Source organism: Solanum stenotomum, chromosome 6 (genome assembly GCF_019186545.1).
Source record: "Solanum stenotomum isolate F172 chromosome 6, ASM1918654v1, whole genome shotgun sequence".
Lineage (NCBI taxonomy): Eukaryota > Viridiplantae > Streptophyta > Magnoliopsida > Solanales > Solanaceae > Solanum > Solanum stenotomum.
In genome coordinates this window covers 39,607,743-39,747,297 of record NC_064287.1, presented here as the reverse complement: position 1 = coordinate 39,747,297, position 139,555 = coordinate 39,607,743, and the positions used below count along the sequence as shown (strand labels likewise).

Below are 139,555 nucleotides of genomic sequence, written 5' to 3'. Positions count from 1 at the left end.
CCCCACCCAACCCCTACCAGCACCCCCCCACGCCCAAAAAATTTTTTAATTTTGTTTTTAAAATATATTTTCAACTTTAAAATTTTATCTTTTCACCCCAAATATGATAACTGAAGCAGATTAAACAATAGGTAATACTAAGATCCAAGTATGTTCAGTTTTTATTCTAAGCCAAATAAATATTAGATATCATTAAACATGCAGAAAGGAAATCAAAGGTTTTATACTAAAGAAATATAATTTTTTTTATGAATACAAGGAGATTAATAAAAGCAAACATCGATCTGGTTGCTAGCGATGGAATGATCCGCCTAATCCTCCTCCTCCTGAGCAACAATAGCAATGGCCTTTGAAGATTTACTCTTCTTGTTAGGAAAAGCAAAATGTTGTGAATGTTTGGAATAACACCACCATTTGGAATCTTCCCATATCCAAGAAACAATGCATCATCAAACCTAATAGCTAACTGTATGTGCCTTAGAATGATCCGACTCTTTTTGTCATTCCTCGCTGCAATTTCAGCCAATTCAAGCTCCTACAAATAATCACACATATGTAAAATTTAGTTATCAAAAACCCTAAAAATTTGACAATTAAAAAAGAGAGAGAAGGAACTTGAGAAATTCAACTCAGCTGCAAGGTACTCAAGCACAACAACAAGGAGTACCGGATATCCGACACCAACACGTTTGGCATACTTCCCAACTTTGAGAAATCGGGAGATACGAGCCACTGGGAATCAGAGACCTGCTTTGTTGCTACGAGAACGGGACCTTATTTTAGCATTTGAACCAACACTTTACCTTTTACCGTCCATTGATCTTTTTCACTTCAAAAAGAAAAAATGTTTTGCTTTTTGATCGATAGAAACAAGAGACAAATGAAGCAGAAGAACTGAACTGTTGTGTGTGTATGTGAATTTCTAAAGCAATCTGATTTTGATATTTATAGCCCACATGAGTTATAACCCAGCAAATGAGAAGACAATCACAAGGATTGAGCTTGTACACCGTCGGATGAAAGAGCAAATTCCCATTGCTTGAGATCATGGGCAACAAGAACACCAATCACATCTTAATTAAAGATGATAAACAACATACCATATTTTTCTTTAATGAGATCCTGCTTTTGCATAAACGTGAATATTAAGAGAAAATTTTAGAAATAAGAAATGATTGCACAAATTTATCAAAAAAAAATTAAATTGTATAACGATGATTAACCGCATTTGAAAATGATAAAAGTATAAACTTTATTCTATACTAGCATAGCATTATTTGAAGGTTTAATTTTTATTCAACTAGAAAATAATTTTGTTTAATTATATGTGAATATAATTTTTGAGGTACCTTCTCAAATATTTTCTATATTTGATTTAATTTGTTCACGTATCAAGCAATTTTTTTCATAACAATATAAAACTTACTGTGTTTTACTTTTCATCGTTCATCCAACAATATAGTGAGAAGATAATCAAGATGCCCATGTTAGAAGATAAATTAGTGAGGTTCCTATTGAATATATAATACTACTATTTAATATGAAAAAAAGGAGATTTTAGAACTTATTTATCATGGATTACAAATATTTCATCTCTAATATTTTATTTATAGAAAAAATTTCATTTACATTACTCTAGATCTACTTACTAAAAGTATTTAACATGAAAGTTTAGAATAAATTGAAATTGTATTTCTAATTTGGGAAATTGTTAATAAAGCATTCTAAGAAAAATTTTCATTTACCGTACTTTAGATCTATCATGAAATTTCATATTAAGTTGAAATTCTATTTCAAATTTGGGAAATAGTTAATAAAGCTTGCTAAGAACACTTGAAAGGAAAAAAACTAAAACTATTATACAGATCAGGAAATGAATAACAATAGAAATAATAAATGATATGATAACTGAAGCAAATTAAACAATAGATAATACTAAGATCCAAGTATGTTGAGTTTTTATCCTAAGCCTGTCACGACCCGATTTCTCGAGTCATGATGACACCTACTATGCCCTACCAGTAGGTAAGCCAACCCGTAACCCAGAACATCAAGCAATGAGCGAAATGGCAGAAACTAGCGAAAACAATAATCTAAACAAGGACAACAAGGCGGAAGCAAACCAAAATGAATATATACAGAAATCCCTCCAAGAACCTGGAAGTCACTAGTACAGAGCTATTTAATAAAGAGTACAAGTCCCAAAAGTGGACCATAACAAAGCGTGTCTCAAAGGTAACAAGACTAGCTAAAACAAAAGAAGGAGACAAGACAAACCAAAAATGCCAAGTGCTCGCCTTCGTCTCCGAATCACAGCTGCAAAAGAAGGCAGAAACTAATCACCGCTGGTAACTGGTACTGGAACCTGCATCATGAAGTAGATGCAGAGTGTAGCATAAGTACCAAAATAACAGGTACACAGTAGGCATCACAGGCCGACTGAGCAGAAAGGGTAAAAATAATAAGAAAGGATAGAATCTAGACACAGAAAGGTCAAAGCAGAAATGAAAAGAAAGCACACGAGCATACCGGAAATAAACTAAGTACAACAAAACTAAACCTAACTGGACCCCCATAAGCCCAGAAGGTACACTCGTGCGCAAGTTTAAATAAAACCTGAACGGACCCCCATAAGCCCGACAGGTACACAAAATAACTAAGTCTAATGAGAAAGAAGAAAACCGAGCTCCCAGCCCAAAGTAACCAAGATAATCCATCAGACTCCACCAAATCAATAGTGCACTCCCATCCCAGCTAGAAAGAGTGACCCTAGGGGGCACCCAACCAAACAGTCCACTCCTAGCCCAGCTAGAAAGACGGACCCGTGAGTGAGGTAGATATCGCGAGTCGTCCTACCATGCAGTCAGCTCCCAGCCCAGCTACAAAGTGCGACCAGGGGAAACCCAGCCAGTAGCACACTCCCAGCCCAGCTAGAAAGAGAGGCACGGGGGAGATCACCGATATCACCGAATCTACCTAGCCAGTGATACGCTCCCAGCCTAGTTAGAAAGAACGACCCCGGGGGTGATGGTATCTCTAATAGGATCCAATCCAACAACAGCCACCATGGAACGCCGTCCACTTTAAGAAATCACAGAAAAGGCTCCAAGCCTATACTGTCTCAATCCCATACCTTTAGTGATGCACCAAACCTTCGAGAATGCGTCGGGAGTAGAGGGAGAAGATATAAAAGTGCAGCAAGCAGCGATAACGCCTAATCTAAGGCTCAAACTATCAGACTCAAGTCTGCTACTCCAGTCTACAAGGAGCTAAGTCATCCGAACGACGTCGGCAGAAAGTCAAGGCTTTCCAGCCCACACGGGTCATAAGTTTAAGGCAATGCTAGCCTAACCTAGACTAAGGACATCATGCTTACGATTAAGGATAAACAAGGCATACAACACATAGCATACAAGCATAAAATAGCATTTAGGACATAAGCATGCAACTCTACTAAACCGGTTAACATGATACCACACCCGAAATATGGCCAATCGATCCTAACATAAGGTATCTAACAAAGTAAAGTAGGAAAATGGTACCCACCCCCAATTCACTCTAATCGACATGATTTTACACAATTAATCTCAATCTAAAAGAAAGGAAGTCGTAGCCTACCTTAAGGCCGACTGCGCGCGCTCTTAATCACTTTGCCGGAGGTTTTCCTTCTCGAACGACCCTTGAACGCTGGCACTCTATCGAATATAGGATCACAATGTTAGTATGGTCGTTTAGACACCAAAATCACAACAAATGGAGACGAGTCAAATTTGGAGTCAAAATGGGAATCGTGGGCCCCGCACCGAACTATTAGGAACACAATTCGGGGCTCAAAACGTAACAAACCCAACATGCAAGGAAAACTCACATTTTAATCAACCTAAAAGAAAATATGCAGCAGTCTAAACTCAAAAGTTATGAGATTCGAAAGGTGCCCAGCACTCCTTGAACACTCTACGACAAAGCCACGATAATTCCCAACACGTGAGACTTCGAATCACTCAAAACCGAGCTAAAATGAGTGAGATATGACCAAAACAAGGATGCCAATAAACAAAAGCTCGAAAAAGGGCCTAACAATCAGGTTTATAACCAAATTTAGCTTGAATGATGTGCACCTGACAAATTCCAAACACTTTACAGCGAAGCGACCAAAAATACGAAGCTCCCGCACTTCAAATCGCCTAATTCGATTGAGAGATGAGAGAGTTATGAGTGTTTTAAGTTTGGAAAGGGTTGCTTATATTTTCTGCATTTATCGCGGATGTTTCTGCAATTTCTTTCCAAAACTTAAAACTCCGACGAGGTGCTCCGAACTCGTTCGGAACCCCGCGCACGCAAACGAGATATACAACCATATCAAATTTGATATTTCAGACTCAATGGCGCAGTCAAAATTTCCATAAGAGGTCATCTTGACAAAAAGTGGGTCCCACACTCAAATGCCATTTTAAGTCAAAAACCACAAAAGGGCTCATAAAAATATTGGAAACCTCGGGACCCAAAAGAAGTGTCAATCTAGACCAAACTCGACATTTCGGAGCTAACCGCACTGACATAATTCTAATCCGAGCATGTTTACTGCGAATGTTGACCAAAGTCAAACTTAGGCTTAAACTTTAAGTTAAAACGCCTAACCGCACTGATTCACACTGAAAACCTCGGGAGTCATGCCGACCATGCTACTAGCCTAAAATGACCCTTTCGAAGCTGATAGAATCATCAAAATTGGATTTTGATGTCATCTTCTTGAACTTTTGATCGAAAATGATTGTTCAAGATTCATAAGCTTCAAAAACACTAAAACTCGCACAAAAGTCAAACGAACGACCAGGTGACTAAACTGTCAGTCCCAGCAAGTCATGAATGACTTGGGGTCGCTACAGGAATGCTCTAAACGACACACCGAAGGCAAAACACAGAAATGACAAAGAGGGTTACTACAATATCCACTACTAAAAAGGACTTTTGTCCGCGAAAGTAAGGGTCAAGAAGTACCTGAATGCTCAAACAAGCTGAGAAACTGCCCTCGCATCTCCTACTCATTCTCCCAGGTAGCCTCCTCGACTGGACGATGCCTCCAACGGATCTTAACAACATGAATGGCTCTCGAGCGCAACCTCCTCACATCACTGGCTAGAATGGCAATTGGCTCGTCTACAAATGTCAACCGGTCATCCAACTCGATTGCATCATATTGGAGCACATGGGACTCATCAGGAACATACCGGCGCAACATCGAGACACAGAAACCGGGTGGATGGCTGAAAATGCTGGAGGTAGGGCCAACTCATAAGCAACCTCCCTAACTGTCCAGAGTATCTCAAAAGGCCCAATGTACCTGGGGCTAAGCTTGCCCCGCCTCCCAAACCTCATCATGCCCTTCATGGGCGACACACGGAGGAATACCTGATCTCCAACAGAGAGTCTCAAAGGTCGACGCCTCCGATCTGCATAACTTTGGTGCCTACTTTGAGCCGTCCTGAGTCTATCCTGAATCACTCTCACCTGGTCCAAAGCCTCCTGAATCAAATCTGTACCCTGTGGCCTAGGCTCTGTAGACTCAAACCAGCCCAACGAAGAGCGACAACGCCTACCATACAAGGCCTCAAACGGGGCTATCTGAATGCTAGAATGGTAGCTGTTGTTATACACAAACTCCGCCAAAGGCAAGAACTGGTCCCAATGACCAACAAACTCCAAAACACAAGCCCGCAACATGTCCTCAAGGACCTGAATAGTATGCTCCGACTGACCATCTGCTGCAGGTGAAAAGCTGTGCTAAGGTCAACCCGAGTGCCGAACTCATCTTGAAAGGTCCTCCAAAAGCTAGACGTGAATTGAGAACCCCGATATGATATAATAGAAACTGGCTCCCCATGATGTCGAACCACCTCCCGAATGTAGATATGAGCCAACCTCTCGGCGCTAAATGAAGACTGAACAGGAAGGAAATGTGCTGACTTGGTCAATCGATAGATGATAACCCAAATGCTATCAACACCTCTAGAAGTCTGCGGTAAGCCAGCCACAAAATCCATAGTAATGCGATCCCACTTCCACTTCAGAATGGGTAATCTCTGAAACTCACCCCCAGGCCTCAAATGCTCGGCCTTTACCAGCTGGCAGCACAAGCAACGGGAAACAAAGTCAGCAATATCTCTCCTCATGCCACTCCACTAGTAATGCTGCCTCAAATCACGATACATTTTCGTTGTGCCCGGATGGATAGAGTATCTAGACTCATGACCCTCATAAAGTATCAACTGTATCAAATCCCCAACTCTCGAAACACAGATGCAGCCGACGAATCTCAACACTCCATCAGGATCTAAGGTAGCCTGACCACCATCACCCGCTAATACTCGATCTCTAAGGGCCACCAAGGCCTTATCCTCAAACTGACAACCACAGATCCTATCAAGCAAAGAAGACTGAACTACCATATATGCCAAGACGCATCTAGAATATGAGATATCCAACCGAACCATGCTATTAGCTAAGAACTGAATGTCCAAAGCCAACGGTCGCTCCTCAATAGATAAGAAGGCTAGACTACCCATACTCACCTCCTTCTGGCTTAAGCCGTCCGCTACCACATTCACCTTGCCCGGATGATAGAGATTAGAGAGGTCGTAGTCCTTCACGAGTTCAATCCAACGACGCTACCTCGAATTAAGGTCACTCTGGCTCATGATGTACTGAAGACTCCTATGATCGGTATAGATCTCACATCGAACTTCGTACAAGTAGTGCCTCCAAATCTTAAGTGCAAAAACTACCGCCACCAACTCTAAGTCATGGGTGGGGCAGTTGCGCTCACGAATCTTAAGCTGCTTGACGCATAAGCAATAACTCGGCCCTGCTGCATCAATACACAACCCAAACCAACAACGGATGCGTCACAATAAACCGTGAATCCCTCGCCCTCTACTGGAAGGGTCAATATAAGAGCGGTGGTCAATAACTCCTTGAGCGTCAAAAAGCTCGCCTCACACTCCTCTGTCCAAACAAAGGGAACATCAACACAGGTTAACCAGGAGAGGTGCTGCCAAGGTAGAGAAACCCTCCACAAATCGTCTGTAGTAGCCTACTAGTCCGATGAAGCTTCGAATCTCAGTAACTGAGGTAGGCCTAGCCCAATCATGAAAAGTCTCAATCTTCGTCGGATTTACCATAATCCCCTCTTTGGATACAACGTGCCCCAAGAATGCTACAGAGTCTAACCAAAACTGGCACTTTGAGAACTTGGCATAAAGCCACTGATCTCTCAAAGTCTGGAGCACAACTCTCAAACAATACTAATGATCACCCCTACTCCGCGAGTATATCAAAATGTCATCAATGAAGACTATGACGAAGGAATCAAGATAAGGGCTGAACACGCGCGTCATCAAGTCCATAAAGGTAGCAGGGGCATTAGTCAACCCAAATGACATCACCAAGAACTCATAATGGCCATAACGGGTGCTAAATGCAGTCTTAGGGATGTTCGCTGCCCTAATCCTCAACTGGTGGTAATCGGACCTCAAATCAATCTTAGAGAACACTGAAGCTCCCTGTAGCTGGTCAAATAGGTCATCAATCCTAGGCAAAGGATATCGATTCTTCACTGTCACCTTATTCAACTGCCTATAGTCAATGCATATGCGCATCGTACCGTCCTTCTTCTTAACAAAAAGAACGGAAGCGCCCCAAGGTGATACACTAGGTCTGATAAATCCATTACCAAAGAGATCCTGAAGCTGAACACTGAGCTCCTTAAGCTCTGCAGGAGCCATCCGATATGGCGGAATAGAAATAGGTCGAGTACCCAGCTCAAGCTCAATCGAAAAATCAATATCACGCTCTGGGGTAGGCCAGGTAGGTCGGTAGGAAACACATCTAAGAAGTCACGAACAACAGGAATTGACTCAACCGAAGGGACCTCCCTACTCACATCATGCACAAAGGCCAAATATGATAAACATCCACTAGCCATTAGCTTCCTAGCCCGAATAAAAGAGATAACCCCAACTGGTGTGCTACCACGAGATCCCTGCCACACCACCGGAGGAATACCAGGAATGGCTAATGTAACGGTCTTAGAGAAGCAATCTAAAATAGTGTGATAAGGGGATAACCAGTCCATGCCCAGAATTATATCGAAATCAACCATGTCAAGCAATATAAAGTCAGCCCGAGTGTAACGCCCCTGGATAGTAACTAAGAAAGATCAAAATACCTGATCCACTACTAAAAACTCACCCACGGGGGTCGACATATGCAACAGCGCTACCAGAGGCTCATATCTCATACTCAAGCAAGAGGCATAGTAAACAGAAACATACGAAAAAGTAGAGCCAGGATCAAATAAAGCCAAGATGGGATGCTAGCATAAAAGAATCGTACCTGTGATCACATCGTCTGATGCCTCAGCCTCTGCCCTCGCTGGACCTGCATAAAAATAGGTATGTCTGCCTCTGCCCTGACCATCAAACCTACTACCTGACCTGCCTCCTCGGGGACCACCCCGTATACCTTAATGACCACCTCTACAGTCCCGACCCTGACCACGGCCTCTAGCTGGAGGTGCTGGTAAAGATGGGGGAGCTGCCTAAGGAGCGTGAGCAATCCGACTATGCTGAGGGTAGTCACTGGCCCAATGACCCATCTCACCACACTTATAGCAACCTTGTCGAGGACGACTCCTAGAAGAATGACCACCATGGCCTGAAGAACCTGACTGACACACCGCACGGCCCTGACTCGAACTGGCCTCGCTACGACCACCATCTGATGCCTAAAGAGAGGCCTGGGTAAGCCAGCTAGACTGACCCTATCGAAATTGTCGTCCAGTCCTATCATAATAATCCCTAGACCTGGGGCGGGAGTCACTGTAGCTACCCTCATGCCTAGCCCTCTTTTCGCTGCCCCCATGGGCCTCGCAACGAAGATGCTCTATATTACTGGCATGGTCAACTACGTCTAAAAAAGATTGACCCGCAGAAACTAAGGACTGGGTCTCAAGTTGAAGCTGTAATCTCAACCCACGAACAAAGCACCTAACTCTTTCCTCCCCTGTAGGCAATATCAACTCGGCATGACGGGAGAGCTCGTGGAACCTAGTCTCGTACTCTGCCACCGACATGGAGCCCTGCTCCAACCTGCAGAACTGATTCCTGAGGCGGTCTCTGACGCTACGAGGGATAAACTTGGCCAAGAAGGCCTTAGAAAACTCATCCCATGATACCGGTGGAGATCTAACTAGCCTGGTTTGAATGAATGTACGCCACCACTGCCTTGCTAGCCTATCTAGCTGGTAAGCAATGAAGTCGGCCCCTCTAGATTCCACTAGACTCAAAGTGCAAAGCCTCTCACGACAAGTAGTAAGAAACTCGTGGGCATTCTCACCCACAGCCCCAGAAAACCTCTGTGGTGTTAACCTGAGAAACATACCAAGCATTTTCTTGTCCTCAAGCGGCATAGGTATGTCCGCTGTCAAGAGCTGTACTCCCTCAGGTGGTACCTGGACCTGAGGTGCCCTCACTGTAGACTGATCCTGCGGTACTAGTGCTGGTGTAGGTAGGGCGGGTGGCTGCTGCATACCCCCAAGCACACCCAAGAGCTGAGCAATAGCTGCCTGGAGATCTGGAGTCAAAACTGGTCTGGGTGGCGGCTGGGTTGGCCCCGGCCCCACCGACTGATCTAGTATATGAGGTGCTTGAGGGTCCGTTACTGGCTCTGGATCCTCCTCTCTCTCCTAGGCTAGTGCTGCGGCCCTGTCTCGACCTCGGGGTCGGCGTCTACCCCAAGCAGGGGATCTATCTGCAGGCCCGGGTGTATCACCCCTAGCTGCACCACCTCGCGAGTGAACCATCCTGCGAAAGAGTGAAACAAGTGAGATTTCAAGGAACCAATAAGACACTCGCTGCACGAAGTGAAACAAAAGAGGAAATCTTTCTGAAGACATCCTGTAACCTCGCGAAGATAAGTTACGAACTTCTCCGCACCGATCCGCAGGACTCTACTAGACGTTAGCTCTGTACAAGTGAGATCGGTGAACCTGGGGCTCTGATACCAACTTGTCACAACCTGATTTCTCAAGTCATAATGGCATCTACTATGCTTTACTAGTAGGTAAGCCAACCCGTAACCCAGAACATCAAACAATGAACGAAAGGGTAGAAACTAGCGAAAATAATAATCTAAACAAGGACAACAAGGCGGAAGCAAACCAAAATAAATATATACAAAAATCCCTCCCAGAACCTCGAAGTCACTACAACAGAGCTATCTAATAAAGAGTCCAAGTCCCAAAAGTAGACCATAACAAAACGTGTCTCAAAGGCAACAAAACTAGCTAAAACAAAAGAAGGAGATAAGACAAACCCAAATTGCCAAGTGCTCGCCCTTGTCTCCGAATCACAGCTGCAAAAGAAGGCTGAAACTAATCACCGCTGGTAACTGTACTGGGACCTGCATCACAAAGTAGATGTATAGTGTAGCATGAGTACCAAAACAACATGTACTCAGTAGGTATCACAGGCCGACTGAGCAGAAAGGGTAAAAACAATAAGAAATGATAGAATCTAGACACAGAAAGGTCAAAGCGGAAATGAAAAGAAATCATACGAGGATACTAGAAATAAACTAAGTATAACTAAACTAAACCTAACTGAACCCCCATAAGCCCAGAAGGTACACTCGTGCGCAAGTTTAAATAAAACCTGAACGGACCCCCATAAGCCCGACAGGTACACATAATAACTAAGTCTAATGAGTAAGAAGAAAATCGAGCTCCCAGCCCAAAGTAACCACGATAATCCATCAGACTCCACCAAGACAATAGTGCACTCCTAGCCCAGCTAGAAAGAGTGACCCTAAGGGGCACCCAACCAAACAATCCACTCCCAGCCCAGGTAGAAAGACGGACCCGTGAGTGAGGTAGATATTTCGAGTCGTCCTACCATGCAGTTAGCTCCCAGCCCAGCTAGAAAGAGCGACTCGGGGACACCACACTCCCAGCTTAGCTAGAAAGAGAGGCCGGGGGGCGATCGCCGATATCACCGAGTCTACCAATCCAGCGATAGGCTCCCAGCCCGGCTAGAAAGAACGACCCCGTGGGTCATGGTATCTCTAATAGGATCTAATCCAACAACAGCCACCATGGAACGCCGTCCACTCTAAGAAATCACAGAAAAGGCTCCAAGCCTATACTATCTCAATCCCACACCTTTAGTGATGCACCAAACCTTCGAGAACGCGTCGGGACTAAAGGGAGAAGATACAGAAGTGCAGCAAGCAGCGATAACGCCTAATCTAAGGCTCAAACTATTAGACTCAAGTCTGCTACTCCAGCCTATAAGGAGCTAAGTCATCCGAACGATGTCGGTAGAAAGTCAAGGCTATCCAGCCCACATGGGTCATAAGTCTAAGGCAATGCTAGCCTAACCTAGACTAAGGACATCATACTTACGGTTAAGGATAAACAAGGAATACAACACATTTCATACAAGCATACAGTAGCATTTAGCACATAAGCATTCAACTCTACTAAACCGGTTAACATGATACTACACTCGAAATATGGCCAATCGATCCTAACATAAGGTATCTAATCAAAGTAAAGAAGGAAACTGGTACCCACCCCCAATTCACTCCATTCAACATGCTTTTATACAATTAAGCTCAATCTGAAAGAAAGGAAGCCGTAGCCTACCGTAAGGCTGACTGCGCGCGCTCCAAATCACTTTGCCGGAGCTTTTCCTTCCTAAACGACCCTTGAACGCTGCCACTCTATCGAATATAGGATCACAACGTTAGTACGGTCGTTTAAACACAAAAATCACAACAAACGGAGACGGGTCAAATTTGGAGTCAAAACGGGAATCGTGGGACCCGCACCGAACTGTTCGGATTTGACTCCATCAAGACACCCAAAACACTACCCCGAACTTGTGTTCCAAAATGGAACACAATTCGGGGCTCAAAACGCAGCAAAACCCAACATGCAACGAAAAATCACATTTTAATCAACTTAAAAGAAAATATGCAGCGGTCTAAACTCAAAAGTTATGAGAATCGAAAGGTGCCCAACACTCTTTGAATACTCTACGACAAAGCCACAACAATTCCCAACACGTGAGACTCCAAATCACTCAAAACCGAGCTAAGATGAGTGAAGTATGACCAAAACAAGAATGCCAAAAATAAAAGCTCGAAAAAGGGCCTAACAGCCAGCTTTATAACCAAATTTACCTCGAATGACGCGCACTCGACAACTTTCGAACACTCTACAGCGAAGCCACCAAAAATTCGAAGCTCCCGCACTTCGAATCGCCTAATTCGGTTGAGAGATGAGAGAGTTATGAGTGTTATAAGTTTGGAAAGGGTTGCTTATATCTTCTGCATTTATAGCAGATTTTTCTACAATTTCTTTCCAAAACTTAAAACTCCGATGGGGTGCTCCGAACTCGTTCGGAACCCCGTGCACGAAAACGAGATATACAACCATACCAAATTCAATATTCCGGACTCAATGACGCAGTCGAAATTTCCATAAGAGGTCATCTTGACAAAAAGTGGGTCCCACACTCAAATGCCATTTTAAGTCAAAAACCACAAAAGGGCTCGAAAAAATATTAGAAACCTTGGGACACAAAATTAGGGTCAATCTAGACCAGACTCGACATTCCGGAGCTAACCGCGCTGACAAAATTTTAATCCGAGCGTGTTTACTCAGAATGTTGACTAAAGTCAAACTTAGGCTTAAACTTAAAGTTAAAACGCCTAATCGCACCGATTCACACTAAAAATCTCGGGAGTCATGCCGACCATGCTACTAGCCTAAAATGACCCTTCTGGAGTTGATAGAATCGTAAAAATTGGATTCTGATGTCACCTTCTTTAACTTTTGATTGAAAATGATCATTCAAGGTTCTTAAGCTCCAAAAACTCTAAAACTCGCACAAAAGTCAAACGAATGACCAGGTGACCGAACTATCAATCCCATCAAGTCATAAATGACTTGGGGTCACTACAGAAATGCTTTAAACAAAACACCAAAGGCAAAATACAGAAATGACCTGAAGTGTCATTACAAATCCATATAAATATCATATGTTATTAAACTTGCAAAAAGGAAATCAAAGGTTTTATACTATAGAATTATAAAATTTTCTATGAATACAAGGAAAGTAACAAAAGCAAACATCGTGATGGTAGAAATGGAATGACCAGTCTAATCCTCCTCCTCCTGAGAAATAGTAACAACGACCTTTGAAGTATTAGTCTTGTTGTTAGGCAGAAAAATATTGTGAATTCTTTGAATAACACCACCATTCGGAATGGTCATATCTCTAAGAAATTGATTGAGCTCTTTATCAAACCTAATAGCTAGTTGAATGTGCCTTGGAATGATCCGAGTCTTTTTGTCATTCCTCACTGCAATTCCAGCCCATTCAAGCACCTACAAATAATCACACATATGTGAAATTTAGTACTCACAAACTCTAGAAATTTGACATATAAAAAAAAAGAGAGAGAAGGAACTTGAGAAATTCACCTCAGCTGCAAGGTACTCAAGCACAAAAGCAAGGAATATCAGTGCTCCGGCACCAACACATTTGGCATACTTCCCAACTTTGAGGAATCGGGCAATACGAGCCACTAGAAATTGGAGGCCAGCTTTGCTGCTATGAAATCTTCTTTTAGCATTTGAACTAAGATTTTTCCCTTTACCGGCCATTGATCTTTTTCACTACAAAAAAAGTTTTGCTTTTTGATATGTAGAAACAAGAGAGAAATGAAGCGGAATAATTGAACTGTTGTGTGTGTATGTGAATTCCTAAAGCAATCTGGCTTTGGTATTTATAGCCCACAGGAGTTATAATCCAGCCAATGAGAAGACAATCACGAGGATTGAACTTGTACGCCGTTGGATGAAAGAGCAAATCAACGATGGATAAAGATGTTGACATATTTTAATCAATTTCAAGGATTATAATAAGTTTATTTCGAAAAATAGAGGATTATGATGTGTTTGTTTCCAAAGTAAATAAGCATTATGATGTGTTTGTTACCAAAAAAAAAAAAGGACTATGATGTCTTTAATATGCTGCCAAAAAAGAAGAAGACAGAAGGGATTATGATGAGTGAGTTGCTCAAACAAGAGGGGGGCAAGTTTATTCTTTAATATTTGGCTCTAATAGCCATTTGAACATATTTGAAGTTTTACAACTTATTAAGACTAATTTGTATAATGAAAGGAGATAACATATTTTAAATGACTAATTTATTATCAGCTCAACAAGCCTTAGAATAACAGTAGCCCTCATTTTAAAGCAATAATAGGTTATAGTTATTTTTTTTAAAAAATATTGTGTATTGTCTATATAAAATATAAAGTTTTCATATGATAGGATATAATTTTTGAAGTTTAACGAATCTACAATACTATACGACTCAAGAAAGATTAAAAGAATTGACTCTAACAAAGTTTCATGAAAACATAAAATAAAATTTAATGCCTCCATTTGAATTTGGCTTTAGGTCAATGTATGAGCAACCCTTCTTATTTCTATGGATTGAGCAATGAAAATATACACTGGAAATCATAATTTAAATTGCAAGTGTCTAATATATATTTCACGTGTTCATGGTGTTCAATTGGAACACACAATAGTTCAAGTGTCAAAAAATAAAGTAACAACAAGTTTTAAGGAAGGGTCTAGTTAATAAGGTTTGCTTTGTTTTCTAACGTTATGTTATTGCCTATTAGCTAGGTATCGTGAGGATGAAAAAAAATGAAGTGCATGTTTGATCATATTTTTTTTTATCATTTTCACTATAAATCACTCACAAAAATTGAAAATAACTCTATTTCTTATTCATGTTAGACACAATTTCCAAGTTTTTAATATTGTTTTTAACTTGGAATTAAATACTATTTTTTAAAAAATTTGACCATTTTATATCTAATTGTCCACAGAAAAACAAGAACTAGAGAAGAAAGATTTCGAAACTTTACTTTCACAAAGAAATATTAAATGCAACACATGTCAATATATATTGAAGAAAATTTGTGTTTGATAATATGTGAAATAAATAAGTTGAATAATTAATACTCATCAATAACTCTATGTCACGACTCAAAATCAAGTCATGATGGTGCGCATTATAAGCCCTCATGTAGGCAAGCCAAAACCCTAACAAGATAAAAGCGGAAGACAAAAAATACTTTTAAAATGAAGGAACAGAAGCATAAATAAATATACAGAACATGGACATGGTATAGAATTGTAAATATGATAAACAATATAGAAAACAGGGCCGAAGGGGCCAAGAAACACAAACTAAACACAATAATCAATCTCCAGACCTGGTGTCACTAGTACATGAGCATCTACATATAGAAAGGTTGTATTTACAAGTCTGTCTAACTAAAAATATAAAAATATAGACAGGTTCAAAAGAAGGAAAAATAGCAAGACTCTGGACACGAAGAGCTCACCACAATCTGAATCTACAACGATCACGGGAGATCGACCGCTCTTTGAGAATGGCTCTTATTGAGAGCTGCATCAGAAAAAGATGCAGAAATCTAGTATGAGTACCAAAATAATGGGTACTCAGTAGGTAACATAGGTCGACCAAGGTAAAAAAGATCAAATATATATATAGAAGCATGACAGTTCTAAACATTACAATGGAAGTGTTTTAAGTTACGATAACTAACTATTGAGAAAGAGGGAAAACAACACAACATAGTGAGAAGGAAAACTCAAGTACAAGACAGTCATAACATACATACAACAACTCACACAAATAGGATGATGCGATGCAAGTGATGAATACAAGAAAGTAGAAACATGGAAGAATCCTTGAGCCACCCAGAATGATCCCTTAGACTCATCAACAATTGCAATGTAGTGAAATATTACTCGTATCTCAATCGACAGTCTTCCCAAAATGATACATCAAGTTGATCAGTGTAAAAGTGGCCCAATATGCATACAAATTCATAAACCAAGTATTTTATCATTTTATGTCATAAAAACTCTGAAAAAAGTTGTATTTTCCCATATAAACTCTTCTCTTAATTTAACCAGTGAACCTCCCCTTCACAACTCAACATATGGGGAAAACTTAGTGAAAACATTCCCATTCCTTAAATATAAAAGTCCCAAGGTTTTTCAAGAATAAACAAATCAAATGCGAGTACCAAATGCATGATATCATACCAAGATATCATCCACCCAATCAAAATCAACACATCAAATATCATTAGGGTAAAAACCGATGCAACACAAACGTACTAACCTGGAACTCCAACTAGTCCAAGCTCACAACCTTCGGCCCAACAATAAATAACATTAAAGAACTTAAAGGCTCAAAATATAACAACAAGCACACAATCATTCATAAATAAAGAAACCGCGGAAACCTAACTTTCATGCCACCTACAAGTATTTCTAAGGATACTAAATGACACCAAGATCAAGGATCAACCTAGACTAAAGTTTTCCGGCTAAAACCTAAGCTATGTAACCAAAACTGGCCATAAAAAGTCTAAGGATCATACAAACCTACGAACTAATCCTAAAGTTTACCTAACGATAGAAAAAACTCAATATATACATAAACTAGCCAAGACAAGTCTAAAAGGTGTTAAACCATAACCTACTTCGAGGCAAAAACTGCACCCGAACCTCTACTCCAGAACTTTTTCCTTCCATAGGGTCTCCAAACACTAACATGCTATCAAGAACATAAAATATAAGTCAATACAAGAGTAACGATACACATGAATTCATAATCATATTAAAAATATATCATCTCTTATAATTATAGAAAAACTTTTATTTACATTACTTTAGATTTACTCACTACAAGTATTTGATCATGAAGTTTCAAAATAAATTGAAATTGTATTTCAAATTGGGAAATAGTTAATAAAGCATTCTAAGAAAAACTTTCATTTACATTACTTTACATCTATCATGAAATTTCAAATTTGGGAAACAATTAATAAAGCTTGCTAAGAACACTTGACAGGCAAAAACTGAAACTATTATACACATGGGGAAATGAACATATCAGAATAAATAACAATAGAAAAAAATAAATAATATGATAAATAAAGCAAATTAAACAATAGGTAATATCAGATCCAAGTATGTTGAGTTCTTATTCTATGCCACATAAATATCAAATATAATTAAACTTGCAGAAAGGAAATCAACAGTTTTATACTATAGAATTATAAAATTTTCTATGAATACAAGGAGATTAATAATAGCAAACATCGCGATGCTAGCAATGTACTGATCAATCTAATCCTCCTCCTCCTGAGCAGCAGTAACAACAACGACCTTTGAAGTGTTACTCTTGTTGTTAGGCAGAAAAATGTTGTGAATTTTTGGATAACACCACCATTCAGAATGGTCACATCTCTAAGAAATTGATTGAGCTCTTTATCAAAACTAATAGCTAGCTGCATGTGCCTTGGAATGATCCGAGTCTTTTTGTCATTCCTCACTGCAATTCAAGCCAATTCAAGCACCTACAAACAATCACATATATGTAAAATTTAGTAATAACAAACCCTAGTAATTTGACATATCAAAAAAAGATAGAGAGAAGGAACTTGAGAAATTCACCTCAGTTGCAAGGTACTCAAGCAGAACAACAAGGAATACCAATGCTCCGACTCCAACATGTTTGGCATATTTCCCGACTTTGAGGAATTGGGAAATACGAGCCAATGGAAATTGGAGGCCAGCTTTGCTGCTACAAGATCTTCTTTTAGCATTTGAACGAAGATTTTTCCCTTTATCGGCCATTGATCTTTTTCACTACAAAAAAAGTTTTTCTTTTTGATCTATAGAAACAAGAGACAAATTAAACGGAAGAATATAACTGTTGTGTGTATATGATTTCCTAAAGCAATCTGGCTTTGGTATTTATAGCCCACAAGAGTTATAACCCAGCCAATGAGAAGACAATCACAAGGATTGAACTTGTACGCTATTGGATGAAAGAGCAAATCAACGGTGGATAAAGATGTTGACACATTTAATCAATTTCAAGGATTATAATAAGTTTATTTCCAAAGTAAATAAGGATTATGATGTGTTTGTTTCCAAAGTAAATAAGTATTATGATGTGTTTGTTACAAAAAAAAAGGGACTATGATGTCTTTAATATGTTGCCAAGAAAAAAAAGACAGAAGGGATTATGATGAGTTCATTGCTCAAACAAGAAGGGGACAATTTTATTCATTAATATTTGGCTTTAATAGCCATTTGAACATATTTGAAGTTTTACAACTTATTAAGACTAATTTGTATAATCAAAAGAGATAACATATTTTGAATGACTAATTTATTATCAGCTCAACAAGCCTAAAAATAACAGTAGCCCTCATTTTTGAAGCACTAATAGGTTATAGTTATTTTTTAAAAAAAATATTGTGTATTGTCTATATAAAATATAAAGTTTTCATATGAGAGGAAATAATTTTTGAAGTTTAATGAATCTAGAATACTATACGACTCAAGAAAGATTAAAGGATGGCGGAAGAGGAGAATGTGAATGAGAGAGTTCCTCCCCAAGATCCTCAAGACCCTTAATTTCCTAATGAAGAAGAGGCTATGACTAATGTGGATATAAGGGCGTCTGTCCAAACATTGACTCAACTCATGACAACTCCAACTCAAGCTGTGACCATTCAATCCCAAGCTATAACGGTCCAAGCCAAACGAGATGCGGGGCCCCGGGTAAACCCTAATGTGAGCACCATGGCCTCAAGGTTGAGAGACTTTACTAGAATGAACCCTCCTATGTTCTTTGGTTCTAAAGTGAATGAAGACCCACAAGAGTTTGTGGAAGAGGTCTACAAGATAGTGGATGCTATGAGGGTGACTTCTATTGTTAAAGCCGAACTAGCTGCATATCAATTGAAGGATGTGGCCCAAGTATGATATACTCAATTTAAGGAGAATAGGGCTGTAAGAGCGGGTCCCATAAGTTGGGAAATATTCAAGAAAGCATTCCTTGATGGTTCTTTCCGTGTGAGAAGAGGGAGGTCAAAGTTGAGGAGTTCATCAAAGTTCACCAAACAGGTATGAGTGTCCAAGAATACTCCTTGAAATTCACTAAGTTGTCCAAATATGTCCCCATCTTTGGTGTCTAATCCAAGGGATGAAATGAGTCGATTTGTGACAGGTGTGTCTGATTCCATTGAAGGAGAATGTCATGCGGCTATGTTCCATGATAATATGGACATCTCACGTATCATGGTGTATGCTCAACAAGTTGAGGAGAAAAGGCTTAGGAAGAAGAATAGAGAGGTAAAAAGGGCAAGGATCGATGATGGTAATTCTTCTAAGGGTAAGTTTGAGGGTCAGGGTGGACCAAGGTTCAAGAAGTGGTTTTCCAACAAAAGCTCCTCAAGTACTCCAAGGACCAACAAAGATAGGGTGTCTAACCCTAAGCCTGAAGGAGACAATAGGGGTGGATCTTCTATAGAGAGGCCTACTTGTGCCAAGTGCGGTAAGAAGCATGATGGGAAATGTCTTGCCGGTATAGGTGTGTGCTATGGATGTGGAAAAAGTGGGCATCAATTGAAAGATTGTCCAACCCGTATGGCTAAAGGGAGGGATGATAAGCAAACTCCTCCTAGTGGCTCAAATTCCGATGCTCCTAAGAATAATCGCTTCTATGCTCTTCAATCACGAGGTGACCAAGAGAGCTCCCCGGATTTGGTAACGGGTTCTTACAAGTCTTTTACATTGATGTTTATGCATTATTAAACCCCGGTGCAACTTTATCATTTGTTACACCTTTTGTGGCAATGAAATTTGATGTACTCCCCAAAACCCTAATATAGCCTTTTTTGGTTTGTACCCTGGTTGGTGACCCGGTTGTTGCTAGGAGTTGTCCTATTTCCTTGTCTCATAAAGTCACATTGGTTGATTTAGTAGAATTAGATATGTTGGACTTTGATGTCATCTTGGGGATGGATTGGTTGCATGCTTGTTTTGCGTCCATTGATTGTAGAACCCGGGTGGTCAAGTTTAAATTTCCTAATGAGCCTACTTTAGAATGGAAGGGGGGAATGTAACACCCCAAAATTTTTTTGAGCTAAGACTTGAACCATCCTTCATTGTGAGTAGGATTTTACCGAGAAATTAAAATTTCTTAAGTGTTAAGTTCACTAGATGTAGAACCTTGGGTTCAAAAAAGAACTAAATTGGAAATAGCAAAATTTGAAATTTTGCAAGTTATGCTTAAGTTATGAGTTTTGGGTCAACTTGACATGATCATAACTCCTAGCACAGGATGAGTTAGATGTGCCATAAGATACCGTAGGAAATACCTTTTTAATTATATTTCCAACGCTGCCGAGTTTTCTAAATTTCGAGGTCGGATGAGTGAGATATGACCTTTTGAAGTTAGGCTATCCAGTTAAGGAAAGTTAGCCGAAAATAGTAAGGGGTATTTTGGTATTTTCCTTACCAAATAAGATTTAATTCATTTTTAGTAAGGTTTTAAGGGTATAATCCTATTAGGTTCAGTTTTATAATCCTAAAATTAGTGTAGGGTATTAGTTGAGAGTTCACGAAGAGAAAAGAAGAGAAAATAGGAGAAAAGAGGAGAAAAGAGGAGATGATCAAAGCATTCGTTGAGAGTCATGCGTAATTTTGCGGATTTTCGCCACGGGTTTAATCCCTAAGAGGTATGTAAGTTTCCATAGTGTTGGGTTTGCTCACCCACATGGAAATCATTATTTTCAATGAAATTTCATTCTTGAAGTTGAAATATTAGAATTCTTGATGAGTTCTTGATAGGTGTTCTTGAAGTTTATTCTAAATCTTGTTGTGTTGGGGTTTTGATGACTTATTGAGATGGGATTTAGTGATTTGAGTAGAATAGAGTGTAATTATGTTAAATAATCGAATCCATGTGATTGGGGAAGAAACCGTTCGAATCTAGGCGAAATAGGGTGAGAAAACGAGCAAAGAAAGTCGTCGGCGTTTTTAGGGTTGGGGCCTGGCACCCCACGCCAGCCAGAGCGCCCCAAACACTCCTCTAAAGTTTAGGGGCTGGCACCCCACGCCACTCAGAGCGCCAAGGTCACCTGCCCCTACCCGTTCTTAATCGTTTCGTCCGTTTGAGTTCTTTCAAAGGGTACCTTTACTCCGCTTTGATTCTAAGCATTCTAAACTACGTCCAAACACCTAGAAACCATTCCTAACATGATCATAACATTGAATTCATAATTCAAATTCAAGGTAGAGTTAAGAGTTAAGTTTTGTGAATTCTTTCGAACATTCTAAGAAAGTCCCTTTGAGTCATTTTGTGGAGTCTTCTATAACTTCTAGTAACTTGTTTCAAGACTCGAGTAAGTGAGCATGAGAGTGAGGCGAATGTATTCATGAGTCTATTTTGTCATCATGAGATCTTTCATAGCATGAACCATAACTCTTGAATTCATAATTCGCATTCAAGAGAGACTTAAGAGTAGAGTTCAAGAAAGTTTTGAGTTCAATTATGAATGCTTGGAGATCCATAATCAATTTGAGTTAAATTTTGAGAAAGTAAGTATGAGAATGAGAAGAGTTGTATACATGAGTTCAATATGTTTTGTAGACCTACTAGTCAAGTCGTTCATGCCCATAAATTCTGCATGAACTCTAGAAGTTTAGTATATATGAGAGGAGTAATATCTTCATGTCCTAAGTCTTAAGTATTGAGTTTCTAACCCATTTGAGATTATATTCCTAATCATTGCACTATTACATGTTACCCATGAAGTCCTTGAGTTGGGTTATTCATGTTCATAATTCTGTATGAACCCTATTAGTTGAGCAATCTTGAGATGAAAAGTATCTTTGAGTCCTTGAGTTGAGTATTTCATGTTCATAATTCTGCATGAACCCTCTGAGTTGAGCATTCTTGAAGTGAGTAGTATCATTGAAGTTCTTTAGTTCCAAGTATTGAGTACTATCTATGGTTATTAAAAACCTTGCATTGAGTCATTCACACCCATAATTCGGTATGAACCATAATTTAAGAAGTCTTTTACAAACATTTTAACTTTGTTTTAAGACTTATGTTTTGAGTTAAGCAAAAGGTAAATAGTAAAGAGTAAAGTGTAAAGATTTGAGTTCATTTCTTCATAAAAGTATATCGGGACTATGCATTCCCAAAGAGTAAATGTTTTCATTTAAATGAGAATGGAAACTGAGATTTCAAACGAGCCTTTAGCTAGTTTTTTTAGTAAAGAGGAAACTATGATTTCCAAGAGGGATTTTAAGCTAAATTTTGAGTAATTATCTCAAACCAAAGAAAGAGTTTTGTTTTTGCAAATATATTAGCTAAGTATATTTTGGGAGTAGTATTGAGCACCGATATGGGTATGCGAGTTCAAATAACTTAAGTCTCCATAAACCATGTAGCCATCATGGGTAGTGAGTGATCATACTTTTTAGATGACTCCTTAAGATGCTTTTAGCATAGACTAGTGGATCCACTTAGTGATTTATGTTCTATACCCCCGGCAAGCTATAGGATAGTCCTTGGCAGCTTGAGGTAAAACGTTGTATCACCACTTAGGCTCATAGTGGTGGTTTTTGGTTAGAGAATCTCCCACAAAGTTATATTGTATTGTTATATACATACTGAGTTTTATTGTATTTTTCAATACATTGAGTTGTTATCTACATTCTTACATCTTTTCATATATATTGCATCTTTTACTATTGCATTATCCTTGAGTATTTCGAGTTAAGTATCTTATACTTAAGTACTTATGAGTTGAGTAAGTTTGAGTAGTTTTGAGTATCCTTGAGTATACCTCTGAGTTGAATATCTTATCATTGAGTTGAGTTATGTTTCTTTGAGTTGAGTGAGTTGAGAAGAGGTAAGTATGTTTCCTTTTTATCAAAGTTCAAGCTTATGTTTATGCTTTAGAATTCCTCTTACATGCTCGTACATTCCACGTACTGAGCCATTTGGCCTGCATCGTCTCATGATGTAGACATGGGTATTCAGGGTCATCAACAGGAGCTTCGTTGATACATCCAGAAGTTTGAGTTAGCTAAGGTGAGTGTCCTTGTTTTCAGAGGATTTCATTTACTTTACAGTTTAGTCAGGATGTCGTGGGTCTTGTCCCGACTTCCATCTTTAATAGTTAGAGGCTTCATAAATAGTCGATATAGTTGAGAAGTTTGTATCATTTATTTTGTTAAATGTTTAAAGACTTAAGTTGCCTATTCTATGGCGAGTTGAATATTATTTTTATATTTAGAGTTTTTCATTTGAGTTAAATTTTTGTATTTCTGTTTCATGAATTTTTATATAGTTTTTAAGCTTTTGTATGCTTGAGTTAGTCTTCCGCTTGTAGTCAGCCAAGATGAGGGTTTGCTTTGGGACCAACAATGGTTCTCGAGTGCCGACCACGTCCAAGGTGTATGCTTGGATCGTGAAAAACTTGGTATCAGAGCATAGATTTCAAGTGTCCTAGGGTGTCTATGAAGCCGTGTCAAGTAGGATCTTCTTTATGGTTGTGAGGGCCCCACTTCTATAAATGAAGGACTATAGACATTTAAGAAAAGTTCCCATTCTTTCATATTCTTAATCGTGCAATAGAGCTATGTCATAGAGATTTATTCATAGTTGTGCATTCCTCAGATTCGTTCAACTATCCATCATACTAGATATGGTTGAATAGAAAAGTCAGTCCTTTGTCGGTGAGTTTTTTGTAGCAAAAATCTTGAGGAAGTCATGAGACTCCAGAAGAGCTTAAGTTAGTAAGTGTTCAGTTTCATAGAAATACACTTATATTATATGGATCGTGTGTTTGAGCTGAGAGTGAGTTGTACTCTTTTCCCTAAGCCTTGTTTCAGTTGAGATCCTTTTTAAGAAGTATGTTTAGAGCCTGGGTAAGATTTTCACCTGAAAAGGTAGCATGAGTTACGAGATCATGAGCAGTAGTAGTGAAATAGCCCAGAGTCAGAGGAAAGTATGCAGAGGTTTAGTGATTTAAGAAAGGGAGATAGTGTTTTAAAGAGCTATATTACTATAGTCATGCACCTAGTAAGTTATTCATGAAGAGTTTTCCCTTATGGGTAGACTAAGAAGTGATGAGTTGTGAGGATTGCACCATAGAAGATAGAGTGTGTTTTAGTTAGAAAGGAGTTTGCGATGAACTGTCATTGTGAAGGTAATGACCAAGTGTATGTGTTGAATAGAAGCACAGAGTATTCATGAAGGGATAGATATAAACTAGGCTTATGATATGTTTGAGAGGGTCATGATGTACAGAAGATTATAGAACTGATTAAGTAATGAGGTATAGTATAGTAGGCGAGCAATCGTATTGATATTCAGTTTTAGTAATAAACATTAAGCTTGAATTTGAGATGAGTATCATGATCAAAAGAATGGCAGCATGAGGGTGCTGATTTTAGTCATGAGGTTTGATCTAGAAGACTTGAGGAATTGAGATGTTAGCTGGAATAGATATTAGTGGTACAAGTGGGAGACCCTAACCTTTAGATAAGGGTAGTGAAGTGTGACTAAGTCACAAGAGTAATCAGAGCATTAAGAGGTATATCGAGAGGGTATGTAAGCAGAAGAGGTTAAGGGAAACACCTTAGAAAGAGTTATTAGTACCGCTTATAGAAAGTTTGGTAGGCATGAGATAAACTTCTCCCAAGTGTTAGATTAAAAGAAGAGGTAGACCATTTACAGATGATGGAATATGTCCATAGTTTTCAAGTGTTAGCTTTAGACCTAAGGGGGAGATGTCAAGATGAGAAATCAAGTCAAGTGTTCGAGGATAAAATAGTAATAAGTTCCAAAGAGTATGAGAGATATCTTTTCAGAGGTCTTTTCAGTAATGAAGTGATGTTAGAAAGAGAAGGTTAATGATCCTATCGTGATGATGGTGGTGTGATAGTTCCATCTAAGGTTGTAAATAAGGAGGAAGATTAGATTGAGGTTTTACTATGAGAAATATTTAAATGAGAGCCCTTAGTTGTCTCTGAAGGAGTTTGTTAGTAGGAGTCAATGGAGTTGCTAGAGTACTGAGATTGAATGTGGTGGTAAAGAGTAATGGTCTTGGGATGAGATTCCCTATAGAGAGGTATATAACCTGAACCTAAGGATTTGGGTTAAGCTTGAATATAGTGAGAGCGTACAATTAGCCTCAGACCTTAGTAAGAGTAACCCGTTCCATACCTAGTTCAATCGTCATTCGAGAATGAATGATCCCAAGAGGGAGATATTCTAACACCCTAGAAATTTTTTGAGCTATGACTTGAACCATCCTTCGTTGTGAGTATGATTTTACCGAGAAATTAAAATTTACTAAGTGTTAATTTGACTAGATGTAGCACCTTGAGTTTGAAAAAGAATTAAATTGAAAATAGCAAAATTTGAAATTTTGCAAGTTATGCTTAAGTTATGAGTTTTGGGTCAACTTGAAATGATCATAACTACTATCACATGATGAGTTAGATGTTCTACAAGATACCGTAGGAAAGAAATTTGAATTATTTTTCCAACGCCGCCGAGTTTGCTAAGTTTCGAGGTCGGTTGAGTGAGATATGGCCTTTTGAAGTTAGGCTGTCCAATTACGGAAAGTTAGCCGAAAATAGTAAGGGGTATTTTGGTCTTTTCCTGACCAAATCAGATTTAATTCATTTTTAGTGAGGTTTTAAGGGTCTAATCCTATTGGGTTCAATTTTATGATCCTAAAATTAGCCTAGGGTATTAGTTGAGAGTTTATGAAGAGAAAAAAAAGAGAAAAGAGGAGATGATCAAAGTGTTCGTCGAGAGTCTTGCATTTTGTTGCGGATTTTAGGCATGGGTTTGATCCCTAAGAGGTATGTAAGCTTCCGTAGTGTTGGGTTTGTTCACCCACACGCCAATCATATTATTTTCAGCGAAATTTCATTCTTGAAGTTGAAAGATTAGAGTTCTTCATAGGTGTTCTTGAAGTTCATTCTAAATCTTGTTGTGTTGGGGTTTTGATGATTTCTTGAGATGAAATTTAGTGAATCGAGTGTTTCTTTGAGTATATTAGAGTGGAATTATGTTAAGTAATCGAATCCAAGTGATTGGGAAAGAAACCGTTCGAATCTAGGTGAAATAGGGTGAGAAAACGAGCAAAGAAAGTCGTCGGCATTTTCTGGGTTGGGGCCTGGTTCCCCATGCCAGCCAGAGTGCCCCAAACACTCCTCTAAAGTTTAGGGGCTGGCGCCCCATGCCAGTCAGAGCGCCAGGGGTCGCCTGCCCCCACCCGTTCTTCATCGTTTCGTCCGTTTGAGTTCTTTCAAAGGGTACCTTTACTCCCCTTTGATTCTAAGCACTCTAAACTACTTCTAAACACCTAGAAATCATTCCTAACAAGATCTTAACCTTGAATTCATAATTCAAATTCAAGGTGGAGTTAAGAGTTAAGTTTTGAGAATTTTTTCGAACATTCTAAGAAAGTCCCTTTGAGTCATTTCATGGAGTCTTGTACAACTTCTAGTAACTTGTTTCATGACTCGAGTAAGTGAGCATGAGAGTGAGGAGAACATATCCATGAGTCTATTTTATCATCATGATATCTTTCATAGCATGAACCATAACTCTTGAATTCATAATTCACATTCAAGAGAGAGTAAAAAGTAGAGTTCAAGAAAGTTTTGAGTTCAATTGTGAATCCTTGGAGATCCATAATCGATTTGAGTTAAATTTTGAGAAAGTAAATATGAGAATGAGAATAGTTGTATACATGAGTTCCAAAATGTTATGTAGACTTACTAGTCAAGTCGTTCATGCCCATAAATTCCTCATGAACTCCAGAGGTTTAGTATATATGAGAGGAGTAATATCTTCTTGTCCTAAGTCTTAAGTATTGAGTTTCTAACCCATTTGAGATTATATTCCTAATAATTGGACTATTACATGTTACCCATGAAGTCCTTGAGTTGGGTTATTCATGTCCATTATTTTGTATGAACCCTATTAGTCGAGCAATCTTGAGATGAAAAGTATCTTTGAGTCCTTGAGTTGAGTAGTTCATGTTCATAATTCTGCATGAACCCTCTGAGTTGAGCATTCTTGAATTGAGTAGTATCATTGAAGTTATTGAGTTCCAAGTATTGAGTTCTACCTATTTTATGTCGAGTTGAATATTATATTTATATTTAGAGTTTTACCTTTGAGTTAAAGTTTAGTATTTCAGTTTCATGAATTTTTATATAGTTTTTAAGCTTTTGTATTCTTGAGTTAGTCTTCCGCTTGTAGTCAGCCAGGATGAGGGTTTTCTTGGGGACCAACAATGGTTCTCGAGTGCCAGCCACGTCCAGTGTGTATGCTAGGGTCGTGACAGGGAAATTCAATCCCTAGAGGTCATTTTATTTCATGTCTAAAAACTAGAAAAATGATCTCAAAGGGGTGCATGTATCACATTGTTAGGGTTATGGACATTGAGTTCGAGACTCATTCTTTGTAATCGGTCCCCGTAGTGAGATAGTATCCAGAAGTCTTCTCTGATGACTTGCCCGATATTCCTCCCAGACGGGAAATGGACTTTGACAGTGATCTTGTGTCGGATACACAATCTATATCCATTCCCCCTTATCAGATAACTCCGGCCGAATTGAAAGAATTGAAGGCACAACTCAAGGAGTTTCTTGACAAGGGTTTTATTCAACCAAGCATATCTCTATGTGGTGCTCCGGTATTGTTTGTGATGAAGAAATATGTGTCCCTTAGAACGTGTATGTATTACCGCCAATTGAATAAGGTCACTATAAAGAATAAGTATCCTCTCCCTAGAATGGACAATTTGTTTGATTAACTTTAAGGGGCTAACTATTTATCCAAAATAGATCTTCGTTCGGGTTACCATCAACTAAGGGTAAAAGGTTGTGGCATTTCGAAGACGGCCTTTAGGACCCGATACAGTCACTACGAATTTGTGGTTATGTCTTTTGGGTTAACAAATTCTTCGGCGATATTCATGGACCAAATGAATAGGGTGTTTAGACAATTTCTTAATTCGTTTGTGATTGTCTTTATCGATGATATTTTGATCTATTCAAGGAGTGAGGAGTGAACATAAGGATCGTTTGAGAATAGTATTGCAAGTCCTTAAAGACCACCAATTATATGCTAAGTTTAGTAAGTATGAGTTTTGGCTAAGGTCGGTTGCTTTGCTTGGTCATATTGTGTCGGGCATGGATATTGATGTTGATCCTAAGAAATCGGATGTAGTCAAGAGTTGGCCTAGACCTCTAACTTCTACCAATATTAGAAGCTTTTTGGGTTTGACCGGTTACTATAGGAGGTTTGTTGAAGGTTTTTCCACCATTGCTTCTCCATTGACGGCTTTGACTCAAAAGAAAGCTAAGTTTGTGGGGTCGAAGGCTTGTGAGAAAAGCTTGCAAGAATTGAAAGATAAATTGACGTCTACTCTGGTGTTGACCTTACCGGAGGGTACATATTGATTTGTGGTATATTGTGATGCTTCTCGAGTGGGTTTGGGATGTTTCCTTATTGAACGTGGTAAATTGATTGCGTATGCTTCAAGGCAACTCAAGGTCCATGAGAAGAATTATCCGACTCATGACCTTGAATTATCGGCGGTAGTGTTTGGTTTGAAAATATGGAGACATTATTTATACAGGGTCCATATAAATGTGTTTACCGACCACAAAAGTCTTCAATATGTGTTTAGCCAAAAAGACTTGAATCTCCGACAAAGAAAATGGTTAGAACTTTTGAAGGATTATGACATAAGTGTCCTTTACCACCCCAACAAAGCTAATATAGTTGCGGATACTCTAAGTAGATTGTCCATGGGTAGTGTGGCTTATGTAGGGGATGAAAGAAGGAATTGGTTTGGGATGTGCATAGATTGGCCTTATTAGGTGTCTAACTAGTGGATTCCACCTAGGGTGGATTCATGGTCCATCATAGTTCCTAATCGTCCTTTGTGTTTGATGTGAAGTCTAAGCAACACCTTTATCCTATATTGATGGAGTTAAAAGATTCGGTTCTCAACAAGTCCGTTGAGGCTTTTTCACAAGGGAGAGATGGGGTGCTTAGGTACCAAAGTAGATTATGTGTTCCGAATGTTGATGGCTTGAGAGGGGAAATTTTAGAAGAGGCTCATGGTTTGCGGTATTCTATTCATCCGGGAACCACCAACATGTACCGTGATCTACGGGATGTCTATTAGTGGAATGGCATGAAAAAGTATATAGCGGGTTTTGAAGCCAAATGTCCGAATTGTCAATAAGTTAAGGCCGAACACCTACAACCAAGAGGTTTGTTCCAAGATATAAATATTCTCACTTGGAAGTGGGAGGAGGTGAATATGGAATTTGCTGTGCCTCATACTCGAAGGCAACATGATTCTATTTGGGTCATTGTTGATTGGATGACTAAATCAGCCTACTTCATTCCCGTCAAGGTTTCTTTTTCGGCATAAAACTATGTTAAGTTGTACATCAAGGAAATAGTGAAGTTGCATGGGGTTCATTTGTCTATCATTTCAGATCGAGGTACTCAATTGACTTCACATTTTTTGAGGGCATTCCAAAAAGGGCTTGGTACCAATGTTAAGCTTAGTACCGCTTTCCACCCTCAAACGGATGGTCAAACGAAATGCACTATTCAAACCTTAGAAGACATGTTGAGGGCATGTGTGCTTGATTTCAAGGGTAACTGGGATGACCATCTTCCCATGATAGAATTTGCCTACAACAATAGTTACCACTCAAGCATTACCATGGCTCCATATGAAGCACTATATGGTAGGAGGTGTAGATCTCTAATGGGTTGGTTTGAAGTGGGTGAGTTTGATCTAATTGGTCCCAAACTAGTTTGTGATGCTATTCAAAGGGTTCGACTCATAAGAGAAGGTTGAAGACTGACCAAATTCGGCAAAAATCTTATGCCGACGTTAAAATGAGGGATCTTGAATTTTAGAATGGTGATTAGGTTTACTTGAAAATCTCACATATGAAAGGTGTGATGAGGTTTGGTAAGAAGGGGAAGCTTAGTCCCCGGTATGTGGTTCCATACCAAATCTTGAAACGTATTGGGAAAGTTGCATATGAATTAGACTTGCCAAATGAGTTGGCCCCAGTTCACCCGGTGTTTCACGTTTCCATGCTCAAGAAGTACACTGGTGATCCGGTATCCATCCTTCTTTTAGAGGGTTTAGGAGTTGATGAGAACCTTTCTTAGGAAGAAGTTCCTGTTGAGATTTTGGACCGACAAGTGAAGAGGTTAAGATGAGTTTTCCATGATTTCCTTATGTTGTGCATGTTCTTGTGAAAATTCATATTTTTTCATAAATTGAGTTTGCTTGATCTATATGTTCCTCATGTTGGTTTGCATTTTAATATGATGATTGCATTTTTGACTTCATGAGGTGAATTGATCAATATTCTTAGTTATGCTTTGATGGAATGGCACACTGGCTCCATATTGTTGTGTTGAGCTTGCTTGAGTTGGAGAAGGTAGTTCCTCCCATGTTTATGTGAATTGATGAGTTTTGTGCATATTGGATTGGTAGATGTAGTTCCTACCTCCTTGTGTTGCATCGACTATGTCTTGTGAAATGGAGTCGAAGTTTCCTCCTTTTGAAAAGTGCATAAAACAAATAGTGCATTTGTGAGTTTTGCAAATTTTTTATGTTTCATGCATAATGGGCTGTTAGTCTAGAGTTTCTAACTTAGTTTGGTGTTTAGATAATTATTCGGGGATGAATATTCCCAAGGGGGGATAATGTAACACCCCGAAAACCTAATGACTTAAGTTAAGCCTAACATGTAGTCTAGTTTCCTAAATGAGATAAACGTAAAAATTAAAGTCCTAAAATGACCTCCCTAACTGAGTACTAATGTTTTAGGACCTACACATCAAGGCACGACCCCGAAGGACCCCCCAAGGGTCCTTGAGGAGGACCCAAGCGAAGTCCCAAAGAGCTGTTAAATGTCAGCACCACCTACGGATGGGCACCCACGATCCGTGGGTAGACCCACACCTAGTAGTTGGGTGTCGTGGGTCGAGACTTAGTCTCCCCACCCTTGCCTTTATCTTCCCCCTCTCTGATCCAAACCACGTTTGTGCAGTATGTGACGTGACCCCACCTACGGTCCGTAGGTGGGGGAGTCGTAGGTCACCACCTGAAGCTCATTAGTTTCGACCATTATGAGGGTTAGGTTGGTAATTTCCTAATTAATTAATTAGAATTAGGGGACGGTTTTTATGGTTTTATAATATATATTTAAGGATTTTAAGACTAATAACTACCCTTTAATCCCTCATAGCTCATAGGACTCAAAACTCAACCAACTCTCTTCTCCCAAAGTCTCTCTAAAGCTCCATTGAAGAACAAGTGCAAGGTCAAGATTAAGGTTCAAGTTCCAACCTTTTCACTCCAATTTCGTGAGGAAGACATCAATCAAGGTATGTGAGTCTTGATTTATGTAAAGTTTCCTTCCATAAATCCCTTCAACACTAATTTCACATTGATAGATTCTTCAATAAAACTAGGGTTTTCAATCTAGCCATGGGTTCTTCCTAAAAACAATTTCATTATGTTAATTGTCTTATATTATGGATGACTTGATGTGTAATGGTGATTTTTATTGTAAAATTCCCCATGAACCCATGAATTTCCCCATAACCCTAATTTCATGAATTGTGATGGGTGTATTGATGCAAGATGTACACTATTAGTTGTGTCTACGATATTTTAACTATTGAATCTTGTTTTATTCATGCCAAGTGTAGTAATTCTAGGTTTAATTGTGAAACATGATTCATGACCCTTGAAGGGGTAAGTTGCTAGGGTTTGTACATGTTGATGAAAGTTGTGTATGAATTTATGATTCACTTAGAATGTGAATATCTTATGACTATTGTGTAAATTGAGGTATTGTTGAAGATTATGTATGAATTGTCTGGGATGATGATAATGTTGTTGTGTTGAATGAAAGGCTATTCTCATGAAACACTATGAACAATAATGTGAAAGGCTTAGTCATATGTTAATGATTATTTTAAGTTTGTAAGTTAGTTCTCACCTACTAAATCTATGAGCTATTTTATGAGTTGTATTGAATGAAGGTCCATATGTTCCTTCAGACATGTAAATGCAATTCAAGACTAATAATGTATGATTTGGGAAAATAATGCTTAACACCGAGTGGATATGGATAATGAGGTAGAGGCCTTCCCGTTAATACAATAGGCCTGGTCTTCTACGAATGATCTCATGAGATGGAAACTCCTCCGCCAATACAATAGGTTGGGTTTCTAGAAGCAATCTCCCTATCCCATAACTATGTGCCCACATAGGTATTTAGCTAGTGGATCCACCTTAAAGATAAACATGTTAGTTCTACCTTAGGCAAGTAGGACACCTTCTTTCGGTGTGGAGTTACATGACACCGGATTCCATGTAGCTCACATGGCCTATGTCGGTTATGACTACTTTCCCTATATGATAAGATAATGAGTGATACATGAACTATACTATGACTTCTTGGTGAGTTTTACTTAGTAGAAGTGGGGGTATGGGACTTCACTTTTACATTGCACAAGTAGACTTAGTAGGATATTATGGGATAATTTCTTTATATTATGATGAGACATGAATGTATGCATGTATGTTGAATGGTTATGTCACGCTCTGAGCCTACACTCTGGGGGGAACATGCACTCGAAAGCCATCGTTGGCTCCAAGCGAACCCTTGGCCTAGCTTACTTAACCCATCGGAAGACAACATTCATATCTATATTGATCAATGAACTTAACTGAATTGGATAATAAAATAACTGGGAATGTTTGAAAGATTAAACATTCAGCTTGGCCAAAAGTGGCAACCCAAGTCTTAACAATAAGAAATGATAATGAAAAGACTCAAATGACTTACATCTGACTGTCTATGAAGCCTCTAAAACAACTGATATGGATGTTGGGACAAACCCCACAACATCCTAATGAACTAACTAGAGAGCAATGAAAATAGATCCTCCGGAATGCAAGGAAGCTGACCGACTGACTCTGAATTGCTCACTGGATCAACGGTGCGCTGGAATGCCGATCCTAGTTACCTGTGTCTGTATCATAAGAAGATGCAGGCCAACTGGCATCAGTACATTGAATGTATGAGTATGCGAGTTGGAATGCTAAAACAGCATAGGCTTGAAACGGGAATCTGACAGAAACACTTACCTTGGCTCTTTTCAACTCATGAATACTCAATGAACTCATTTCAATATAAAGCAGTTTAAGACAAGTGCAATATAAAGAAAAAATGTTTAAAAATATGATGTCAACTCTGTGTATATACAAGGATACAACATAACTCTGAAATGTATGCAAAAATACAATAACTTGAGGTATATAAAAATACAATAACTTCTGTGGGAGTTTCTCTAACCGACAACCATCACATAAGAGCTACAGTAATGATACATCGATCTACCTCACACCGCCAACGCATCCTATACCAGGCCAGATGTATTGTACCTGAACTACTAAGTGGATCCACTAGTCTATTGTGAAAAGGATTCATCTAAAAAGTATGACCCTTTTCTACCCAAGGTGGCTACATGGTTTTATGGAGACGTGAGTTATCTGACTTATGCTCGCCCCCAATTCGGTGGTCAATACTACTTCCAAAATATACTAGCTCTTATGTTTAATACATACTTCTTCTATGATTTGAGATTAGTGCTCAAAAACTTAGCTCAAAGGCTATCTTGGAAATCAAAATTTCCCCTCTTGCTTCATTTGGAAAGCGATTACTTTTTCTGAAATCTAGCCCAAAGGCTCTTTTGAAATCTCAGTTTCCGATCATACTTAAATGTGAAAACATTTTTAATCTCTTTGGGAGGAATACTTAGTTCCCATATACTTTTGAAAAAATGAACTTCAACTTTACTCTTTACTGAACTCAAAACTTAAGTCTTAAAACAGTTAAAAACATTTGCAAAAGACTTTTGGAAAACGCTACGAACTTCTCTTGACTTGACTCTTACTTCTCTTGACTTTGATCCTAACTTTACTTGAATTTGATTATGGATGCAAGGTTCATGATCTCATGTTTATGGATGATTTCATGATGTTTAGATGTACCTTAGAGTGTTGAATCAACTAGAAAACATAGGTACATTACTAAGGAACACATACGAAAAGGGAGGGACCGAATGGGGAGAATTGGCGTTCCTGGCAATCTCTGAGAGGTGCGGGGATCCAGCCCTCAACATTCAGAGACCAAGTTGGGGGGCTCTGGCTGGCGCGTCTCCCCAGAGCCCCACATTCAGGGACTGCTTTGGGAGGCGCTGGCTGGTGCGACGCCCCACCTCCTTCCCCAGGTGTTTGATGACTTTTCTTCTTCGGTTTTCAACTCTAAACCCTCTAAACTTCAATGGTTCTTTCCCCAAACACTTAGGATAATATATACCCTCAGTATATGATAGATTCAAACCGAAAATACACTCGGAAACATGAATCAAATCGCAAGAAACTTCAACAAAACAACCCACAAGAATTCAAACGGATTTCATCAAGAACTCAAAGGATTTACTTTCAAATCACACATATTTTGCTGAATTGAATCATGATTGGTGCGTGGGTGAACTAACCCAATGCTATGTGGTCTCACATACCTTTTTAGGTATCACCCCCGACGATATCCACAAGCTATCCCTGACGAAATCGACGAATCTTGCTTCCTCTTCTCCTTTCTCTTCTTTTCTCTTTTCTCCAAGCCCTAACGTGAACTCTAACTTTTCTAAGCTGACGAAAATCTGGTTTTACCCCAATTAATCTCTTAAAAATGAATTAGAATAACTAGTTAAGGAAAATGCTAAATTACCCTTCCAAAAATCCGGATAGGGCATTTCCTTATTCGAACAACCCAACTTCCAAAGGGCATAACTCAGTCATACGAACTCGGAATCGAGTAAACTTGGTGGCGTTGGAAAGATCATTCCAAGAGTTTTTCAAACATGTCTAGAAGTACCCCTAACTCATCTTGAGCTAGTATTTATTCCCTTTTTAAGTTGACCGAAATTCAACTTTTCCTAACTTAAACAAATTTCCAGATTTTCATTATTTCCAAAAATGAATATTTCCAATTATTAGCTGCTTCCTAGTTATTTCAAATTTCGAGATGTTACAATATCTCCCCTTTGGGAAAATTCTTCCTCGAATGAGATTAATCTTATTAGGCTAAGGGTGTAATATCAAGTTCAAACACCCAAAAGCAAATGCAAACATAGGACATGCTCACTTATAATTTAAAGAGTACTAAGAAGAAAATTAATACCTTGGTCTGCATTTTCCCCCAACTCAAAGAGATGTGGATATCTTTTCTTCATATCCTCTTCAGCTTCCCAAGTAGCTTCCTCAACAAATTGGTTTTTCCAAAGGACTTTGATTGATGCTACTTCCTTAGTCCTCAACTTGCGAACTTGGCGATCTAGAATCTGAACCGCAATCTCTTCATAAGATAGGCTATCCTTGATCCCAATACCCTCAGTTGGTATGATCAATGATGGATAGCCCATGCACTTCTTCAACATAGACACGTGAAATACATGATGAGCCGCTGCTAACTCTAGTGGTAGCTCCAACTCATAAGCTACATTGCCAATCTTCTTGGCTATGCGATAAGGTCGAATATACCGGGGACTAAGCTTCCCCTTCTTACCAAACCTCATAACACTCTTCATGGGTGAAATTTTCAAATATACCCAATCATCTACTCCAAACTCTAACGCCCTTCTCCTAACATCAGTGTAGGATTTTTGATGACTCTATGCCGTTTTCAACCTCTCTTGAATAACTTTCACCTTCTCCATAGCTTGGTGAACTAAACTGGTCCTATTAACCATGCTTCACAAACTTCAAACCATCCAATAGGAGATCTGCATCTTCTCCCATAAAGATCTTCATAATTGTTGTTGTAAGCAAACTCAATGAAAGGTAGGTGATTATCCCAATTCCCTTTGAAATCAATCACACAAACCCTCAACATATCTTCTAAAGTCTGAATAGTGCACTCTGCTTGCCCATTAGTCTAAGGATGAAAGCCAGTACTTAAGTTCACTTTCGAACCCAAACCTTTCTGAAAGATCTCCAGAACTGTGCAGTATATTATGCACCTCTATCTTAAATAGTGGAGACTGGAACCCCATGAAGTCTTACCACCTCCTAAATATATAACCTGGCATAATCTTCTGCTGAATAGGTAGCCTTTACCGGCAGAAAATGGGCTAATTTTGTCATTCTGTCGACAATCATCCAATAGAATAATGCTGTCTGCGAGACCTTGGTAAACCTATTATGAAATCCATATTAATCATCTCCCACTTCCATTCTGGAAGTTCTATATTCTGCGCTAAACCACCGGGCCTTTGGTGCTCAACTTTCACTTGTTGGCAATTTGGACACTTAGCGACAAATTCAACAATTCCCTTCTTCATGCTATTCCTCCAATACACCTCTCTCAAATCACGATACATCTTTATGGAACCTGGATGAATGGAATGTATGGAGTTATGAGCTTCCTTCATAATCCTCTCTTGGAGTCCATCCACCATAGGTACACACAATCTACCTTGATATCTCAATACACCATCTCTCCCTTGTTCAAAAGCTAATACTTTTTGCTTTTGAACATTTGCCTTCAATTCAAGCAAAATAGGGTCTTGGTCTTGCTTGATTTTTACTTCTGACACTAATGAGGACTCAACCCCATTCGTTACCACTATACCTCCTTCAGTAGAATCCATAAGTCTGATTCCCAAGCATGCAAGTCTATGCACATCTTTTGCTAACTCTTTCTTATCTTCCTCAACGTGGGTGGTACTACCCATAGACAACCTGCTTAAGGCATCAACAACAACATTAGCCTTACTTGGGTGGTAAAGAATACTCATGTCATAATCCTTGAGTAATTCTAATCACCTCCTCTGTCAGAGATTGAGCTCCTTTGAGTGAACACATACTGCAGGCTCTTGTGATCGGTGAATACATCCACATGAACACCATAAAGCTAATGGCGCCATATTTTCAAAGAAAATACTACAACAACCAACTCTAAGTTATGGGTTGGGTAGTTATTCTCATGAACTTTCAACTGTCTGGAGGCATAAGCTATAATATTGCCGTTCTGCATTAACACACAACCTAAACCAACTCTAGATGCATCACAATAGACAACGAAGCCTTGCGTACCTTCTGGTAAGGTCAAAACTGGGGCAGTAGTTAACCTCTTTTTCAATTCTTGAAAGCTTTTCTCACAAGCCTCAGACCATTGAAATTTCACTGTCTTCTGAGTTAACTTGGTCAAAGGGGATGAAATAGACGAGAACCCCTCTACAAAACTTCTATAATAGCCAGCCAAACCTAAGAAACTCCTAATATCAGTTGGAGATATGGGTCTAGGCCAATTCTGCACTGCCTCAATTTTCTGAGTATCAACTTTAATTCCCTTTCCAGACACAATATGGCCTAAGAATGCCACATACTCATGCCAAAATTCACACTTAGAGAATTTAGCATATAATTCCTTACCTTTCAAAGTTTAAAGAACTATTCTGAGATGACTAGCATGATCTTCTTCATTCCTTGAATAGATTAGTATATCATCAATGAAGACGATAACAAACATATCTAAATAAGGTTCGAAGACTCTATTCATAAGGTCCATGAACGCTGCTGGTGCATTAGTCAAACCAAAGGACATGACCAAAAACTCATAATGACCATATTAGGTTCTGAAAGCTGTTTTCAGAATATCACATTTCCTTACTCTTAACTGATGATAGCCTGATCTGAGGTCAATTTTTGAGATACAGGAAGCACCCTGAAGTTGATCGAAAAGATCATGAATTCTCGGAAGAGGATACTTATTCTTGATGGTAATCTTGTTCAACTGACGGTAATCTATACACATCCTAAGGGAACCATCCTTCTTTCTCACAAATAAGACCGGAGTGCCCCAAGGTGAGACACTTGGTCAAATAAAACCCTTATCTAATAGATCCTTCAACTGCTCTTTCAACTCTGTTGGTGCCATTCTGTATGGCGGAATAGATATAGAACGAAGATCTGGAAGAAGGTCTATGCCGAAGTCTATCTCTTTCTCAGGTGGGACTATGGGTAGATCATTAGGAAAGACTTATGGGAACTCCTTTACTACTGGAACTGACACAATAGGAGGTACCTCAACACTTGAGTCATTAACTCGGACTAAGTGACAGACACAACCCTTAGAAACCAACTTCCTTATCTTAAGGTACGAAATGAAACGACCCTTAGGCATTGCTGAACTGCTTTTCCATTCTAAGACTGTCTCATTTGGAAACTGAAACTTGACTACTCAAGTTCTACAATCAACTGAGGCATAACAGGCATGGAGCCAGTCTATACCAAGAATGACATCAAATCTACCATGTATAACTCAATTAAATTAGCCATGGTACTCTTGTGATTGACGGAAATGGGACAATCACAATAGACTCTCTCCGCTAGAAAAGACTCACCAACAAGCGTAGAGACACTGAATGGTTCACTAAATTTCTCAGGAATAACATCAAAGTTCATAGCAACATATGGAGTTACAAAAGATAAACTCGCTTCTGGATCTAGCAAGGCATACATAGTAAAGTCAAAGACTTGAATCATACCTGTGACAATATTTGGTGAATCCTCTTACTATTGGCGACTGTTGATAGCATATAAGTGGTTTGTTCCTCTGCTAGTGCCTGAAGTAGCCCCTCTAGGTGCAACTTTGTCTGGTGGAGCAACTGAAGAAGACTGAGCTCTATTACCCCTATTACCACTTCCCTGCTTGTTCTTTGGACACTCTCGCGTGAAATGCCTAGTCTGACCACACTTGAAACAACTAGTGGAGCCCTCACGATAAATACCTGAGTGGTTCCTACCACACTTGGCGCATGCAGGAGGCTTATTATCCCTTTGTGCCACGCTACCCTGAGAATAAGCAGGCTTAGCTATGACGTTCTGATTATTGTACTCACCTTTGTTCTTAGGTGCAGATGCACTAGCAGATGATGGAGCAGGTCCCTTCTGTTTCTGTTGGAAGGATGATCGGTTGACATTACTCTTTTGCTTCCCGGACTCATTCCTTGTCTTAGCCCTCTTGTTCTTGAATTCCTCTCTATCCCTCAGCTTTTCTTCCTCTACTTGCTGCACATAGACCATTAACCTCGAAATATCCATGTCCCCAATAAGCATTGCTGCCCAGCCCTCTTTGCTTGATAGACGACCCAACCCAACAACAAACAAGCTCATCCTACTCATCATGTCCTTAACCATCTCTGAAGAATATCGGGACAGTTGGGTGAAGTTCAACCCATACTCATGAACACTCAAAGAATCTTGCTGAAGTGTAAGAAATTCCTGTACCTTAGCCTCTTTCAATTCCCGGGGAAAGAAATGCCCAAAGAAAGCCTGTTCAAAACATGCCCAACTCGCAGGTGGTGCATCCTCAGCTCTACCCTCTTTCCACTGATCAAACCAAATCCTAACAACATTTTTCATCTGAAATGTAGCTAGCTCATCGAACACCTTTTTTCAGTTCCTCAATGAAGTTCTCTGGGTCCTCAGAAGTGCTTGAACCAGTGAAGCTTGGAGGGTTCATCCTCAAGAACTCACGAATCCTTGAAGTGTCAGCCTCTTCTTGTCGAGCTCTTCTCTGCTGCTCAGCTTGGTTAGTCACAACTTGACTGAGCATCCTTATAGCCTCTCTGAACTCAGCATTAGTAACTTCTCCTTACTGTTGCACTTTAGGTGCATTAGGTAACTCTTGCTCCTCAACATTATGCCTAGCAGGACGTCCTCTGACAGCTCTTCATGGAGGCATGATTATCTGAAAAGCACACGCAAGCACGAATTATAGGGAAACTTTTTAGAGATCAAATTCTAACGCACGAAATGAGCGTGAAAGAAGTGGAAAATTTTTCCTAAATGTTGCAGCCTACTAATTATAGATGTGGCGCGCTTCACACCGATGAATAGGACGCTACAGACGTGTCTTCATAGACTCCCTAGGACTCTTGAATCCCCGAGCCTACACCTTGGGCGGGACTGGCACTCGAAAGCCATTACTGGCCCCAAGAGAACCCTTGGCCTGGCTTACTTAACTTAGCGGAAGACAATATTCATAGCTATAATGATCAATGAACTTAACTGAACTGGATAATAAAATAACTGAGAATGTTTTAAAGATAAAACATTCAACTTGGCCATAAGCAACCCAAGTCTTAACAATAAGAAATGATAATGAAAAGACTCAAATGACTAACATCTGACTGTCTATGAAGCCTCTTAAACAACTGAGATGGATGTTGGGACAGACCCCACAACATCCTACTGAACTAACTAGAAAGCAATGAAAATAGTCCTCTGGAATGCAAGGAAGCTCATCGACTAACTCTGAACTGTTCACTGGATCAACGGTGCACTGGAATTCTGATCCTAGTTACCTGTGTCTGTATCATAAGAAGATGCAGGCCAACTGGCATCAGTACATTGAATGCACGAGTATGCAAGTTGGAATGCTAAAACAACATAGGCTTGAAACGACAATCTGAAAGAAACACTTACCTTGGCTCTTCTCAACTCATGAATACTTTCTGAACTCATTTCAATATAAAGCAGTTTAAAACAAGTGCAATATAAAGAAAATCTGTTTTAAAACATGATGTCAACTCTGTGTATATACAAGGATACAATATAACTCTGAAATGTATGCAAAAATACAATAACTTGATGTATATAAAAATACAATAACTTCTGTGTGAGTTTCTCTAACCAACAACCATCACATAAGAGCTACAGTGATGATACACCGATCTACCTCACACTACCAGCGCATCCTATACCCGACTAGAGGCATTTGACCTGAACTACTAAGTGGATCCACTAGTCTATTTTGAAAAGGGTTCATCTAAAAAGTATGACCCTTTTCTACCCATGGTGGCTACATGGTTTTATGGAGACGTGAGTTATATGAACTCATGCTCGCCCCCAATTCGATGCTCAATACTACTCCCAAAATATACTAGCTCTTATGTTTAATACATACTTCTTCTGTGATTTGAGATTAGTGCTCAAAAACTTAGCTCAAAGGCTATCTTGGAAATCAAAGTTTCCCCTCTGCTTCATTTAGAAAGCAATTACTTTTTCTGAAAACTAGCCTGAAGTCTCTTTGGAAATCTCACTTTCCGATCTTATTTAAATGTGAAAACATTTTTAATGTCTTTGGAAATACTTAGTCCCCATATACTTTTGACCAAATGAACTTCAATTTTACTCTTTACTGAACTCAAAACATAAGTCTTAAAACAAAGTTAAAACGTTTGCAAAAGACTTTTGGAAAACTCTAAGAACTTCTTTTGACTTTGATCTTAACTTTCCTTGAATTGGATTATGGATTCAAGGTTTGTGATCTCATGTTTATGGATTATTTCATGATGTTTAGATGTACCTTAGAGTGTTGGAATCAACTAGAAAACATAGGTACATTGCTAAGGAACACGTCGAAAAGGTGGGGAACGAATGGGGAGAACTGGCGTCCCTGGCGCTCTGAGAGGCGCGGGGCTCCAGCCCTTAACATTTAAAGACCAAGTTGGGGCTCTCTGGCTGGCACGTCTCCCCAGAGCCCCACATTCAGGGACTGCTTTGGGACGCGCTGGCTGGCGCGACGCCCACCCCCTTCCCTAGGTGTTTGACGACTTTTCTTCTCCGTTTTTCAACTCTAAACCCTCTAAACTTCAATGGTTCTGTCCCCAAATACTTAGGATAATTTATACCCTCAATATATGATAGATTAAAACTGAAAATACACTTGGAAACAAGAATCAAATCGCAAGAAACTTCAACAAAACAACCCACAAGAATTCAAACGAATTTCATCAAGAACTCAAAGGATTTACTTTCAAATCACACATATTTCGCTAAATTGAATCATGCTTGGCACGTGGGTGAGCTAACCCAATGCTATGTGATCTCACATACCATTTAGGGATCACCCCCGACGAAATCCACAAGCTATCCTTGACGAAATCGAGGGAATCTTGCTTCCTCTACTCCTTTCTCCTTTTTATTCTTTTCTCCAAGCCCTAGCATAAACTCTAACTTTTATAAACTGACCAAAATTTGGTTTTACCCCAATTAATCTCCTAAAAACGAATTAGAATAATTAGGTAAGGAAAAGACTAAATTACCCTTCTAATAATCCGGATTGGGCATTTCCTTATTCGAACAACCTAATTTCAAAAGGGCATAACTCAGTCATACGAACTTAGAATCGCGTAAAATTAGCGGCGTTGGAAAGATCATTCCAAGATATTTCCTACCATGTCTGGAAGTACACATAAATCATCTTGATCTAGGAGTTATGGCTGTTTGAAGTTGACCAAAACTCAACTTTTCCTAACTTAAACAAATTTCCAGATTTTCATTATTTCCAAAAATGACTATTTCCAATTATTAGCTTTTTCCTAGTTATTTCAAATTTCGAGATGTTACAGGATAGTTACTATGAATGACTTTCCTTATGTTCAAGTAATGTACATGACTATTTCCTTATTTATGACTATTGATTATGATGAGGTCTAAAGATGATATGTATGACTAAGGTAGCTTCAAATGAGTACTTAGCATGGTTGGTATTATAGGATGCCAACTATACATTGCACAAGTGTTCCTTAGGGGTTGCTAAAGTAATGGTTTTACTATGTTATGAGCATAAATGTGATTATGGCTTGTATTACATTGAAAGTGCATGTTGGTTTCCAAACTTGACAAATGCATACTTTTCAACAAAACATGTCATTTTTTTCATATTTCAACGATTTTGTGCATGCTTCCATACTTAGTACTTTATGTGCTAACCCATTTCTTCTACATTTACTATGAGTGTAGGTTCCGATCTTTGAGACGTACTTCTTCTTTCAAGAGAAGTTTGGGTTGACTATTCCCCAGGCTTGGTGAGTCCTCAAGTTCGAGGACAAGATGTTATTGTTTCTAGTTTCTATTGTACTTTCTATTTTTGTGACTTGATGTAAAGGGATTTGACCCTATTTTTACTCTCTATTGTACTAGATGGTGATTGAGACAAGTGTAGACTTGTATTTTTGTTTATGAAAAAGAAGTTGAACTTCGATTGTAAAAGTTCTAAATTTTCCAGTTCATTCTTATGACTTTATGTGTATGATTATGCTAAGGGCTTGTATGCGACCCCCTTCGAGGTCAAGTACTCCATGTTACGTCTAGGGAATACCTCTAGGTTGTGACAAACTTGGTTTCAGAGCATAAGGTTTGGGGAATGCTATTTAGGTTGGTGTCTCATGAACCACGTCTAGTAGAGTCTTGTTCATGGGTGTGAAGCGCGCCACACTTATGAATGAGAGGCTATAAAATGTATAGGAACTTTCACTTCTTTCATTAATCTTTAGTCGTGCTTTGGAGTCGTAACTCTATGAAGTCTTTTTTCCTAACCTTTCTCTTGTGATTATAGGCAATGAATACAACAAGGTCTAATGCAAGGAGGGAGGAAGAGGAGAATGTGAATGAGAGAGCTCCTCCCCAAGCTCCTCACGACCCTCAAGTCCCTAATGAAGAAGGGGCTATGACTAATGTGGAGATAAGGGCAGCTCTCCAAATATTGACTCAACTCATGACAACTCAAACTCAAGCTGTGACCATTCAAGCCCAAGCTAAAACGGCCCAACCATAACGAGATGTGGGGTCCCGGGTAAACCCTAATGTGAGCACCATGGCCTCAAGGTTGAGAGACTTTACTAGAATGAACCCTCCTATGTTCTTTGGTTCTAAAGTGAATGAAGACCCACAAGAGTTTGTGGAAGAGGTCTACAAGATACCGGATGCTATGGGGGTAGCTTCTATTGAGAAAGTCGAACTAGCCGCATATCAATTGAAGGATGTAGCCCAAGTATGGTATACTCAATTTAAGGAGAATAGGGCTATAAGAGCGGGTCCCATAAGTTGGGAAGTATTCAAGAAAGCATTCCTTGAAAGGTTCTTTCCCCGTGAGAAGAGGGAAGCCAAAGTTGAGGAGTTCATCAACCTTCGCCAATGAGGTATAACTGTCCAAGAATACTCCTTGAAATTCACTAAGTTGTCCGAATATACCCCATCTATGGTGTTTAATCCAAGGGATGAGATGAGTCGATTTGTGATAGGTTTGTCCGATTCCATTGAAGAAGAATGTCGTGCGACAATGCTCCATGATAATATGGACATATCACGTCTCATGGTGTATGCTCAACAAGTTGAGGAGAAAAGGCTTTGGAAGAAGAATAGAGAGATAAAGAGGGCAAGGATCGATGATTGTAATTATTCTAAGGGTAAGTTTAAGGGCTAAGATGGACCAAGGTTCAAGAAGAGGTTTTACAACCAAGCTCCTCTAGTACTCCAAGGACAAACAAAGACAGGGTGTATAACCCCTAGCCTCAAGGAGGTAATAGGGGTGGATCTTCCATGGAGAGGCCTACTTGTGCCAAGTGCAGTAAGAAGCATGATGGCAAATGTCTTGCCGCTATGGGTGTGTGCTAAGGATGTGGATAAAGTGGGCATCAATTGAAAGATTTCCCAACTCGTACGGCCAAAGGGAGGGATGATGAGCAACCTTCTCCCATTGGCTCAAATTCCGATGTGGATGTGGTAACGGGTATGTTACAAGTCTTTTCCATTGATGTTTATGCATTATTAGACCCCGGTGCCACTTTATCATTTGTTACACCTTTTGTGGTTATGAAAGTTGATGTACTCCCTGAAACCCCAACAGAGCTTTTTTCAGTTTATACCCTGGTTGGTGAGTCGATTGTAGCTAGAAAAGTATATGGGAGTTGTCCTATTTCCTTGTCTCATAAAGTCACATTGGTTGATTTAGTAGAATTAGATATGTTGGACTTTGATGTCATTTTGGGGATAGATTGGTTGCATGCTTGTTTTGCGTCCATTGATTATAGAACCCGGGTGGTCATGTTTAAATTTCTTAATGAGCCTACTTTAGAATGGAAGGGAGGAAATTCAATCCCTAGAGGTCATTTTTGTCACGCCCCTAGCTACCCCCGAGACGCGGACACGGGACCTAGGATCACAAGTGACCCCAAGCTAACCCTGCTGGCATAATCATGAGCATACTAAAGATAATAAACTGATATAAAAGCTAAATCAGAAATAAAAATGAAAAAGATGGGGGAATACCCATATACTATAACTGAGATAAATGATAACTGATGAGTTTAATACAAAGAAGATATTAACTCAATACTAAGCTGAATCTATCTATGTTTGAAAATAGCCTCTGACTGACTAGAAATGCTGGGACAGTCCCGAGCTAAGTCTAGCAAAATTGAAACTAAAGGACTAAAAATACAAAAAAGAAACTCATGACTATTGTCCTCGGAGAATAAGGACTCACCACTGATTCTGTTGAACTGGAAATCGGGAACCGATCTAAGCGTGATCTGGATGCTGAGAACCTGAACCTATATCACGAGAAGATGTAGTGCACGTATGCGTCAGTACTTGAAAGGTACTGAGCATGCAGGATAAAGTAAAGCTGAAATAACATATAACTGAACAAAGCAATAAAACAATGAAATAATCTGAACATGATATAGATGCTGAATACTGAACTAACTGGATGCAATGACCAAATTTATAACATGCTGAGACTAAATACTGACTGAACTGTAAATAAGGTCAATGCAATAGAATCTGACTGAATTATGGGAGCTACTAATAACTGATAATAAAACCACATGAGCTAAATGTGTAGTCCGATGTATACGCCCTATCGAGAGGATCCAATATACCCTGCCAGAGGTATAGAGGCATGCTGGCATGATCACTGAAATGAAGCCCACAGATGGGATTTACAACCTACGTGGCTAGTAGTTCTAGGACTATTTGGGTACGCTGAACCCTAGTATTATGCTACTCCCAATGGATTAAGTAATTAACACATTATGACTGAATTTTTGTATGTTACTGGATAGCTCGAACTGGACATGCAAACTGAGAATGCAATAATTAATCTGATAATGATGCATTCATAAACTGAGGCATCTATAACTGAATACTGAAATATCTGACCTAGCATATGTAATTCAAGAACTAAAGACATACATAGCTAGGGTTCTGGAATTCATGCAATAAACTGAATATTAACATACTAATATGATTTAGAACATTTAAATAACTAATTCATGTTGATCTGTTGAAATTCTAGAAACCCTAGGTCTGTTCATAATCATGGAATCAAGAATCTGACTGAATTCTAGGGACCTAATGGACGAAAGGAACCCACTAGTGAAATCCCACATACTTGTTGTCGAATTTCATGGAGAAATCCTTAGATTTCGGGTCTGGAACTGATGGAACCTTGCTGCATTCTTGAACTAGGGTTCTTGACTTCTATTCTCCTCTTACGCTTTAATTTTTCTAAGTTTTGATTAATAATTTGACTTAGGTAAGTTCTAGTTATGTTTCTAGGCTTAAACTGACTAAAACCTCATAATTTAGGGTCTAAACGACATAGCTTAGGGGATAAATGAAAAAGGAAAAGACCAAAAGACCCCTGACTTAACTGCTGTCGGAGTGACCGACGGATAGGACTGATGAACCGTGAGTCAACTGACGGTCCATACTGGTCAACCGTCGTTTGCGACTGAAGGCTGGAATTTGATTGACCCATTGATGGAGCTGACTGACAGGCCGTTAGTTGACCGATGGTCCGTAGTTGGCTTTCGTCGCTGGCACCTGTAACTTCTGAAAATCTGCATTTTTGGTCTGTTTCGGATACAGGGTGTTACATTTTTATTTCATGTCTAAAAGTTAGAAAAATAATCTTAAAGGGGTGCATGTATCACATTGTTAGGGTTATGGACGTTGAGTCCGAGACTTCTTCTTTGGAGTTGGTACCCGTAGTGAGAGAGTTTCTGGAAGTCTTCCCTGATGACTTGCCCGATATTCCTCCCGAATGGGAAATAGACTTTGGCATTGATCTTGTGCCAGATACACAACCCATATCCATTCCCCTTTATCGGATGGCTCCGGCCAAATTGAAACAATTGAAGGCACAACTCAAGGATTTCCTAGAGAAGGGTTTTATTCAACCAAGCATATCTCCATGGGGTGCTCCGATATTGTTTGTGAATAAGAAAGATGGGTCCCTTAGAAGGTGTATTGATTACTGCCAATTGAATAAGGTCACTATAAAGAATAAGTATCCTCTCCCTAAAATTGTCAATTTTTTTTATTAACTCCAAGGGGCTAACTATTTCTCCAAAATAGATCTTCATTCGGTTACCATCAACTAAGGGTAAGAGGTTGTGACATTTCTAAGACGTCCTTTAGGACCCGGTACGGTCACTACGAATTTATGGTTATGTCTTTTGGGTTAACAAATTCCCCGGCGGCATTCATGGACCTAATGAGTAGGGTGTTTATACAATATCTTGATTCATTTGTGATTGTCTTTATCGATGATATTTTGATCTATTCAAGGAGTGAGGGTGAACATAAGGATCATTTGAGGATAGTATTGCAAGTCCTTAAAGACCACCAATTATATGCTAAGTTTAGTAAGTGTGAGTTTTGGCTAAGGTCGGTTACTTTTCTTGGTCATATTGTGTCGGGCATGGGTATTGAGGTTAATCCTAAGAAAATGGAAGCGGTCAAGAGTTGGCCGAGACCTCTAACTTCTACCGATAATAGAGGCTTTTTGGGTTTGGCCGACTACTATAGGAGGTTTGTTGAGGGTTTTTCCTCCATGGCTTCTCCATTGACAACTTTGACTCAAAAGAAAGCTAAGTTCGTGTAGTCGGAGGCATGTGAGAAAAGCTTCCAAGAATTGAAAGATAGATTGACGTTTGCTCCGGTGTTGACCTTACCGGAGGGTATCGATGGGTTTGCGGTATATTGGGACACTTCTTGAGTGGGTTTGGGATGTGTCCTTATGCAACGTTGTAAAGTGATTGCCTATGCTTCAAGGCAACTCAAGGTCCATGAGAAGAATTATCCGACTCATGACCTTGAATTAGCGGCGGTAGTGTTTGCTTTGAAAATATGGAGACATTATTTATATGGGGTCCATGTAGATGTGTTTACCGACCACAAGAGTCTTCCATATGTGTTTAGCCAAAAAGACTTGAATCTCCGACAAAGAAGATGGTTAGAACTTTTGAAGGATTATGACATGAGTGTTCTTTACCACCCCGACAAAAGCTAATGTAGTTACGGATGCCCTAAGTAGATTGTCCATGGGTAGTGTGGCTCACGTAGGAGATGAAAGGAAGGAATTGGTTCGGGATGTGCATAGATTGGTCCGGTTAGGTGTCTAACTAGTGGATTCCACCTAGGGTGGATTCATGGTCCATCATAGTTTCGAATCGTCCTTTGTGGTTGATGTGAAGTCTAAGCAACACCTTGATCCTATATTGATGGAGTTAAAAGATTTGGTTCTCAACAAGTCTGTTGAGGCTTTCTCCTAAGGGGGAGATGGGGTGCTTAGGTACCAAGGTAGATTATGTGTTTCAGATGTTGATGGTTTGAGAGGGAAAATTTTAGAAGAGGCTCATGGTTCGCAGTATTCTATTCATCCGGGAGCCACTAACATGTACCGTGATCTACGGGAAGTCTATTAGTGGAATGACATGAAAAAGCATATAGCAGGTTTTGTAGCCAAATGTCCGAATTGTCAACAAGTTAAGGCCGAATTGTTCCAAGATATAAATATTCTCACTTGGAAATGGGAGGAGGTGAATATGACTTTGATATGGGTTTGCGTCGTACTCGAAGGCAACATGATTCTATTTGGGTCATTGTTGATAGGATGACTAAATCAGCCCACTTCATTCCCGTCAAAATTTCTTTTTCGGCGGAAGACTATGCTAAGTTGTAAATTAAGGAAATAGTGAAGTTGCATGGGTTCCTTCGTCTATCATTTCGGATCGAGGTACTCAATTGACTTCACATTTTTGTAGGGCATTCCAACGAGGGCTTGGTACCAATGTTAAGCTTAGTATCGCTTTCCACCCTCAAATAGATAGTCAAGCGGAACGCACCATTCAAACCTTAGAAGATATGTTTAGGGCATGTGTGATTGATTTCAAGGGTAATTAGGATGACCATCTTCCCTTGATAGAATTTGCCTACAACAATAGTTACCACTCAAGCATTGCCATGGCTCCGTTTGAAGCACTATATGGTAGGAGGTGTAGATCTCCGGTGGGCTGGTTTAAAGTAGGTGATTTTTCTCTAGTTGGTCCTGAACTAGTTTATCATGCTATTGAAGGGGTTCGACTCATGAGAGAAAGGTTAAAGACGACCCAAAGTCGGCAAAAATCTTATACCGATATTAGAAGGAGAAATCTTGAATTTGAGAATGGGGATTGGGTCTACTTGAAAATATCACCTATGAAAGGTGTGATGAGGTTTGGTAAGAAGAGGAAGCTTAGTCCCCGGTATGTGGGCCTGTACCAAATCTTGAAACGTGTTGGGAAAGTTACATATGAATTTGACTTGCCAAATGAGTTGGCCCCGGTTCACCTAGTGCTTCATGTTTCCATGCTCAAGAAGTGCATTGATGATCTGGTATTCATCCTTCCTTTAGAGGGTTTACGAGTTGATGAGAACCTTTCTTATGAAGAGGTCCCGATTGAAATTTTGGATCGGCAAGTGAAGAGGTTGAGAAATAAGGAAGTAGCCTCCATTAAGGTCTTATGGAGGAATCACTTAGTTGAGGGTGCTACATATGAGGCCGAGGCCGATATGAAGTCTCGTTATCCTCATCTTTTTCCTTCTACTCCGATTCAAACTTGAGGTAAGTTATTCCTCTTGAGTTCTAAGATGAGTTTTCCATGATTTCCTTATGTTGTGCATGTTCTTGTGAGAATTCATATTTTTTCATAAATTGAGTTTGCATGATCTATATGTTCCTCATGTTGGTTTGCATTTTAATATGATGATTGCATTTTTGACTTCATGAGGTGAATTGATGAATATTCTTAGTTATGTCTTGATGGAATGGCACGCTGGCTCCATATTGTTGTGTTGAGCTTGCTTGAGTTGGAGAAGGCAGTTTCTCCCATGTTTATGTGAATTGATGAGTTTTGTGCATATTGGATTGGTAGATGTAGTTCCTACCTCCTTGTGTTGCATTGACTATGTCTTGTGAAATGGAGTTGAAGTTTCATCCTTTTGAAAAGTGCATAAAACGAATAGTGCATTTGTGTGTTTTGCACATTTTTTATGTTTCATGCATAATTGGCTATTAGTCTAGACTTTCTAACTTAGTTTGGTGTTTAGATCATCATTCGGGGACAAATGTTCCCAAGGGGGGATAATGTAACACCCCGAAAACTTAATGACTTAAGCTAGACCCTAACATGTAGTCTAGTGTCCTAAATGAGTTAAACGTAAAGATTAAAGTCCTAAAATGACCTCCCTAACTTAGTACTAATGTTTCAGGACCTACACGTCAAGGCACGACCCCCAAAGACCCCCCAAGGGTCCTTGAGGAGGACCCAAGTGAAGGCCCAAAAAGCTGTCAAATGACAGCACCACCTACGGATGGGAACCCAAGATTCGTGGGTGGACCCACGCCCCGTAGGTGGGGGTCGTGGGTCGAGAATTAGTCTCCCCAACCTTGCCTTGATCTGCCCCCTCTCTGATCCAAACCATATTTATGCAGTACGTGGCGTGACCCCACCTACGGTCCGTAGGTAGGGGAGTCGTAGGTCACCACCTGAAGCTTATTAGTTTCAGCCATTGGGAGGGTTAGGTTGGTAATTTCCTAATTAATTAATTAGAGTTAGGGGATGGTTTTTATGGTTTTATACTATATATTTAAGGATTTTAAGACTAATAACTACCCTTTAACCCCTCATAACTCACAAGAATCTAAACTCAACCAACTCTCCTCTCCCAAAGTTTCTCTCTAAAATTCCATTGAAGAACAAGTGCAAGGTCAAGATTAGGGTTCAAGTTCCAACTTTTTCACTCCAATTTCGTGAGGAAGACATCAATCAAAGTATGGGAGTCTTGATTTATGAAAAATTTCCTTCCATAAAGCCTTTCAACTCAAATTTAAAATTGATAGACTCTTCAATAAAACTAGGGTTTTCAATCTAGCCATGGGTTCTTCCTAAAAACAATTTCATTTTGTTAATTGTCTTATATTATGGATGATTTTATGCAAAATGATGATTTTTATTGTAAAATTCCCCATGAACCCATGAATTACCCCATGACAACAATTTCATGAATTGTGATGGGTGTATTGATGCAAGATGTACTCTATGAATTATGTCTACGATATTTTAGTTAATGAATCTTGTTTTATTCATGCCTAGTTGTCACAACCCAAGCCTAGGGCCTAGACGTGACCGGCGAATGGGGAACCCGAAGGAACCCCAAACAAGCCTCATAACATATCATTACACATCCTTGGTCGCGGAAGCAATTAAAATGACCATAAGCGATAAGCATAATCAAGGGGAAGTCGGGACTAAGGGAGCAAGAGAAAAAAGAGAATGATACATAAATACCATAGATGAGTCAAGCTCAAGCATAATACACAACTTGTCTAATACCACCTCTAAACATGGTTACTTAGCGGAGGCCAAGACAAACTACTAGGCTCACCCTCATAGTCAACACATAACTGAAAAGGAAAAGTCTTATACATAGCAAGAGATCATAAGCAACGTCCTCGGAATGGAGGACTCACCAATAACCTTGATAGAAAATCGTATTAGCCACGCGGAGGAGGATGGTCAAGCGATGCTCCGGTTCCTACATGGTGACATCATGTAGGCTATGCATTAGTACGTTTGAATGTACTAAGTATATGGGATGCAATGCAATGCTACAATAGATGGACATCATAGGAAAAATGCATAATCATACCCGATAGATAGCACATTAATGAAATGATATGTATAATGATGCTTACATAAAAATCATATTTAGTGGGACGTAGTACATGTGTGGTGAGTGACCATCAATATAGTATTTCCAAGGCCTACCACCCCCTTGGAGAGGCGAAAGAGGTACAAACCCCTCAATGTGGTTACCCGGGCCTACCACCCCCCGAGCTAGGGACCAAGGTACAAACCCCTCGATATGGTTATACGGGCCTACTACCCCCCGTACTAGGCAACCAAGGTACCAACCCCTCGATACGGTTACCCGGGCCTACAACCCCCCGAGCTAGGCTTGGTCGACTCACAACACTTATATAGAGAAAATCATATACATGTGTCCATTTCATCATCATTTCAGTAATTATATAACCATCCGACTCATAGGACGTACATTGGACCTTCCATTTCCTAAGAATTCTATAAATGGGCATTTTATCAAACACATGGTGGGCTACTGTTCATGTAAATAAAATCATGTATTTCAAGAGTACTAAGTCCAACCAATTCCAAAATCCATATAAATCAGCCCACCAACAACATACATATATATATATATATATCAACCTTCATAATTTGATCGTGGAAGCATGAAAACCATAAACATCACATAATAATTCCATTTCATGATAATATGCAAAATAGACCATAATAGGGTGTGTAGTAGTAATTCCATGCTTCAAGAGTTCATAAATAACCATAAGGACCCATAAACTTGAAGTAGAAATAGAGGATAAATGGTTGGACTTGTGGAAAGGAAGGTTTCCACAATCAAACCCACATACCTCAACTTTGGAGAATCCTTGATGAAGATTGGAATGGAGAATTGAAGCTTGAGATTGAGTCTTGAATCCGGAATTAGAGCTTGAGACGTTTGAATTTGGTTGAGGATCTTGGTGGAATTTTGGAGAGGGCTTAGAGAGTTTTTTTGAAGTTAAAAAAAATGACTAACTATGGGACATATCCCCTTTTTATAAAAAACGTCCCCAACCTGCCTAAAAAAATAGCTCACTGGAAATTGCAAATTTGCACAGACAAGGTTTACGAAAATTGTCATAACTCCCTCATCCTAACTCGGAATGAGGTGAAACCAAGTGCGTTGGAAAGCTAACTCAAAGAGACTTCATTTAATAGTTGTGGCCCTTCCAGTTCCTTGTGTGCTAAGAGATATTTTCCTTTAAAGTTGACCCTCCAAATCGCATTTTTTGTGATTTTCGAATTTTGATACAGTTTCTCTAAAATTCGGGTTAGACCCATCACCCACTCAATTTGACCCCATGAATAAGAATATGAAGTCGAATTTCTGAAATCATGCACATATTTTGAGATATATGGAAATTACAATTATAGGTGTTTCCGAAGCACATTTTCGGGCATTTTTGGGGTTGTTTCACTAGTATAGTAATTCTAGGTTTAATTGTGAAACATGATTCATGACCCTTGAAGGGGTAAGTTGCTAGTGTTTATACATGTTAATGAAAGGTGTGTATGAATTTATGATTCACTTAGAAAGTGAAGATCATATGACTATTGTGTAAATTGAGGTATTGTTCAAAGGCCATTCTTCCCTTACCCTCACACTTGATTATGTATGAATTGTCTAGGATGATGATAATATTGTTGTGTTTATTGAAAGTTTATTCTCATGAAACACTATGAACAATAATGTGAAAGGCTTACTCACATGTTAATGTTGATTCAAAGGTTGAAAGTTAGTTCTCACCTGTTGAATCTATGAGCTATTTTATGAGTTGTATTGAATGAAGGGCAAGATGTTCCTTCACACATGTAAATTCAATTCAAGACTAATAATGTATGATTTGGGAAAATAATGCTTAGCACAGAGTGAATATGGAAAAATGAGGTAGAGGCCTTCCCATCAATACAATTGACCGGGTCTTCTACAAATGATCTCATAAGATAGAAACTTCTCCGCCAATACAATAGGTCCTGTTTCTAGAAGCAATCTCCCTATCCTATAACTACGTGCCCACATAGGTCTTTAGCTAGTGGATCCACCTAAAAGCTAAACATGTTAGTTATACCTTAGGCAAGTAGGACACCTTCTTTCGGTGTGGGGTTACATGACACCGGATTCCATGTAGCTCGCATGGTCTATGTCGGTTATGATTAGTTTTCCTATATGATAAGATAATGAATGAGACATGAACTATACTATGAATTCTCGGTGAGTTTTACTTAGTAGGAGTGGGGGTATGAGACTTCACTTTTACATTGCACAAGTAGACTTAGTAGGATGTTACGGGATGGTTTCTTTATGTTATGATGAGACATGAATGTATGAATGTATGAATGTATGTTGAATGGATAGTTGCTATGAATGACTTTCATTATGTTCAAGTAATGTGAATGACTATTTCCTTACTTATGACTATTGATTATGATGAGGTCTAAAGATGATATGTATGACTAAGATAGCTTCAAAGGAGTACTTAGTATGGTTGGTATTATGGGATGCGAACTATACATTGCACAAGTGTTCCTTAGGGGTTGCTAAGGTAATAGTTTTACTATGTTATGAGCATAAATGTGATTATGGCTTGTGTATTATATTGAAAGGGCATGTTGGTTTCCAAACTTGATAAATGCATACTTTTCAACAAAAATGTCCTTTTTATCATATTTCAAGGATTTTGTGCATGCTTCCATACTTAGTACTTCATGTGCTAACCCATTTCTTCTACATTTACTATGAGTGTAGGTTCCAATCATTAAGACACACTTCTTCTTTCAAGAGAAGCTTGGGTTGACTATTCCCTAGGTTTGGTGAGTCCTCAAGTTCGAGGACAAGAAGTTATTGTTTCTAGTTTCTATTGTACTTTCTATTTTTGAAACTTGATGTAAAGGGCTTTGACCCTATTTGTACTCTCTATTGTACTAGATGGTGATTGAGACAAGTCTAGACTCGTATTTTCGTTTATGAAAAAGAAGTTGAACTTCGATTGTAAAAGTTCTAAATTTTCCGCATCATTCTTATGACTTTATGTGTTTGATTATGCTAAGGGCTTATATGCGACCCCCTTCGGGATCAAGTACGCTGTGTTACGTCTAGGGGGTACCCCTGGGTCATCACAAGGAGATTAATAAAAGCAAACATTTGTATGCTTGCGATGGAATGATCAGTCTAATCCTCCTCCTCCTAAGCAACAATAGCAGCGGCCTTTGAAGAACGACTCTTCTTGTTAAGAAAAGCAAAATGTTGTGAATGTTTGGAATAACACCACCATTCGGAATCGTCACATCGCTAAAAAACAATTAATCATCAAACCTAATAGCTAATTGTATGTGCCTTGGAATGATCCGACTCTTTTTGTCATTCCTCACTGCAATTTCAGCCAATTCAAGCACCTACAAACAATCACACATATGTAAAAAATAGTTATCAAAAACCCTAAAAATTTAACATTTTAAAAAAAGGAACTTGAGAAATTCAACTCAGCTGCAAGGTACTTAAGCGCAACCACAAGGAATATCGGATCTCCAGTGCCAACACGTTTGGCATACTTCCCAACTTTGAGAAATTGGGCAATACGAGCCACTGGGAATCGGAAACCTACTTTGTTTCTACGAGGATGGGACCTTATTTTAGCATTTGAACCAGGGCTTTTCCCTTTACCGTCCATTGATCTTTTTCACTTCAAAAATAAAAAATGTTTTGCTTTTTGATCGATAGAAACAAGAGACTAATGAAGCAGAAGAACTGAATTGTTGTGTGTGTATGTGAGTTTCTAAAGCAACCTGGTTTTGATATTTATAGCCCACGGGAGTAATTACCCAACAAATGAGAATACAATCACAAGGATTGAACTTGTATGTCGTTGGATGAAAGAGCAAATTCCCATTGCTTGAGATCATGGGCAACAAGAACACCAATCACATCTTTATTAAAGATGAAAACCAGCATGCCAGGTTTTTCTTTAATGAGATACTGCTTTTGCATAAACATGAATATTAAGAGAACATTTTAGATATAAGAAATGATGCACGGATTAGTCAAAATAAAATTAATTAGTATAACGATGATTAACCGCATTCGAAAAAGATAAAAGTATAAATTTTATTCTATACTAGCATTACATTATTTGAAGAGTTAATTTATACTCAATTGAAAAATAATTTTGTTTAATTAGATGTGAATATAATTTTTGAGGTCCCTTTTCAAATATTTTCTATATTTGACTTAATTTGTTCACATATAAAGCATTTTTTTCCATAACAATATAAAACTTATTGTGTTTTACTTTTCATACTTTATCCAATAATATAGAGCAAAGCTAATCAAGATGCCCATTTAGAAGATTAATGTAACGACCCGAACCATCGGTTTTTAGGAGAACAAAAATCTGGGAAAATAAATTACGAGAAATCATATTTTCTCTATCTTTCTAAAATACCTAAACAAGTCGTAAAACACCCTAGAAACCTTAGAAAAGCTGCTCTAAGATTGTGAAGGTAGGAGAAGGAGATTTCTAGCGTGAGGATGGTGAGATCATATGGATTCTTGGCCAAATTCACCGTCATGAAGCTCAAAAAACCCGAATTGAAGTCAAAAACTTTGTGCAACTTCTTGGCACCCAAGTAGGCTAGGTTTTGTGAACAGAGTATTTATAAATATGTGCTTACTAAGTAATATATGTAAATCAATGGTAGGGTTATGCGTAGACCCTCATGCACAGAGTAAATTCCATAAGTAATTCCTAGAAATAAAAGTATGTGGGTTTATGCCTTGAGAAGAGGAATTGATGAATTGTTAGGGACTCTAGAATTGCAATCATGAATAGAATTGGTTCAAGAATAATATTATGAAATCATGAATGGAACTAGATTTATGAATGTATGCTAGATCATAAATTGGAGTGATTGAATTGAGGATTTATGATGAATTGTGACTAAACCCTAGAAAGAAGCCTTTGATGATGAACTAGGGCTAAGTATGGTCAAATTAATATATATATATATATATATATATATATATATGATAGGGATTGAGGATTAATTAATAGGTGATGGTAGTGATTCTATGATTGTGTGATGTATGTTGTTCTTGCTTCATTGTGATACATGTACGTATATGAATGTTGCATTGTTGATCACACTAGTTGTAAATGAGATGAATGAATTATGATTTCCATGAATTCATGAAATAAATGTATGATATTGAGGATATACTGGTGATTGTGATTGTGGTGTGTTGAATGGATCGGTTGCCACGTTCCGGCATAACTAACTTGGATCAGTGTCAACGTTCCGGCATAACTAACTTGGATTGGTTGCCACGTTCTGGCATAACTAACATGGATTAGTTGCCACGTTCCGGCATGCTAACTGTTTGGGTTTGGGTTCCATGAAAGGGCCAATGATGTGGCAAAATTGTGTAACTTAAGAAACGTGAAATTGTTTGTAAATGTTGCTGATATTGTATATGTTTGATATGCGTTTGTGAGTATAGTGTTGTATTGACTTATATATGTTGCACTTAGTGGGCACATGTTATGATGGTTTAAATTTGATTGTTTGTTGTATTGAGCGAACCTGTTGGGTATAGTGGAATGGCAAAGTGTTCAAGGGGAGAGTAATGGATAGTAAAGGTTGTTCGTGTGTTGTAATGGCGAGAAGTAGAGGTAGCAGGTGTGATGAAATATGCTTAGGTGGATTTCACTGTGGGAAAAGAGATTGGTTTAGTGGGAAGAAAGCTTGATTTAATGTACTATGTGACCATGGTTGGTTAGTGTGACGAGGAAGTAAGGGTATGACGTGAGCGATTAGTTGGAATGTTGCAGTCGTATTTGGGGATGTTTTCCTACGTGTTAGAATGGTTAGGCTATGATCAAGTACCTAGTAAGTAGGTTGACTGGAAGGTGGTTAATAGTTAGAGTGCTAGAGTATATGGGAAGTATTTTAAAAGAGGGTAAAGGTGGAGAAGCGAGTGGTCTATTGTATATTTTTACTAGTTGGTTTCCTATGTTATGTCGAGGGCGTCGGGTTGACCGATGATGCCTACCAGTACGTGTGTTTCGTACTGATACTACTCTTGATGTCTTTTTGACATAGTCTGGATGCAGGTTGGTGATGTTTGCTTAGATGAAGATGAAGAACTGTAACATCTCGCAACTAGAAATAACTAGAAGGAAGTTTAAAATCTGGAAATAGTTATTTTTGGTAAATATAAGGAAATCTGGAATATTGTAAGTAAGTTAAAGTGATTTTTTGGTCAACTTCAAATGACCATAACTCCTAGCTTAGGATGCATTAAATGTATTTCCAGATATGGTTGGAAAGCTTTCGGAACGATCTTTCCAATGCCACCAATATTGCGTAAAAATCTGAATTCGTATGAGTGAGATACGCCCATTGGAAGCTAGACTTGTCATATAAGGAAATGTCCAATCAGGATTTTGAAGGGTATTTCAGTCCTTTCCTTATCCAATTAATTAAATTCATTTTAGTGAATTAATTAAGGGTCTAAATTGAACCTTGTCAATTTTACGCTTTTGGAAAAGATTTAGGGTTTTAGAGAAGATGAAAGAAGAGGAGAAAAGAGCAGGAGAAGCAAGGAAATCATCAAGTTCGTCAAGTTTAGCTTGTGGATTTCGTCGTGGGTGATCCCTACAAGGTATGTGAGTCTTACATAGTGTTGGGTTCGTTCACCCACACGCCAAACATGTTTAATTCAGTGAAATTCATCCTGAAAGAGTTTGAAAGTTGATGTTCTTGACATGAATTCTTGAATTTGAATGTTGTTCTTGAATTGGGATGAATTGAGAAGTTTCTGAGTTCGTTACGTCACATTATAGAGTCATTTCGAGCTAGGTTCTTAAGTACTTTTGTTGGGTATCTATATCTAAAAGTACTTTTAGAAAAAGAATCGAGTTTGGGTGAATTGGGGATGAAAAATGAAGAAGAAATTTTGTCGGACGAAATCAAAGGGTGGCCGCGCGTCGCGCGCCTAGTGCCCAGATTTGAAGTTTCAGCTTCGCGTTGCGGAGCTGACACGAGGTGTTTTGCCTCAAAAGACTTTTTCGAAACCAAAATTTAATTATGCCTCCGCATCGCGGACCCACATTTAAATCTTGATTTTCAATTCTTTCTCATGTTTAGCTATCTAAAATCACTGCTAAACAACATGAGATCTTTCCAATCACAAATCTTAATCCTTGAATCCATAATTCAATTCAAGGACTAGTTAAGAGTCAAGTCAAGAGCAGTAATGTAATGACCCTCCAGGTCATTTCTGTGTGTTGCCTTCTGTGTGTCATTTAGAGCATTCCTGTAGCGACCCCAAGTCATTTATGACTTTCTGGGACTGACATTTTGGTCACCTGGTCGTTCGTTTGGTCTTGGTGCGAGTTTTTGTGTTTTGGAGCTTATGAACCTTGAACGATCATTTTCGATCAAAAGTTCAAGAAGATGACATCAGAATCCAATTCTGACGATTCTATCAGCTCCGAAAGGGTCATTCTAGGCTAGTAGCGCGGTCGACATGACTCCCGAGGTTTTCAGTGTGAGTCAGTGCAATTACGCGTTTTAACTTTAAGCTTAAGCCTAAGTTTGACTTTGGTTTACATTCTGAGTAAACATGCTCGGATGAGAATTCCATCAGCGCGGTTAGCTCCGGAATGTCGAGTTTGGTCTAGATTGACCCTTCTTTTGTGTCCTGAGGTTTTCAATATCTATTCGAGCCCTTTTGTGGGTTGACTTAAAATGACCTTTATAAGTGGGACCCACTTTTTATCAAGATGAACTTTGATAGAAATTTTGACTGCGTCGTTGAGTCCAGAATATCGAATTTGGTATGGTTGCATATCTCGTTTGCGTGCACGGGGTTACGAACGAGTTCGGAGCACCCCGTCTGAGTTTTTAAGTTTTGGAAATATTGTAGAAAATCAGCTATAATTGCAGAAAAACCAACAACATTTCCCAAAACTTAAACCCTCATAACTCTCTCATCTTTTGTCCAAATTAGGTGATTCGAAGTGCAGGAGCTTCGTTTTTTCGGTGGCTTTGCCGTAGAGTGTTCAGAAGTTGTTGGGTGCACGTAGTTCGATGTAATTTCGCGATTTACCTGCTGCTGTACCCCTTTTTCGAGCCTTTGTTTTTGGCATTCTTGTTTTGGTTATATCTCTCTCATTTTAGCTTGGCTTTGGGTGATTCGAAGTACCACATGTTGAGAATTGTCGAGACTTCATCGTAGAGTGTTCAAAGAGTGCTGGGAACCTTTCGAGTTTCGTTTATTTCGAGTTTGGACTGCTGCTGCTTTCTTTTTTTTAGTAGATTAAAGTGTGGTTTCTTGCTTGTTGGTTTTTTCTATGTTTTTGAGCCTCGAATTTTGTTCCATTTTGGAATATAGGTTTGGGGTGCTATTTAGGGTCTCTTGAAGGAGTCAAATTCAGACAGTTCGATGCGGGTCCCACGATTCCCGTTTTGACTCCAAAATTGACCCGTCTCCATTTGTTGTGATTTTGGTGTCTAAACGACCGTACTAATGTTGTGACCCCATATTTGATAGAGTGACAGCGTTCAAAGGTTGATCGGGAAGGAAAATCTCCGGTAAAGTGATTTGGAGAGCGCGCGATCGGCCTTAAGGTAGGCTACGACTTCCTTTGTTTTATATTGAGCTTAATTGTGTAAAAACATGTTGATTGGAGTGAATTGGGGGTGGGTACCGGTTTACTACCTTACTTTGATTAGATACATTATGTTAGGATCAATTGGCCACAATTCGGGCATAGTATCATGTTAACCGGTTTAGTAGAGTTGCATGCTTATGTGTTAAATGCTATTGTATGCTTGTATGCTATGTATTGTATGCCTTGTTCATCCTTAACCGTAACCATGATGTCCTTAGTCTAGGTTAGGCTAGCATTGCCTTAGACTTATGACCGTGTGGGCTGGATAGCCTTGACTTGCTACCTACGTCGTTCGAATGACTTAGCTCCTTGTAAACTGGAATAGCAGACTTGAGTCTGATAGTTTGAGCCTTAGATTAGGCGTTATCACTATTTGCTGCACATTTGTATCTTCTCCCTCTTATTTTGCGATTCCGACACATTCTCGAAGGTTTGGTGCATCACTCGAGGCGTGGATTGAGATAGTATAGGCTTGGAGCCTTTTTCGTGATGTCCTAGAGTGGACGGCATTCCATAGTGGTTGTTGTTGGATTGAATCCTATTGGAGATACCATCACCCCCGGGGTCGTTCTTTCTAGCTGGGCTGGGAACGTATCGCTGGCTGGGTAGACTCGGTGATATCGGCGATCACCCCCGGGCCTCTCTTTCTAGCTGGGCTGGGAGTGTGCTGTTGGATTGGTGTCCTCGGGTCGCTCTTTCTAGCTGAGCTGGGCTGACTGCATGGTAGAACGACTCGTTATATCTACCTCACTCATGGGTCCCTCTTTCTAGATGGGCTGGGAGTGGACTGTTTGGTTGGGTGCCCCCTAGGGTCACTCTTTCTAGCTGGGCTGGGAGTGCACTGCTGGCTTGTTGGAGTCTGATGGATTATCTTAGTTACTTTGGGCTGGGAGCTCGATTTTCTTCTTTCTCAGTAGACTTTGCATTTCCGTGTACCTGTCAGGCTTATGGGGGTTCGTTTAGGTTTTATTTGAGCTTGCGCACGAGTGTACCATCTGGGCATATGGGGTCCAGTTATGTTTAGTTTAGTTGTACTTAGTTTGTTTCTGGTATGCTCGTGTGCTTTCTTTTCTGATTCGCTTTGACCTCTTTGTGTCTAGATTCTATCCTTTCTTATTGTTTTTACCATTTTTACTCAGTCGGCATATGATGCCTTCTAAGTACCTGTTGTGTTGGTACTCATGCTACGCTTTGCATCTATTTCGTCATGAAGGTCCCAGTACTAGTTACCAGCGGTGATTAGTTCCAGCCTTATTTTGCAGCTGTGATTCGGAGACGAGGACGAGCACTTGGCGTTTTGGGGTTTGTTCTGTCTCCTTGTTTTGTTTTAGCTAGTCCTTGTTGCTTTTGAGACACGCTCTGTTGTGGTCCACTTTTGGGACTTGTACTTTTATTAGATAGCTCTGTACTAGTGACTTTCAGGTTCTGGGAGGAATTTCTGTATATATTTATTTTGGGTTGCTTCCGCCTTGTTATTCTTGTTTAGATTATTGTTTTCGCTAGTTTCTGCCCTTTCGCTCATTGCTTGATGTTCTGGGTTACGGGTTGGCTTACTTACTGGTAGGGTAGAGTAGGTGCCATCATGACTCAAGAAATCAGGTCATGACAAGTTGGTATTAGAGCCTCAGGTTCACCGGTCTCACTTATACAGAGCTAACGTATAGTAGAGTCTTGCGGATCGGTGCAGAGACGTCCGTAACTTATCTTCGGGAGGCTACAGGATGTCCTTAGAAAGATTTCCTCTTTTCTTTCACTTTCGTGCAACATGTGTATTATTGGTTCCTTAAGATCTCACTTGTTTCACTCTTTCATTGGATGGCTTGCTCGCGAGGTGGCGCGACCGGAGGTGATGCACCCAGGCCTGCAGACAGAGCCCCAGCTTGGGGTAGACGCCGACCCCAAGGTCGAGAGAGGGCCACATCATCAGTCCAGAAGAGAGAGGAGGATCCAGAGCTAGTAGTAGACCCTTTAGCATTTCGTATACCAGATCAGCCGATGGGGCTGGGGCCAACCCAGTCACCACCCGTACTAGTTTTGACTCCAGATCTCCAGGCCCCTATTGCTTAGCTCTTAGGTGTGCTTGGGGGATGCATCAGCCACCCGCCCCAGCTACACCAGCAGTAGTACCGCAGGATCAGCCTACAATGAGGGCACCTGAGGTCCAGGTACCACCTAAGGGAATACAGCCCTTGGCAGCGGACAAACCTATGCCGCTTGACCAGAAGATGCTTGGTGTGTTTCTCAGGTTGACACCACCGAGGTTTTCTGGGGCAGTGGATGAGGATGCCCACGAGTTTCTTACTACTTGTCGTGAGAGGCTTCACACTTTAGGCCTTGTGGAGTCTAGAGTGGCAGACTTCATTGCTTACCAGCTAGATAGGCCAGCCAGGCAGTGGTGGCGCACATTCATTCAGACCAGGCCAGTTGGATCTTCACCGGTATTATGAGATAAGTTTTCTAAGGCCTTCTTGGCCAAGTTTATCCCTCGTAGCGTCAGAGACCGCCTCAGGGATCAGTTCTGCAGGTTGGAGCAGGGTTCCATGTCGGTGGCAGAGTACGAGACTAGGTTCCACGAGCTCTCCCGTCATGCCGAGATGATATTACCTACAGAGGAGGAGAGAGTTAGGTGCTTTATTCGTGGGTTGAGATTGCAACTTCTGCTTGAGACCCAGTCCTTAGTTTCTGCGGGTCGATCTTTTTTAGACGTAGTTGACCATGCTAGTACTATGAAGCATCTTCATCACCAGGCCCAAGGGGGCAGCGAGAAGAGGGCTAGGCATGAGGGCAGCTACAGTGACTCCCGCCCCAAGTCTAGAGATTATCATGACAGGGCCGGACGACGATTTTGACAGGGTCAGTCTAGCAGACCTACACAGGCCTCTCTTAAGGCATCAGATGGTGGTCGGAGTGAGGCTAGTTCGAGTCAGGGCCGCGAGGTGTTTCAATCGGGTTCTTCGGGCCATAGTAGTCGTTCTTCTGGGAGTCGCCCTCGACAGGGTTGCCATGAGTATGGTGAGAAGGGTTATTGGGCTAGGGACTGCCCTCAGCATAGTCGGATTATTCCCGCTCCTCATGCAACTCCCCCAGCCTTACCAGCACCTCCAGTTAGAGGCCGTGGTCAGGGTCAGGACCGTAGAGGTGGTCAGCAGGGTACACGAGGTGGTCCCAGAGGAGGCAGGACAGGTGGTAGGTTTGGTGGGCAGGGCAGAGGCAGACATAGCCATTTCTATGCAGCTCCAGCGAGGGCGGAGGCTGAGGCATCAGACGATGTGATCACATGTACTATTTTTTTATGCCAGCAGCCCGCCTTGGCTTTATTTGATCCAGGCTCTACTTTTTCGTATGTTTCTATTTACTATGCCTTTTGATTGAGTATTATGTCTGAGCCTTTGGTAGCGCCGTTGCATGTGTCGACCCCCGTGGGTGAGTCTTTAGTAGTGGATCACGTATTTCGATCTTGCTTAGTTACTATCCAGGGGCGTGACACTCGGGATGACCTTATATTACTTGACATGGTTGATTTCGATGTGATTCTGGGCATGGACTGGTTATCCCCTTATCGCGCTGTTTTAGATTGCTTTTCTAAGACCATTACCTTTAGCCATTCATGGTATTCCTCCGGTGGTGTGGCAGGGATCTCGTGGTAGCACAACAGTTGGGGTTATCTCTTTTATTCATGCTAGCAGGCTAGTGGCTAGTGGATGCCTATCATATTTGGCCTATGTCCATGATGTGAGTAGGGATGTTCCTCTGGTTGAGTCAGTTCCTGTTGTTCGTGACTTCTTAGATGTGTTTCCTACTGACCTACCTGGCCTACCCACAGAGCGTGATATTGATTTTCCGATTGAACTTGAGCCAGGTACTCGGCCTATTTCTATTCCGCCATATCAGATGGCTCCTGCAGAGCTTAAGGAGCTCAGTGTTCAGCTCCAGGATCTCTTGGGTAAGGGATTTATCATATCTAGTGTATCACTTTGGGGTGCTCCCGTTCTTTTTGTTAAGAAGAAGGACGATACTATGCGCATGTGCATTGACTATAGATAATTGAATAAGGTGACAGTGAAGAATCGATATCCTCTACCTAGGATTGATGGCCTATTTGACCAGCTACAGGGAGCTTCTGTGTTCTCTAAGATTGATTTGAGGTCCGGTTACCACCAGTTGAGGATTAGGGTAGCGGACATCTCTCAGACTGTATTTAGGACCCGTTATGGCCATTATAAGTTCTTGGTGATGTCATTTGGGTTGACTAATGCCCCTCCTACCTTTATGGACTTGATGACGCGCGTGTTCAGGCCTTATCTTGATTCCTTCGTCATAGTCTTCATTGGTGACATTTTGATATACTCGCGGAGTAGGGGTGATCATGAGCAGCATTTGAGAGTTGTGCTCCAGACTTTGAGAGATCAGCGGCTTTATGCCAAGTTCTCAAAGTGCCAGTTTTGGTTAGACTCTGTAGCGTTCTTGGGGCATGTTGTATCTAAGGAGGGCATATGGTAGATCCGGCGAAGATTGAGGTTATTCGTGATTAGTCTAGGCCCACCTCAGTTATTGAGATTCGAAGCTTCGACGGACTAGCAGGCTACTACAGACGATTTATGGAGGGTTTCTCTACCTTGGCAGCACCTCTGACCCAGTTGACTCGTGTTGATGTTCCCTTTGTTTGGTCAGAGGAGTGTGAGGCGAGCATTTTGAGGCTCAAAGAGTTCTTGACCACCTCTCCTATATTGACTTTTCCAGTTGAGGGCCAGGGCTTCACGGTTTATTGTGACGCATCCGGCATTGGTTTGTGTTGTGTATTGATGCAACAGGGTCGGGCTATTGCTTATGCGTCGAGGCAGCTTAAGATTCATGAGCGCAACTACCCCACCCATGACTTAGAGTTGGCGGCGGTAGTTTTCACACTTAAGATTTGGAGGCACTACTTGTATGACTTAGAGATGCGAGAGCAGTTTCCTAGCTTGTTTGAGCCTTCAGGTACTTCTTGACCCTTACTTTCGCAGATGAAAGTCCTTTTTAGTAGTGGATATTGTAATGACCCTCTAGGTCATTTTTGTGTCTTGCCTTCTGTGTGTCCTTTTGAGCATTCCTGTAGCGACCCCAAGTCATTTTTGACTTGCTGGGACTGACAGTTCAGTCACATGGTCGTTCGTTTGGTCTTGGTGCGAGTTTTTGTGTTTTGGAGCTTATGAACCTTGAACGATCATTTTCGATCAAAAGTTCAAGAAGAGGACATTAGAATCTAATTCTGACGATTTCATCAGCTCCGGAAGGGTCATTTTAGGCTAGTAGCATCGTCGACATGACTCCAGAGATTTTCAGTGTGAGTAGGTCCAATTAGGCGTTTTAACTTTAAATTTAAGCCTAAGTTTGACTTTGGTCAACATTTTGAGTAAACACGCTCGGATGAGAATTCTGTTAGCGCGGTTAGCTCCGAAATGTCGAGTTTGGTCTAGATTGACCTTTCTTTTGTGTCCCGAGGTTTTCGATATCTATCCGAGCCCTTTTGTGGGTTTTGACTTAAAATGACCTTTGGAAGTGGGACCCACTTTTTATCGAGATGACCTTTGCTGGAAATTTAGACTACGCCGTTGAGTCTGGAATATCGAATTTGGTATGGTTGCATATCTCGTTTGCGTGCACGGGGTTCCAAACGAGTTCGGAGCACCCCGTCAGAGTCTTTAAGTTTTGGAAATATTGCAGAAAATCTGCTATAATTGCAGAAAAACCAACAACATTTCCCAAAACATAATCCCTCATAACTCTCTCATGTTTTGTCCGAATTAGGTGATTCAAAGTGCGGGAGCTTCGTATTTTCGGTGGCTTTGCCGTAGAGTGTTTGGAAGTTGTTGAGTGCGCGTAGTTTGAGATAATTTCACAATTTACCTGTTGCTGTACCCCTTTTTCGAGCCTTTGTTTTTGGCATTCTTGTTTTTGTCATATCTCTCTCCTTTTGGCTCAGTTTTGGGTGATTCGAAGTCCCACGTATTGAGAATTGTCGAGACTTCATCGCAGAGTGTTCAAAGAGTGTTGGGCACCTTTCAATTTTCGTTTATTTCAAGTTTGGACTGCTGCTTCTTTCTTTTTTTTAGTTGATTAAAGTAGGGGTGATCATGAGCAGCATTTGAGAGTTGTGCTCCAGACTTTGACAGATCAGCGACTTTATGCCAAGTTTTCAAAGTGCCAGTTTTGGTTAGACTCTGTAGCTTTCTTAGGGCATGTTGTATCTAAGGAGGGCATTATGGTAAATCCGGCGAAGATTGAGGCTATTCGTGATTGGGCTAGGCCCACCTCAGTTACTGAGATTCGGAGCTTCGTCGGACTAGCAGGCTACTACAGACGATTTGTGGAGGGTTTCTCTATCTTGGCAGTGCCTCTGACCCGATTGACTCGTGTTGATGTTCCCTTTCTTTGGTCAGAGGAGTGTGAGGCGAGCTTTTTAAGGCTTAAGGAGTTATTGACCACCATTCATATATTGACTATTCCAGTTGAGGGCGAGGGCTTCACGATTTATTGTGACGCATCCGTCGTTGGTTTGGGTTGTGTATTGATGCAGCAGGGTCGGGTTATTGCTTATGCATCGAGGCAGCTTAATATTCATGAGCGCAACTACCCNTACTACAGACGATTTGTGGAGGGTTTCTCTATCTTGGCAGTGCCTCTGACCCGATTGACTCGTGTTGATGTTCCCTTTCTTTGGTCAGAGGAGTGTGAGGCGAGCTTTTTGAGGCTTAAGGAGTTATTGACCACCATTCCTATATTGACTATTCCAGTTGAGGGCGAGGGCTTCACGATTTATTGTGACGCATCCGTCGTTGGTTTGGGTTGTGTATTGATGCAGCAGGGTCGGGTTATTGCTTATGCATCGAGGCAACTTAATATTCATGAGCGCAACTACCCTACCCATGACTTAGAATTGGCGGCAGTAGTTTTCGCACTTAAGATTTGGAAGCACCACTTGTATGGAGTTTGATCTGAGATCTATATCGATCACAGGAGTCTTCAATACATTATAAGCCAGAGGGGCCTTAATTCGAGGCCGCGTCGTTGTATTGAGCTTCTGAAGGACTATGACCTCTCTATTATCTATCATTCGGGAAAGGCGAATGTGGTAGCGGACGCCTTGAGCCGAAAGGCGGTGAGTATGGGTAGTCTAGCCTTCTTATCTATTGAGGAACGACCCTTTGCTATGGACATTCAGTTCTTAGCCAATAGCATGGTTCGGTTGGATATCTAAGATTCTAGACGTGTCTTGGCCCATATGGGAGTTCAGTCTTCCTTGCTTGATAGGATCTATGGTTGTCAGTTTGAGGATGAGGCTTTGGTGGCACTTAGAGATCGAGTGTTAACGGGTGATGGTGGTCAAGCTACCTTAGATCTTGATGGAGTGCTAAGATTCGCCGGCCGCATATGTGTTCTAAGAGTTGGGGATATGATACAGTTGATACTTTCTGAGGGCCATGAGTCTATATACTCTATCCATCCGGGCACATCGAAGATGTATCATTATTTGAGGAAGCATTACTGGTGGAGTGGCATGAGGAGAGATATTGCTGACTTTGTTTCCCGTTGCTTGTGCTGGCAGCAGGTAAAGGCCGAGCATTTAAGGCCTGGTGGTGAGTTTCAGAAATTACCCATTCTGGAGTAGAAGTGGAAGCGTATCACTATGGACTTTATTGTGGGGTTCCCTTGGACTTCTAGAGGTGTTGACAGCATTTGGGTCATCGTTGATCGATTGACCAAGTCAGCACATTTCCTTCCTGTTCATTCTTCATTTAGCGCCAAGAGGTTGGCTCGTATCTACATTCGGGAGGTGGTTCGACTTCATAGGGTGCCAGTTTCTATTATATCAGATCGGGGTTCTCAGTTCATGTCCAGCTTTTGGAGGATCTTTCAGGATGAGTTGGGCACTCGGGTTGACCTTAGCACAACTTTCCACCTGCAGACGGATGGCCAATCGGAGCATACTATTCAGGTCCTTGAGGATATGATGCTGGCCTGTGTTATGGATTTTTGAGGTAAGTGGGACCAGTTCTTACCTTTGGCGGAGTTTGCGTACAACAACAACTACCACTCTAGTATTCAGATGGCCCTATTCGAGGCATAATATGGTAGGCGTTGTCGCTCTCCAGTTGGTTGGTTTGAGTCTATAGAGCCTAGGGCACGTGGTACAGATTTGCTTCAGGAGGCCCTGGATAAAGTGAGGGTGATTCAGGATAGGCTCAGGATGGCTCAGAGTTGGCACCCGAGTTATGCGGATCGGAGGTGCCGACCTTTGAGATTCTCTGTTGGTCATCAGGTATTCCTCCGTGTGTCGCCCATGAAGGGCGTGATTAGGTTTGGGAGACGGGGCAAGCTTAGCCCCAGGTATATTGGGCCTTTTGAGATACTCCGGACAGTTGGGGAGGTTGCTTATGAGTTGGCCCTATCTCCAGCATTTTCAGCCATCCACCCGATTTTCCATGTCTCGATGTAGCGGCGGTATGTTCTTGATGAGTCTCATGTGCTCCAGTATGATGCAGTCGAGTTAGATGATCGTTTGACATTTGTAGAGGAGCCAGTTGCCATTCTAGACAGAGATGTGAGGAGATTGCGTTCGAGAGCCATTCCTGTTGTTAAGGTCCGTTGGAGGCATCGTCTAGTCGAGGAGGCTACCTAGGAGACCGAGCAGGAGATGCGAGAGCAGTTTCCCAGCTTGTTTGAGCCTTCAGGTACTTCTTGACCCTTACTTTCGCAGACGAAAGTCCTTTTTAGTAGTGGATATTGTAATGACCCTCCAGGTCATTTCTGTGTCTTGCCTTCTGTGTGTTGTTTAGAACGTTCCTGTAGCAACCCCAAGTCATTTATGACTTGCTGGGACTGACAGTTTGGTCACCTGGTCATTCGTTTGGTCTTGGTGCGAGTTTTTGTGTTTTGGAGCTTATGAACCTTGAACGATCATTTTCGATCAAAAGTTCAAGAAGATGACATCGGAATCCAATTCTGACGATTCCATCAGCTTCGGAAGAGTCATTTTAGGTTAATACCGTGGTCGACATGACTCCCGAGATTTTCAGTGTGAGTCGGTGCAATTAGGCGTTTTAACTTTAAATTTAAGCCTAAGTTTGACTTTGGTCAACATTCTGAGTATACGCGCTCGGATGAGAATTTCATCAGCGAGGTTAGCTCCGGAATGTCGAGTTTGGTCTAGATTGACCCTTTTTTTGTGTCCTGAGGTTTTCAATTTTCATTTATTTCGAGTTTGGACTGCTGCTGCTTTCTTTTTTTTAGTTGTTTAAAGTGTGGTTTCTTGCTTGTTGGTTTTTGCTATGTTTTTGTGCCTCGAATTGTGTTCCATTTTGGAACATAAGTTTGGGGTGTTGTTTAGGATCTCTTGACGTAGTCAAATTCAGATAGCTCGGTGCGGGTCTCACGATTCCCGTTTTGACACCAAAATTGACCCGTCTCTGTTTGTTGTGATTTTAGTGTCTAAACGACCGTACTAACGTTTTGACCCTATATTTGATAGAGTGACAGTGTTCAAAGGTCGATCGGGAAGGAAAAGCTCCGGTAAAGTGATTTGGAGAGCGCGAGATCGGCCTTAAGGTAGGCTACTGTTTCCTTTCTTTTAGATTGAGCTTAATTGTGTAAAAACATGATGATTGGAGTGAATTGGGGGTGGGTACCGATTTACTACCTTACTTTGATTAGATACCTTATGTTAGGATCGATTGGCCACATTTCAGGCATAGTATCATGTTAACCGGTTTAGTAGAGTTGCATAAATGCTATTGTATGCTTGTATGCTATGTATTGTATGCCTTGTTCATCCTTAACTGAAAGCATGATGTCCTTAGTCTAGGTTAGGCTAGCATTGCCTTAGACTTATGACCGTGTGGGCTGGATAGCCTTGAGTTGCTATCGACGTCGTTCGGATGACTTAGCTCCTTGTAGACTAGAATAGCAGACTTGAGTCTGATAGTTTGAGCCTTACATTAGGTGTTATCCCTACTTGCTGCACTTCTGTATCTTCTCCCTCTCATTCTGCGGTTCCAACGCATTCTCAAAGGTTTAGTGCATCACTCGAGGCGTGGATTGAGATAGTATAGGCTTGGAGCCTTTTTGTGATGTCTTAGAGTGGACGGCGTTCCACGGTGATTGTTGTTGGATTGAATCCTATTGGAGATAACATCACCCCCAGGGTCGTTCTTTCTAGCTGGGTTGGGAACGTATCGCTGGCTGCGTAGACTCGGTGATTTCGGTGATTGCCCCCGGGCCTCTCCTTCTAGCTGGGCTGGGAGTGTGCTGCTGGCTAGGTGTCCCCGGGTCGCTCTTTCTAGCTGGGTTGGGAGCTGACTGCATGGTAGGATGACTCGCGATATCTACCTCACTCACGGGTCTCTCTTTCTAGCTAGGTTGGGAGTGGACTGTTTCGTTGGGTGCCCCCTAGGGTCACTCTTTCTAGCTGGGCGGGGAGTGCACTGCTGGCTGGGTGGAGTCTGATGGATTATCTTAGTAGTGGTTCTCCCACTAGATGGTTAGTGTGGGTACCAATCACGATGGTCTGGGTCGTGACATGTTCTAAATTTATTGGAGTGAATATCTGACACCATATATGTATGTTGCATGAGTCATTATTTTTTCTTCAAAATTTGTTGTTCAAGATGCATTAATATCTATAAGGTATGTTTTGAATTTTAATATTCAATTTATACATAAATATGATGATTTTTGGAAAATAGTATTTAGATAATGTAAATAGTTTTAGAATTTTTTTGTTCTTTGTTCTTGATTCGTGTATCTATTACAAATGATGTTATGTGATAAGAATTTTTGAACGGAAAAAAATTTAAATTCTATTTTGGCCAAACAAATTTTTCAACCAAATTGATCATAGTTTTGGAATTCGAAAAAAAGGACTCTGATTGGTCTGAAATTTGGTAGATTCATAAGAACAGCCTAGTAAGAAATATTTTTGGATCGTTATATTAGATTTTGGTCATATTTGAGTATAGGGGTCGTTACCTTGATTGCCAAGATTGGATTGTAGTGAAGTATTAGTTTCACGAGTCGGCTTAGACCTTCCTCCATATCGGATGAAACTAATACAAGTCACTATGTATATAATCGCTAGTTTTGATAATCTGTATTAACTCTCCTTAACTGAGTAATATGTGATTTGATCAATGTAACTAGGGTGATTTTCCCATGACTTAAACTAACAGTAGACTCTCCATTTGAGTTAGGCCTATATAAGTTTATAGAGTGAATACTCAATCATTGTACATGTGTATTACATGAGTAGTTTTCCAATTCCATCGATTGGCTTTTCGAGATGCATGGATATATATGTATAAATGAGCACTGCATTTTGTTATTTAGGATTATTCGGCATATTATGATCTCTTTAATGTATTATTTCTCAAATTCTGAATAGACTTTACAGACTCACTTAATACTATTCAAGTATTTCTTTCGATAGAAATAAGATATTAATTTTTTAAAAATTGCATTATATATGTTCATGTTAGATGAAATTATTTTCGGTGTCTAGCTAAATAAGAGATGGACACTTAATATATTTTTCTTGTAACTCTTTTGAGTTTGATAAATATGTTATCTCTTATTGTATATTGATGCATGAATTTCTTTTTCTCATGAATTGAATGTTAATCTATCTCATAAGAGAAAATATCTTTTAAATTGAATTAAACATATTTGTATACTAGCGTCTGCGTGATTTATTCTGGATAGAACTTTTAAGTTGGTTAAAGAATGGACATAACAATTCATTGAAAGTGAAGTCAGTACCAACATGTGAGTCATGTTTAGAAAGAAAAATGACTAAGAGACCTTTCCTCTTAAAAACGAAATAAAGGTAGTGATAAGTTAGAACTAATCTATTCTAATTTGTGCGGTAAATGATCATTCAGGCAAGAGGTAAATTTGAGTATGCTGAGATTTTCAGAAGGTTACTCATGATATGAAAATATATTTTTGATGTTTTGTAAGTCTGAATGTCTTCATAAACTCAAAATATTTTAAGACAAATGAAAATAGCATCATGAAAAATATATAAAGTCACTGCAATATGATTGTAGTGACATATACCTCTCTGCATAGTTGATTAGACACTTATCTGATAGAATAATTGCATTTCAATTGCCTACACCAGACACTCTAAAATAGATTGGTGTAAAAGAGAAAAGAAATAGACTCTTATGAAGAAGATAAGATTAATAATTGACTTATTCATTGTTGTTTTGTTTCTTTTGGGATATGTTCTAAGAGCTACACATCACATTTGAATTCAATTCCTATCCAATCAGGAATAAAATGTGTGTATTAATTGGATATCCAAAAAGAATGAAAGAAGATTTATTTTATTGTCCTACAAAAAATAAGGCAATTGTTAAGACAACTGTCAGATTTCTAGAAAAGGACTATTGAGTAATCCATGTTCCTAGAAGTAAACTAGTTTTACAGGACTGAACAAAGAAATAACAAATGAGTCAGTTGTAAATTCAGACTCTCAAGAACATCTAACTGGTATGTCAGTGTAACACCCCAGAAATTTTTTGAGCTAAGACTTGAACCATCCTTTGTTGTGAGTAGAATTTTACCGAGGAATTAAAATTTCTTAAGTGTTAAGTTCACTAGATGTAGCACCTTGAATTCGGAAAAAAAGAATTAAATTGGAAATAGCAAAATCTGAAATTTTGCAAGTTATACTAAAGTATGAGTTGGGTCGACTTCAAATGACCATAACTCATAGATCAGGATGAGTTAGTTGTACTACCAGATATAGTAGAAAAGACCTTTGAATTATCTTTCCAACGCCGCCGAGTTTGCTAAGTTTCGAGGTCGGATGAGTGAGATATGGCCTTTTGAAGTTAAGCTGCCCAGTTAAGGAAAGTTAGCCGAAATAGTAAGAGGTATTTTGGTCTTTTCCTTACCAAATCAGATTTAATTCATTTTTAGTAAGGTTTTATGGGTCTAATCCTATTAGTTTCAGTTTTATAATCCTAAAATTAGCCTAGCCTTTTAGTTGAGAGTTCAAGAAGAGAAAAGAAGAGAAAATAGGAGAAAATAGGAGATGATCAAAGCGTTCGTCGAGAGTCTTGCGATTTGTTGCGGATTTTCGCCATGGGTTTAATTCCTAAGAGGTATGTAAGCTTCCATAGTGATGGTTTTGTTCACCCACACGCCAAACATGTTATTTTCAGTGCAAATTTCATTCCTGAAGTTGAAAGATTAAAGTTCTTGATGAGTTCTTGATAGGTGTGTTCTTGAAGTTCTTTCTAAATCTTGTTGTGTTGGGTATTTGATGATTTCTTAAGATCAAAGTGAGTGTTTTAAGGGATGTATTGAGTATATTAGATTGTACTTAAGCTAAGTAATCAATTCTAAGTGATTGGGGAAGAAACCGTTCAATTCTAGGCAAAATAGGGTGAGAAAACGAGCAAAGAATTTCGTCGAGTTTTCTGGGTTGGGGCCTGGCGCGATGCGCCAGCAAGAGTGCCCAAAACCCTCCTCTGAAGTTTAGGGGCTGGTGCCCCACGACACTCAGAGCGCCAGGGTCGCCTGTCCCATCCAGTTTGTCTTCGGTTTCTCCGTTTGAGTTCGTTTAAAGTGCACCTTCACTCTCTTTCGATTCTAAACACTCTAAACTACTTCTAAACACCTAGAAATCATTCATAACATGATCATAACCTTGAATTCATAATTCAAATTCAAGGTAGAGCTAAAAGTTAAGTTTTTGAGAATTCTTTCGAACATTCTAAGAAAGTCCCTTTGAGTCATTTTGTGGAGTCTTCTACAACTTCTAGTAACTTGTTTCAAGACTCAAGTAAGTGAGAATGAGAGTGAGGAGAGTGTATTCATGAGTCTACACTATCATCTATATCCTTCATATCATGAACCATAACTCTTAAATTCATAATTCACATTAAAGAGAGAGTTAAGAGTAGAGTTCAAGCAAAATTTTGACTTCAATTGTGAATCCTTGGAAATCCATAATCTATTTGAGTTAAATTTTGAGAAAGTAAGTGAGAGAATGAGAAGAGTTGTATACATGAGTTTCCATAATGTTATGTAGACCTACGAGTCAAGTCGTTCATGCCATTAAATTCCGCATGAATCCAGAAGTTCAGTATCTATGAGAGGAGAAATATCTCCAGGTCCTAAGTCTTAAGTATTGAGTTTCTAACCCATTTGAGATTACATTCCAAATCATGGGAATATTACATGTTACCCATGAAGTCTTTGAGGTTAATTGTTCATGCCCATAATTCCGCATGAACCCGATAAGTCGAGCAGTCTTGAGATAAGAAGTATCTTTGAGTCCTTGAGTTGAATAGTTCATTCTCATAATTCCACATGAATCCTCTGAGTTGAGCATTCTTGAAATGAGTAGTATTAGTGAAGATCTTGAGTTCCAAGTATTGAGATCTATCTATGGTTATTGAAAACCATCCATTGAGTCGTTCACGTCCATAATTCGGCATGGTCTATATTTTAAGAAGTCTTTTACAAATGTTTTTAACTTTGTTTTAAGACTTAAGTTTTGAGTTCAGTAAAGAGTAAAGTTGAAGTCCTTTTCTTCAAAAAGTATATGGGGACTAAGTATTCCCAAAGATATTTAAAATGTTTTCACATTTAAATAAGAACGGAAACTGAGATTTCCAAAGAGCCTTCGGGCTAGTTTTTAGAAAAGAGTAATCGCTTTCTAAATGAAGCAAGAGGGGAAACTTTGATTTCCAAGATAGCCTTTGAGTTATGTTTTTTAGCACTAATCTCAAATCACAGAAAGAAGTATGTTTTTTTAAAACATAAAGAGCTAGTATATTTTGGGAGTAGTATTGAGCACCGATATGGGGGAGGGTTCAGAAAACCCCGAGCTGCCATAAACCATGTAGCCATCATGGGTAGAAAAGGGTCATACTTTTTATATGAATCGTTTTCGCATAGACTAGTGGATCCACTTAGTAGTTCAGGTCCTGTGCCCTTAGCAAGGTATAGGATGCGCTGGCAGCGTGAGGTAGATCGTTGTATCATCACTATAACTTTAATGTGATGGTTGTCGGTTAGAGAAACTCCCACATAAGTTATTGTATTTTTATATACACGGTTATTTGTATTTTTACATACATTTCAGAGTTATGTTGTATCCTTACATATACATAGAGTTGACATCATGTTTTTAAACAGTTTGTTTCTTTATATTGCACTTGTTTTAAATTGCTTTATAATGAAATGAGTTCAGTCATATTGAGTTGACTATCCAGAGTTGAGTACCTAAAGTCGAATATCATATCTTTGAGTACTTATGAGTTGAGTAAGTTGAGTAGTTTTGAGTATCCTTGAGTATTCCTTGAGTTGAGTAAGTTTGAGAAGAGGTAAATATGTTTCCTTTTTATCAAGTTTCAAGCTTATGTTTATGCTTTAGAATTCCTCTTACATGTTTGTACATTCCATGTACTGAGCCATTTGGCCTGCATCCTCTCATGATGCAGACACAGGTATTCATGATCATCAACAAGAGCTTCGTTGATACATCCGAGAGTTCGAGTTAGCTATGGTGAGCCTCTTGGTTCCGGAGGATTTCATTTACCTTTCAGTTATATTAGTTATTAGGATATCGGGGTCTTGTCCCGACTTCCATCTTTATCAGTTAGAGGCTTCATAGATAGTCAGTCTAGTTGAGAAGTCTGTATCATTTATTTTACTAAATGTTTTAAAAACTTAAGTTGCCTATTTTATGGCCAGTTGAATAATTTATTTTTATCCAGAGTTTTCATTTAAGTTAAAGCTTGTATTTAAGTTTCATGAATTTTATTCAATTTTAAGCTTTTGCATGCTTGAGTTAGTCTTCCGCTTGTAGTCAGCCAGGATGAGGGTTCGCTTGGTGAGCAGCAATGGTCTTCGAGTGCCAGCCACGTCCAAGGTGTAGACTCGGGTAGTGACAGTCAGAATTGACGTTCCATTGCATTTACGTAGTGGGAGAAACGTTACTAGACATAACAATACTACTACCTCAAGTAGTGAAAGTGATGTTGGGAAAATTAAAGAACACTACATGAAAAGTAGTTAATGTTTCATTACCGCAAGGTTTTGAGGAAAATATTAAGACTCAAGAACATGAAACTGTGACTATTGTAGTAATAGTTAGTCGTAGTGGCAGAATCATAACAAAGATTGATTGATTTTGTCTATTTAAGAGGACTTTCATCATAAACATCTGAAGATCTAATACAAAAACGATAAGTTACGACTCAGCATTACTAGATGAAGTTGCATAAGAAAACAACTTGGTAAGATCCTTTTGATAAGAAATATAAAAGGAATATATGTGAGTTGTAAATGCATTGTTAACAGTCTAAGTGGGAGATTGTTAGGGTATATACTATTAATCATGTGTTTAAAAATAGTATTCTAATAATTTTCAAGATTAAGTGTCTTAGTGGGAGATTGTTAGGCTATATACTATTAACTATGCATTTAGATATAGTACATTATAACAATCGTGATGGTTAAAAGTCTAAGTGGGAGATTGTTGGGATATATACTATTAACCACGTGTCACTACTAAAAAACTGCTTAAAAACGATGGACAGAAAAGCGACGGACGGTGTCGCTCCAAAAAGTGATGTCTTTTACCACATTGTCCGTCACTTTTTAATAAAAATAATTGTTTTTTAAATTATTTTACAAAAAGCGACGGATGGCATCTCTTAGTCCATCGCTTTTTTTGCGGATTTTTGCGCCAAATAATTAATAATTATTTATTTAATATATATGGCGACACCATCCGTCGCTTTTATTAAAAATAATTATATATAAATTAAAAATTGATGACGCTGTCCGTCACTTTTAATTTTTTTTTTTATTAATAATTTTTTTATTATAGCAACGGACGGCATCTTTATGTCCGTCGCTTGTTGGTCAAAATATATGGTCAACTATTTTTGAAAAGCGACGGACAGTGTCTCTTAGTCTGTCGGTTGTTGGTCAAAATGTTGGTCAACTATATTTAAAAAAAGCGACAGACTTAGAGACGTTGTCCGTCGCTTTTTATTAAATATCTGAAAGACATATTGCAATTTTCTTATTTTCCTCTCTCTCTCTTCACTCTTATTCTCTCCCTTCTCTCTATATTGATCTCCCTCCCCATCGTCGGTCATCGTCCTCTCCCAATTGCTGCCCTTCCCCGTCGCCTATCGCTGTCGCTACATTGCCTCTCCTTGTTAAGGTTAGGGTTAAATTTTAGTTTATTTTTTCAATTCTAGTGATTATAATTGATTGTTTGTTAGTATATTATTGTTTTTGTTTGTTGGGTTGTGTTATTCAATTGTTATTTTGATTTGTTTATTGTTAGTTAGGTATAGATAATTGAAGATTTTTATTTTAGGGAGGGTTTTTTTTTTTAAAAAAATTGTCATTTTTAAATTGGGCATTGTTAGTTAGTGAAGAATTAGCATTTTTGTATTTTAGGACTAGTTTAAACTTGAGAATATGTAATTTGAGGTTGAATTGGAATTTTTTTGGATTTGATTTTAGGACTAGTTAGTTATAAAGTGTTAATTTGAAGTTAGAAATTAGTAATTGAAGTGTTATGAGTAGATGATGAATGTTTGAATGTCATGAATTTAGATGATGAATGTTTGAATGTCATGAACTTAGAACTTGAACTTAAACTTGAAATTAAAACTTGAACTTGAATTTAAAACTTGAACAAAGCTTGGAATTTGAAGTGTAACTTAGAATTTGAACGTGAACTTAGAACTTGAACTTGAAATTAGAACTTGAACTTGAACTTGAACTTGAACTTAGAACCTGAACTTGAACTTAAACTTATAACTTGAACTTGAAATTAGAACTTGAACTTGAATTTAGAACTTGAACTTAAACTTAGAACTTGAACTTGAAATTAGAACTTGAACGTAGAATTTGAACTTGAACTTAGAACTTGAACTTGAAATTAGAACTTGAACTTGAACTTAGAACACGAACTTAGAATTTGAAGTTGAACTTAGACTTGAACTTGAAATTAGAACTTGAACTTGGAACTAATTAGCTTGAATATATAATTAATTAATTTTAGAAATTAGATATGAACTTGAATTGAAAACTTGAACTTATTAAAACTTGAATATATATATATATATATATATATATATATAAAACTAATATTCTTGGATCTGAAGTTTATATTTAAATAATTTTAGAACTTTTCATGCTAGGCAATTGAGGAAGCTCAACATCTAAAAAAGTTGATACAAGACTATATTGCTTCTTTCATCAAAGTAGGAGATAAGGTTGGTGCTTCTAAATTTCTAAAGTTCAAGTACAATTGTTTTCAATAATGTGTTTGTGTCCATCTAGTATTGATACTTAGCTTTAATTTGTGATAATTTTTTTGTGTTCATCGATTGTTTGTTAAGCATAGGTACCAACACTAGTTGATCCTATTGATGACAACATTGATTTTTTTTGCAAGATCGATTTGTGTCCATCTAGTATTGACACTTAGCTTTAAATTTAGAAATAATATATTTGTTAAGTATAAGTACCAACACTAGTTGATCCTATTGATAACAAAATTGATTTTCTTGCAAGATCGATTTGTGTCCATCTAGTGTTGACAATTAGCTTTAAATTTAGAAATAATATTTTTGTTAAGCATAAGTACCAACACTAGTTGATCCTATTGATGACAAAATTGATTTTCTTGCAAGATCGATTTGTGTCCATCTAGTGTTGACACATAGCTTTAAAAAGTTGTTAAGTTGGTGGATTTAGTTGTTGTATTAAGTCAAAACTAAACTAGTTAAAGTTGTTAAGTTGTTAAATAAGTTCACATAAATAATGTGATTTTGTTGATGAATTTAGTTGTTGGAATTAAGTAAAAAATAAACTAGTTCAAGTTAAAAAGTTGTTAAGTTGTTTAAATAAGTTAAAATAAATAATGTGGTTTTGTTGATGGATTTAGTTGTTGGAGTTAAGTCAAAACTAAACTAGTTCAAGTTAAAATGTTGTTAGGTTGTTTAAATAAGTTAAAATAATGTGGTTTAGTTGGTGGATTTAGTTATTGTATTAGGTCAAAACTAAACTAGTTAAAATTGTTAAGCTGTTTAAATAAGTTAAAATAGTGAATATATTTATGATATGTATATATATTGATGTCAATTTTTATATTTAATATGCATAATGACTTTCATCAGTACGTCGCTGAGAATCTAGATAGTTCGGTCCAATTGATACCTGAACTTTCCACCCAGATTTGGAAAGAAAAAGTGGTAAGGGGGACACACAAGGGTAGAGTCTATGGTCTAGGCTCTCGAAACGATGTAAGACGACTCCAGTCAGGCTTAGAAGGAATTGGATTGTCACGTCAAGCCGAGGCACTTGACGGTGTTCAAATTGCTGCTATGTCGGCTCAAATAACTAAGCTTACAATAGCACTGGCAGAGTCAGACGGAGAAGAGCAGCTGAACAAGCAAGCATGAGTGAGACTGTTCAGCAAATCAAAGAACAAATGATGAACCTCGCTCGTCGACCTACTACTTCGGATCCCGATGACACCGACGACGAGAGTGATAAGGATGATTACGTAGAACCCACTCCCTAGTTTAGATCTCTAGACATTTATGAACTTTTTGTAATTTTGAAACGAATTTTGAAAGACTTTATAAGTCTTTAATTTATGATTTAGATACTTTTTAATGTTATTTTAAGTTTGTTGTTTTATGTTTTGTTTAGATTGTCTATAATTTTGTGTGTTTGATTGGGCTGAATAGTGTAGAATTGAATTGAATTGCATTTGCAGGTGGGCAACAAAAACTGGCAGTTTCTGCTGCCAAAAATATTTAAAGAAAAGTGACGAATAGCGTGGTTTTGTTCGTTGCTTTTCTGGGTTTTATTTATTTTTAAATCCCATAAAAAGCAACGGACAGCGTGGTTTTGTCCGTCGCTTTTTAGGGATTTTGAAAAATAAAATTTCTAGAAAAGCGACGAACTATGTCGCCTTTTAGAAATAAAAAAAATTAAAATTAAAATAAAGCGACGGATTTCGTCGCTTTTGTTAAAAATAATTCAAAAAAATAATAATAAAAAAGAGACGTTGTCGATCGCTTTCTAGCGACGCAATCCGCCGCTTTTTAAAAAGCGTTGGGACAGAGGTGACTCCGTCGCTTTTCCGTCGATTTTGACCAAAAAAGCGACACAGTCCATCGCTTTTGGCCGTCGCTTTTTGACAATTTTTTAGTAGTGTGTTTAGATATAGTATTTATTATAGAATAATTATTTATTTATTTTAATAGATCATATATTCGTTCATGGTGTATGTTTACTTTTATAGTAGATGATTTAGTATATAGAGTTTAAGCTTATACATAGAGGATTAAATCATCGGTTCTTATAAGTATAAAGTTTTTTTTTGTTCACAATCTAAGATGGGAATTGGACATGCCATCGGTACGATTGTAGCACAAGATTATATGTAGTTTATCTTGATTATGGGAATGGAATAGTTCCAACTTCTTGTGCTAGTGCATTTGGTATGTATTGAACGAGACCAAGTAGAGATAGTTGCTTTAGACCGACTGACAAAAGTATACTCTCTAAACTATTAAATGTACTTATATTCTTAATCCTGATATAACTATTATGATCTGTATACGTTAATTATCGTTTTGATCTATTAAAAGGTGAGATTCTAAGATGGGTCAATATTCCTAGTAGATTGGATAATGATAATATATATTGGTGAAATAATAAGTTAGTTGACGAAATCCATGTCTCGATATAGAGATTGATGATATGCCTTTTTGAGAAGCTTAAAAGTTTTCATCGTGTCAAACCTTGCAAGTTGATTTATGAATCTGGTACATGAAATAAGTTAAGCAGTGCTCTAAAGGGAATTGATCATTGAATTAAGTTCATCAGGAACTTAATTTGTTGATTAGTATCTATAATCTTAACATGGGGAATTACATATGTGTTTAATGGGGAATTTTGAAATATAAATAGAGGAGTGCAATTACGAATTTCTAGTGGAATGATTTGTAATTTATTATGGTAAGAATAATTCAAATTAATTATTTGGAATTATTTTCATAATAGGAAGCCTCGGTAATTAATTTTGTGGTCCCTACCGTGCCCATATTTAACTAGAACTCATAATCTATTCTAAAGGGAAAAGGGAGAAGTATGTGTCTTTCTCTATTCTAAGGAAAGGGATATTTATGTATCTTTCTCTGTTCTAAGGCAAGGGAGAAGTATATCACTTTCTCTTTTCTAAGGAAAGGGAGATGTACATGTCTTTCTATTCTAAGGAAAGACATGGCATTCCTTCTCCTTGGACTAGGAAGAAATCTCTATAAATAAGGATTCTTCTAACCCTAGAAAGTGGATAAATTTTCTATAAGACACTTTCCCACCCAAGTATTGAGAGAGTTCTGAAGTGAACTTGGGATCACTGTTGAAGACCGCAGAACTGTGGTCCAGTTTGTGGACTAGCTTATGGATTTGCTTGAAGGTTCTAACTTGTCGACTAGCTTGTGGATTCAATTGAAGGTATCTGCTCACACTTCAAATGGTAATTCTTGAATGAAATTTTAGAAAGTTTATGTGCTCTAACATGATTGTACTTGTTCTAGCATAAACTATGCATTGTCTATTATTCATTTAAGTTGTATGATTCTGGTATGCTTCCGTTGTGGATATAATTTTCCAACACATCTTTCGACATAACACTCTACAATTTTCCCTGATTTGCTATCTGTAAACAGTAAAGACTCAAAACTCAAAATGAAGCACAACTACAAAAAAAGCAAATCATGAATTATTTTTAATATGTTAAAAAGGAGATTTTTGAGCCTTTTCTAGTAAAATTTTATATTTAATCAAACAAATCGCAATAAGTAAATAAAGATTAGTGATTATATGCGTTGAGAAATATTATTGGATCAGGTTCACCAATAAAAGAGTGTTAGAGTATGGCTCACAAGCCGATTAGAGTGAAAATACAATATTGGTATCGGATCCACAGGCTCATTTCGATTGTTGACATGGTTGTATACATTACATGAAAATGAGGGTTCTTAGATGCAATTCTTGACTTGTAATTGCATGGTTGATGGTCGTTGTTTGTTTTTGTCGGATCTTGTCTAATGGAGGGTAGCTTCATTATTTAGTAAGTCTAACATCCCATCTGGTCTTATGACGGAGTGCATGGGTAGCTCACTATCGTTGTTACCACTTTGGTATGCTTTTCTTCCTCCTACTCACTATCGTTGTTTACTTTTCTGTAGGTGGTCTTGTGACAGAGTGCATGGATAGCTCTGATCCACCACCCTTCAAAAATATTTTCAAAAAGTACCTTTTATTTTTAGCTAGAGAATCAAAATAACTTTTTAGGAAAATAAATTCTGACCTGAAAACCAACCTCATATAATCGGTCTAGGACATGACCACCACACCCGTACTAAAATACAACCCCGATGATTGATCCAAAATTTGATCTTGAGATCTGACCAGGACCTGACCCCAACTTTTGGATTGAGACCCGACATTCAAACTGGATAGGATATCCGACCCAATAAATGACACCACATTCAAATTTGGATACGTACGATCGACCAATCCAAAATTCGAACCCGTCACTCGAATCGAAACCTGACTTTCAAATCAGGACTTGATCCAGACAACCAACACCTGATGTGAGACCCAACTTTTGAATCAGGACCTAACTCGTGAACCAACAACTGAGTTTGTATTCACACTTTGCTTGATATTAGTGAAAACAACTTGAAATCCTGTGTGAAGGGTCGTAGTTTTTTACTCCCTTGAGCAATGACGTTTCCGCGTAAAACTTTTTGTCTTTATTGTTAAGTACTTTATCGCATTCTAGCAAACTATTTACCTGGAACTACAGTTCACGGTGGACTACCACATCTCAAAACCTAACTGTTTTTATACGATTTATGAAAAATTCATAAAAAAATTACCCTGTTTGTATATTGACAAGTGAAATATACCAATGGAGTTCTAAAAAATTCCTAATTGTATAATAGAGAATTTGTATATACTTATCCTATTTGTATATTCGCGCACGAAATATACAAACTGCGCGAAATATACAAATCGCAACCTCCATAGCAAACAAAACTATAACTATGGAGCACAATTATCGAAACTATATCTATAAAGCCTTATTATGTCTATTATGGTTGCTATTTCTGGTTTTTTCTCAATAAAAAAGGAAAAATTACTTAAATACACAACTTGTTTTACCATATTTTCAAATATTTCCTACCATTTGAAAAAAAATACAAAAATCCCTACTCCCTCTTATTCTTAGATACATCACTTTACATGATGTATCGGTTGGATACATCACTTTACGCGATGTATAGGAACATACGTGATATATGTTGATATTATCCGTTAATTGTATCTGATACAATTATTAGACCTGTATCTCATACAATAATAAGATATATGTTAAGGATTTATGGACTACTCAAATACATGAAACATCAATAATATGGACAGATACATTGTCCTCGTTTTGACTGGTAGACTTGGGCTTTAGAAGATTATGGCCCTATTAGGAAAATATCTATTAAGACTTAAGTCTTAAGTAAAGCATTTTAAGAAGTTATAAAACAAACAATTTAACCTAAAATTAGGACAACTTCAGCCGTCAAAGATGGAAGAAGACAAAATTCCTCAAGATATTACCATCCAAATTTTCTCATGGCTTCCAGTTAAGTCTTTAATCTGTTTTAGGTGTGTTTCGAAATTTCATAATTCAATTGTGTTGGAACCAAATTTTGTGGATCTCCATTTATCCAATTATTCTAAGATCAATGGTGGTGATACTAAGTTGATTGCATGCGTAGACGATGTTTGTTACGCTATAGAAGATCATCATGATGAAGAAGATGGAAATGCCACCAAGTATCATCAAATTGACAATTTTAGTAAGCTGTATGATCGAATTATTAATTTTCGTTTAGATTATAATTATCATTTTGAGTCGGATAATGGGTTGTTTTGTATATGGGATCTGAAGTATATTGCCATTTGCAATCCCGCTACTAGAGAAGTAAGATTTCTTCCTGATGTTCCTCATGAGGGCGAGGACTTTATATGTTCGATAAGTTTTGAGCCTGAAGAAAACAAGTATAAAGTTGTTGTGACTATTGAATCAAGAGCATGGGTTTTCACTTTAGGCATAGATAAATCATGGAGAGAAATGATTAAATATGACAAACATGGTTTTTCTATTGCAGGATACATATCTGGAATTTGCATTAGTGGGATTATCTATCGGGTTAGCCTTGATCCGGACTATTGTATAGTTGCGTTTGATGTTAAATCAGAAATTTTCACCAGTATCACAATGTCGATTGAATTATGTCGTAAGTTTAGCGATTGTGATAATATGCTAATAGAAGTGAATGGAAAATTAGGAATCATGAATTATTGTGATTATTGGTTTTGTAACGACATTTATCTATGGGTTTTTGATGAAGACGAAGAATAGAAACATGAGATACTTCATTTTCCTTTAGAAAGGGAACCTAATGAGTTTTACGTGCATCCATTTACGATTCGCAAGTATGGTGCTGAAGAAATTGTATTTGCAATACACATAACATCAAGAAGTCTTGATAATGTTATGGTTTTTTATTTTTATGATATGAAGAATAAGAGTTGGAGACATTTTGAGGTCCAAGAATTTCCTGGCCAGATTGAAAGCATTTGTACTTATAGTGAAACCCTCTTCCCTCTAGAAAATATTGGCAGTGTTCATCACCAAGTATAACTACAACAAGACAATTATATTTGAATTATATATATTGCTTTTATATGTAAAAGGTTATAGTGGATAGCTAGATTGTAATGTGGAAGCATATTTTGTGGGAATTAATGTAATACATGGTGTGTTTTTGGTTTGGTGTTAATTTGGGTATTTCAACAACATGTGTATCTTATTCTACATGATCAGATTTATCATTAGAAAATGCAAGTGATTCTTTATTTACCCTATGATTTGTAAATATTTTTCTTCTCTTCAACTACAGCCACACTTGTTCAGATCTTTACTACCTACCATAGGGGGATTTTCAAATATTTTTAGTTTTAAATTCCCAACATAAATAAATGGATCGACAATTGGAATAGAATTATAATGTTCAGCACTTTTATACTTGACATACATTACCATTAATGGAGACGTCAAGTTTCTTAATTTTCTACAACTCCATATATACAATGTTTCATGTTTGCTGAAGTAGGCAGTTGGAAGTTGGAGAGAGCATAGAAAACTTATGTTGTTAGCCCTAACAATAAATAGCTTTTCCAAGCTGGGAAAACCAACCTGCAAATGTTGAAGGCCTTGTATTTTATATAGCTTCAAGTACAAATCTCAAACTTGCTGGTGGAAAAGCCTTAGTTAGAATATCAGCTTGTTGTTCTTCACAACTGCAATGCACCAAGTCAACTTCACTGTCACGCCCCGAGCCTGCAGCCTGGACGTGGCCGGCACTCGAGAATCATCGCTGGCCCCCAAGCGAACCCTTGGCTTGGCTGATTACTTAGAGGAAGACTTACTCAAGTAAAATAGGAACTCCAACTACCAAAAGTTAACTCATAATGTCTCAAAACAACATAACTCAATGAATGTTTGAAATTTCTTGAATAAACATAAGTATTCGACTCAAAGTCTCAAAACATCAACAAAGGAAATAGAAAAAAAGACTTCTCAACTACTATTGTCTATGAAGCCTCTAAATATTGCAATAGATGTTGGGACAAGAATCAGGACATCTTAACAAAACAAAAGATAAAGATGTGGAGCCCTCCAGAAGCAAAGAGGTTCACCAAAGCTAGCTGGAGTGCTAATGGTATCAATGAAGCGTCGATTGATGACCCTGAATAATTGTATCTGCATCATGAAAAGATGCAGGTCGAATGACGTCAGTACATTGAATGTACGAGCATGCAAGGGGAAAACTGAAACATACAAAGTTGGACTGATAACCGGGGAAGAGATACTCACCTCAACTCAACTCCAATATTAAAGAAATAATAAAAGATGTGATATTAAATTTTTTAACGTAGTAAATGTCTACTCGAATGTATAAAAATACAATAACATACTCTTTGCTCTTATTTGGGAGATGTTCTCTAACCGACAACCATCACTATGAGCTAGGTGATGATACGCTGTCAGAACTATCCTATATCTTGTCGGGGTAGATCCACTAAGTTATGCTTAAAGGCAATAAGGAATTAAAAAGTATGATCATTTACCCATGTTGGCATACATGGTTTATGAGGATTTTGAGACTCATCCCCATATTGGTGCTCAATACTACTCCCAATAATATAAATGCTATTTTGGTGATATGTCCTCTGGAAACTTGTTCTCCAAAATCTTTACAAAACCATTTGTAAGGACCTGGGGAACAATTCTTATACCCACTTAACATGAATTAAACGATTTTATCATTTTGTCGTGTGTTAGCCCATGTTTTTTTTGGTGAATTGGCTTTGGGGAACTTCCTTTCCAAAAACATTATAGAACCATCCATAATGACCTTGGTAACAGTTCCTCCATGGTCCACTTCACTTTTTTTAGCATTTTGGGGCCACTTAATAGGATTTAGGCAGTTTTCTTAATTTTTCGTGTGTTAGCCTATGTATTTTGGGTGATATGTCTTCTAGGATATTTTATTCCAAAACTTTTATAGAATCATCTATAAGGACCTAGAGAACAATTCCTATAGTCTGACCATGATCCAATCAACATTTTTAGCATTTAGAAGCCACTCAATAGAAAATATGCGATTTTCTTTATTTTTTTTGTGTGTGATTGCCCATTATTTTTTGGTGATATGACTTTCGAACACTTTTTTTTTTCAAAACCTTCACAAAACCATCTGTAAGGACCTAAGGAACAATTTTTACAGTTTCACCATGATCCACTCCACTTTTTTTTTAGCATTTGGGGACACTCAACAAGAATCGAGTGATTTTCTCGATTTTTTGCATGTGTTTGGTGATACGGGTTCTAGGCACTTTTTTCAAAAACCTTTACAGAGCCATTTGTAAGGACCTGGGAAGAAATTCCTACCGCCTCATCATGATCCACTGCACTTTTTTTAGCATTTAGGGCACACTAAAAAAGAACTAGGTGATGAGAGAGAGTTGCTCGGATGATAAGCAGCCCTCACTTCCAACCCGAAGGTTGCGAGTTCAAGTCACCAAGGGAGCAAAATGGGTGGGAGCTCCTTGGGAGGGTTAAAAAAAAGAACTAGGTGATTTTCTCAGTTTTTCGTGAATTTGGTGATATGGGTTCTAGGCACATTTTTTTCGAAACCTTTATAGAACCATCGGTAAAGACATGAGGAAATAATTCATATAGCCTCACCATGATCCACACCACTTTTTAGCAGTTAGGGATTGCTCAATAGAATTTAGGTGATTTTGTCAATTTTTCGTGTGTGTTAGCACATTGACTTTTTGGTGATATAACTATCAGGAACTTTTTTTTCCAAATATTTTACAGAACCATCTGTAAGGACCTAGTTAACAATAAATATAGCATGACCATGATCCATGCCACTTTTTTAGTATTTAGGGGCCATTCAACAGAAATTATGTAATTTTCTCAGTTTTTCATGTGTATTAGCCTATGATATTTTTGTGATATAGCTTCTAGGAACTATTTTCCAAAACCTTTACAGAACCACTTTTTTAGCTTTCAGGGGCACTTATTAGAAATTAAGCAATTTTATCCCATGGATTGTTTGGTGACATGCTTCCATACACTTTTTTTCAAAAAGTTCTAAAGAACTAGCCATAAGGACCTGGGTAATAATTTATATAGCTTCACCATGATCCAAGCCACATTATTTTAGCATTTAGGGGCCACACATCAAGAATTGAACGGTTTTCTTAATTTTTCGTGTATGTTAGCTCATTGATTTTTGTTGATATGGATTCTGAGCATTTTTTCCCAAACCTTTACAAAACTATATGTAAGGACCTGGAATGATAACTATAGTCTCACCAAAATCCAGCCCCCACTTTTTAAAATCTAAGGGAGACTTAAACAAGATTTAGGTAATTTTATTAGTCTTTCGTGTGTGTTAGCCCACAAATTGTTTGGTTATATTATTTTCAGAAACATTTTTTTCGAAACCTTTACAGAATCATCTATAAGGACCCGGGGAACAATTTCTATAGCTTCACCATGATACACACCACTTTTAATAGAATTTAGGGGCCACTTACATGGAATTAGGTCATTTTTTTAGTTTTTCGTGTGTGTTAGCCCATAATTATTTTGGGTGATATGGCTTCTAGGAACATTTTTTAGAAACCTTTTCATAACCATCCGTAAGTACATGGGAAAATTTTATATAGCCTCAGCATGATCTATGCCACTTTTTTAGCATTTGGGGCGCAATCAAGAGAAATTAGGCAAAAATTTTTACATTTTTCTTTCATGTGTATTAACCCATGATGTTTTTGGTAATATGGCTTTCGAACACTTTTTTTTTAAAACACTTACAAAACCATCCCTATGGACCAGGAGAACAATTTATATAGATTCACTATGATCTACACCATCTTTTTGGATTTAGGGGCCACTCAACATGAATTAGGCATTTTTTTTAGCTTTTCCCGTGTGTTAGCCAATGGACTTTTTGGTGCTATGGCTTTGAGGAGATTTCTTTTCAAAACTATTATAGAACAATTCATAAGGACCTCGAGAACAATTCATATAGCCTCACCATAGTCCACACACTTTTTTAGCATTTAGGGAGATTCAACAGAAAATAGATGATTTTTCTTAGTTTTTTGTGTGTTATCTCATGGATTTTGCATTTTTTTTCCTAAACCTTTATAGAACTATTTGTAAGGACATGAGGTATAATTCCTATAGCCTCATCATGATCCATGCCACTTTTTTAGCATTTAGGAGTCACTTAATAGGAGATTAGGTGATTTTCTCACTTTTTCTTGTGTGTTAACCCTTGGATTTTTTGGTGATATGATTTCAAGATATTCTTTTTCTGAAACCTTTATAGAACCATTCGTAAGGACCTGTGAAACAATTTCTATCACCTCACGATATTCACTCCAGTTTTTTTAATCATTTAGGGCCATTCAACAATAATTAGACAATTTATCAAATTTTTGTGTGCAACTCCCATGTAGTTTTTTTGTGATGACTTCCCGTCACTTTTTTCCAAAACATTTACAAAACCATCCATAAGTATCTGAGGATCATTTTCTATAGCCTTATCATGTTCCACACCACATTTTAAAATTATTTAGGGGCAACTCAATGGGAATTAGGCAGTCTTTTTAGTTTTTCATGTGTGTTAGCCTATGGATATTTTGGTGATACAGATTTGGGACACTTTTTGTCAAAACATTTGCAGGTCCATCCGTAATGACCTGGTGAAAAGTTTTCTATAGCCTCACCATTATCCACATCACTTTTTTTAGTATTTAGGGGTTACTCAACCTGAATTAGTCGATTTTTCTTAATTTTCCGTGTGTTAGCCATTGAATTTTTAGGTGATATGACTTTCAGACACTTTTTTCCAAAACAATTACAGAGCCATCTATAAGAACCTGGGGAACAATTCATATAGCCTTACCATGATCCTCACCATTTTTTAGCATTTAGTAGCCAATCAATAGGAATTATGCAATTTTCTCTGTTTTGTGTGTGTGTTAGGCCATGAATTTTTTGGTGTAATGGTTTCTTGATGCTTTTTTCTAAATTCTTTATAGAACCATCCGTAAGTACCTGGGAAAAATTCCTATAGACTCACCACGATTCACACTATTCTTTTTAGTATTTAGAGGTCACTCAACAGAAATTATGCGATTTTCTTAGTTTTTGGTATGTATTAACCCATGAGTGTTTAGTGATATGGTTTCTGGGCATATTTTTTTTCAAATCTATTACAAAACCATCTATGAGGATCCAGGAAAAAATTTCTATTGCCTCACCATGACCCACACCACTTTTTTTAGCATTTAGAAGTCACTCAATAGGAATTAGGTGATTTACTCAATTTCTCGAGCGTGTTAGCCCACATATTTTTTTGTGATGTCTTCTAAGAATTTTTTTTCCAAATCTTTACAGAACCATCTATAGACCTGGGAACAATTCATATAGCCTTACCATAACCCACACAACTCTGTTAGCATTAGGAATCACTCTACATGAATTAAGCGGTTGTTTCAATCTTTCGTGTGTGTTAGCCCATAGATTTGTTGGTGATATGGCTTTTGAGCACCTTTTTTAAAAATCTTTACAGATCCATCCATAAGGACCGGGGAAACATTTCCTGTAACCTCACCATAATAAACTCCACTTTTAGCATTTAGGTTCACTCAACAAGAATTAAGCGATTTTCTTAATTTTCGTATGTGTTGGCCTATGGACTATTTTGGTGATATGAGTTCCGGACACATTTTTTCCAAAATTTTTATATAACCATCCCGAAGGACTTGTTGAACAATTTCTATAGACTCACCATAATCCACGCCACTCTTTTTAGAATTTAGGGGCCACTCAACAAAAAATATGGGATTTATTTAGTTTTTCGTGTGTGTTTAGCCTGTAATACTTTGGTCATATGGCTTTCGAGTACTTCTTTTCGTAACCTTTAGAGAACCATCTGTAAGGACCTGGGGAACAAGTCTTATAGTCTTATCATGATCGACTCCACATTTTTTAGCATTTAGGATCCACTCACTAGGAAATTAAACAATTTTCTTAGTGTTTTTGTGTGTGTGTGTTAGCCCTGGATTTTTCGGCGATATGGCTTCCGGGCATTTTTTCCAAATTATCGAACCATATTTAAGGACTTGGGGAACATCTCGATACTAGAGATGGAATGATCAGTCTAATCCTCCTCCCCCTCTTGACCAACAACAGCGGCGGCCTTTGAAGAGCTATTCTTCTTTTAGCCAGAAAAATGTTGTGAGAGTTTGGAATAACACCACCATTCGAAATCGTCATATCTCTAAGAAATTGACAAAGTTTAGCATCAAACCTAATAGCTAACTGAATGAGCCTTGGAACGATCCGAGTCTTTTTGTCGTTTCTCGCTGCAATTCCAGCCAATTCAAGCACCTACAAACAATCGCATGTATGTAAAATTTAGTAATCACAATCCTAGAAATTTGACATATAAAAAAAAAAGAAACTTAAGAAATTCACCTCAGTTGCAAGGTATTCAAGCACCGCAACAAGAAATACCGGAGCTCCGGCACCAACACGTTTGGCATACTTCCCCACTGAAATTGGAGACCAGCTTTGCTGCTACGAGAACGAGACTTTTTTTTTTGCATTTTAACCAAAGCTTTTTCCTTTACCGGCCATTGATCTTTTTCCTTTCAAAGAGAAAAAAAGTTTTGCTTTTTGATCTATAGAAACAAGAGACAAATGACGCACAAGAATTGAACTGTTGTGTGTATGCGAATTTCTAAAGCAATCTGGTTTTGGTATTTATAGCCCACGGGAGTTATAACCCGGCCAATGAGAAGAAAATCACAAGGATTGAACTTGTATGCCGTTGGATGAAAGGGCAAATTTCCATTGCTTGAGATTGCGGGCAACAAGAACACCAATCAGATTCTTATTAAAGATGAAAAATAGCATGCCGGGTTTTTCTTTAATGAGATACTGCTTTTGTGTAAACATGAATATTAAGAGAACATTTTAGAGATAAGAACTGATGCACAGATTAGTCAAAATAAAATTAAATAGTATAACGATGATTAACCGCATTCAAAATAGATAAAAGTATAAATTTTATTCTATACTAACATTACATTATTTGAAGAGTTAATTTATATTCAACTAGAAAGTAATTTTGTTTAGTTATATGTAAATATAATTTTTGAAGTACCTTCTCAAATATTTTCTATATTTGACTTAATTTGTTCACGTATCAAGCAATTTTTTTCATAACAATATAAAACTTATGGTGTTTTACTTTTCATCGTTCATTCAACAATATAGTGAAAAGATAATCAAGATGCCCAAGTTAGAAGATAAATTAGTGAGGTTCCTATAGAATATATAATACTACTATTTAATATGAAAAATAAGGAGATTTTATAACCTATTTATCATGGATTACAAATATTTCATCTCTTATATTTTATTTATAGAAAAAATTTCATTTACATTACTCTATATCTACTCACTAAAAGTATTTTACCATGAAATTTTAAAATAAATTGAAATTGTATTTCAAATTTGGGAAATTGTTAATAAAGCATTCTAAGAAAACTTTCATTTACCGTACTTTAGATCTATCATGAAATTTCAAATTAAATTAAAATTCTATTTCAAATTTGGGAAATAGTTAATAAAGATTGCTAAGAACACTTGAAAGGAAAAAACTAAAACTATTATACACATCAGGAAATGAATAACAATAGAAATAATAAATGATATGATAACTGAAGCAAATTAAACAATAGGTAATACTAAGATCCAAGTATGTTGAGTTTTTATCCTAAGCCACATAAATATCATATGTCATTAAACTTGCAGGGAAATCAAAGGTTTTATATTATAGAGTTATAAAATTTTCTATGAATACAAGGAGATTAATAAAAGTAAACATCGCGATGCTAGCAATGGAATGATCAGTCTAATCCTCCTTCTTGTAAGCAGCATCAGCAACGGCCTTTGAAGTGTTACTCTTGTTGTTAGGCAGAAAAATGTTGTGAATTCTTGGAATAACACTATCATTCAGAATGGTCTCATCTCTAAGAAATTAATTCAGCTCTTTATCAAACCTAATAGCTAGCTGAATGTGCCTTGGAAGGATCCGAGTCTTTTTGCATTCCTCGCTGCAATTCCAGCCAATTCAAGCACCTACAAACAATCACATATATGTAAAATTTAGTAATCACAAATCCTATAAATTCGACATATAAAAAGGAGACAGAGAGAAGGAACTTGATAAATTCACCTCAACTGCAAGGTACTCAAGCACAGCAGCAAGGAATACCGGTGTTCCGACACCAACACGTTTGGCATACTTCCCGACTTTGAGGAATCGGGCAATACGAGCCACTGGAAATTGGAGGCCAGCTTTGCTGCTACGAGACCTTCTTTTAGCATTTGAACCAAGATTTTTCCCTTTACCGGCCATTGATCTTTTTCACTACAAAAAAAAGTGTTGCTTTTTGATCTATAGAAACAAGAGACAAATGAAGCGGAAGAATTGAATTATTGTGTGTGTATGTGAATTCCTAAAGAAATCTGGCTTTGATATTTATAGCCCACATGAGTTATAACCCAGCCAATGAAAAGACAATTACGAGGATTGAACTTGTATGCCGTTGGATGAAAGAGCAAATCAACGGTGGATAAAGATGTTGACACATTTAATCAATTTCAAGGATTATAATAAGTTTACTTCCAAAAATAGAGGATTGTGATGTGTTTGTTTCCAAAGTAAATAAGTATTATGATGTGTTTGTTACCAAAAAAAAAGAACTATGATGTCTTTAATATGTTGCCAAAAAAAAGGACAGAAGGGATTATGATGAGTCTGTTGCTCAAAAAAAATGGGGAAATTTTGTTCTTTAATATTTGGCTTTAATAGCCATTTGAACATATTTAAAATTTTACAACTTATTAAGACTAATTTGTATAATGAAAGGAGATAACATATTTTAAATGACTAATTTATTATTAGCTCAACAAGCCTAAAAATAACAGTAGCCCTCATTTTTAAAGCAATATTAATTGGTTATAGTTATTATTTAAAAAAAATATTGTGTATTGTCTATATAAAATATAAAGTTTTCATATGAGAGGAAATAATTTTTGAAGTTTAACGAATCTAGAATACTATACGACTCAAGAAAGATTAAAAGAATTGTCTATAACAAAGTTTCAATAAAACATAAAATAAAATTTAAGGACTCCATTTGAATTTGACTTTAGGTCAACGTTTGAGTGGCCCTTCTTATTTCTATGGATTGAGCAATGAAAATATACACTAGAAATCATAATTTAAATTGCAAGTGTCTATATATATTTCATGTGTTCGTGGTGTTCAATTGGAACACGCAATAGTTCAAGTGTCTAAAAATAAAGTACCAACAAGTTTTAAGGAAGGGTCTAGTTATTAAGGCTTGCTTTGTTTTCTAACGTTATGTTATTGACTATTAGCTAGGAATCGAGAGGATGGCAAAAAGAAATTAAGTGCATGTTTGATCATATTTTTATTATTTTCAATATAAACCACTCACAAAAATTCAAAATAACTCTATTTCTTATTCATGTTGGACACAATTTCCAAGTTTTTAATATTGTTTTTAACTTGGAAATAAATACTATATTTTTTTCAAATTTGACCATTTTATATCTAATCGTCCACAGAAAAACAAGAACTAGAGAAAAAAGATTTCGAAACCTTACTTTCACAAAAGAAATATCAAATATATGCAACACATGTTAATATAGATTGAAGAAAACTCGTGTTTGATAATATGCGAAATAAATAAGTTGGATAATTAATACTTATCAATAACTCTATGTCACGACTCAAAATCAAGTCATGATGGTGCGCATTATAAGCCCTCACGTAGGCAAGCCAAAACCCTAACAAGGTAAAAGAGGAAGACATAAAATACTTTTAAAATCAACATAAGCAGAAATGAATATACAGAATAGGGACATATTATAGAATTGTAAATATATGATAAACAATTTAGAAAACGGGGCTGAAGGGGGACAACAAACACAAACTAAACACAATAATCAATCTACGGACCTGGTGTCACTAATACAGGAGCATCTACATACAGAAAGGTTATATTTACAAGTCTGTGTAATTCAAAATACAAAATATAAACAGGTACAAAAGAAGGAAATATAGCAAGCCTCTGGACATGAAGAGCTCGCCACAATCTGAATCTACGACGATCACTGGAGATTGACCGCTCTTTGAGAACGGCTCTTACTGAGAACTGCGTCAGAAAAAGATGCAGAAATATAGTATGAGTACCAAAATATTGGGTACTCAGTAGGTAACATAGGTCGACCAAGCTTAGAAAGATCAAATATATATAGAGAAGCATGACAGCTCTAAACATTACAATGGAAAGGTTCTAAGTTACGATAACCAACTATCAAGAAAAGAGGGAATACAACACAAGATAGTGAGAAGGAAACACTCAAGTACAAGACAGTCATAACATACATACAACAACTCACACAAATAGGATGATGTGATGCAAGTTATGAATACAAGAAAGTAGAAGCATGGTAGAATTCTTGAGCCACCCAGAATGATACCTTAGACTCATCAACAAGTGCAATGTAGTGAAATATAACTCATATCTCAATCGACAGTCTTCCCAAAATGATACCTCAAGCTTATCAGTGTAAAAGTGGCCCAATATGCATACAAATTCATAAACCAAGTATGTTGTCATTTTATGTCATAAAAACTCTGAAAAAAGTTGTTTTTCCCCATATAAATTCTTCTCTTAACTTAACGAGTGAACCTCCCCTTCATAGCTCAACATATGCGGAAAACTTAGTGAAAACTATTCCCATTCCTCAAATATAAAAGTCCCAAGGTTTTCCAAGAATAAACAAGTCAAATGTGAGTACCAAATACATGATATCATACCAAGACATCATCCACCCAATCAAAATCAACACAGAAAACAGCCATTAGGGTAACACCCGACGCAACACAAACATACTAACTTGGAACTCCACCTAGTCCAAGCTTACAACCTTAAGCCCAACAATAAGGTCAAACTATTGGTTATTCCATGAGGTCCCTGAATGAGGAGGACTCACCAACTTTTGGCTGAAATAGTTGCCACCTATCTCACCATGAGTTTGAGAACGAACGTCTGAATCTACATCATAATAAATGCAACACAGAGAAAAGTGTGGTCAATACATGGAATGTACTGAGTATATAAACATTATTCAGTTCTCAATAATCATGCACATATGATATGGATAGAATAACTACAACTTTAAGATCAACATATAAAGATCATTTGGAAAACTACTTTCAAAATCTGTAAATGTAAATTTAGTTCTTTAGCTCTAAACTGAAGTTATACCTTGGAATTCTACTCTGAAAAATCGTGATAAAAAATGAAGTTTGTAGAAATTGTAATGCTTGTATTACAACTGATATATTGCATGTGACCGCATATTGTCAAACTTGTATATTAGATAAACTGACGTATGGAATAAAGCATGATACTAGTTACAATTATTATTTTACTTAAGTTCTGAAATGCTAAAATTAGTCATGCTTATTGAATTTTGGGATCAAGTTTTCAAAACATGCAATTTTTTACTAATATAGATTGGAACATGTAAAATTATGCTAAATCTAATTTGCTTAAATCTTGGAATTAGAAAAAACTTGTAAAGACTCATGCATAGTGTGAACACCTAATTTTTGACGTGTTTATTTTACTCCTATAATATATATATTCTTATATTTTTTGTTTTGTAATTTGGGTAGTTTGTCTTTGTTTATATTGTTTTTTTTTATTGGCCCAAATGACCTAATTTTTGATTGAATTGGGTTGATTTAGACCAAATTTTGATGGCCCAATCAATTCTGACCCGGTCCATTAGAAATGGTCAAGATTAAATCTCAACCATCCATGATTTTTTGATCCAAGGGTTCTTATGGGACCCTACCAAAAATACAAAATTCCAAAATCATATTTTTTATTGCCATTTTTCTTTTATCTTCTCCCTTTTGCTTCCACCAACCTCCGGCCGTTCACCGCCACTGCCGCCGGCGGCCACCACCCCTTGGCCGGAAAAATCTTTAAATTTTTACCACTTCTTCCTTTCATCCTCCTCTACACAAATCCACAAACCATTCATTCATATTTATAGCCAAACTCCGTAGATCTAAGAAAACACCAAACATAATTTTTCACCTTTTTCTTTAGATTTACGAAATTTCGGCCATTCCCGTCCTATATCCTTTACATAAAAGTGTAGAGCTCTTCAAGGGCTATCCTTTGATGTAAAGTTTGTGTCTAAAATCCATCAAAAAAAATTCCGGCGGAATTTTCCGGCGACCCCCAATCGTCCGAAAATTTATGTCAATCATTTCCCCCTATCATCCTCTATCCAAATCCATCATTATCACATTTTTTAAACCATATAAGTTGTTTTGATGCCGGATTTGTATTGTTTTGTTAGTGATCTTCAAGTTCATGCTTAAGTTGTTGCTTGAGTTTTATTATTATTATTATTTTTATTTTTTATTTTTTAATTTCATTTTTTATTTTTATTTTTCTACCTTATATGTTGTGTTTGATCTTCAAAATAGTTTACATGTTTAGATTTTGTGTTAGTGGACTGATTTTGTCCTGATTTTTGGGTCTTGATCAATTTTGGGCCTATTTTAAAATTTTCAGATGGCCCATTTAGCTATTACTCAATTAATGAGTAAAAGAAATGAGTCATCCAAAATGACATTTTGGGCCTATTTTAAAATTTTTAGATGACCCATTTAGCTATTATTGAATTAATGAATAAAAGAAATGGGTCATCTAAAAGGGCAATGTAGTCTTTTAATTAATTTTATCTTGAAATAAGAAAAAGAAAAAAGAAAAAAAGGGAAATTCCATTGGTCATCTTGGGTGGCACCTTGGAAAAACAAAGAGTCCAATGCATGCATTGGCTCTTAAGTTTTCAAGAAGAGTGGGGGTTTAATGCTCCACCCCTATTTAAACCTCATTCTTCTTTCATTTCAAGGGAAGAAGAAAAAAAAAAGGGGAGAAAGAACAAGAACAGAAAATTAGAAGAGGAAAAATCATTACTTCTAAAAGGAAAAAAATATATACATTTCATCTTGGGTGGTCTTTTGGGAGTGGAATTGAGTTTTGCTTTCATCTTTGTTTTGTCATCATTTCTTTAGGTATATTTCTTTCCTTACACTTTGCAATGTAAATTCAAACATAATGAAGCATGTTTATATTTTTGATTTAATTATTATTTTTAGTTTATTTGAAGTACTTATATATGTTATGATACTTAATATGATTATGTTTCATTGTTATTGTATATTTGTGTTTTATCATTAAACTAAGTGTTAATTATATCTTATAATTATGAAACGATACATAACTTTATTGTAATTAGTTAAATTATAGCTTGTTGTTATTATATATTTATGTTCTGTGATTAAACTAGGCGTGAATTTTATATCTATCATTATGAAGTTGATGCATAATCCATGCTTTCTTTTTTTTTTGCTAAAAAAAAAAACAATCTCAAAGTCTTTTTTTTTAATTTTTAGTTTCTGGTCATTCTAAGAAAAGAAAAAAAAGAGGCCGTTTTTAAAAAAGAAAAAAAAAACTAAATTTGGTCATTTTTGCAAAAAGTGTAAATCTGGCCATTTTTGCAAAAAATGTAAATCTGGTCATTTTGCAAAAAATGTAAATCTGGTCATTTTTGCAAAAATAATGTAAATTTGATCATTTCATAAAAAATTTCTCTTAAATAAATATATAAAATGGCTATTGAAACGAAATACAAAACCGGCTACTTTGATTAGTAATTGAATTATTAGATAAAATAGGCTTTTTTTGCAATTTTCTTTCAAATGAAGACATTTGACCATTTTATGAAAAACCAAAAAAATTATTAAAGTGATTGTTTTTTTTTTCTGAAATTATATTAATATAATTTTTTTTTAGTACATCACTAGTTGTTTTAAAAGAGGCCTAGTCATTATTTTTTTTTAAAAAAAATAATTTATACTTTTTTTTTCTTTTTGTTGTTATCATCAAGTAGTGACACTTAATATATTTTTTTTTTTAAGAAAAAAAAACAAAAAATTTGTTCAAGTGTATATGTTGCAACAAGTTCTTTTTTTTCATTTTTTTTTTCTCATTGTTAAATAAAATTTGAGTCATGAATTATCAATTTTTTTTAGAAAAAAAAATAAAATAAACTTTAAATACCACCATGTGTTCGGTTACGATCCTTGGTGCGTATTTTTTCTAAAAAGGTGATCTTGTGTGCGGTTACGCTTCTAGGTCAATTGTTTTTTTTTTAATTAACAAAAAAAATTAGTAACTAACATAAATTTATTCTTTTATCCAAAAATTATTTTAGCCAAACATGAGTGGATAAAGCGATCGTGCTAGAACCACAGGACTCGGGGGTTGCCTCACACCTTCCCTCCGGTCAATAGAATTCCTTACCCAATCTCTGTTTTCGTAGACTAAAAAGATTTTTTTTTTTTTTTAAATTAGGAATTACTAGGTGACTTGGAACACCTAAAAACTCATTTTTCAAGTGGCGACTCTTAAAAAAAAAAAAAAAAATCACGTTTTCTTTAGTTTTATATCTTTTCTTTTTAAAAAAAAAACCCGTCATATCCATTAACCATTGTAAAAAGAGAAGTAGTGTGACAGATCTGGCGACTCCGCTGGGGACTTTCTTTAGAATTCGAGCTTTGTAAATTAACTATATTTGGCTATTTTGAATATTTGGATAAGTTTTATTTTTTTTTGTTGACTAATTGCATTATTTCAATGATTCATTATTTTGATATTGTGTAATTGTATATAAATTGCCTCCTCTTGCACCCTCTAAATCTCTAGAATTTTATTATACACTGTGTGTGCGGATACGCTCCACGGGACTTCTGTCTAGGATGAACCAGTGTGCGGTTACGCTCCTGGTTCTAGGTTTGTCACACATGTTAGGCGGGATTGGACCACCAGTTAAGCCGGAAAAGCTCTGCTACCGGTACGCTGACCCTCCCCGGCTCGAGTTGTCCACTCGAGTAAGCCAGTCTAGAGAACTTCCAAATAAAGTGCTAAACTTAGCAAAAAGTATCTCTGGTAGGCTACGTTTATTTGTATAATTTGCATTTGACCTAGAAAATCTAAGATATGTGCCCACTCTAGACTAACGTGTTCATTTTGTGTGTTATGTGAAAATAATTTGTTCAGAAGGCCTTTATATTGTTGACCGGCCTTATAATAGCTTTGTCTTTCAATTTTTTTTTATTATTATTTTTTTTTTAAAAAAAAAGGGTTGAAATAAAAGGGATAGTATTTCAAGTGTGAGTTTGTTTTATGAACTACGCACACCTGATTCTCACTAAAATAAGATACATAGACATCCCTTCTCGGGTTCGGTGTTTGTAAAAAAAGGTATTTTGTTTTTTTAATAATTTTTTGTTTACTCTTCTTTCTTCCCTCGGTTAGAGTTTGTCATAAAACATTAATTGAACTCTATTCAAAGGTACAAATGGCACCTCCGACCAAAAGACAGGGTTCCAAAAGGCCTAGAAGTGAAGGAATTCCAGAGTTCATGATCGTTGACATAATACCCAAGAATTTATGGCGATGGTGGACAGGCATGGGGAGTCATGAGCAAAGGAAAGTAAAAGAACATCTGGGACATCTAGTGCATCTAATGGAGATTGACCCTAGAAGGGATGTGATCGAGGCATTGATTCCTTTCTGGGATTCAAAAAATAATGTATTTCGATTTTCTGACTTCGATATGACACCAACTTTGGAAGAAATCGCCAGCTTCATGGGGAAGGAGTCCAGTGTTAGGGGTGCTGATCTCCGCAACAAAAAACCTATAATTTCAAAGAACGTTGATGCCAAAAAGTTCCTGGAACTTCTCAAGATCAATCAAGTAGAGAAGGAGAGTTTGAAAAATGGTTGGGTTTCATTGGACTTTCTATACGAGAGGTATGGCCAAAAGGATGGATTTAAAAACTATCGGAACCAACTTAGCAACCAAGGGGGTGAGGAGGCTTGGAAGGCGAATGGATGTTTTGCCTTCATGGTCGCGTTTTTGGGGCTCATTATTTTCCCCAAACGAGACAAGCATATCGATATTCGTCTGGCTGGGGTGGTGAAGGCGTTGACCACAATGGAGAGTCCTACTATTATTCCTATGATCCAGGCAGATATGTTCCGTGCATTGACTAAATGCATAAATGGGGAAATGTACTTTGAAGGCTGCAACATTTCGTTGCAAATGTGGTTTTTGGAGCATCTTTATCACCATGATCGTGCACCCAGGTTCGCTCCAGACTGGTGTAATTATGTTTCCTCCCATAAGGAAAGAGAAGCAAAAATTGATTTTCCAAAAGGAATTATAGCGTGTGAAGAGAAACTTTCGGGGATCACGTCTGATGAAATAGTGTGGAATTATTACTGGTTCCCAGTTAAGGATGTCATATGCATGTCTAGTGGTATCTCGTTTCTTGTGTTGATTGGGTTTAAAGGTGTTCAACCCTATGCCCCACTTCGGGTTATGCGTCAGCTGGCTAGAGTACAAGAAATTCCACTAAATGATGATATGAGTAGATTTGTTTTTGACACCCTGCCAGGTTTTGCCTTTGATAGCACTGATATTCTGAAGATCTGGTTTGGAAGTATAATTTCTGAGCTAAATGAAATGGTAGTGGAGCAAGATAAGGGAAAAGTGGTGTCTGGGTACTTATCGTGGTTTTGTGATCCAACAACATTTGATGACAATCCCGAAGGATCCAGCAGAAAAAGAAAAGACCAGCACATCATAAGACAGTTGGAAAAAGAGTTGGAGAAGGCCAAAACCACCATTGCTCGGCAAGAAGTTCAAGTCCAAAGAGGAAGAAATATTCAGTTGGAGTTACAAGATACAGAAGGGGAATTGAAACATGCGGAGGGGAAATTAGCCCGTCTAGAGGAAGAGTTGGATAGTAGAATTCACTTGGCCCGACAAATAAAAAAAGAGCAGAGTTTTGAAATTTCTCGATTGAAGAGGGACTTAGTGGCATCTGAAGAGGTCGTGAACTACCAAAGGGGAGAACTTAAGCGGCAGAAGGAGAAATTTGAGAAAGAAAGGTCATGTTGGATGCATTTACATGATCAACTTAAAGCGGAGTTAGAAGACCATAAAAGAAGAATCAGTCAGTGTGTCGATATCGAAGAGGGGCAAAGGCAAATGATCATTGAGAGAGCAACACTTCGCCATCAACTTGAAGCAGCATAGGAGCGAGAGGCCCTCTTAAGGAACAATCTTGGTGATCATCAGGTTTGGTTGAATAACTGCTATGAAAATATGGGAAAGGCTAGGCGTCAAGTTCATCAGCTGGCGGAACAAACCTCCTATGTTATTAAAAATCATCGTCGCATGAATGATCCAGAAGTGGCTGAGCAAGCACGGGCCATTGTTCCCCATCTGCCGAAGGTGTTGTTGAATTTGTATGTGACCTTGGGAGGACAAAGAAAGCCCAAGGAAGATGATGAAGATTAAAGAAGAGTTTAGCTGTTTAGTTTGTTTATTTGGTTGTTTGTTTTATCTAGTTTTGTTTAAGACTCAGTGTTTCAGTTTAAATTTCGGTGTTCAAAGAGATCATGTTGATCATGGTTGTGTTTAAACCCATTGATTTTGCTTAAATTTTTTGGATATGAATGAAAGGGTTGGATTTTTCTTGTCTAAATTAATGTTGTTGAGTTGTCTAAATTTTTGAACTACGTACTGATCTGATTCATGCGGCGACATGATACGTAAGCAACCTCCAAAGGGTTCGATCAAAACTTTTTTAAAAAAATAAAAAAAATAAAAAATAAAAATGGAAGACAATGAGCGAAGAAAAGCTGGGATGAGACAAGAGCCTTTCGAACTCATGTTATTATGTGATTAACAAATGTGTGAATGATGTCTAACCCCTAACAAGTTTGTTCATTTCTCATCTCTTTAGTTAGCTTTCGGTGGTTGGTTTGTGGTAAACTGGCAGAACTCCCATACTTTACCAGGTCTAAGGTAAGAGCGTCAATGACAAGCAATACTGAAACTGCGGTAAACCCAGTGGACATTCCAGTTGATTCAACGACAAGAGAGTCAGCCACGGTTGAAGAAAATCGGACATTGACGAATGTTATGGCACAGTTGTGGCAAGCCTGGGCTAATGGCCAAGAACCACCAACGTTTATTCCCGGTTTTCCTAAGATCACTAGTATCCGGTCTTCGTCTTCTCAGGTCTCGATATCAGATCCTTTCTTTCCTCCGGGGTATGGTCCATTTGATAATTGTGGGGCCGGACCATCAACAACACGCCCTCAAGGCATGCCATTCAGGAATAATCCCACTGTCGCGACAGCTGCACTGGTCTATACTCTCCCACAACCAACTGTGACGCAGAGAGCAGCTCAAGAGGGACAGTTCACCGTCCATCCAGAGCAATATTATACTTCTGGGATAGCATTCGGGGGCCCTAACTTTGTACAATTCGGCTCCCCTATTGATGTTGAGAGGCCTCCTCAAGTCTCAGAGCAAGAGGAAATGTTGAAAAAATGAAAAGCATCGAGCAACGCATGAAAAGCATGCAAGTGCTAGGAGGGCACAAAAGTGTCGCGTTCAAAGACTTGTGTATGTTCCCAAATGTCCACTTGCCACTAGGATTCAAAACCCCTAAGTTTGATAAGTATGACGGGCACGGTGATCCCATAGCTCACCTCAAGAGATACTGCAATCAACTTAGAGGTGCAGGGGGTAAAGAGGAACTGCTCATGGCTTATTTTGGTGAGAGCCTGACTGGTGTTGCCTCCGAATGGTTTATAGACCAAGAGATCTCCCACTGGCACATCTGGGATGATATGGCTCAAGATTTCGTTAGACAATTCCAGTACAATGTCGACATTATGCCAGATCGCAATACACTCTCTAATATGAGAAAAAAGCCAAATGAAAGCTTCAGAGAGTATGCTATCAAATGGAGGGAACAAGCAGCCCGGGTCAAACCACCTTTAGATGAGCAAGAATTGGTTGATATCTTTATAGAGGCTCAAGATCTTGACTATTTCCACCACCTGACAGCCGCAATGGGAAGACCGTTTCACACAGCAATCAAAATTGGAGAAATGGTTGAAAGTGGTCTCAAAAAAGGAAGGATCGTGAGCCGGGCAGCAATCAAAGCTACCACACAGGCCATTCAAGGTGGTTCAGGCAGTTTTGGAAATCGTAAAAGAAAAGAGGAAGTTTCTTCGCTAGCATCAGGGTCAAGGGGTGCTCAAAGGAACTATAATTGTCCTTACCCACCACTTCAGGGACAATCCAGCTATCCTCAATATTACTACCCTTATGCCCCTCAATATCCAGTATCTCCATCTCCATACACGGTCTTCAATGCTCAGTCATATGTGCATTCTCCCAATCGCCCACATTTTCGGGCCCCAACTCAAGGAAACCTTCGCCCACAATGACCACCCTATCAGGTCCCTTACAACCCTCCTCCTATGCAAAATTACGCTCAAGAGCAAGGACAGAAAAGGAAATTCACTCCATTGGGAGAGTCATACTCCAGTTTGTTTCAAAAGTTAAGAAAGATAGGAGTGATTGGGTCTATCCCACCACATCGTCTGAATCCAACTGCTCCAGGTTTCCAAGCCAATGAAAGATGTGAGTATCATTCGGGGGCCCCAGGACACAGCACTGATAATTGTTTGACCTTGAAGGGGGCGATAGAGAAGCTAATCGATCATGGAGTGGTCGTTGTGACAGATGATCAAAACACTCCCAATGTGACTAATAACCCGCTTCCAGCTCAAAACAATTTAGTGGGCATGATCTGCGATGATCAAGAGTACAAACTCCTTGGCAAAATGGGAAAATTGTTTAGGAAGATCGAAGAGGAAAACAAGCCGATAAAGAGTTTAGAACCAGTGGCATCTTTGAGTGTGGAAGGTGTCAACCTTGATACCAAAGTTTTGTGTGTCCCAGGGGTTTCGAAGGGGATTAAAGTTCGAGCAGGTATGTCGAAGTTGTATGTATCAAAGGGTTTTTCATTAACACAACAAGACCAAAATTGCGTGGCAAAGTTGAAAGGACCTATCTTTGTTAAGCCCGTCCAACAGCTTCCGGTAATTGATTCAAAGGCTGTCCCTTGGAACTATAATAAAATCACTGTGGTTTACCGAGGAAAGGAGATTGTTGAAGAGGTTGATGAAGCAGGAGGGCTGACACGCTCTGGAAGATGTTATTCTCTAGAAGAATTAAGAAAAGGGAAAATGACTCAAAACATCCAAGTACCACTGAAGAAAGCAGTTACTGAGGAGGAAGCAGAAGAGTTTCTAAAAAAGATTAAGGTTCCAGATTACTCTGTTGTGGAACATTGAAGAAAACCCCGGCACAAATTTCATTGTTGTCTCTACTCTTGCACTCAGAAGAACATCGTCTTGTGTTGAATAAGGCTTTGAATGAAGCACATGTATCGAAGGAGACCACGGTAAATCAGTTAGAGAAAATGGCCAAGCGCATCTTTGAGTCAAACGCCATCACTTTCACTAATTATGAGTTGCCCACAGAAGGAGGTGGACACAACAGGGCTTTGCTTCTTACAGTGAAATGTGAAGGGTACTGTGTAAAGAGGGTCATGATAGATGGGGGATCAGGGGTAGACATATGTCCTCTTTCTACGCTGCAAAACTTGAAAATTAGCCTTGACAGAATTCGCCCAAGTAATGTATTTGTTCGAGCTTAAGACGGCTCAAGGCGGGATACCATTGGTGAAATAAAGTTAAACATGACAATTGGACCGGTGGATTTTATGATTGTGTTCCAAGTAATGGACATGGACACATCTTATAATTTTCTATTGGGAAGGCCATGGATCCACACCGCTCGGGCGGTCCCATCAACTCTACATCAAGTTGTTAAGTTTGAACACAACCATCAGGAAATCATTGTGCATGGGAAGATGATTTGCCTGTTTACAAAGATCCCTCCATTCCATATATTGAGGCAAAAGAAGGATGTGATTCCATTGTTTACTAGTCTTTTGAGGCCGTATCAGTCGATCGCTTTAGAGAAGGAGACCCCATTATCCAACCATGTCTCTCTTCTTCCTCTTCAATGGTAGCAACGACAATGCTCAAATATGGTTATTAACCTGGTAAAGGTTTGGGACTATGTTCACAAGGAATTATGGATCCCATTACTCTTTTAGGGAACCAAGGCACCTCTGGCCTTGGATACAAACAAAACAAGAGAAATGGAGATGAGACTAAGAACCACAAAAGGACTGATTGGGCGTTGCCACAACCAATTCCACATATTTATCATTCCTTTATCAAGCCTCAGGGTCCAGAAATGGAAGCTTCCTTTACTCATGAAGATATTGAAGAAGTTATTCAGGATCTCAGTCAGTTGTTTTATGAAGTAAACATGGTCCAAGTTTGTGAAGGTACAAGTCATGTCGATGTGCAGCTCGTGGGCTCAGGTTTTGAGTTAAACAATTGGGAAGCCACTCCTTTCCCCATAAGGAAGGAGTCTTGGTAGTTTGTTTTGCTACTCTTTTGTATTTTGTTGTTGTCAGGGTTGTGATCCGAATATTTGAAAGTGTTTTGTTTTAATGTCAACCCTTCTATCCTTTTTTAATTTCAATGAAATGAAATTCCAGCTTCACAGTAATATTTTGTCTTTTCCTTTCCTTGATTCTTATTCTTCATTTTTCAGTTCTATAAATGCCGACTTTGATAACATGACATGCATGCGGAATTCACTCCCAGATCTCGAAGAGTTGTTTATTCTTGAATCCCCGAGTCGAGAGGTTGAATATGATGAAGAAGAGGCTTTTAGGGAAATTAATAGGGAATTGGAACAGTTTGAGCACAAACCTAAGCCTAATCTTAGTGAAACTGAGGCCATCAATTTGGGAAGTAATGAGGAAGTCAAAGAAATAAAATTAAGTCTTCATGTCAAGAAGGAAATTATGGATGCCATAATACAACTTTTGTTTGAATACAAAGATGTGTTTGCTTGGTCCTATGATGACATGCCATGTTTGAGTATTGATTTAGTGGTCCATAAGTTGCCTACTCATCCTGATTTTCCACCCGTCCAACCAAAAAGAAGAAAATTTAAATCGGACGTGAGTGAAAAAATCAAGGAAGAAATCATGAAACAACTAAATGTGAATGTGATCCAAACCATTCGTTACACTACTTGGTTGGCAAATGTTGTTCCTGTGCCGCAAAAGGATGGAAAGACAAGAGTTTGTGTTGACTATCGGGATTTGAACAAAGCTAGTCCAAAAGACAATTTTCCCTTGCCTAATATCCACATTCTAGTGGATAATTGTGCCAGACACGAAATTCAATCATTTGTGGACTGCTATGCGGGGTATCATCAAATCTTGATGGACGAAGAGGACGTCGAGAAAACTGCTTTCACCACTCCATGGGGGACTTATTGCTATAGGGTCATGCCCTTCGGTCTTAAAAATGCTGGGGCAGCTTACATGAGGGCTATGACCACCATGTTTCATGATATGATGCATAAAGAAATCGAAGTGTACGTCGATGACGTAATCATCAAGTCTAAAACACAAGCTGACCATGTGCAAGATCTGAGAAAATTCTTCGAAAGAGTGCGAAGATATGATCTCAGGCTTAATCCAGCAAAATGTTCATTTGGAGTTCCATCTGGAAAACTTCTAGGTTTTATTGTCAGCAGAAGGGGAATCGAATTGGATCCTTCCAAAATAAAAGCCATTTGAGATTTGCCACCCCCGAAAAATAAGACCGAAGTCATGAGTCTACTTGGGAGGTTGAACTACATTAGCATGTTTATTGCTCAACTCACAACCACTTGTGAGCCCATTTTCAGACTTTTGAAAAAGGATGCTGTTGTCCGATGGACGGATGATTGTCAACAAGCTTTTGACAAAATCAAGGAATATTTGTCCAAACCTCCCGTGTTGGTCCCGCCTGAACTTGATAGACCTCTCTTTCTATATCTTTCAGTGACAGATAATTCCTTTGGGTGCGTTCTCGGTCAACACGATTCCACAGGCAGGAAGGAGCAAGCTATTTACTACTTGAGCAAGAAATTCACTAGTTATGAGGTCAAGTACACCCTCTTGGAAAGGACATGTTGCGCCCTAACTTGAGTAGCTCAAAAGTTAAGGCATTACCTTTTGTCCCACACAACTTACTTCATATCTAGGATGGATCCATTGAAGTACATCTTTTAGAAGCCAATGCCAACTGGCAGACTCGCGAAATGGCAAATCTTGCTCACTGAATTTGACATTATATATGTCACTCGAACTGCAATGAAAGCTCAAGCTCTGGCAGACCATTTGGCAGAGAATCTAGTCGATGGCAACTACGAACCACTGGATACATATTTTCCAGATGAAGAGATTAACTCAGTTGAAGAAGTAAATCCAGATGAAAACCAGGCTTGGCAATTATACTTTGATGGAGCAATCAACAAAAAAGGCACAGGGATTGGGGCAATTCTCATATCGCCCACAGGACAGCATTACCCTGCGACAGCTCGACTTCGTTTCTTCTGTACAAATAACACAACAGAGTATGAAGCTTGCATCATGGGTCTAAATATGGAAATAGATTTGGGTGTGCAAGAATTGATTGTGTTGGGATATTCTGATTTGCTTATTAGGCAAGCTCAGGGCGAATGGAAAACTCGAGACCTCAAGCTTCTTCCCTACAAACAATGTGTGGAAGATCTTAGCAAAAGGTTTAGGTCCATCGAGTTTAGATACATTCCCAGATTTCATAATGAATTGACAGATGCCTTGGCTACTTTGGCCTCAATGCTTCCATATCCTGGAAACACTTGTATTACTCCCTTGGAGATTCAACTTCGGGACCAACATGGCTATTGTAACACTGTGGAAGCAGAATCAGATGGTGAGCCGTGGTACCTAGATATCAGGAATTTCTTGCAAACAGGGAAATGTCCTGAACATGCCAATGGAAGCCAAAAAAGAACTATTAGACGTTTGGCTAGTGGTTTCTTTTTGAGCGGGGAAATTTTATATAAACGCACCCCGGATCTGAACTTATTGAGATGTGTGGATGTTGAAGAAGCCGAAAAGATCATGAATGAAATACATGCTGGGGTATGTGGACCACACATGAATGGATATGTCCTTGCGAAAAAGATACTCCGTGCAGGATATTACTGGCTTACCATGGAAAGGGATTGCTTTCTCTTTGTGAAAAAATGTCATCAATGTCAAATTCATGGTGATCTCATTCATTCACCACCTTCAGAGTTGCACCCCATTGCCGCTCCTTGGCCCTTTGTTGCATGGGGAATGGATGTCATCGGACCAATTGAGCCAAAGGCTTCTAATGGACATCGATTCATTTTGGTCGCAATTGATTACTTTACTAAATGGGTAGAGGCAATCACTTTCAAGGCAATCACTAAGAAGGTGGTCGTGGATTTTGTCCATTCAAACATCATTTGTCGTTTTGGTATCCTAAGAACTATCATCACAAATAATGCTGCAAACCTTAATAGCAATTTGATGAAGGAGGTATGTGAGTAGTTCAAAATTGTGCATCACAATTCTACTCCATACCGACCAAAGGCCAACGGAGCTGTGGAGGCAGCCAACAAGAATATCAAAAAGATTCTTAGGAAAATGGTTCAAGGCACTAGACAATGGCATGAGAAGCTGCCTTTTGCACTTTTAGGGTATCGCACAACAGTGCGCACCTCGATTGGTGCAACTCCTTATTTGCTGGTGTATGGGACTGAGGCTGTGATACCAGCGGAAGTTGAAATTCCATCTCTTCGAATTATTGTCGAGGCTAAAATTGAAGATACTGAATGGGTCAAAACCCAACTAGAGCAGCTCACATTAATAGATGAGAAGCGATTGACGGCCGTCTGTTTTGGTTAGCTTTATCAACAAAGGATGGCTCGTGCATACAATAAAGAGGTGCACCCAAGACACTTTGAAGTAGGTCAACTGGTCTTAAAGCGCATTCTCCCGCACCAAGAAGAGGCCAAGGGAAAGTTTGCCCCAAATTGGCAAGGTCCATATCTCATCAAGGAAGTGTTGTCTAAAGGAGCCTTACACCTTACTGATATGGAGGAAAAAACACAAGCATAATTGTTAATGCAGACGCAGTCAAAAGATCTACATCTAATGTGTTCTAAGATACTGTGACAAGTTTGTGGCTGATAGGACAAAGGCATCTCTTTAAAAAAAAAAATCTCTCTTTGAACATCTGAACTACGTTTGACCTGATTTCGAAAGGATACGTAGGCAACCTTTTGGGGTTCGGTCATACCAAAAAAAAAATAAAAAAAAAATCAATATTCCAGTATCTATAGAAAACTGGGGCATTTTTTTTAATAGAATAAAGTCAAATTGATTTTGTTTTTTATTTTATTCTAGCAACCAACATTTTGATCAACTCTGAGAACGATAAATTTGGTGTGTATTACACGAACAATTGATCATCAAGGACAACTTTGTCAAAAAAGAAAAAAGAAAAAAAAAAGAGAAAAGAGATGGTCTTATCGGTGAAAACCTTTATAGGCACCATAAGACGACAATAGAGAAAATCTTATCGGTGAAAACCCTTGCAGGGCACCTTAAGATAAAAGAAGAGAACATCATAAAAATGCCTAGTTGGGAGAAATCTGCAAAGAACACCATTTCTCGATTAATTATAAATCGATAATGGTTCAGATTTTGAGAATTAGACAACTCAAGCGGATTTGGGGTCAAGTCCAAAGTGCATGTCATGGTTCACTCAAAGTCGACATATGCCCCCAGATAAGTTCTCTTTCTCATTTTTCTTCAAAAGGAATGCCCTGTCTTAAGTTTATAGTCTTTCTTGATCCAATTTTTTTTTGTCACTCTTAAATCTGATATTCCTCTAGTCTTTTCGGTATAATCTCTTGACAAATAATGTAAAAGATTGCAAAACTTACTACGGGTTCCCAAGAGTAAAGCTGAGTATCCAAGTTGACATGCCTCGAGCAAGGACTAAAAACGCCTCAAGTCTTCACTGAAAACTCGTGAAGGAGCACGTTATAGTCTCTTAAGTCATGAAAAATCTTCAACAGGAAAATTCATCCTTTGGAACATCCAGTCGCACCATGATATTTGGTAGTACCAAAAAGATCAGCGCCCCTGAATCAACAAAGAAGAAGCTTCAAAGGTTGTTCAACCGAGAATTTTGAGTAGAATTGGAGAAATTGGTCAGGAATATGGTCAAGTCATTAGAGCATCAAGGCCACAAACCAACCGCCGCTTTAAACTAACAATTTTATCTTTCTTTTGCTCAACACAGGAACAAAAGAAAATGCGGGATTACAAGTAAAAAATGAAACATCACAAAAGGGAAGTTCTCCAAAGTCTTCACATGTTTGTTGTTTCATCTCATGCTATTCGCATTTTTCCTTTTCAATTCGAGAGCTTCGGGCAATACGCACCACTCTAAATTCCGTGCAATACGCACACATCTCTTATTTATGTGCAATACGCACCAGTCTGAATTTCGTGCAATACGCATCAATCTGAATTCTGTGTAAATACGCACTCGTCCTTTGTTCACGTGCGAAAAACACCAGTCTTTCTTTCATGAGCAAGACGTACCCATCCAAATCACATGCAATACACATAGATATTGCATTCATGTGCAAAACACATTAGTCTTCTTTCATGTGCAATACGCACCAGTCTTTATTCGCATGCAATACGCATCAATTTTCTATTCATGGAAAATACGCACCATATGCATATCCTGGGCAATACGCACCAGTATTCATGGGTTATACACACCATATTCACATTTTTGGGGATATACCCAATCTTAGGACAATCCACAAAGACAATACGTCTTATTTGAAACTCTCAGGGCAACACACCTCGCTTCTCCTTTTCTTTCTAGGGTTATACGTCCTAGTTGAAGATTCACATTTCTTTCTTCCCTAACAGAAACACATCTTTTTTGGGTTCTTCATTTTGTGATCTTGAGTTTTGAGTTTCAACCGCCAACTCAAGTTAAAACATGCACTTGAGAATGATCCGCAAGCCGCCAAGAGAGCATGAAGATCAATATCAAAGATAACGCACAGAGCAAGTCAAAAATTAAGACGAGACCCTAAGAAAAACATCAAGTAGGGATCTTGTAACTCTTATAATGTAGAGAGGCATTGTTCTCTAGCTCTCTTCTTTGTAATTATAGACAGTAGATGATGACAAACAATGTGAAGCAATCTTTTGACCGCAATTTCTGATAGTTTCAACTATCAAAGTTTCTCGAACTACACTGACCTGATTTCCTTTTAATCAAGGATATGTAGGCAACCTCTAAAGCAAGGTTCGGTCATCTTTTTTAAAATGGTTTCAACGGAGTTTGCACAGTCAAAAATTAGCCACTTCCTTCACTTTCTTCGCTTGAAAACGCTTCATGTTTCCAAGCAAAGAGGGGCATGCTGTGAACACCTAATTTTTGACGTGTTTATTTTACTCCTATTATATATATATATATATATTCTTATATTTTTTGTTTTGTATTTTGGGTAGTTTGTCTTTGTTTATATTGTTTTTTTTATTGGCCCAAATGACCCAATTTTTGATTGAATTGGGTTGATTTAGACCAAATTCTGATGGCCCAATCAATTCTGACCCGGTCCATTAGAAATGGTCAAGATTAAATCTCAACTATCCATGATTTTTTGATCCAAGGGTTCTTATGGGACCCTACCAAAAATACAAAATCCCAAAATCAAATTTTTTATTGCCATTTTTTTTATCTTCTCCCCTTTGCTTCCACCAACCTCCGGCCGGCCACCGCCACTGCCGCCGGCGGCCACCACCCCTTGGCCGAAAAAATCTTTAAATTTTTACCACTTCTTCCTTTCATTCTCCTCTACACAAATCCACAAACCATTCATTCATATTTATAGCCAAACTCCGTAGATCTAAGAAAAAAACAAACATAAATTTTCACCTTTTTCTTTAGATTTATGAAATTTCGGCCATTCCCGTCCTATATCCTTTACATAAAAGTGTAGAGCTCTTCAAGGGCTATCCTTTGATGTAAAGTTTGTGTCCAAAATCCATCAAAAAAAATTCCGGCGGAATTTTCCGGCGACCCCCAATCGTCCGAAAATTTATGTCAACCATTTCTCCCTATCATCCTCTATCCAAATCCATCTTTATCATATTTTTTAAACCATATAAGTTGTTTTGATGCTGGATTTGTATTGTTTTGTTAGTGATCTTCAAGTTCATGTTTAAGTTGTTGCTTGAGTTTTATTATTATTATTATTTTTTTATTTATTTTTTAATTTCATTTTTAATTTTTATTTTTCTACCTTATATGTTGTGTTTGATCTTCAAAATAGTTTACATGTTTAGATTTTGTGTTAGTGGACTGATTTTGTCCTGATTTTTGGGTCTTCATCAATTTTGGGCCTATTTTAAAATTTTCAAATGGCCCATTTAACTATTACTCAATTAATGAGTAAAAGAAATGGGTCATCCAAAATGACATTTTGGGCCTATTTTTAGATGACCCATTTAGCTATTATTGAATTAATGAATAAAAGAAATGGGTCATCTAAAAGGGCAATGTAGTCTTTTAATTAATTTTATCTTGAAATAAGAAAAAGAAAAACGAAAAAAAGGGAAATTCCATTGGTCATCTTGGGTGACACCTTGGGAAAACAAAGAGTCCAATGCATGCATTGGCTCTTAAGTTTTCAAGAAGAGTGGGGGTTTAATGCTCCACCCTATTTAAACCCCATTCTTCTTTCATTTCAAGGGAAGAAGAAGAAAAAAATGGAGAAAGAACAAGAACAGAAAATTAGAAGAGGAAAAATCATTACTTCTAAAAAGAAAAAAATATATACATTTCATCTTGGGTGGTCTTTTGGGAGTGGAATTGAGTTTTGCTTTCATCTTTGTTTTATCATCATCTCTTTAGGTATATTTCTTTCCTTACACTTTGCAATGTAAATTCAAACATAATGAAGCATGTTTATATTTTTGATTTAATTATTATGTTTAGTTTATTTGAAGTAGTTAAATATGTTATGATACTTAATATGATTATGTTTCATTGTTATTGTATATTTGTGTTTTATCATTAAACTAAGTGTTAATTATATCTTATCATTATGAAACGATACATAACTTTATTGGAATTAGTTAAATTATATCTTGTTGCTATTATATATTTATGTTCTGTGATTAAACTAGGCGTGAATTTTATATCTATCATTATGAAGTTGATGCATAATCCATGCTTTCTTTTTTTTTGCTAAAAAAAAAAACAACAATCTCAAAGTCTTTTTTTTTAATTTTTAGTTTCTGGTCATTCTAAGAAAAGAAAAAAAAGAGGCCGTTTTTTTAAAAAAAAAAAAAAAAACTAAATTTGGTCATTTTTGCAAAAAGTGTAAATCTGACCATTTTTGCAAAAAATGTAAATCTGGCCATTTTGCAAATAATGTAAATCTGGTCATTTTTGCAAAAAGTGTAAATTTGGTCATTTTTGCAAAAAATGTAAATCTGGTCATTTTTGTAAAAATAATGTAAATTTGATCATTTCATAAAAAAAAATTTCTCTTAAATAAATATATAAAATGGCTATTGAAACGAAATACAAAACCGGCTACTTTGATTAGTAATGGAACTATTAGATCAAATAGGCTTTTTTTGCAATTTTCTTTCAAAAGAAGACATTTGACCATTTTATGAAAAACCAAAAAAATTATTAAAGTGATTGTTTTTTTTCTGAAATTATATTAATATAATTTTTTTTTAGTACATCACTAGTTGTTTTAAAAGGGGCCTAGTCATTATTTTGTTTTTAAAAAAAATAATTTATACTTTTTTTTTCTTTTTGTTGTTATCATCAAGTAGTGACACTTAATATATTTATTTTATTTTTTTTAAAAAAAAATATATATATTTTTGTTCAAGTCTATATGTTGCAACAAGTTCTTTTTTTTCATTTTTTTTTTCTTTTCTCATTGTTAAATAAAATTTGAGTCATGAATTATCAAATTTTTTTAGAAAAAAAAAAAAAATAAACTTTAAATACCACCATGTGTTTGGTTACGATCCTTGGTGTGTATTTTTTCTAAAAAGGTGATCTTGTGTGCGGTTACGCTCCTAGGTCAATTGTTTTTTTTTTAATTAACAAAAAAGATTAGTAACTAACATAAATTTATTCTTTTATCCAAAAATTATTTTAGCCAAACATGAGTTGATAAAGCGATCGTGCTAGAACCACGGGACTCGGGGGGTGCCTCACACCTTCCTTCCGGTCAATAGAATTCCTTACCCAATCTCTGTTTTCGTAGACTAAAAAGATTTTTTTTTTTTTTTTTAAATTAGGAATTACTAGGTGACTTGGAACACCTAAAAACTCATTTTTCAAGTGGCGACTCTTAAAAAAAATAATAATAATAAATCACGTTTTCTTTAGTTTTATATCTTTTCTTTTAAAAGAAAAAACCCGTCATATCCATTAACCATTGTAAAAAGAGAAGTGGTGTGACACATAGTAGCTTTAACAAGAATAATAATCATATACATATTAACAAAAGAAAACTAAATTTCAAGAAGTATTCATAGTTGGGTTTGAAACCTAATTCACAAAATCATAAAAATCATATTGTAAAATTGGAAGTTTTGGACATGAGGATGAAAGGAAATCCTTATTATTGTTCTACGTACATACTATTAGAACACTATTTATGTTACTGCACTCCAGACACGTTGTTACTACTTAGTGTTTTACTTCATAGGTTGTTAGATATGTATCCACCACTTTAGGAGTTTGTTTTCTTATTTTCCTAGTTTGTTGGTTTAGTTTCCACAGTAGGAAGGACTCTCTATTAGAGACTCTGTTATTTATTTTATATATATATATATATATATATATATATATATATATATATATATATCAATTCTTAATCGATTAATAGAAATAGTTTTTGCTTCATCTTGCTCAATTACTAATACATACCTTAGTGAAGAAAAACTTGGTGGAGAACCTTGAAAGAGAAATTCTAACTTGGTATTTCTTCAGAATTCTTAAGGGTTAAAGTTTGGGGAGAGAATAAGAGGGGTTTTAATGATGAACAATGATTGTCTAATCCTCCTACGATGTTTTAAGATCATTTAGATAACTCTCCAAAGCACTTAAGATTAAAAAAAAATTGCCTCAATTAAAATGAAATCGGTAAAATTTCATGTTGTTCAGTCAAAGTGACGAACCATCGTTCAAGCCGTCGAATTTTGGGGCAAATTTTCCAGCTCACTAGAAAGTGTGACAACCTCAAGTGAGGGATTGCCATTTTGCCTGTCACTTTTGGCAAACTGGAGCGTCTCTAAAAAAAATGATCATAACATTTTACTCCGGACTCGAATTTATGAACGGTTGGTGGCATTGGAAAGAAGACGCAAAGACCTTTAATTTGATGGGTAATGGGACACATAACTCTTCCAATTTTAAGATATGTGTTCATTAGAGGCTGACCCAAGTAGAAACTTATACCAACTCACTCGGTAAAGGAGCTTTCAGCTCAACTTTGTGCTAGAAGATTACCAAATTCATCTCCAGAACTCTTCTCACACTAAAGAATTAACCTTGATACCTATTGACAATTAGGAATCATTCAAGGGCCTAAAATAAACAAATACGAAGAATTGTTCGAATCTTAGTTTTGAATTTGCATGGTATTACACTTTTGTCTTACATAAATCCGATCACCTTCTATTTCTATTTAATTTTTATTTAAAATAACGGAATTCCAAAATTAATAAATCCTTCATTAACCATAAATGATATAAACATGCTCAAATAAAAGTTTTTGGGCAAGTGCTTTATTCTATGATTGTATTAATGAAAAAAGGTAGTAATACATGGTTTTGAATATGGTTTACTTGGTCCAACTTCTTGATTGTCATTTACAGTATGTGCCTTCGTTGGTGTTCTAATAAAATATTGAACATGATCACACAAATGTTCTTCTTCTTAAAGGAAGAGTTAGCTATATATTAGAAACATTTAAGATGTGTCAAAGTAGACAATAAATTAAACATTCACAACTACTTAAGGTAAAAGTACTTGTATTGAAATGTGAGGGATGTGACGAATTGGAGAATCTCAGCAGCTCAGTTGATTGGCAACTTGAACTACTATCTTGTTGGTGAGGGGCTCTATCGATTCCCCACATTGTAATATCAACCATTCATGAAGTCTCCCTCTATCACCTTCAACTACCAAAGAGAAACAAGAAATTGTCAAGGTGATGTAACACTTCTCTATGACCTCCATTCATATTTATCTTTTTATCCTTTGTTTTAAAAAAATTCCTTCATTTATATAACAGACAATTATACATGTAATAATTAAATAAATTATTTTTGGGTATATAGCAAGAGTTAATGAGAAATGGAGGGAAGATGAAAAGAGAGGAACTTAAAAAGTCGGGAACTTGAAAAGTCCTCTTATTCTTCAGTAAAAAGGCATTTCTCTCTCATCGGTGGTGAAAAGAAAATAGAAGAGTTTAAATAGAGAAACACTTCTATTAATTGTTAAAAGGGTTGGAAAGAGGGAGCCCCCTCGCGCCGTCATCATCAATGCTCGCTCGGCTTCGACTTTGGCTTTGGAAAATGATCGAGAGATTATTTTTGGACAAATTTTTGTTTTAATTATTTATTTAATTAATTAAATAAAATTAAATGGCTAAAAATATTTCAATTAATTAGTTAATTAACCGAAACGTTCCGACCCGACTCGAATTCGCATGACCCATTTTATTTAAATTACTTTCCCATTTTATTTGAATTTCCCGCCGTTGGAGATGACTGTTCTGAAAGGTTGCAACTTTCAGGAACAACCATGACCGTTTGAAAGGTTGCAAACTTTCAGAAATGGTTGTGTGGTTTCTGAAAGGTTGCAACCTTTCGGAACCAGTTCCTCTTGGCTATAAATACATGTTATTCTTTAGACATTTTACTTACGAAAATTTTTGATTTCTTCTTCATCTTGTGCACAAATATTTTTCGTGTACTGTACTGTCGTTGAGTAGCTCGCTGACACCAACGTTTTGGGAATCAATACACTAGTGATTGAGATCATTCTATCCAGGTGTCACGCCCTGATCCTACACCCTAGGCGGGATCGGCACTCGGTGACAATTACTGGCCCCAAGCGAACCCTTGGCCTGGCTTTCTTAACTCAGCGGAAACTTAACTCAAAAGCATAACTCAATGCAAAGCAAAGTCATAAGACAACTTAATTGATACAAATCTGGCCAACAAGGCACCTCGGGTCTCAAAATAGAATATTTACATATATAAGAGACTCAAAACTAACTGACTAACTGTCTATGAAGCCTCTACAATACTGAGATGGATGTTGGGTCAGACCCCACAACATCCTACTAGGACAAAACTAAGAACACAAAATAACCGAGTCCTCCAGAAAGCAAGGAGGCTCACCACTGACTCTGGAAGGCTCAGCTGGATTAACGACGTGCAGGATGCTGATCCGGGGTACCTGTATCTGCATCATAATAAGATGCAGGCCAACTGGCATCAGTACATGGAATGTACGAGTATGCGAGCCGGAAAACTAAGCAACATATAGGCTAGAAGGAGATCTGGAAGAAACTGAATAGCTTACCTGGCTCAACTCCACTCAACCTGACTGACTTCTTTCAATATAAGGCAATTTAAAACAAGTGCGATATAAAGAAAGACTGTTTAAAACATGCTATAAACTCTCTGTGTATACAAAGATACAATAAGCCTGAAATGTATATAGAAATACAATGAACTGATATATATATAAATACAATAGCTTCTGAGTATGAAAATACAATAATTGCTGTGGGAGTTTCTCTAACCGACAACCATCACATGAGAGCTATAGTGATGATACAACGAAAGACCTCACGCTGCCAGAGCATCTTATACCCGACCAAAAGTATAAGACCTGAACTGCCTAATGGATCTACTAGTCTAATCTAAAAAGGATTCATCTAAAAAGTATGAACCTTTTCTACCCATGGTGGCTAACATTGTTCTATGGGGGCTGTGGGTTCTTTGAACGCTCCCCCAATTCGATGCTCGATACTACTCCAAAAATGTACTGGCTCTTATGTTTTTAAAACATATTTCTTCCTGCTGATATGAGATAATTACTTAAAAGCCCGAAGGCTCCTTTGGAAATCTCAGTTTCCAACCTTGTTTAAATGTAGAAACATTTCTTTAAAACTTCTTTGGGAATACATAGTTCCCTAATAACTTTGAGAAATGACTCAACTTTGAACTCTTGACTCTTTACTCTTTACTTGACTTGCGACTTGAGCCTTAGAATGAAGTGAAAACGTTCAATAAAGACTCTTGAACAACTTTGAAAACTTACTTGAACTAACTTCTTAACTTTGCTTGACTTGACTCTAACTTCACTTTAACTTGATACTAACTTGCCTTGAATTGAACTATGGATTCAAGGTGTATGATCACACGTATTTAGATGAGTTTGGGATGCTTAGAAACACTTTGGGGTGTTGGAAACAACTAGGGAACATAGGTATAACACCTAGGAACATGCATGAGAAAGCATGGAAAGAATAGGAAAACTTGGCACTCTGAGAGGCGCGAAGCGCCAGACCATAAACTTCAGAGAGAGACTGCTGGCGTACTGTGAGGCGCGCCGCCCCAAGGGGAAAACCTCAGAGCCCCTTTTGGGGCGCGCTGGCAGGCGTGACGCGTCGACCCCTTGCCCAGAAAACTCGACTTTTCTCCACTTTTTCTTCAACTCTAAACCATCCTTACTTCAATGGATTTAACCCCAAACACTAGGGATCATCAATCTCTCAACATACAATAGATTACAACTCAAATTCACAATCCAATCATGTCCCACAACCAACAATAACTTCAACAACACAACTAACAACATCAACAACACTAACAACTTCAACAACTTCAACAACAATTCCAATCTTTTCTCAAATCATAAAATGAGCTTGGTGTGTGGGGGAAAGGATCAAACCACACAAAGAACTCACATACCTTGATAGGGATCACCCCCGATGATTTCCACGACGGAACCTTGACGGAACTAGTTGATCTCCTCTTTCTTCTCTTCTTCTTCCCCTTCTTCTCTTCTTCTTCTCAAGCCCTAGCTTTTACTCTTTTAAAATGGGACAAAATTATCCAAATATTAGCCCTATACAACAATATAATCCCAAAAGAATTGGCGACCAAAATGCCCTTAAAATTTTCGGACGAATTCCCTACCAACTTCCCAACTTTGAATGGTCATAACTCGCTCATACGAACTCGGAATTGAGAAAACTCGATGGCGTTAGAAAGATCATTCCACAAGATTCACAACCATAACTGGAACTACTCCTAACTCATCTTGAGCTAGGAATTACGACTGCTCAAAGTTGGCCAAAAACTCACTGATTTCCACATAGCCAAATTTCCAGATTTTAAATTTTTCCAAAAATGACTATTTCCAAATTTCAAGCTTTTCCATAGTTATTTTGATATACCGTGAGTTTACGGTATTTCTAATACATTTCACTTACAAGTTGTGTGTATCTAAGGCCTTTTTATATTGGTTTTTACGTGTTTTTATCATGTTTTGCAGGAAAGGTGTTCAGGCGCGGAAGTATAGAGACAGCTGAAAGAAATGCAGAAACAGGGCATTCACGGAGGTGATCTATGGACCGTAGGTCCATTCACGGTTCGTAGGTGATGACCGTAGATCAGCAGGCATGGTATTGAGGACAAATCAGGGAAATCCAACCAAGTGTGGAACCACGGTGCCCATTGATGGTCCGTAGATTGATCTACGGATCGTACTGTTGATTCGTAGAGTGATACTGCAAGGGTTCCAGTACCTGATTTTTGAAGATTCTAAGTATGGAGCTACGGAGGGGATTGACGGACCGTAGGTCGATCTACGGTCCGTACTGCAGGTCCGTCGTTTGCTTCAGAGAAGCTAATTTTTGGAAGATGAAATATTTTCTAAGTCCCGATTGACGGAAGGGATTTACGGACCGTAGATCCATCGATGGTCCGTAAGTCGGTTTCGTGGATTGAAGACGTGTACCTGAACAAAACATTCCTTAATTTGTTTCTCTTTTTATTTAGAATTTTTTTCTATAAATAGGGTATATAAACCTCGTTTTTGGGGGTTTATACACTATTATTCTAGTTTTACTTTGTAACTTTGGAGATTAATTTGCAACCCTAGCAATTATTGATTTCCCAAGTTCGTTTTGAAGATTTTGGCTTCGCAATTCAAGTTAATTTTCTGGGTTTATTATTCTCTTTACGTAAGTTCATGATTTCTTCATCTACAATTATGAATTGTGTTCTTGCCAATCTGAGTAACTAAATCCACAACTAGGGTTGTGGGAACCAAGAGCGATGGCCAACGTTAGAACTCGCCTTGTTGCTACTTGCCGGACCAATGAGGTAATCAACAAGAAAAGAATTATCAAGCCAAACATCGATTATGATGTCTAATATGAGGTAAAGGTAAGGATGAGTAAATTATACACACGTAGCCGGACCAAGGTGCGGGGTGAAATTCTCTAGATGCCGGACCAAGGATTTAGAGATACCTAACTTATCACTTTGCATGTAATACACCAAAAAATGATTGTTGTTATTAGGATTACTGCGTTATGAGATTGTGGGGAACACGTATACCCTAGTTATTTCTCTTATCTTGATAACAACCAAAGTTGAGTTTGATTATTGATTACTTATTAAGTTCTTACTATTTGTTTCACACAAGCACAATCCCCTCTTTAATTACCTGTTTCTAGAAATAATTTGACTAATTGAATATAATTGTTGGTTAAAGTAAAGTCTAAACCATTTTCCTCATGGGATTGATCCCAACCTACAAGTTGGGTTCTTTACTTGATAACGATCGCTTATACTTCTGTAAGGGGGTGTAATTTGAGCGTATCAAATTTTGGCGCCGCTGGCAGGGAATCTGGCTTTTAGATTTATTTTTAACTACATTATTGAACGTTAGTCAAATATTTCCTAATTTTACTTTTTCCCTTTGTTTATGTCTCTCTCAGGTTCCGACTCTAGTGTATGCCAAGTACACGGAGCCAAGGCAAACCACTTACTCCGTACGATCCAGAGTTAAACAGAACTTTGCGAAGAATGAACAATCAAGGACTTCCTGTTAATCCTATCGGAGGAAATCTAGATGAAGCAGTTGAGTTACAACAGCCAAGAGTAGTTGGTGGGGAAAACCGGGGTCTAGCTGAAAATCAATTGGGAGATGCGGTGAGAGTGCATGGTCCACCAGGCCCACAACAACATGACAACTATCAGGGCAACATCAATATAGCAGACTCTGATGGACCCATTGTCCTACCCCCTCTACCTCCAGGACACACATTTGTGGTGACTAGTAGTTTGATGAAGATGCTTACAACTAGAGGTTTATTTTCAGGATCGCCATCGGAGGATCCACATGCTCACTTGGCCAAGATAAGGGTGGTTTGCAAAAGTTGTGTAGGTAGACCAGACTTGGATATGAATGTCATTAGATTACGAGTGTTCCCTCTGTCATTGACAGGCGATGCTGCAGTATGGTTCACTGAGCTTTCATATAACTCAATTTTCACATGGGACCAACTAGCAGGGGTGTTTAAAGCAAAGTACTATCCGGTGTCTAAGAAGCTCAATCACAAAGATAGGGTCAACAATTTTGTGGCATTACCTGGAGAGTTTGTGAGTAGCTCGTGGGACAGATTCACTGCTTTCGTAAGAAGTGTCCCAAACCATCGTATTAATGATGAGTCACTGAAGGAATATTTCTATCGAGGATAGGATGATAACAATAAAGCAGTACTTGACACTATTGCTGGAGGTTCATATGGTGATTGTACATATGCACAGGTTGCTGAAAAACTGGAGAGGATCTCTCGCAACAATAAAGCATGGAGCACTCGGAGGTCTGGGAGAAACACATTTGTCGTTCATAGTACAAATAACAACTCTACTAATGATATTCGTGAAGAGATGGCCCAGATGAGCGAAGGACCAGAAAAGGTAAATGCTGTGAATTATTTAACTAGAACTCCACCACCAGCAGAAGAGTGTTACTATGAAGAAGATGCTTATGTTGTTAATGATCAGACAGGGGGTTTCCGACCAAATGCCCAAGGATCCAACACGGAAAATTAGCGCCAAGGTCAAGGAAACCAAGGTCGGAACTATGGAAATTACAACCGAGAGGGTCACTATGGCAACAGGAACAACTATGGCAACAGAAACGATCGGGTTGGACCTTATGTTCCCCCTCAAAATTGGGAATCTGGTGCTAGGGAAACTTGAGGCAATATGGCGCGTATTGAGGATATGTTGCAGAAGATGATGAGAAGGTTTGATGCAACTGATGAGAATCTGAAGGAGATAAGAAGCGACTTGTCTGGTATTGGACAAAAGGTGGATGCCCATGCAGTGTCAATAAAGCATCTAGAGCAGCAGATGACTCAGTTATCTACAACAGTTAACCCACGTCAACCTAAAACTCTTCCTAGCAACACCATCCAGAATCCAAAGAATGATGGTCATTGTATGGCAGTTACTATTGGAGGGGGTAAGCAAACCATAGATCCACCTAGGCCGTCTGTGGTGGAAGTTGAGATTAGAAAAGAAGATCATGTGATAGAGGGTAGACCAGATTCTGAGAAAGCAACAGAGTAAGAGGTGGAGATATCTCAGAAAGTGGTTCCCATACCTAGACCTCCACCACCTTTTCCACAGAGGCTAGTGAAGAAGACTAAAGATGGTAAATATCGCAGGTTTATCACCATGTTGAAGCAACTTTCTATCAATGTTCCTTTGATAGAAGCCTTGGAGCAAATGCCTGGGTATGCAAAGTTCATGGAAGATATGGTGACAAAGAAAAGATCTGTGAGTTTTGAAGATGATGATAGGTTGCAGCATTGTAGCGCTATTGCTACAAGATCTCTTGTGCAGAAAAAGGAAGACCCTGGTGCTTTCACGATCCCATGTACCATAGGGCTGCTACACTTTGCTAAGGCATTGTGTGATCTTGGTGCTACCATCAACCTCATGCCCTTGTCTATTTACAAGAAGTTGGGTTTGGGGGACCCAAAGCCCACTGCAATGCGGTTACTAATGGCCGATCGAACTGTGAAAAGGCCCATTGGTGTACTCCATGATGTGCTAGTGAAAGTGGAGTCTTTTATTTTTTCGGCAGATTTTGTGATTCTTGACTGTGAGGTTAATTTTGAGGTTCCCATCATCCTTGGGAGACCATTTCTTGCCACAGGGCGCGCGTTGGTTGATATGGTAAAAGGACAGATGAAGTTCAGACTGAATAATGAAGAAGCAACTTTCAATATCTGTAGGTCCATGAAGCAGAATGGTGAGCTCCAAACAGTATCTGCTATAACTTACAAAGTGGAGAATGTGTCAGAAGTGCAAATTGAAGAGCGACTAGGTGTTGAGGCACTAGCAGCAGTCATGATGAATTTCGGTAGTGATGGAATTGAAGAGTATGATGAGTTGGTAGCCGCACTTGATAAGTGTGAATATCGGTCCAAACCAAAGAAGTATGAGCTAGACATGAAGAATCGCGAGTCTCCACCCACAAGACCATCTATTTCTATTATATTGATAACAACCAAAGTTGGTTTGATTATTGATTACTTATTAAGTTCTTACTATTTGGTTCACACAAGCACAATCCCCCTCTTTAATTACCTGTTTCTGGAAATAATTTGACTAATTGAATATAATTGTTGGTTAAAGTAAAGTCTAAACCATTTTCCTCATGGGATTGATCCCAACCTACAAGTTGGGTTCTTTACTTGATAACGATCGCTTATACTTCTGTTAAGGGGTGTAATTTGAGCGAATCAAATTTTGGCCCCGCTGCTGGGGAATCTGGTTTTTAGATTTATTTTTAACTACATTATTGAACATTAGTCAAATATTTCCTAATTTTTACTTTTTCCCTTTGTTTTTGTCTCTCTCAGGTTCCGACTCTAATGTATGCCAAGTACACGGAGCCAAGGCGAACCACTTACTCCGTACGATCCAGAGTTAAACAGAACTTTGCGAAGAATGAACAATCAAGGACTTCCTGTTAATCCTATCGAAGGAAATCTAGATGAAGCAGTTGAGTTACAACAGCCAAGAGTAGTTGGTGGGGAAAATCGGGGTCTAGCTGAAAATCTATTGGGAGATGCAGTGAGAGTGCATGGTCCACCAGGCCCACAACAACATGACAACTATCAGGGCAACATCGTTATAGCAGACTCTGATGGACCCATTGTCCTACCCCCTCTACCTCCAGGACACACATTTGTGGTGACTAGTAGTTTGATGCAGATGCTTACAGCAAGAGGCTTATTTTCAGGATCGCCATTGGAGGATCCACATGCTCACTTGGCCAAGCTAAGGGTGGTTTCCAAAAGTTGTGTAGGTAGACCAGACTTGGATATGAATGTCATTAGATTACGAGTGTTCCCTCTGTCATTGACAGGCGATGCTGCTGTATGGTTCACATGGGACCAACTAGCAGAGGTGTTTAAAGCAAAGTACTATCCAGTGTCTAAGAAGCTTACTCACAAAGATAGGGTCAACAATTTTGTGGCATTACCTGGAGAGTCTGTGAGTAGCTCGTGGAAGAGATTCACTGCTTTCGTAAGAAGTGGCCCAAACCACCGTATTGATAATGAGTCACCGAAGGACTATTTCTATCAAGGACAAGATGACAACAATAAAGCAGTACTTGACACTATTGCTGGAGGTTCATACGGTGATTGTACATATGCATAGATTGCTGAAAAACTGGAGAGGATCTCTCGCAACAATAAAGCTTGGAGCACTCGGAAGTCTGGGAGAAACACATTTGTCGTTCATAGTAGAAATAACAACTCCGCTGATGATATTCGTGAAGAGATGGCCCAGATGAGGACCGAGTTGGGGTTGGTATTGAAGCATGTGATCGGAGGACCAGAAAAGGTAAATGCTGTGAATTATTTAACTAGAACTCCACCACCAGCAGAAGAGTGTTACTATGAAGAAGATGTTTATGCTGTGAATGATCAGACGGGGGGTTTCCGACCAAATGCCCAATGATCCAACTCGGAAAATTGGCGCCAAGGTCAAGGAAACCAAAGTCGGAACTATGGAAATTACAACCGAGAGGGTCACTATGTCCGGGATGGGAACTTCAATCGCGACAACAACTACTACAGGAACAACTATAGCAACAGAAACGATCGGGTTGGACCTTATGTTCCCCCTCAAAATTGGGAATCTGGTTCTAAGGAAATTGGAGGCAATATAGCGCGTATTGAAGATATGTTGCAGAAGATGATGAGATGGTTTGATGCAACTGATGAGAATCTGAAGGAGATAAGAAGCGACTTGTCTGGTATTGGACAAAAGGTGGACGCCCATGCAGTGCCAATAAAGCATCTAGAGCATCAGATGACTCAGTTGTCTACTACAGTGAACCCACGTCAACCTGGCACTCTTCCTAGCAACACCATCCAGAATCCAAAGAATGATGGTCATTGTATGGCAGTTACTACTGGAGGGGGGTAAGCAAACCATAGATCCACCTAGGCCATCTGTGGTGGAAGTTGAGATTAGAAAAGGAGATCATGTGATAGAGGGTAGACCAAATTTTGATAAAGCAACAGAGCAAGAGGTGGAGATATCTCAGAAAGTGGTTCCCATACCTAGACCTCCACCACCTTTTCCACAGAGGCTAGTGAAGAAGACTAAAGATGGTAGATATCGCAGGTTTATCACCATGTTGAAGCAACTTTCTATCAATGTTCCTTTGATAAAAGCCTTGGAGCAAATGCCTGGGTATGAGAAGTTCATGAAAGATATGGTGACAAAGAAAAGATCTATGAGTTTTGAAGATGATGATATATTGCAGCATTGTAGCGCTATTGCTACAAGATCTCTTGTGCAGAAAAAGGAAGACCCTGGTGCTTGCACGATCCCATGTACCATAGGGCTGCTACATTTTGCTAAGGCATTATGTGATCTTGGTGCTTGCATCAACCTCATGCCCTTGTCTATTTACAAGAAGTTGAGTTTGGGGGACCCAAAGCCCACTGCAATGCGGTTACTAATGGCTGATCGAACTGTGAAAAGGCCCATTGATGTACTCCATGATGTGCTAGTGAAAGTGGAGTATTTTATTTTTCCGACAGATTTTGTGATTCTTGACTGTGAGGTTGATTTTGAGGTTCCCATCATCCTTGGGAGACCATTTCTTTCCACAGGGCGTGCGTTGGTTGATATGGAAAAGGGACAGATGAAGTTCAGACAGAATAATGAAGAAGCAACTTTCAATATCTGTGGGTCCGTGAAGCAGAATGGTGAGCTCCAAACAGTATCTGCTATAACTTACAGAGTGGAGAGTGGGTCAGAAGTGCAAATTGAAGAGCGACTAGGTGTTGAGGCACTAGCAGCAGTCATGATGAATTTCGGTAGTGATGGTATTGAAGAGTATGAGGAGTTGGTAGCCGCACTTGATAAGTGTGAATACCGGTCCAAACCAAAGAAGTATGAGCTAGACATGAAGAATCGCGAGTCCCCACCCACAAGACCATCTATTGTGGAGGCACCAAAATTGGAGCTTAAAGCTCTACCACCGCACTTGACATATGTATACTTAAGCGAAGAGAATACTTTGCCGGTCATCATTGCAGCAGATTTGAATGCAAGGCAAGTAGAGTGCGTGGTGACTTTATTAAAGAGGTTCAAGCGAGCGATTGGGTGGACTATTGCAGATATTATTGGTATTCCCCCCGGTATCTACTCTCACAAAATTCAACTCATGTCAGATCATAAACCCAGTGTTGAGCACCAGAGAAGATTAAATCCACCTATGCAAGAGGTAGTCAAAAAGGAGATCATCAAGTGGCTGGATACGGGAGTTATTTATCCCATTTCAGATAGTACTTGGGTATGTCCTGTGCAGTGTGTGCCTAAAAAAGGTGGTATGACTGTGGTTCCAAATGAAAGAAATGAGCTTGTTCCAATGAGGCCTGTCACTAGATGGAGAGTTTGCATGGATTACCGGAAGTTGAATGCGTGGACAGAAAAAGACCACTTTCCTATGCCATTCATGGACCAGATGCTGGATAGACTTGCAGGAAAGGGTTGGTATTGTTTTCTTGATGGGTATTCAGGCTACAATCAAATCTCTACAGCTCCAGAAGACCAAGAGAAGACCACCTTCACTTGCCCATATGGGACTTTTGCTTTCAAACGGATGCCATTTGGGTTATGCAATGCTCCAGCAACCTTCCAGCGCTGTATGATGTCGATATTTTCTGATATGGTGGAGGATACTATTGAAGTGTTCATGGATGATTTTTCAGTTGTAGGTGAGTCTTTTGATCGTTGTCTAGATCATCTGGCCGAGGTGCTTAAAAGGTGTGAAGACTGCAATTTGGTGCTTAATTGGGAGAAGTGTCACTTTATGGTTAAAGAAGGTATAGTGTTGGGACATCGAATTTCAGAGAAAGGTATTGAGGTTGATAGAGCTAAAGTTGAGGTAATAGAAAAGCTTCCGCCACCTATTTCAATAAAAGGTGTTAGAAGTTTTCTTGGGCATGCAGGTTTTTATAGGAGATTCATCAAAGATTTCTCAAAAATTGCACATCCCTTGTGCAAACTGCTCAAGAAGGAGAGTAAGTTCTATTTTGATGATGCTTGTCTTAGAACATTTGGAGAGTTGAAGGAAAAGTTGGTTACAACACCTATCACTATTTCACCGGATTGGGGACAAACGTTTGAGGTAATGTGTGATGCGAGTGGAGTGGCACTTGGTGTAGTATTGGGTCAAAGGCGCGAGAAAATTCTTCACCCTATTTACTATGCTAGCAAAGCTCTAAATGTGGCCCAGAAGTATTATACTGTGACCGAACAAGAACTTCTTCTCGTGGTTTTTGCATTCGAAAAATTTTGATCCTACTTGCTTGGTACTAAGGTCATCGTGCATACTGACCATTCTGCATTGAGGTATTTGATGGCGAAAAAGGATGCAAAACCACGATTGATTAGATGGGTATTGTTGCTGCAAGAGTTTGATTTTGTAGTAAAAGATAGAAAGGGGACTGAAAATCAAGTTACCGATCACTTGTCCAGATTAGAGGAAGAGGCTATGCTAAAGCTTGGAGATAGGGCTGAAATTAATGATGTTTTTCCAAATGAACAGGTATTCACTGCTTCTCATGATTTGATTCCTTGGTTCCCCAACTTTGCTAATTATTTGGCAAGCGATATTGTGCCCCCCGATTTGTCTTTTCACCAAAGGGAAAAGTTTATGCATGATGTGAAGAAATTCTTTTGGGATGAACCTTATTTGTATCGTAGTTGTGCTGATAGGATTATTCGTCGCTGTGTGCCTGAGGTTGAGATGTTGAGTGTACTTGAAGCATGCCATTCATCGCCCGTTGGTGGGCATCATAGTGGTATTCGGACTGCACATAAGATTTTGCAGAGTGGATACTATTGGCCTACCATCCACCAAGATGTTCATGATTTCGCCAAGTCTTGTGATCGTTGCCAAAGAGATAGAGGGATTTCAAAGAGGCAAGAGCTCCCTATGAATCCTATACTGGTGATAGAATTGTTTGATGTATGGGGCATTGATGTTATGGGTCCATTTGTGAGTTCATATGGGATGAAGTATATTCTTGTTGCGGTTGATTATGTATCGAAGTGGGTGGAAGCAGTAGCGCTCTTTAACAACGAAGGTAAAAGTGTCACCGCATTCGTGAAAAAGAATATCTTCTCCAGATTTGGTACACCGAGGGCTATTATTAGCGATGGAGGCTCTCACTTCTATAATAAGTTGTTCAAGGCACTACTTGAGAAATATGGTGTCCGTCACAATGTAGCCACTCCTTATCATCCACAGACTAGCGTTCAAGTTGAAGTGTCCAACAGAGAAATCAAACAGATATTGGCGAAGACTGTGAACGCCAATCGAACGGATTGGTCAAGAAAGCTTGATGATGCTCTATGGGCATACCGCACTGCATATAAGACCCCCATAGGTATGTCTCCTTACCAACTTGTATATGGGAAGTCTTGTCATTTACTAGTAGAGCTAGAGCACAAGGCTGTATGGGCAATGAAGAAGTTAAATTTGGATTGGGGCACTGCATCTAATCAAAGGATGAATGACCAGAATGTGCTTGATGAGTTTTGCCTAAAAGCTTATGAAAGTTCAGCCTTATACAAAGAGAAGATGAAGAGGTATCATGATCAAAGAATTGAAAAGCGAGAATTTGTGGTTGGTGATCTTGTGCTGCTATTCAACTCTAGGTTGCGCCTATTCCCAGGCAAACTCAAGTCCAAGTGGACCGGGCCATTTTTTCTCACAAAAGGGCTCTCGCATGGAGTAGTTGAGCTTGAAAATAAGGATGGAACAAGGTTTTTAGTGAATGGGCAAAGGATCAAGATCTATTTGGGAAATGCTGAAACTGTGCAAGAAGTGATTGAGGGTTGCAATCTTGATGAAGTCTGAGTAATCAAGCCACCTGCGTCGTGCCGCGACGTTAAATCAAGCGCTGCTTGGGAGGCAACCCAAGATGTACAATCTGGCCAACGATAGTGTTCTGTTTTCCATTTAGTAGTTTAGCTTTCTTTGATTACTTGCGTCTTTGTATCAATGTAGGTAGGTGCTTCAGTGTTTTAGTTCTTAGTGTTGGCTAGAAGTAATATAGCGTCTGTGTCTAAAAAGTACCAAGAAAATGTAAAAAAAGAATAGCCTATTGGTTGCTACATGTGCAGGTACACTACACAATAAACCTGCAGAAAATGGTCTGGTGCAGAGCTCTACGGATCTCATCGACGGTCCGTCGATTGATCCACAGACCGTCAATGGTATCTGTAGATCCCAGGTAAGTCCCTAAATTTGTCCAAGTATAATAGCAATCAACGGTCCCGATCTACGGACCGTAGATCGACTCACGGACCGTAGACGGGGTCTCGTGAGTCCAAACCCTAATGTTGTCTGACCCGACCCGGACCCCTGTTACTTAAAAGCCCCCATGTTTCAAACCATTCCTCTTCCCTCCATTACTCCCAAAACCGTTTCTAACATTCCATAACCTCCCTATATCACTCCATAACTCCCCCATAACATAATCCCTTCCATAATTCCCCAACTTCCTTTCCATTTCATATACAACCCATCCCATAATCTCACACAAAAGGGTCCGGTGTTTGGTCAGTAACAAAGAGGTGACTCCTTGGTCTTGCTAAGCATAGTATCATCACGCAATCACCCCACTCCTTGTTGCTTGTAAGGTAATAGACTTTCCCCTCACTTTGAATTTCGATTCATAGATTGAATATAGAGAGTCGGGAGTTGGGTCTTGACCTTGGGTAATTGTTAGATGAAAGTGCATGATAAACTTGAAAATTACAATGCCCTTGGAACGATAAATAGTGATTGTATAGCATTAGTGTATGTGATCGTAAAAACTATATGCTAGTTTCGACTTAGGGTTCCACATCTAGTCTAAATTGTTGGGTATAATAATCGGTCGGAATCTTAAGAATGACGAACTAGCATAATTTAAATCTGTAAATGCATGATGAGGTTGTGTTAATGTCGAAAACTAAGGCCAAAAATGTTTGATACCTGGCATTAATGGCTTCCACGCTACCCCGTCTACGGACCGTAGATGGGGTTCGTAATTGGATGCACCTGAAAAATTTCACCAAGTGTCAAACCACGGAGGTGGACTATGGTCCGTAGGTCCATCTACGGACCGTTCTGCACTTCCGTGGTTTCAATCTGCGACCTATATGTCAGGCCCCCGGATCCACGGAAGAGATCCACGGATCGTAGATCAGTCTACGGACTGTAGGTCTCCTCCGTGGATAACCACTGTAGCATCTGTCAAAAAAATTTTCGTGGACTTAGTTGAGGGTCGTTACCAATTCTAAAAGTTTCTTTTACTGCGTATGGTTAGTTTTGTCACTAATATCATTCTCGCAAGTACGATGGCACCCACGAAGATGGTCACCTACTCAAAACGGGGCAAGTCCAAATCTATTGCCCCTAGTTCCGGTTAATTGATGAGGACACCGACAACGACTCTGACCCAGCATATGTGCCTCTCAACCCTAGGGCTTCTCGCGCTGCACCCAGAAGCACCCCCCGGAAGGTGCTCCTCGACGTAGTCACTGTCTCCCAGTCTGATGAGGAGCACACACTGATCGGGTCACCAATTGGGGCTGCTTCCAGTTCAGAGGGACCAATGTTCGGGTCCGAGTCTGCCCATGCCTCACGCTCCCAGTCTGCCCACTCTTCACAATCAGAGTTTGTCCATGCTATAGGGTCCAATGCCAAATCATCCACAGGGTCTGAAGAGAATGACCAAGCAGCCTCGTCTGACGAGGCAACTAGCTCAGAGTCCATACCTGCACCACGGAATGATGACCCCACTCCTGTAGCCGGCGAGCTGAATAGGTGGTGTGTAGAAGGTCAATGGCAAATCTATCGGGATGCTAAGATGGTCAATGACAAACAAAAGATGGCCTGACTAATTACAGTGGAGCACAGAGTCCTCACAGGGAGCTTGCATACTGTTCCAGATATTCACCGGTTGTTCAACCTTCACATGTATGACTGGATGGCTCGAGACCCAGAGACGTATAGCGAAGAGATTGTACGGGAGTTCTATGCTTCCTATGCTGCCACTCTCCGCAGTTCCATTTCCAAGCGGTCAAAGCCACTAGCTCAGGCTCCGCTCACTTCCACCTTGGTTCGAGGGTGTCCGGTGGATATATCACCTGCAACCATTAGCCGTTTTCTCTATAGTCCTACCACGGGCCACTCTTGGTCTTCTAAAACTTCAGAGTTTGATTACCGCTGGAACATCGTACGGAGTGGCGCTTTCCAAAGGAACGCTGAGCAGCGAGAGACTGTTCTACTATGGTTGGGCAGGTACATTGCTGTAGATGGCGAGCGTGCGGAATAGGTCGCCGCTCCACGGTTGGGCATCCGGAAGGCCATATTAAATTTTGTAGCCAAGTTCTTCTGGCTGCTGGTACATAACAGAGTGTCGCCTACAAAAGCTGACAATCAAGTCACTTGGGATAGAGCGGTGATGGTTGCAGCATTGGTAGCAGGAGTAGAGATCGACTTTGCCCGCATGCTGCCGGCAGAGATTCACGAGAAAGCTTTCAGGACCTCCACTACTTAACCCTTCCAATGTCTGATTTTTTATTTGTGCAGGGACTCTGGAGTGCCGATCTGACATTGTGACAAGTTAGTCCACCCTACAGAGGCATTGGACATCGGTCTTATTTGAGATGAGGCAAATGTGGCAGCACCTCACAGAGAGCCCCAGATTGAGGTACCTTTTTTGGGTGCCGATCTTGCAGACACAGTGAGGCAGGCACAAGGTGATAACCTTAGCATCCCTGATCACACCGACACTGTCCCAGGCTCCTCATCTCAGGCAGCTAGTATGGCTCCTAGCTCTTTCCGGTCCACACCGCAGTTAGGAGCTACTGTGGTCCCTTTGTCCAGAGTGCAGAAATTAGAAGCTCAGATGGCCACCCTGCTGCATCACATCCAGTCGTGGATGCAAAAGTCCATCGCCAAGTCAGAGGCCAGAATGGAGCGCAGGATGGAGGGGATGATGGACCGTAAGGTCCTGGCTGTTAATAAGCGGCTTGACGCCTTTGAGTTGCAAGTCCACGAGCGATCAGCTCCGGCCACAGACTTATCTGCTCTGCAGGCTGACGTAGCCAGCCTCCGGACTGACGTTGATGTCATTCTTGTTGCACCTTCAGTTGAGACTCAGGCTGCTCCTACTGCACTGGCTGATGATACAGTGCTAGATACTCTATTCAATGGAACCGCCGAGGAGGGGCCTGCACCGACACATGCCAAGAGCAAGCGGCACCACTCTCATCGCACGGAGGAAGAGAAAGCTCAGAAAAGACAGCATCGGCAGGAGAAGGAGATTAGGAGGGCTTTGAATGCAGACGAAGAGTTGCGCCAGCAGAGGGTGTGTGAGAGAACTGCAGGGGCATCGAGCTCTGCCCCACTTGCAGAGGTTCAGCCTATTTCGAGGGACGTTGTGAGCACCACTGATGGTATGGTGAGATTGATAGATAGTACTACTGAGAGTGCTATGATTGCAAATGTGGGTACTACTGAGGATGCCACCACCACTGTTCCAGCGGACTCTGGGAAATCGGACCCCCTGTTTGTTGATGATTCGCCGGCGCTTTGCGCCACAAGTTTGTTTCACCCAAATCCATTTTCTTTTACTGTTTCTGTATGCATTGCGGACAATTACATCTATTTTTGTTGGGGGTGTGGTAAATGGATTGTGAGTGATAGGGTGAAGTCTGAATAACCCAACTCATGAATCTGGGGTTTTCTTGCCTGTGTTCTTTTCCCCCAAGAGACTGTTTAATTTTTGTTGAGCCGGCATGTCTTAGGATTGTATGTGTAGAAGCATGATACAGAATGAAGTATCATGGCTTATGAAAAATGATACCCGTCAGATTCTGGATGTATGTTAGAAGTAGGCTACGATTAGTTGATTGTGTTGGCTCTGAGTATGACATAATCATGAACCAACTTGATAGCATGACTTAAGTTGAAACTTGAACAGGGTAATCGAATAACCTGATGATGGAACTATGTGCCAAGAGTGTGTGAGAATCGTTGAGTGTTCAAACAGTTTTGTGCAAAACTAGAACTTGCTTGGTTAGTCTTGCTAAGACAATTCAATCTAGAGGTTAGGAAGTGATCATAGGCCATTGTTCTAGTTTGTCTGCAAATTACCTAGAAGGATTCAACCAAATGAAATAATTGTCCCCTTTGATCCAACTTTGAGCCTAAAAATAAACCATTTCTTTCTAAAACCCCGAACTCACTTTCCCATAATCTACTATGTTGGCCCCGGTCCCTCCTTGCACATTTGCACTTTGACTTAGGCCAAAAGCCTAAGTTGAGGGTGGCTAATGTAAAAAGTAACTTCAGTCTTGGCCCTGACCTGACATCGGGTATTGTGCACCTCAACTAACGGAAAATTCATAAGTTGAGGGTGGCTATGAAAGAGGAAACTGAAAGAAAAATGGGTATGAAAAAATAAATAAATAAATAAATAAAATAGGGGAAAACGTGAGGAAAGAATGTGACTTGTTAAAAGCTAGAGGAACAATAAAAAAAAAGAAGGAAAATGAGCTACAAAGTCTAAAGTCACATCCGTGATTGAAGAAAATTAAGGGAAAGAAGGTAAAGCGATAGTATGACAAAAATAGGGCAAAAAGAGGTTAAAAGCCTAGTGTAATGACAAGGAGGGCAGAAAGTCACTAAGCAGTACCCAAATGTACCACACCTGACCCTAAGCCTACGTTACAAGTCAATAAAGTCCTATAGTGATCCTAGAATCTAGTTTGGAGAATCTAAGCAGTGAAAATAACGGCAAGCTTTTGGCAGAAAGCACTAATTGTAGTTGAAATTACTTTTGAGCGTGAGTGTTGAATAAATCCTTGTAGTATGAATGACATTAAATGTTTGCAAAAAGGGGATTTCGTTTGAAGTAAGGGCACTAGTTACATCGTCGGAAAGGTGGTACCTGGGTGACAGTGAGATGGTGTCTGTTTTGTGTCAGTTGGTTGGTCTGTGTCATGATGTGATCCACATGAATTGGCTTGTCGAGTCTAAGAGACCGAATGTGCACCCGAACAATGAGGAGGTAGAGAGCCATGTGATTGCTTGAGTTTAGAAATATTTGCTTCTATAGAAGTGTCGTTTAGAGTTGTAGTGCGTCGCTTGAGGACAAACAACGAATTTAAGTTGAGGGTGTTGATATACCGTGAGTTTACGGTATTTCTAATACATTTCACTTACAAGTTGTGTGTGTCTAGGGCCTTTTTATGTTGGTTTTTATGTGTTTTTATCATGTTTTGCAGGAAAGGTGTTCAGGAGCGGAAGTATAGAGACAGCTGAATGAAATGCAGAAACAGGGCATTCACGGAAATGGTTGTTGGGTCAAAATAGAATATTTACATATATAAGAGACTCAAAACTAACTGACTGACTGTCTATGAAGCCTCTACATTACTGAGATGGATGTTGGGTCAGACCCCACAACATCCTACTAGGACAAAACTAAGAACACAAAATAACCGAGTCCTCCGGAAAGCAAGGAGGCTCACCACTGACTCTGGAGTGCTCAGCTGGATTAACGACGTGCAGTATGCTGATCCGGGGTACCTCTATCTGCATCATAATAAGATGCAGGCCAACTGGCATCAATACATGGAATGTACGAGTATGCGAGCTGGAAAACTAAGCAACATAGGCTAGAAGGAGATCTGGAAGAAACTGAATAGCTTACCTGGCTCAACTCCACTCAACCTGACTGAGTTCTTTCAATATAAGGCAATTTAAAACAAGTGCAATATAAAGAAAGACTGTTTAAAACAAGCTATAAACTCTGTGTGTAGACAAAGATACAATAAGCTTGAAACGTATATAGAAATACAATGAACTGATATATATAAAAATACAACAGCTTCTGTGTATGAAAATACAATATCTGCTGTGGGAGTTTCTCTAACCGACAACCATCACATGAGATCTATACTGATGATACAATGATCGACCTTACGCTGCCAGAGCATCTTATACCCGGCCAAAGGTATAAGACTTGAACTGCCTAATGGATCTTCTAGTCTAATCTGAAAAGGATTCATCTTAAAAGTATGAACCATTTCTACCCATGGTGGCTAACATGGTTCTATGGGGGCTATAGGTTCTTTGAAAGCTCCCCCAATTCGGTGCTCGATACTACTCCCAAAAATGTACTGGCTCTTATGTTTTTAAAACATATTTCTTCCTGCTGATATGAGATAATTACTTAAAAACTAGCCCGAAGGCTCCTTTGGAAATCTCAGTTTCCAACCTTGTTCAAATGTAGAAACATTTCTTTGAAACTTCTTTGGGAATACATAATTCCCTAATAACTTTGAGAAATGACTCAACTTGGAACTCTTGACTCTTTACTCTTTACTTGACTTGCGACTTGAGACTTAGAATGAAGTGAAAACGTTCAATAAAGACTCTTGAACAACTTTGAAAACTTACTTGAACTAACTTCTTAACTTTGCTTGACTTGACTCTAACTTCTCTTTAACTTGATACTAACTTGCCTTGAATTGAACTATGGATTCAAGGTGTATGATCACACGTATTTAGATGAGTTCGGGATGTTTAGAAACAGTTTGGGGTGTTGGAAACAACTACGGAACATAAGTATAACACCTAGGAACATGAATGAGAAAGCATGGAAAGAATAGGAAAACTTGACGCTCTGAGAGGCGCGGAGTGCCAGACCAAAAACATCAGAGAGGGACTGCTGGCGTACTGAGAGGCGCACCGCCCCAAGGGGAAAACCTCAGAGCCACTTTTGGGGCGCGCTGGCAGGAGCGACGCGCCGACCCCTTGCCCAGAAAACTCGACTTTTCTCCCCTTTTTCTTCAACTCTAAACCATCCATATTTCAATGGATTTAACCCCAAACACTAGGGATCATCAATCTCTCAACATACAATAGATTACAACTCAAATGCACAATCCAATCATGTCCCACAACCAACAATAACTTCAACAACACAACTAACAACATCAACAACAACTAACAACTTCAACAACAATTCCAATCTTTTCTCAAATCATAAAATGAGCTTGGTGTGTGGGGGAAAGGATCAACCCACACAAAGAACTCACATACCTTGATAGGGATCACCCCCGATGATTTCCACGATGGAACCTTGACGGAACTAGTTGATTTCCTCTTTCTTCTCTTCATCTTCCCCTTCTTCTTTTCTTCTTCTCTTGTTCTTCTCAAGCCCAAGCCTTTACTCTTTTAAAATGGGACAAAATTATCCAAAGATCAGCCCTATACAACAATATAATCCCAAAATAATTGGCTAGGGAAAAGACCAAAATGCCCTTAAAATTTTCGGACGGCTTCCCTGCCAACTTCCCAACATTTAATAGCCATAACTCGCTCATACGAACTCAGAATCGAGCAAACTCGGTGGTGTTGGAAAGATCATTCCACAAGCTTCAAAACCATAACTGGAACTACTCCTAACTCATCCTGAGCTAGGAGTTACGACTGCTCAAAGTTGGCCAAAAACTCAATGATTTCCACTCAGCCAAATTTCCAGATTTTAAATTTTTCCAAAAATGACTATTTCCAAATTTCAAGCTTTTCCATAGTTATTTTGATATACCGTGAGTTTATGGTATTTCTAATACATTTTACTTACAAGTTGTGTGTATCTAGGGCCTTTTTATATTGGTTTTTATGTGTTTTTATCATGTTTTACAGGAAAGGTGTTCAGGCGCGGAAGTATAGAGACAGCTAAAAGAAATGCAGAAATAAGGCATTCAAGGAGGTGATCTACGGACCGTAGGTGCATTCACAGTCCGTAGGTGATGACCGTAGATCAGCAGGCATGGTATTGAGGACAAATCAGGAAATCTGACCAAGTGTGGAACCACGGTGCCCATTGACGATCCGTAGATTGATCTACGGATCGTAGAGTTGATCCGTAGAGTGATACTGCGAGGGTTCCAATACCTAATTTTTGAAGATTCTAAGTATGGAGCTACGGAGGGGATTGACGGACCATAGGTCGATCTACGGTCCGTACTGCAGGTCCGTCGTTTGCTTCAGAGAAGCTGATTTTTGAAAGATGAAATATTTTCTAAGTCCTGATTGACGGAAGGGACATATGGACCGTAGATCCATCGACGGTCCGTAAGTCGATCTCATGGATTGAAGACGCGTACCTGAACAAAACTTTTCTTAATTTGTTTCCCTTTTTATTTAGAATTTGTTTTCTATAAATAGGGCATGTAAACCTCGTTTTTGGGGGTTTAGACACTATTATTCTAGTTTTACTTTGTAACTTTGGAGATTAATTTGCAACCCTAGCAATTATTGATTTCCCAAGT

General features: G+C 38.6%; 4 protein-coding genes and 5 pseudogenes across 4 annotated transcripts; 3 read left to right on the top strand and 6 right to left on the bottom strand.

Annotated features, from left to right (window-relative positions):
• LOC125868739 (uncharacterized) overlaps positions 1–11,551 on the bottom strand; it is a 12,762-nt pseudogene extending 1,211 nt beyond the window's left edge.
• Positions 11,552–13,222: 1,671 nt separating this feature from the next.
• LOC125868738 (uncharacterized) lies at positions 13,223–13,729 on the bottom strand. The gene is made up of 2 exons (XM_049549316.1): positions 13,547–13,729; positions 13,223–13,450 (listed from the first exon to the last, which is right to left on the bottom strand). The coding sequence occupies exons 1-2, from the start codon at positions 13,727–13,729 to the stop codon at positions 13,223–13,225; spliced, it is 411 nt and encodes a 136-aa protein (XP_049405273.1).
• Positions 13,730–17,315: 3,586 nt separating this feature from the next.
• On the bottom strand, positions 17,316–17,825 carry LOC125868737 (uncharacterized; annotated as a pseudogene).
• Positions 17,826–55,281: 37,456 nt separating this feature from the next.
• Positions 55,282–55,649, bottom strand: LOC125866845 (probable histone H2A.3). Its single transcript, XM_049547212.1, has 3 exons — positions 55,462–55,649; position 55,417; positions 55,282–55,374 (listed from the first exon to the last, which is right to left on the bottom strand). The coding sequence occupies exons 1-3, from the start codon at positions 55,647–55,649 to the stop codon at positions 55,282–55,284; spliced, it is 282 nt and encodes a 93-aa protein (XP_049403169.1).
• Positions 55,650–57,631: 1,982 nt separating this feature from the next.
• Positions 57,632–80,140, top strand: LOC125868736 (uncharacterized; annotated as a pseudogene).
• A 4,205-nt stretch (positions 80,141–84,345) lies between these two features.
• On the top strand, positions 84,346–85,185 carry LOC125868735 (putative F-box protein At3g10240). Its single transcript, XM_049549315.1, has one exon. The coding sequence runs from the start codon at positions 84,346–84,348 to the stop codon at positions 85,183–85,185; it is 840 nt and encodes a 279-aa protein (XP_049405272.1).
• Positions 85,186–91,536: 6,351 nt separating this feature from the next.
• LOC125868733 (probable histone H2A.3) lies at positions 91,537–92,061 on the bottom strand (annotated as a pseudogene).
• Positions 92,062–93,469: 1,408 nt separating this feature from the next.
• Positions 93,470–103,236, bottom strand: LOC125866846 (histone H2A.6-like; annotated as a pseudogene).
• Positions 103,237–108,262: 5,026 nt separating this feature from the next.
• Positions 108,263–110,395, top strand: LOC125868732 (uncharacterized). Its single transcript, XM_049549314.1, has 3 exons — positions 108,263–108,582; positions 108,727–110,026; positions 110,081–110,395. Exons 1-3 carry the CDS (start codon positions 108,263–108,265, stop codon positions 110,393–110,395), a joined length of 1,935 nt encoding a protein of 644 aa, XP_049405271.1.
• Positions 110,396–139,555: the final 29,160 nt, after the last annotated feature.

What these genes read in the sequence shown, in the direction of transcription:
- LOC125868738 (XM_049549316.1), bottom strand. Translation starts at nt 13,729, where the DNA reads ATGGCCGGTAAAGGGAAAAATCTTAGTTCAAATGCTAAAAGAAGATTT. An exon ending in TTGAGTACCTTGCAGCTGAG is followed by an intron (nt 13,451 to 13,546) that starts GTGAATTTCTCA and finishes GATTATTTGTAG; the next exon opens with GTGCTTGAATGGGCTGGAAT.
- LOC125866845 (XM_049547212.1), bottom strand. Translation starts at nt 55,649, where the DNA reads ATGGACGGTAAAGGGAAAAGCCCTGGTTCAAATGCTAAAATAAGGTCC.
- LOC125868735 (XM_049549315.1), top strand. Translation starts at nt 84,346, where the DNA reads ATGGAAGAAGACAAAATTCCTCAAGATATTACCATCCAAATTTTCTCA.
- LOC125868732 (XM_049549314.1), top strand. Translation starts at nt 108,263, where the DNA reads ATGAGTCTACTTGGGAGGTTGAACTACATTAGCATGTTTATTGCTCAA. An exon ending in TTCACTAGTTATGAGGTCAA is followed by an intron (nt 108,583 to 108,726) that starts GTACACCCTCTT and finishes GCCAACTGGCAG; the next exon opens with ACTCGCGAAATGGCAAATCT. An exon ending in ATAGCAATTTGATGAAGGAG is followed by an intron (nt 110,027 to 110,080) that starts GTATGTGAGTAG and finishes TACCGACCAAAG; the next exon opens with GCCAACGGAGCTGTGGAGGC.